Source organism: Cyprinodon tularosa, unplaced genomic scaffold (assembly GCF_016077235.1).
Source record: "Cyprinodon tularosa strain WSP-4 unplaced genomic scaffold, ASM1607723v1 ctg611, whole genome shotgun sequence".
NCBI lineage: Eukaryota > Metazoa > Chordata > Actinopteri > Cyprinodontiformes > Cyprinodontidae > Cyprinodon > Cyprinodon tularosa.
In genome coordinates, this window is record NW_024039354.1 from 245609 (window position 1) to 389787 (window position 144179).

A 144179-nucleotide genomic window follows, 5' to 3' on the forward strand; every position below is an offset into this window, starting at 1 on the left:
TGAGTCAGTAAGAAAAGAGACAAAAACATTTAGGGCCATTCATTTTCAGTGGCAGAACGATGGATGGATCTGCCACTTAGGAGGCATGTTCAATGGATACAAGCCAGAATTTCTATCAAAAAGGCAACATATAATGGAGAACGCTTTTTAAAACTACCTTCCTCCTCCTCTCTTTGGAGGGTTTCATCCCCTCCCCTCAATGCTCTAACATCCACTCGTACCTTCCCCTCCTCTGCTCCCTCACTTTTTATGTCTCTCCTCTTCCCCCATGTCCTCCATCTGTCTCTGCTCCTTTCCTCCCTCTAAATGCTGTATTCCTTCTCTCCTCCACTCGTCACAGAGGCGATGACAGAACTTCCCAGGCACATGTTTTGCAGATGAACCTTCCAGAGTTTGGAAAATGCAGACACACATAGATGCCAATTCACAGGACACATGCCGGAGGGATTAATACAACTGTCCCACACCAAGCCAGGTGATAAAACATGCACTGAGAGCAAACTGAAGGGGCTATCTTGCATTTCAACAATAAAGTGTCCAGGGATCCCCTTCATCCATGCTGTGGAATTGTGTCCTGCCATTTGACTGCAGAATTAACACCCAAATAAATAAAATTAAACACCCAAATCGGTACTAAGAACCAAAAGAAAAAAAACAACCCTCAACTTTATAACTGAGGTTCTAGCAAGAACGTTTCTAAGAATATTCATTCAGCTGTTTACACAAAGCAAAGCAAATTAGTTGGAACATAAGTTGGTGTTTGGCACCATTACTAAAATGTGAGAACTACTCTGTGAAGGATAACATTGAACCCAAATTACAGATTAATGTCTTCCGTCGTTCTTTCCTCCAATTCACTCTTTATAAACAGAATAGAATAGAATAGAAAATCCCTTTATTTAAGTTAATGTTATGGTTTTAAAAGATAAAACTTTTCAAAAAGAACTACATTAGTCCTTCTTCAGGTTAAAATAAAAGTAAAACACTTGAATATATTTATATGTTTGCTCATTGTTGCAATCAAAACAATTCAGACTATATTTAATATATAAAGTCAATTTTCTGGAGGAGTTTTGTATTAATCTAATTGGACAATTCTTTAAACATAAAATGTGAACATTTTCAGGCTAGAATAAATATTGTAATTATTGCAAAACTCTTGCCACACCTATGGAAATTGCAAAAGGGACTAAACAACAAAGAAATCAGGAAAATAGAAAGTATTTGACAACATATGTTAAAGGTGTTAGTGGAGGATTTTCACAAATTTTTGAAAAGACCTGCCCTCTCCACTTAAAAACAATGATAAAAATGCACAACCCTGTACCCGCTGCCGAGAGGGAACGCCTATTAAATGCGTGTGAGAGCATGCACAAGCCCATTTGCTTGGATGGATCACATCTCACCCATATTTATATGTAAAAACTTTCCCCGCAATAAGACTACTGGTACATTGAAAAAAACCATGACCTGCTTGTGTGTGTTGCAGTGGAAATTTAGACATGTTTGTGGGGTATATAAGGATCTGTGGCTACTGTATAAAATCTAACGATGCAAATTTCAAAATAAATAAACTTATATTTCCTGGAAAGTTACACTATAGTGGTAGATAACCTTTACTAGCAGTGATGTGAAATGGATTTCTTCAAATAGCATGCCAACCTTTATCATGAGTGGGAAGCTCGACCTCTGATTTCAGTGTACGCTATCGCGTGAAAGAATCTCCCATAAAAACTCTGGTCTTTTTTCTCTCCTCTGAGGCCTTTCTCTTCTTCTCATACACTTCGTTGACACATTTTCTCTTACGACCCTTGGCCATTTTCAAAGAACTGCAGTGAGAAAGATGAGCTTCAATGAATAATACCGCAGGTCTCACAGATATGCGCCTGAAAGTATGCACGTGCACAATAGGATAGCTAACTGGAGACGACCACGACGCCCTTCAAAAACATATCACCAGAATGATTGACAATTGGGAGGATCACTTATTTTGATGATCCACCCGGAAAAAGAAAATCCTCCACTATACCTTTAAAAAAACAGTCATGACAGCAATGTTATAAATTAAAGACACTCAAGAACAGATAAGATGAATAGCAAACCATGATCTAAAAACGGAAAAAAGATGGTGAACCTTACAGAAAGAGAACAGCCACCCAAAATTAATTGTGATGATGACCTAATTTCTGCAAATAGAGCTTAAATTTGAAGGTTAGGGCAAAAATTATTGCTAAATAAATCAAACAAAACAGATCTGTTTTATATTTTGCCATTGGAAGTTGTAGGAGGTTTAGAGCTGTGTTCCTGCATTTGAATTTGGTTTGTTTAAACTGATGAAACCAGGAGTTAAGTTCTAAAACAGAAAATCATAGAACCAGAATACCCAGTCATTGGATAAGATGCTAAACTCAAGAAAACCTTTGTTATGCAGTTGTAAAATTATCCAATGCACAGGAGCCAATCTATCTCTATTCAAAGGGTGCCCAAAATGAATGTTTTGGAATGAATTGAATCAAAATCTCTAACTCATACCTAATGAAGTGCTGAATTTTGACCTTATGCAAAATTTTGCTATGAAGAGTTGGTCAAATTGAATAATTTGTCATACAAAAGAGTTACTGTTAATTATCTTAAATGGATGATGGCAGAAGTCACTTCCAGGGGTGGCACAAACAGTCATTACAAGTCTATTTACATGAGGCCACATTAAACCACTTTATTCAAAGCTCTGTATGTGTTGATAAGCATGCTGGAGGCCTGTTGATCTAGGCTCTTATCTAAAACTTGCTACTTGCAATCACTGAGAGCATCATAAATTCCTTGATACACCACATGTGCAAAGGGAAACTTTAGGCCATTTTTTTCAAAATATGGTCATTCAATGGATCCATGCTGCCAAAGCAGGAACATCAACATTTAAAATCAAGTTGGCTTTATTAGTTGCGTGGGCAAATCCTGCTTATACCTTTTGAACTAGTCTTTTGGCAAAAACCACTGCAATATGTTATAAGGGGTTGGACTTTGCTCATTTTAAGACCATAAATGGACGAGCTAATCTTTCCCAACGCTTCCCTCTTTCAAACGATATAATATCATTTTGCTATGACTGCATGTCTGTCTTATTTCATAATGGATAGTCTCCCCAAAACGACTGAGTCATGAACACTTGGCCTCCTTATTGAACTGATATAACAAATTCTAATTATTTGGAGCATTAAAAAAAATCTGGATTATATGAAAATGATTCCGTGTGGGGCTCTGTTAATGTACCAGATACATTTACTTGTTGCCAGAATCTTTTTTTTCCCATACACAGAGAAAATAATGACTCTACTATCTGGCCAAAATCTACATTTGTTTACTTTCTTGAGCCAGTTTGGAGACTTGCTTTCCTGCTCTACAGGGCTGAAAGCATTAGCTCAGGCCTTGCACATTTTTCTGGGTGTTGTTCGACGAGAAGGTATTAAAACCCAGCATTGCATCACTTGTCTATATCATGGCAGATCATTTGAGAGGAATATATTACTGATTACATCCTGTGTATATACAATCCTCTGCATCTATCAACTGAAACACAACACTAGTGTGAATTACTGTGAGTGTGAGTGGTAGGAGTTCTCTGTGGTGGATGAGAACAACTGTCCATATGTGTTACATGTGTTTCTCATTCAGCTTTGTTGGCCTATCTGAGCCTGTTTCTCACCTCTAAAGCCTGCAGGACTTCTGCAAAGGGAGTTTGAGACAACTTTGAAGAATAGATTATTCTAGTGTTACAGTTACAAAGACAAAGATGGCAATACTTAGAGTTAGCTTTTATTTAGCAGAATAATTTTCACCTCACCTATTTGCAGCCATAAACTTCAAAATGTTTTTATGCGATTTGATGTGACACAGCAGCATAGGGTGGCGATTAACTGTGAAATACAAAGAAAATAGTCCGATGATACAAAAAGGAGTATTTTTAATGGTAAAAAAATGAAATGCTTGGTGGAAAACTAACACGCAGTATCCTACACACCTAATCACCACAGTGAAGCATGGCGATGGCAGTATGTCTGAAAGCTGTACTAAACAAAATTTTGTTTTATTTACACTCCGTGCATACAAAATAACAATAAAAGTTGTCTAAGTCTAGGTCAGTGGCATGCTGTTTCAATGTTTTCTTCAGCAAAAACAGTGAACCTGGTCAGAGTTGACAAAAAATGAATAGAGCATCCCATTCCATTTGGCCAAAAAACTAAAATACAGGTTGTAATAGCCTGGTTTAGACTAAATGCGTTTGTTAGAATGAGCCAGTCGAGGTCCAGACCTAAATGCAATTAAACATTTATGGTAGGGCTTGAAAATTAATGTTTAGAGACACACACTCTCCAATCAGGCAGCTTAAGCTATTTCTAATCTCTTAATTTAAAAAGCAGTTAAAGTCAAACTTTAAAGGACCTGCAGCTCTGACCTCAGCAAAAGTGTGAGCTACAATGTTTTAGCCCTGAAGAGCATTAATTTCTTGTAATATTCTTATTTATGAACAAATTGAAAGTCATGTTTTTTTTCTGCTTTGAAACTGCACACAGTTTTTAAATCTATCTAAAACTGCAATTAAATAACATTTTCTTGCAGGGAACTGCATATGACGCCAGTTTATGACAAATTATCTCATTGACAATGTTTGGTGGAGGTTGGTTGAGGACCCAAATGCAGAGATAACGAGGCTGTGCTGGTTTAATAAAGGTTCCACAGTCAACAAAGGCAAAAATTCAGGAACAAAATAAGAAACCAATAACCAGGAGACGCCAGGGAGAAAGAAACACATGGGGAGCAACAATGAAGCAATAAAGCAACAAGAAACCAGCAATGAGGAACTGCAGAGGTGTATATATGGGGAACAGAACAAAGAATGGGCTAATGAGCTGATATGGAGCAGGTGTGGATAGAAGTAACTAGAAGGAAGCCAAGGGGAAAGGAAACTGGCAAAAGGGGGCAACAGAGAGTAACACAAAAAACATGACACTGCCAGAAAACAACTACAGAGACACAAAATTAAAAAGAAACTAAAATCAAACTTAAACAAAGGGCAGAACCCTGACACATAATTAACAACTTTATTTTATCTCAATAGTGACCCCAAAAGGCTCCTCTACTCATTATTATTGTCGATTTAATAAGCAGGAACTTAGAGCTCACACTGACATGCTTAATTTTAATGCATGCTGCCAAGGAAAAATAAGATTGTCTCACAAAATAATTAAGAACTTTCTCAGCAATAAAAGAAAGAAGACATATTTCCCTGGACACTTTAGTTTGGAGTACCTTCAAACAATTTACAAATAGATTATTTGTCTTATATTTTATCTCTCGCTGACGGACTGCGGTCTTGGGACCCTCGGGAAGATTTGACATATTTGGCGGCTGTTGCAGCAGTGACAGGAAAATTCATTTCAGGACTGTCAAAGACATTTGTTCCTCTTGGCCTCCCAAGTCGAGAGCATACTCCAAGTCCCCCCCCCCCCCCCCCCCCCCCATCCCTGATCCTTCATCCTCCTCTCATTCCTTGCTCGCCTTCACCCTGTGTCTGATCTCCAGCCTTGCCCTTGGCTGACACATCCTTGAATTTCCAGTGTGTTGGTGCACACCCGTATGAGTGTATGTGAAAAATTCCTCAGAATGGACTCAGGAGCTATGTGCTGTCACACACTTCCTCCCTGAGGCCCACGGCCTCAGAAAGGAGGAGTCGGAGGAAAATGTAGCAATGAAATTCGTATAAAAGGGGAAAAGTGCGTGAAACTAGTTCTACAGTTCTGGCGAGAAATAGCACAAGATCAAATTCGACCTCCAGGGAGACTAAATGTAAAGCAATTGAATGTTACAGAAAAGTGGTTCTCCATCATGCACACTTGCTGAAATCCGGTATGAACTAAAGAAAAAACATAAGGCCTCTTATGCTGTCCCCCTATTTATTGCATACATGAACAGATTCCTTTACAATACTTTGTTATAGCCCATCCACAAATACTTTAAGCAGATAAACATGCTAGGTTTTTATTCAGATCATGATTTAGAACAAATAAAACCTCAAGCAAGTTGACAAATTATGCTTAATACTTTTGCATATCTATAAAACTTTTCTGTTTTATCAGGGTCAATTTCATCAGATTATTTGGATGACATTCAGCTCCATTCAGAGCTGAAAACATGTTGATGGTTTTATCTTCAAGTAAAGCATTTGTGAAATCATGAGTATTAAATGTATGAAATAGGCTCAATCTGATTGAGCTACACTACACCTATGATAATAAAAGCAACTATGCCTCAATAAGTATGATCAGGTAGGTTATTAATGTAGTAAAATTCAATAAAACTTTACATAAATAACATAGAAAAATATAAAATTGTGAAAGAAAAAAGCACAACATTTTTCATGATTGGAAACTTTTGGCCTGTAAGGGGTGATCATATCAGTAAATGCTTAAACATTGAGCAATGACGTAGCAGTGGTTTACCATTAACTCCAGCATTGAGGAACTGAAAAAGGATTTTCACATAAAGAAAAAATATCCCTGATTCTTGAGCTTATTTTTTAAGATTGTCCTGATAAAAAAAAAAAAAAGTTAGACACTGGGCAGAGGTTCTTTGATAAAATAAGATAAAAAGTTTTCTAAACCAACTGCTTGATTGCTGAATGTGTAGTTGAGGCACACCTTTTATCACAAATGTCATTTAAAGTTCAATCACTTCACATATTGCTGAGTCAAGTATGAAATCTATAGGGAGAAGGTCACTCAATGTCAAATAAAGTTAAAGACCTGAACACATCGATCAAGATTTTGCGTCTGATCCAACAGAGAATCTTGTCGTACAAGGTTGTGACGCTTAAGGGCTGGTTATAGGCAAGGCAAGGCAAGGCAAGGCAAGGCAAATGTATTTGTATGGCCCAATTCAGTACAAAGACAATGCAAAGTGCTTTACATGATTAAAATATAGGAAGATAAAACAGAATCAAAGCAAGTAGGAAAAAAAATAAAATAAAAAATGCAGAAACAAAAAAGAACATTAAAAACAGTTGGATTAAAAAAAAATAAAAAAGTTGAACTAATGATGTTTCAAGGTCAGGTTATACTCGCTATTCTAGCTGGTCCAACTTTACGAGTCGTTTTCCTCAATGGCGGCCATACAACAAAACAAGCCGGTAAGGTACAAAACAGGAAATACGCATAGTATAGAGGGGATGTAGATTTGACCAATCAGAGGCCTTCTGTCAGCGGCACTGTCTGCGCCCACCAACAATTTTGGAGAGGTGCACCAGAGTGTCTGTGGAAGGTGCTCATTGAGACTCAATGGGGGTAAAAACACTTGATACAATTTTCTGCAAGCCTAGGTACAGAAATTGCTTCTTACTTAAAATCCTAAAATCTCGTTTACTATTGTAGTCACATCTCTCTTCCTGTCAGAACCATGAAATTGCAGCTGAATTGCTGCATAATATGACAGAATAGACCTGGGTTCTATCTGAGTCGGTGCTAACCAAGCCCCATTAGCTTGTGTTTTTCCCCCCATTCACTTTCAATAGGCACTAAATGCCACGACTGCGTATGACATGATTTTCTGTCGGATGCATACAAAGTGGGTGTTCAGGGGTGACATAAAAAAAAACTTCTTAAAATAAATTCTGAAAACCTTTTAACTGCTGTTATGTGTCATAATTTATCCTTTATTTTAACCCCACTAATAAATATATATATATATATATATATATATATATATATATATATATATATATATATATATATATATATATATATATATATATATATATTAGTTGGGTTAAAATAAATTATATATATATATATATAAATCTTATCTTAACTTTTCTATATAATCTGTATATAGTTTTTCATATTTACTTATTTTATAGCCTCTTACAATCACTCTCTGTCTATATATACAATTTATAGTCAATAAATAAATATTTATATCCTGTAGCACTTCTGGATAGATGCAAACTACATTTTGTTGCTTTGTAGTTTTGACGGTGTAACGACAATAAAGTTGAATTCTATACTATTAATCTCACACACTAATTTTACCCAACATTGATCTGAACAAAATTTTGTATTTTCCTGAGTTTTCTTTCTTTAAATCATGTGGCTATAAATGATAACCTGAGGTATGCCAGAATTTTGTTTTATGATTTTATTTATTAAAGGGAAAACAAAGGTTTTTGTAACTAAATAGAGCATTTGTGAGAACGTATTTCCCCCATAAGCCTGATAACTGGCTGTATCTCACCTCTCATGACGCATTTTTGATAAATAGCAATACGTTTTTTACAGGTGCTGGTCATAAAATTAGAATATCATGAAAAAGTAGATTGATTTCAGTAATTCCATTTAAAAAGTGAAACTTGTATATTATATTCATACATTACATACAAACTCATATATTTCAGATGTTTATTTTGTTTAATTTTGATGATTACAAATGACAACAAATGAAAATCTCAAATTCATCATATCAGAAAATTAGAATATTGTGAAAAGGTTCAAAATTGATGGCCCCTGGTGCCACACTCTAATCAGCTAATTAACTCAAACCACCTGCAAAAGCCTTTAAATGGTCTTTCAGTCTAGTTCTATAGGCTACACAATCATGGGGAAGACTGCTGACTTGACAGTTGTCCAAAAGACGACCATCGACACCTTGCACAAGGAGGGCAAGACACAAAAGGTCATCGCTAAAGAGGCTGGCTGTTCACAGAGCTCAGTGTCCAAGCACATTAATAGAGAGGCGAAGGGAAGGAAAAGATGTGGTCGAAAAAAGTGTACAAGCAAGAGAGATAACCGCACCCTGGAGAGGATTGTGAAACAAAACCCATTCAAAAATGTGGGGGAGATTCACAAAGAGTGGACTGCAGCTGGAGTGAGTGCTTCAAGAACCACCACACACAGACGTATGAAAGACATGGGTTTCTGCTGTCGCATTCCTTGTGTCAAGCCACTCTTGAACCACAGACAGCGTCAGAAGCGTCTTGCCTGGGCTAAAGAGAAACAGGACTGGACTGCTGGTGAGTGGTCCAAAGTCATGTTCTCTGATGAAAGTAAATTTTGCATTTCCTTTGGAAATCAAGGTCCCAGAGTCTGGAGGAAAAGAAGAGAGGCACTTCATCCACGTTGCTTGAAGTCCAGTGTAAAGTTTCCACAGTCAGTGATGGTTTGGGGTGCCATGTCATCTGCTGGTGTTGGTCCATTGTGTTTTCTGAGGTCCAGGGTCAACGCAGCCACATACCAGGAAGTTTTAGAGCACTTCATGCTTCCTGCAGCTGACCAACTTTTTGGAGATGCAGATTTCATTTTCCAACAGGACTTGGCACCTGCACACAGTGCCAAAGCTACCAGTACCTGGTTGAAGGACCATGGTATCCCTGTTCTTAATTGGCCAGCAAACTCTCCTGACCTTAACCCCATAGAAAATCTATGGGGTATTGTGAAGAAGAAGATGCAATACACCAGACCCAACAATTCAGAAGAGCTAAAAGCCACTATTAGAGCAACCTGGGCTATCATAACACCTGAGCAGTGCCACAGACTGATCGACTCCATGCCACGCCGCATTGCTGCAGTAATACAGGCCAAAGGAGGCCCAACTAAATACTGAGTGCTGTACATGCTCATACTTTTCATGTTCATACTTTTCAGTTGGCCAACATTTCTATAAATCCTTTGTTTTTATTGGTCTTCAGTAATATTCTAATTTTCTGATATGATGAATTTGAGATTTTCATTTGTTGTCATTTGTAATCATCAAAATTAAACAAAATAAACATCTGAAATATATGAGTTTGTATGTAATGTATGAATATAATATACAAGTTTCACTTTTTAAATGGAATTACTGAAATCAATCTACTTTTTCATGATATTCTAATTTTATGACCAGCACCTGTATATTACTGTAGAGAAAATATTTGGTCCACTGCGAATCGCAGAGCAGTTTAAACTAAACCACACTGATCAATGTCCCAGCCTGTTTTTTTTCTTAAGAATTTAGTGGTGCACTAGCTGTCGTTTTTTGGCTCGTTGTCTTGCTACATAACCTAAGTCTGCTTTAATTCAGTTTTAAAGACTGCCAGACAGTCACCTTTAGGATTTTTTTTTTTTTTTTGGATAGAGAACAGAACTCATTGATTTATTTAAATATGGTGAGCAGAGGAGCAACCAAATGCCATCACACCACCAAAAATGTGTTTGCCTTTGGTTTTATTTTCATTTTATTCTAAAATAAAGTTTTAGTTCAGAGGTTTAATTGGAAAATGAAAGACAAATATTACATGGTGACAATTTTAATTGTAGATTGTGTACTTTTGTATGTCCTAAAATTTGTTTGATGATGAACTTGACAATAAAAGAACAAATCAGCAGGGTCGACTACTTTTTATATCAGTCTTATGTTGATCAGTTGGACTTCTTATTTCATAACATTCATTTTACTGCTAAAACTGTGATGTTAAAACCAGAATCTAAGCACATCTCATGGTTAATCGTTACACCTGACATGTCGTGTAAATATAAAATAAAGAAATAAACAATGAAATCATCATTAAACATGAAAGCTTCCAGAGAGTGATGATACAATTAATAAACCACGTGAGTGAAATGTGGTTGTTCCAAAAAAAAAAAAAGGAAAAATTGGTTGTCTGCAGTTGTTATTTTTTAGCAGTCACAGTACAGAAGTAATGAACTCACTAATGTTGAGCCAAAGTCCCATCAAACCTTATATGGTCAACTGCTGGAGACTAAAGCACTCATTGCAAAGGTATGCCAGCTATGGTAGCTCAGCTGCTGGAGGTCCTGCACAGGTTGGAGGTAGCATACCGGATGTGATTTGTGTTCCAAGCCTAATTAAAGGAGCTTGTGTAAAGTCTTGATATGCCTTGAGCTATGAGCAAGACATCCACATAATGGGATTAAAGTTTAACCGCTGCATTCACTTGTTGTTGCACACCTGTTTATAAAGGAAGTAAAGTGTCAGGAAACGGACTCTGCAGGGGGGCGCAGACTGTTGATCTACTGAAATCAACTATTGCCTCTTAGAGGTGGCAGGAATTCCAGAAATAGGAAGGTGGTTATGTTCTGTTCCATTCATCCGCAGCTTTTTCTCTCATAAAAATACCTGAATTAAATTACATCGCTTCTCTGGTGTCAATCTATATTCACCCTGAAAGGTCTGCTTATCCTCTTCAGGTGCAAGTTTCTTTTGATCGGTTTATTCTTGTGTCTAGCAGATGTAGACTAACCAGCAAAAATAGGAAGATTAGATGTACTTTATGTGACAGTTTGAAGAAAGTGGGACAAATTGGAAAAATATATATTTAGTTTACCTCTTCCTTTTTTATTTATTTAAAAAGTCAGAAAAGTGTGGCATGCCTTTGAGATCAACCCACTTACTTAATGCCTCTGCCAGCTGAGCATATCCATATAAATAGTTCTGGTATGGTCTCATGTGGGCAAAGAAGCTTTTTTTTCCACAAGTTTTGGGTCAAACTGCAAACAGGATTTGCTGTTGTCACTTTCAGTTATACTTACATGTGGAGTGCATGGCTAATAATTGTGCAGTCAGCAAATTCTCCCGCCTGAGGTGGGAATCTTTGCAGATCCTTCAACGTTTCTGTGAGCCTTTAGGCTGCTTTTCTGAGGAATGTTTTCTCTCTGTAAGTTTTGGTGGTTCAGTTAACCTATAATCATGATCAAATGATGGACTGAACAATGCTCTGTGGGGGTATGTTATTATTATCAAATAATACTGCTTTTCCACAACTTTCTCCCTGACCTGTCTGCTGTGTTCTTTGGTCTTTATTGGCTGTTTTCATATTGAGATCTGATGACTCACAGGGGTTTAAACATTAGCTTGGTGTGGTCGAGGTTTTGTCTTCGGGGGCTGATTAAGTTGGGTTATAAAGCAATAAAAAATAGTTTCTCTTGTTTTTTTTTTTTTTTTATCAAAATATATCATACAGTTACTAGGCAAGCTGGTAGGGCTTTTGTTCCCTTTGTAACTGCAAGTGGAGTGTTTATGGGTATAATATATTTATATCATATTTCTTAGAATGTGTTTTTATTAACTTTCACATTAAAGTTTAGAATCACCTCCAAAAAGCTGCAACCCTTACCAAATACAGAAAACAGTGGGAGGCATGTTTCATTTTAACAGCTCTCCTAAACCTAATCATAGTAAATCACATTTTTATGAAACAATTTTCCACCTTTTTCAGTGTAACCCGCTGTTCTTCACTAAAACAGCAAATGTATTCATGTAAATACACAGCATTATAATTTATAAATGGTTGACAGCCAACGTAGATCCTTCCAGTAGCCTAATCCGTCACGACTTGTGTGACCTCCGGCACTAAATGACAGACAGCAAAGTATTAACAGTGCATCCCTCCCCCGTCTCTAACTCAGCCTGTTGTAACGGCAGAGATGACACAAGCAGATAGACAAATAATGTGGGTGTAAGAAAACATTGATCAAAAGGGGATATATGAGGGTGACAGTAACCAACCAGGTATGTGCATTGTGAAATCTGAAGTCAGAGACAAAGACAGGTGGTGAATGAGTTCTGATCACCATCTCCTTTGGCTGTTTTTGGGCTGTCAGGGCGTTAGGAAAAACAGTCCAGATTCTCACTGTTTGAGTGACAGTTTTCCTTCAGGCTAAATCTGGAACTACTTACTTCACTCTCGCAAAAGATTTTGGCGCAGGGTTATTCAGGGTCATGGTAAGAAGAGTCCACTGGGTCATGACCAGGAAAGGAAACAATTTTGGGGGAGCATAGCAATTAATCCAGACTGTAGAGGGTAAATTTCAGATACAGTTTTAGACTCGAAGTCTACATATGATCATTTTGAGCACAAAGATATGTTTAGAAGAGCGGATGAGCATAGAGCATTGCACTACAACAGTATTAAAAAACAGCTGGATCCAGATAGTAAAGAGGTGTTTTCTCAAATCTGCAGTGGGTCACAATTGAACATAAATGCTAGAATATATACTGAGTTTAAATTTAGGCTAATTTTTTATTAAATCACTCTCAGTTCTTCTTTCTTGGCATTGCTGATTTAAACATCTTATTTTCTGATACAATTGTTCTGCATTCTCAACACATTTTGGCAGACAATGTCAACTTTTTAGAAAGGCTTTTTTTTTCTTCAGTTATTTTGGTGGTCGAAAAATGGCTAACCAATAAAAAAAAGAAAAGAAAAAAAAGGCCCATTTTAAGCTTGATGTCAGCATACTTTATTCAAAAGCAGTTTTGCAATATCTGTAACCATTTTCCTATTAAAATATCCAAAGATCTGATTCACCTGTGCAAAGAACATTTCAAATGTAAGCTGCGTGTAAGTAGCCACTATTTTGCCTAAACTGTCATCTTCTAATGGGAGGAAATTGTTTACTATGTTCAGGAACAGTCCGGGAAACTTGTTAAAATTTCTCTCTTACAAATGAATCACTAAGCATGAGGCGTGTTGCTAGAGTCCAACAGTTTTCCAATCCCATTAGCATGAAAAATCTGGGATAACCAAGCAGGCCCATGCAGGACAGATGGAGTGGATGCCTTTTATCCGTTATGAAAGCCAGATATGCTGATAGCAAGATAACCGCCTTACGCTGCAGTTCACCTTTCACTGCACATGACACCCAAGCCAGCATCACAAAGTGTGCAGACCCACATCAATCTGGATTGTTTTCAAAGCAGTGTTCCATAAAAAAGATGGAGAGAAGCGAGATCAGAGATTTACGAACCCGCTGTCCCCGAATCTGGGGCTATTATCAACAAGGCTGCGGTTCCGAGCTCCAGAGGGTGACTGGCAGTGATGGGCAGTAGCGCCGCTACATGTAGCGAAGCTATTAGTTTAACTACATCTTCCAGTAGCTTGACCGTAGCGTTGCTGCTTTATTTATCAAGTAACTTTCCTGTAGCGACGTTATTGTTTTGATCAAGTAGCAACGTAGCGTCCACAAACGCTACAAAATCCAGGGCAAAACTAAGAAATGAAACCAGGTTTTCTATTTCTAAACAACAATCAGCCACAAGCTACTGTAAATAGCAGTTTCAGCTGACGCTCTTGTAAGTGGCGTAGTAGCACAGGCACACTATGTAGGGTTAAACAAGCGCACCCTTTCCGAGGCTGTCGTTCTATTGGCTGGAAAGGTTGCTAGGCAACGATCCAACTGCAGTCTGAGAGAGCAAAACAAATCTGCAAGCAGAGCCTACGGGTTTGCGAGCGTAACAGAGCGCGGTTTGTGCGCGAAGAGAAGGAGGCAAGCGAGAGGAGAAAATATCTGTGCAAGAAGGATTAAGTCTGAGAGAAGAAACACCGAGAGAAGAGAATTTGAGAGAGAGCGCATGTTTTGAGTGTGAGCATTATAAGTTTTGAGAGCAAGAAGATGAAATTCTTTTCTCAAATTGAAATGATGTGCTCTTGCATTATGGCAGGATAATTCTCCCATATCTATGTGCCACTAAGATACTCTAATTAGAGAGCAGTAGTGAAACTTCCATATTGTGTTTTCATGGCCTAGTTTACCTGACAGGATGTTTACATAAATCTGTTTTTAGGCTGTGCACAGATAAGATTTTTTATGGAGGAACAGCTCTACCGTATATAAAATAAATACATAAATAAATAAATGCTCAATAAATAAATAAATAAGCCTTCAATTAATTGCCTCCAACAATACAATGAATAAATATGTAGGTAGAAATTAAATTAAATGGTGAGACATATATATATGTATCTCTTAAATAGCTTCTTTATTTTTTCACCTTCTTTTGTAAACAGTTTTGTTTGTTACTTGAATCAACTGTTTAATTGAGGTCTTTTGTAGGGTTTTGTTTTCCCTAGAGATGTCCATTGATTGCAAACTCATAGCCATGTCTCGATGTGTAGAACACTACACAGTACCTTTAATTTGGTTCTAATAACAGCAAATTGTTTACTAGTTTGTCTACTAGTAATTACTTTAGTTTTTATTTTAATATGCTGATCATAAAGCAATGTTTACAATGTGATATGTCATTGGCTGATCTTTAATAAATATTTTAACTAGTGTGTCAGACTCATTTTGAATTGACATTAGGTTGGTACAACGTTAAGTAGCTTCTGATGTAGTTAAGCTACTTTTAACACATTAGTGTAACTTAGCTTGCTATAATTCTTTAGGTGGTAGCTTTTGTGTAGTGAAGCTTAATTTATTGTTGAGTAGCTGATAGCTTAGCTCACTACACTGGACAAGTAGCTTGCCCAACACTGGTGACTGGGTCAGGATTTACTGACCTGGAGGCCCCTTTTTGTGCTTTCTACACACCGCTGATCCTTGTTTCTTCCCTAGCTGCATGTGTATGCCTATAAGCTTACCTTTTATACCCTACTCCCCTTTTCTGTGTCTGCTGTAAATAGGCTTAATGTTACAGATGTCTGTGGGAGGGAGCACAAAGCGCTGAGGAGAAGCTCAGAGAGTGCCTCTATGCTGTGGTTAGGCTAGGAGAACAGGTGGAAACAGAGTCATCTTGGTGTCGAAGATGGAAATTTAGGTGTTCCATCCAGGATTACTTGAAATTTGTGCAACACTCCAGGTAAGATAAATTTAGAAGCAAACAAGCAAAAGTATGGCTAAAGGATAAACTGTAACTGTGAGCTGTTAATCAAGCTGTCAGGACGTTGGAGCAGCAGCCAGCAGGGTGAATGAGGGCATCCGTGTGGCTCATGCTGTGTGGGCTCACTGGCTTCTAGGGACAATGAGCCATACTGTTTGACCTGCCCCTGTCTGTCTCACTGCCAGCTTTACGGACATTCAGAAAAGCTACGCTCACAATCCTGAATTCAAAGCCTGGAATGAGGACTCAATCCAAATGCTGAGCTTTGCAGATCTGCATCAGATTGTTGGTTCAGAGACAGTTTGTACGTTCACTCAGGTCCAAAACGACACGCTTTTTGATGTGGCTGAACTAATCAGAGCATTTTTTCCCCCCAGCATTTTATTGTCATAACACTGTCACAAGTACAGAGCAGACCTTACCCTAACTATTACCAACATATAATAATAATTGAACTTGATTGATCTTACATTGGAGAAATTTATATCTACATTTAACCCATCTCTTTGGGTAGCAATGGGCGGCCATTGACTGGTGCTCGGGGAGCAGTGTGAGGTTAAGGGTCTTTGCTCAGGAACCCAGAGTGGCAGTCCGTGAGGGTGGGGCTCAAACTCAGAACCACAGCATTCCAAGCGTAATGCCCTAAACACCAGGCAGCATCTCCCCAAAGAAAATGGAGGTAATGGTGTGTTGTTTTGCTGGGACAAGACATCCTACAATGAGTTTTCGGTGAAACATGAGATACAATGAAATACATTCTGAAAATGTTTGTTTTAACCAGCGGCGTAGGAAGCGGGGGGGACGGGGGGGACATGTCCCCCCCAATATAAAAGCCAGGTGGATATGTCCCCCCCAAAAAATTGTACCGCAAAATATTAGATTTTGACAATTTTTTAACTATCGTGCTTTTATTTTGAAGGCGCAGCATGGCGTTACGTCACTGTACTCCCCCTCCCCTCTGTGAACTGTTGAGTGTTTGAGCACTCAGAGGGAAACAGCGATACAGAAAGTCAGAAACTTGTGAATGAGGTAAAATGGTCTGTCGGGAATGCTGCTATGAATAGTGCTTACTTATAACGTCTTGTTGTCAGTTCACTTTCATATATAGAAACTGAATCTTTTTGGTTTAGGCATCTTAGTCTTGTAGGAAGAGGATTAGGGCCACTGAAAAAAAAAGGTTAACTGATTTTTTATTTTTTTTAGTTTAACATGGGGGGAAAAAGTCAGAATTCTGACTTTTCTCAGAATTCTGACTTTAATCTCAGAATTCTGACTTTTTTCTCAGATTTCTGACTTTAATCTCAGAATTCTGACTTTTTTCTCAGAAATCTGACAGATGATTAATGTTTCTAATCAATTTACAGTTTTTTTTGGTGGTGGTGGTGGGGGGGGGGGGGGGGGGGGGGGGGCGTTGGTACTATACAGATATATAAAAACAAGAACGTCTAACTAAAAAATAACCAGAATATATGTTTAGAGTAAAGATTGACTACTTGTGTTTACACAAGCACACAATTTCAAATCTGCTGAGCTTGCTGTGCAAGAAAATGTAAAATATACGTATAAAGAAATATAACAGGAAGTACTGCTAAAACAAACTAAATGTTAAATAATGTAGATATTGGTTTAAAAAATTCTTCAGATTTGGAAATTTGGAAGGAATACATAATTCTGAAATTAATCAACAAATCTGGTAAAAAAAATAAAAATAAATAAAAAATAAAAGTTGCACTTTTTTACTTGAGGAATTTGTTGAATAACTTCATAATTATGAGTTTAACTAGTTGGAGGTAATGCTACACTTCTCTGCTTCCTGTCCTGCTCATAAAAGGTAAACATTATAAACCCACCATTAATTTTCTACACTATTTGGAAAACACAACACAAATGTAATATAACAAAAGTATGTTTAACAACAAACATGTTAGCATCAAGCCATAGCCATGTCTGTTTTAGAGACTAGCTCTCTTGTTTTAATGACCTTCTGCTCCTCCATTAATGAGGGGACCCCTCGGGCACGTAAAAAGTTGCCTAATTCTGTCATTTTCCACCAATGTGTCACTGGCTCTCTCAAATAACTCACATCTTTGTCAGTGAAGCTGAGTGCTCCACATCTCTACCTTCATGGTGCCCATCTACATTAAGATCCAAAATTCTGAGAAAAAAAGTCAGAATTCTGAGGAAAAAAAAGTCTTAATTCTGAAAATAAAAGTCAGAATTCTGACTTTTTCCCGTATTAAACTGAAATAAAATGTAAAAATCACTTAACTTTTTTTTTTTCCAGTGGCCCTAATCCTCTTCCGTAGTCTTGGGCTGATCACTCATCCAATATTTAACTGCTAACTTTCTCTAGACGTTTGCCACGCTAGCCAAAATGTTTTTTTTATATATTTTTTTTATATCTCATTTCAGTACAATGCCACCACCAACTAAAAGGCTGAAACAGCAGTAGGACTTACTCAGATTTTTTTAAAAGAGAAACGTCAGTGTGAGTAACAGTAACCTAACACAACTTGTGTTGAAATTAGCCCGGTCTGGGCGTGCGTTTAACGAGGATTTTTTATTTTTTGCATGGTTTTGATTCGCCGAAATGGACAGATGTTATACCTGCCGCGCTCCTGATCGTTAGTTAACCACAGGGAGAATTAATTCTAATTCTTAGCAGCAGCGGCCGCATTGGTCGTGCAGTGGACTGCTGCACAACCACTAATTAACCAACTAATTAACTTCTGCATCTTTATTTCCTCAAATAAACTGCTGGCTCCTCTTTTTACACTATAAACAGATTAACACAACATTGACAACTGTGTAGTTTTCTCTGTTCTGTACTGCAAATTGGAATTAAAGGCTTCTACCAAAGGTCTGGACAGACTGGCCACCTGTCTAGAGTGTACCCTGCACCAGCACCTCCCGACCCCACTGAGGGACAGGGTGTACAGAAAATGGAAGGATGGATGGATTTCTACCAAAGGTTGATAATGCGTTTTTGAACCAGATGCTTCAAAGCGCCCTGTCCGTAATTCTTCAACACACTGTCAGCTCCCTCTGTCAGTCAACCTATATAAATTCATTTTTGACCATTATTGCAAGTTTGACAAAATAAAACATATCAAACTTTGCACTTGTGTGGCCTACTGAATTGTTTTGATTTTCTAGTGCGTATGCGGACACTAAATATGCCAAGGGCTGAAGCCCTTGAAAGACATCTCCCTTTGCTTAATAAAAGACTCCAGTCATTTTGTTTGGTGACATGCTCACATCTTATGAACAAATGCATTATGTTAATTTTAAATGCATTATTTTTGCAAACACATTTATAAAGGAATAAAGTAAAAGATTAAATAGCCTTTTTTTAAGTAGCGTACTTAAGATATGTTTCTGTTGGATATTTACGAATCTCAGATTTCCGACATGTGTCCCCCCCCCAATTGTAAACATATTCCTACGCCCTTGGTTTTAACCCATCAGGGAATCAATTGGTCCTTATTAGTTGAGTTTAAGAGTGAGCAGACAAAGCTGGATAGCTCATACTGATTTCAATGCATCATTCCATTACTTATCAGTACTGTTACATCACAGGAAAAGGTCTTGGATTTAAATTCTTCATCCTGCCTTTCTCTCCGGCGTTCGCATGTTCGTACTAGACATCAGTTGGGGCTCTGGCTTCTGTGTCGGTGTCAAGGGTGCACCATACACTTGAAAGTATGCACTGGTTCAAAATGCAAAATTACTCACTGCCAGGAGATATTAACTCAGCTCCAAGTTAATCCCATCATACTTTAATATTATTTTTGTAACTGTGTGAGCCTGCTAGATTCCCCAACTTTCACTCCATATTTTTCAATTGCATGATCATGATATTACTGAAAAATAAGCAGCTATGTTAGATAAGCTTTTCTTTCTTAAACTAGTGCTTTTAGATAACTTACACTCACCGGCCACTTTATTAGGTACACCTGTCCAACTGCTCGTTAACACTTAATTTCTAAGCAGCCAATCACATGGCGGCAACTCAGTGCATTTAGGCATGTAGACATGGTCAAGACAATCTCCTGCAGTTCAAACCGAGCATCAGTATGGGGAAGAAAGGTGATTTGAGTGACTTTGAACGTGGCATGATTGTTGGTGCCAGAAGGGCTGGTCTGAGTATTTCAGAAACTGCTGATCTACTGGGATTTTCACGCACAACCATCTCTAGGGTTTACAGAGAATGGTCCGAAAAAGAAAAAACATCCAGTGAGCGGCAGTTCTGTGGGCGGAAATGCCTTGTTGATGCCAGAGGTCAGAGGAGAATGGCCAGACTGGTTTGAGCTGATAGAAGGACAACAGTGACTCAAATAACCACCCGTTACAACCAAGGTGGGCAGAAGAGCATCTCTGAACGCACAGTATGTCGAACTTTGAGGCAGATGGGCTACAGCAGCAGAAGACCACTCCGGGTGCCACTCCTTTCAGCTAAGAACAGGAAACTGAGACTACAATTTGCACAAGCTCATCGAAATTGGAAAATAGAAGATTGGAAAAACGTTGCCTGGTCTGATGAGTCTCGATTCCTGCTGCGACATTCGGATGGTAGGGTCAGAATTTGGCGTCTACAACATGAAAGCATGGATCCATCCTGCCTTGTATCAACGGTTCAGGCTGGTGGTGGTGGTGTCATGGTGTGGGGAATATTTTCTTGGCACTCTTTGGGCCCCTTGGTACCAATTGAGCATCGTTGCAACGCCACAGCCTACCTGAGTATTGTTGCTGACCATGTCCATCCCTTTATGACCACAATGTACCCAACTTCTGATGGCTACTTTCAGCAGGATAATGCGCCATGTCATAAAGCTGGAATCATCTCAGACTGGTTTCTTGAACATGACAATGAGTTCACTGTACTCAAATGGCCTCCACAGTCACCAGATCTCAATCCAATAGAGCATCTTTGGGATGTGGTGGAACGGGAGATTCGCATCATGGATGTGCAGCCGACAAATCTGCGGCAACTGTGTGATGCCATCATGTCAATATGGACCAAACTCCCTGAGGAATGCTTCCAGCACCTTGTTGAATCTATGCCACGAGGAATTGAGGCAGTTCTGAAGGCAAAAGGGGGTCCAACCCGTTACTAGCATGGGGTACCTAATAAAGTGGCCGGTGAGTGTATACTACGTCTTTTGTGAAGTTTTGAGCCTTTTTCTAATCCCATTCCTGGAACACTTTACAAATTGTTCTAAATAGTCCTACCAGAATAAAACCTCATTAAATTAACCTTGAAGAATCAAAGTGAAAGACTGAAGGGCTACAGAAAGTGATGCAGATTACAAAGCTTGACATTGTCTTTCCAAGAAAAGGGGAGGAAATAATGTGAAAACAATTAAGTCATCGATTAATTAGTGACAAATTTTCCCCTATTTGGTATGATCTTTTTGCAAAAACAGGTATAGATCATAACCTATAGGGTTTTTTTTTGGAGGGCAACTGTGCTACAGGATGCAACAATTGATCAATCAAAACAAAATACATAAAAAAAAATATTATATTGTTATTTTTTTCCTTTTCACTTAACTGATTGGAACTTGCTGATTTGAGGATGCATTTTGTCTAATAAGGCAGGAAGGTGAGAACACATGGAAAAGAAAAGCTTTTTTGTTGCTTTAAGTTACTGAAATGATCTACCAAGTGAGACCTTGTTTATACCACATATACAAAGGCATAATAACAAGTCAGGATTGGTTTCCAATGACATTTCTGCCTCACAATACTTTTTAATCAACTTTAGAGCAACTTATCTATTCATGTTGGTGTTTTAATAGGCGACTACACTTTCCTAAGACAGCATTCCATGCATGCATGTTTTCCTGCACCACTGAAACATATGGAATCATGAATAAGGACCATACAGTATGACCAAGTGGGATGCGTGCATGTAGCAGTAGGAGGGATATAAAGAGCTCCGCGTTTCAGCCAATTGGCGCACAGCAGCGCAAATGTGTTTTCTGGTCGCTTTAACTCCTACCCAAAGCTGCGCATCATTCAGCCCTGGTTGCATTACTCAACCTGCCTCTCTGTGGCTCTGCCCATGGTCATACACAGAGATCCTCCATCCCTGAGCTCCTTCATGACTTGTGTTGTGATTTTTTATTTCTTTTTTCGCTTCTTTCTTTGTTCTGGATGCGTCAGCAGTCGTTATTTTTATACTTTGATTTAAGGATTACTGCGCCTTTTGAGTTTGGGTCTTGGAGGTAAGTTTGGGATGTTTTAACCATTTTTTTTTTTTTTTTTTTTTTACTAAAGCAGTCATTATCTAATTCCCCAAAAATTCTTTACTGTTTAGAGTTTGGTTTCAAAACGTATCTTAAAAAATCCTGCAAATTTTTTTAGCAGGAGGCTGCAGCCTCTAGGTTAACAGACGCACTGGGATATTTCAAGGTGCGTGTGTGCGTAAAGGTGCACTAATGTAGGGTTGCATTTAGGTTTCCAGATGTGTGGGCTCAGCTGTTGCTTGTCATTCAGGTGAGCTCGTCCCCCCAACCCCCCCCCCCCCCTCTTTCAAATTCTTGTAGGTGAGTTTTGAACTCTTGAGAAACCCCGCTAGTGTTGAAAGACTGCATTCCAAATCCACAGAAACTCTGCGTGTCACATCCCTGAAACCACAGTTTGCCTTTTCCTTCACTCCACACTGTGATTTAAAATCTCTAACGATACATTCAAGAGGAAATGTTTTTTTTCCTCTTAAACAATGAATAACATTTAACACTTTTCCCTCATAGTGTATAATTGAAATAGAAAAGAAAAGAGTTTAGATTTTTTTTAAGTGGACATCCTTTCAAAAGAGTCCAGTGGTGGCACCTTGTGGTGACTAAAATGCTGCACCCAGCAGTTATTATGGCAGCTTTCTGGTACATATGGGGACTTTCAATTGTTCCTCATATGGCAAAGTGCTGTTCTTTGAGTTGGGTTAAGTTTTAGGACTAAGGTGTTAATTCAGTTAAGGTTAGGGTAGTAGTCTGGATTAGGCCATAGAAAATGAATGCAAGTCAGTGCATCTCATGCAAGCAAAGCTGTGTGTGTGTTTGCCAAATTTCTCTTCTTTCTAAAATGAAAAACATCTCAAAGCTCTAATAACATGCCTAGAATATGCATGTATGTCCTGTAGTCAGCAGATCCAGGATGGCTGAGGTGTGTCACCCCCCCCAAACACCAAAAAACTGGCGGAGGCAGGCTTTGCAGGGGGTATACACTATGCAATTCTAAGCCTTTGTTAATGAGTAGGAATCTATGTCCCTTCTCTGTGTGTGGCATTGGCCCCGGGTGCACGAGGATCCAGGTGTCCATTACGTTCTATGCTTGTGTGCATGCATGCATGTGTCCTTTTTTCCTCTGAATATCTGCACTTCTGTCACTACTTGTGTGCTGATGCATGTGTGATTGAAATTGGTGTTTCGACTCGGGAGTTAAGCTGCAGTTAATTGGTTAGCCATTTCGACCACAGGGGAGACTGGAGTCAGGCACAGTGCTGAAATCATTGGGATTTTTGACTCCATCTGTGGCCAGTTTGTTTTGTGACTCAGATTTGATATCTTTAGCCTTTAACACTAAAAGTTCCTGTCATAAAACTAAGCAAACAAGCCCTTCTTTTTGAATACTTCTAGGATTACCAGTCAGGCCATGACATTGTTCAAGACATCCATCCCTACATAACAGAAATAAGTCAGATAAATGTATGCAGTGTCTGTAAAGAGCAATTTGTAAAAAAATAATTGGTCGCCTCGAACTGTAAAGGTTGAACTTTTCATACTTTCGAACTTAAAGTTTAAAGTTTAAACAGGTCCAGTGTTTTTTTGCTTTTTTATAAAAACTTTTTAAAGTTTCAAGACGTTTTGCTTCCCATCCAGGAAACTTTCTCAATTCAAAATGTCTGGATTAGCATTGAGTTACAAGCTTTATAGAGTAGCCCAACAAAGTCTTGTTACTGCTTAGAGAACATGCAAATTGAACCGAAAAAACAGGCCCACTCCTTAGTAATGGGGAGTCGCTGTCGGTCTGCAATACCCGATACTGGCCTATAACTCTGAAAAGGAAGTCATTAGGGTTATAACTTTTTAGGAATGACTATGACCTGGATGACTGAGAATCTTCACCAACTTTTTAGTTTTGTTCTATTTCTATTTCATCATCACTTCTGAAAAAAACTACCCGTGGCTGAAAGTCCAGCGATCTAATCTTTTTTTATAGCACTCCATCACAACACATGCAATGTGCATTGAAACCCAGAAGATGTGTTTTAGATCTTCATTAGTCTTTCAGTTTGTAACATTTTTGGTTACTCTTTACATGAGTTGTTATGGGGCTGCAGTTACCTCAACAATAATCATTGTTTAACTTCAACTCCCCTTGCCACTTTGGTTGTTTGGTTGCCAGCTTGAAGTGTTTTTCTCTAGTTTATTGTTAAAAAATAAGAATATGATCCTCCATCTACTCCCATCAATACATGTTTGTAAACCTGATCAACTACATGTATTCCAATCTCTTGGATATGCACAGCATATGCTGTTTGTACCCTACAAACTTTGCCAATATTGGTCATGCCCCCAAATAATTATTTGACATCCTACAAATTTTCTTCGTCGCCACATCTGCTTTTTATCAGCATCCGCTCAACCCATTTTTTGTTAGCTGAAGCGAATTTCTGTACCCTACAGGATGGCTAATCTTGGCGAACTGGAAACATGCTTTCTGCCTTTGTTAATAATTCAAAAGGGTTTATATATACAGTCGCACACAAAAGTTAGCGCATCCTCTTACATTTCGGGAAATATTTAATGATCACTTTTCATGAAACAACACTTAGGATGTGATACTTAGAATATAAAGTAGTCAGCTTGTATCCCTGTTAAAAGGGAGTTTTTCCTCCCCACTGTTGCTACAAGCATGCTTGCTGTTAGGGAGTGTCTTTGAGTCAATGAGTCGATGCAATTAGCTGGTTTTCCTTAGATAATTTTGAATCAGTTTGACTGTATGATGTGGTTAAATTGTAAAAGGCAATGAGATCACATGTGTTGTGAATTGGCGCTACAGAGATAAACTGAATTAAATAAGTCAACTCAACACAGCCATTAATGTCTAAGCTAAATGTGTTCATGACTGAAAAAAATCAGTTGTTAATAGTAAATAAAATAAAATGTATTGCTTAAAATACATGACAACTGTCTTAATGGCATATGTAGGCATTCCAATTATATACAAATAAAAATACTGACAATGTGAAGTTAATATGACTCAATAACAAGAGGGGCAGTGAGAAAAAACTTCCAAGTAGAAATGTGGAATTTATTTACTACCTTTCCTGCGTGCCTTTTAGCCCTTGCATTAAAATTGGTTTCAGGGAATGATATTCAACCCAGCAGAACCATGCTTCAGTTTTCAGTTTGTAAATCTTTTCTCACTGACGAGTTTGAGCCCTATGCCAATAACTGTTTAAACAAACAACTGAACTTATCATTTAAAGCTGAATTAACAAGGAAAGATTTTCATCTATAGAAAGTAAGCCCCTTTTATGTTTTTTTTAACCTTTTTCAATGTCAGAAACCAGACTAACTACTTTTAGAAACTTAAGATAAGATCTTCGCCCTCTCCTTGCCATGTTTGTCCTCCAGTGTCAGATTTATTGCTTTGCTTAGCTTAATTTATCACATGACATACATTTACCATTGCCCCCTAATTGACATTACCATGACTGATTTCACTGATTTCAAATACCAGACCGTTGCTAATCTTTATTTTCTTTAAAACAAAAAACGTATAAGTCATACTCTTGAGTCCTTTCCCATTTTCTTATCATAGCCCATGAGCTTGGCTTGACAGCAATATTGAAACAGTGTTTAAGGACCACTGACTTAATGCCATTTGAAATGGTTGCAAAAACTCAACTAATTTTCTGTAAAGACTTTTAAACACTACATATGTCCTTTAAAAAGGAAATATAACTTAATATATTGGAGAGTTTGAGACCAAAGACAACACATGTATATCTTAAATACTGATAAATGTATTTTTTTTCCATTCATTAAGCCCAAGGAAAGGAGGATTAGCTTAAGCTCTTTTATTGGCTTAGAAATACTAATATGAGTCAAAGGATTGATTTTATTTAAATATCATATGGAAGGAATAGGAGGATGTGAACAGATCTTATTTAGATGTAGAAGTAGCTGGAGAAATGCTTAGACTTTGGACGGCCTCATTGACATTTTACTGCAGAGCCTTTATAAGAAGACTGCCTGTGCTGTATTTGTGGACAGTCTTCAACCGACAGACTCGTTTTTCAGAACAGCATCTTTGGACTTTCATCCAACAGCTTTTTTTTTTTTTTTTTTTTTATTCCTGTGAAACCCAAAGAGTCGCAGAGGAAATCCAGCTTGGAGATTGTTTTGATATTGTTGGACACTCTCCTGGAAAACCTTTTTTTCCTTTTTTGTTCAGCAGCCATCACGCCTGATTTAGCACAATGAGCTCTTGTAGAAAAAACACATCTCGGTTATGAATTCAAAGACTTTATTCTGCTATGTCCAACAGTATTAAGAAATTAAATAAGGAAAAGTGTAAAACATGGATTTTTATCTGTCTGTACTTTGACTTTTGCAGCATTTTGTTTGAAGCCAGAATTTGGCACTTTGAGCTAAACTGAAGCAAAGAAAAAAACTTAGCACAAAAAAACAGCTAATACTAAACATATGCTCAGTTTGAAAGCTTGATAAATTTCAGAATCAGAATCAGAAATACTTTAATAATCCCAGAGGGAAATTACTTTTGTTACACGCTCTAGTTACAGTTTTACATGATATATACACACATCCAACTATACAATATAATAAAGATAAAAAAATAAGAATAAAAAGAGATAAAATATATATACACATATAGCTCTTCTTTATATATATCTGTACGTATATCTATGTATATGTAAAAACCTAAATCCAAATTTGTGTATTTATAAAGCGACAGTTTCTTCCCTAATATTAAAATTAATCAATTGCATAAATAATTCAGAACCTTAGAAAATGCTCCATCTAACACAAACTTAAGAAAACACAGCACATTGCAAACAGCTTATCCCAGTCAGTGCAGAGGGCCAAAGATAGGGAGGCTAATGAAGAGAAAGACTACTAATAGTGGAAGGTGGTCCTCAAGAGCCTGTATAATAAAAAAGAATTGCCATATATGTTGTAGATACTTTTAAGATAAAACTAATTGTATCAAATTTTATTTTACCTAGCTTAAATAAATAATCTACATATATATGCAGATCATCTTCTATGTTCAGACTTCACTAACTTTTTGTTTTGTTTTTTCTTTTCAGAATAGATAGAAAATATTATGCACAATCCCAAAATAATTTAGCACTCATGAAAAAACTCATAATGACACAGATATGACATGTTACCATTGACTTCACCTAAAGGCTTTATACCTAAACAGAACAGATTTATTGCTAGTGCATCACTCAATGTCAAAGTGGCTTTAAAGTTCACATAGGTACACATACCTGTATAGTACATTTACTAGTTTTACTAAATATTAGTGATACTAATATACTAATTATTACCGTAGTGATTTATGGTTTCCAGTGCTTTTTTTTCATAGAGTATGAAATCTATACAGCTCTGCTCTTTATACAGCAACGCAGGCATTCCAAGTTTGAATAAAGTTAATTGTTGTTTGTGACTAATTTTTTTTTTTTTATTACATTTTCCTACCAATAAGTGTAATAACTATCTTTAAGGCTACTGACAAGCAAATTATCATCTAGATGATTTTTTTTCCTGACATTTCATTGAATGACTTTAGTGCCTTGCTGTGTCACCTTAAAATGACCACATTTTTTTCTTTATCTTTGTCTCACAGCAAGACATTTTAAACCTTGAAACGTTCACACTTCTTAGATTTTCACCCCCTCCCCATTCATGCCTGTCAGGCATCAGCCCTGGTCTGCTCTTTTCACATGTGTGGGAAGGCTTGGTCAGTAGTTCCTTTTGTACAAACACTTATCCTGATCTTAGTGCTTATTGAGTGGTTTCAGACCAAACCCTTCAGGCCACATTGGCTCCACAAACCTGGTATTATGGTCGGCTTGTGGGTTGGAAAAGTAATCCGAGGTTTAGCAGACTAGGAGATACTAAGTAATGGACTCAAGGGATGACTTGCTTTAAACTCTGTGTCAAAACTTGCAGCAGACCTGAAACAAAGTCGCCCACAGCGCTTTTCTGAGCAGCACTAAAACTGTGATGCTATGGAGAACTTCCGACTCGGTGCCTGCGAGTGAGAGTCGATATGGCACCACCTTAATTACCTATACACACAGCTCTATTTGATCATGATTAAAGCCACTCTCAGACGATGTCGGTCGCCAGCCACAGCAAACATGGAGACATTAAAGGCAATGATTATTATATGGTAATAATTAAAAAGGCTTTAAAGCTCAGGTACAAGTAAAAAGTATAGATGTAGGCAGAGCATCATATAGGAAGGCAAGACTGCTCTGCAGAAAACACGTAATTATTTCTCATCAAATGACCACCCTGGGGGGAAAAACAAATGATAGCTTTCTGTTTTGTTTTTGATTGTGGAAAGAGATAAAAAGGTCCGCAGAACAGATCCTGGGTTGATGAGTTTCACTTCTCATCATCTACTGTCGCTCTTGTAGAGGGAAAACAGTAATCTTTAGTTGTCTTGATGATGCTTTCGGTTTGACGTTTAGCAGCATGGACTTGCCATTCAGTCTGCTTTGGCATAAAGGTAAATGTTTGAGTACCTTGCCAAGTAGTACATTTTCTCACATACTATTTATCATAACTATACTTAGTGTCACCCTAAATACACCATTCCAATCGAGAAACATAGTTGAAGTGAAATCATGCTCTGCAGATTCTTTTTTTCCAGTACAGTAAGAAAAGCTGGTCTCAAACCTCTTTGTCCTATAAGTAAAATGCTATGTGTGATGGAAAATGCACATTATGCATCATCCTCAGCATATTATCTTTGGGATAAAGGCCACCGGCAGCATCAAGCTGTGAGTATGCTACTCAGAGTTGGTGGGATGATGGCTAAACCTAAACACTACACAATCATGAAAGAAAACCTGTCATTTACTTTAAAAGTCTTGACATTTGGATTTATCCTTCCAGCAGAGCGACAATTCTAGACGGATGATCAGAGCTACATGAATGCTTTAAATAATTGTCTTCAGCTGGTACGACCCATTAAAAGTACTCTAAATCTAAGGCAATCTACTTTTAGAAAGCACTCTCTCACTCCTCAGGTAGCAGGTTTTAATGGAGCTAGGGTGCAGGAGGTTAAATAACATTATAGAAAACCTTTTGTTTTGTAAAAAAAAAAAGCCTGCAAAAGAGCCTAAATGCAAGAGTTGCGCTTGTTATTATAGGACTGATACATGACTTAGCCTCTCCAATCTTTCCCTAAATTAGTTTCATGTGTTGGACATTTTCCTCTTTAGGCGAATACAACCCCTTAAGGTGAAATTCTCAAGTCAGCTCCAATAAAGGACAGTGGGTCTTTTCCCCTCCCTAAACTACATCTCTGCACCTTTCTGTCTCATTTCTCAATTTTGTTTAAGAGCTTCAAACATCTGATGGAACAAAATCACCACGAAAATGAATTCTTGAGCTAGAAGAGTAAGAAATTGTTAATGTTATTAAATTTGGCAGTTGTTTTTTTGCCAATGTCTCTTGAGTTATTCCCTGTTGGTCACAGTGTCTGCATATCTCCTTTACATCGTCCCAAAGGAATACTAGGTCTTTAATTCATTCCAAGAGGAAATGGCTCCCTCGAATCTGATGCCACCCGGAGTCAGGAAATGGACCAGGGTGATAAATGCAGTCTAATGGGGCTGAATTAAATTACAGGATTTTCACAAAATTAGCCAAAAGTTACACATTTTCTTTCTGGACACGTAAAAGAAGCAGTATTTTATTTCTCATTAAAACACTGGATTACACTGGTCTTTCTGTTGCCCAAACATGGTTATACAAAAGTATTTTTACTCTTTTTACTACAGGTGATGCAATACCAATCTAAATTAACTTAAATGTTATACATTTAATTTATTAATATAATATATCATCCATTGCCAGCATTACTTATATATAAGGGGAGATGAGGATGATAAATAACTTTTCATGGCACATGGTTTCTTTTTACACCTGGAAAAACTGACTATCCATCCATTCATCCCTTTTCCATCACGCTTATCCCTGCTGGGGTCATGAAGGGTGATGGTGCCTATCTGCAGCTGTCAATGGGTGAGAGGCGGGGTACACCTTGGACAGGTCGCCAATCTATCGCAGTGCAACCCAGAGACAAACAGGACAAACAACCATTCATGTAAACACTCACACCTAAGGAGAAGCCAATTAACCTAATAGTCATGTTTTTGGACTTTGGGAGGAAGCCGGAGTACCCAGAGAAAACCCATGCATGCAAAGGAAGAACATGCAAACTACATGCAGAAAGACCAGGGGCTGGGAATCAAACCCAGAACCTTCTTGCTTCAAGGCAGCAGTGCTACACACTGCCACACTGTGCAGCCCCGGGGAAAAAATACAGTACAAAATACTAAATATCTTAGATGGAAAATCACCAGCAACCCTTTAAAAAACTGCATCAGATGGGGTGATTGGAACTACGTATGGCCAATGTGGAATTAGCTACAGTTAATCCCCGATTATAAGTAACCAAAGTTAGCCTTAATTATCAATGATATAGCCTGCCAACTCTTTAAAACGTCTTTAGATAAGAGACTAAGAATTAAAAGTTGGGTTTTCTTATGACATATTGTTAAATATCAGAATTAGTTATTTGACAGTTATTTCTGCCTCACTGCTGTTGGAGTTTAAAATTAATTTGTTTTAATTTTGTTTGCTGTGATAAGGTGATTAAATAGCGTGCATTGATTAGGTTGTAAATAAATGTCTCTCTAGTGTTTACACGAATCATCTCTAAACTCCAAAAGTAAAGTTTGCGCTGAGGATTCATTATCCCCAACCAGCCACACATGAAATAACAACATGTGGGGCCCTGTTCAAGTGTCTAGTGCTGATATTCATCTGTGGGCTGGGATATGTCTTTTGTTTATTCTTTAATTTGCATGTATGCATTTTCTGTGTTTTTGGGTGTCCTCTTTAGAGAATCCCCCGCATACCCCACTTCAGGGCCTTTTGGTCAACAAAAATGCAGATTGATAGCTTATAGATTTAACTAAAGTTGACTTTTAGGCCCCCTGGGAGCCCCTGATGTGCACATCGTTACAACAAAGCCCAGGCTTTCCTCGCAACTTGGTTGAAACTCTATCGGCTGGTTCAGAGGGGCACAAATATGTTGTATATCCCTTTTATACTACTTCCTTCCCCAGGTCGTTTCCCATCTGTTGTAGATTAGTTTCAGTGTGTATTTAGAGAAAAGATTGTCGCTGAGCAGGACTGATAGTAAACCCACAAGTCAGAGCTGTCAGGTAGGTCCGAATTAACAGAGGCCAGCTGAGGATATGGCTATTGGGGGGTGAAGGGGTGTGCTCTTTTTGCAGTAAAGAGTCGAACAGGGAGAAGGAAAGAGGGTCTGAAATTACACAGAGAGACCACCAAACGGTTCATCTGTTTACCCATGAAACTAGCCCTACTAGAGGGTCAGTGTGGAATGCCAGGACCGAATGTTCGGCCAGATTCTATGAAAGAGAGGCTGACTCTCTACAAGTCATGCTCCTTTAGCTCTTTTTATGTATTTTTTTTTTTCTAGAGCTCAAAGCAGTTGACCTGTAACTAATAGATTTGATATCCTTCACCGTTTCGGTATCCAACCAAGCTGGGAGAAGAAAAGAAAAAAAAACTCCAACACCAAGCAGCTGTTTTGCTTTCCCTTCTAAAATGTTTTTTCTATTTAGGGTGTGGGGAAAAAAATAGTTAAACAAGAGAGTCTTTGCGGTTTTCCACTCACCTTTCTCTAACACTATGCTGTCTTGAGAATTGTGCAAGTACATGTTGTCCCAACTGCAGTCAAGAGTGTGACGAAGTGCCTGGAGCTGCAAACTTGGTCCGACCTGTTGTCTTTCCCAGCCATTATTAAGCTTCTAATACTAAATCATGGGAAAAACCAGGATTCTGGTGGGGTAATACACAAATGCATGCTTGCATATGTTTGTGTCTTTGCATGCTAGTGATGTGTTTCTCTGTTCTGCTTGACTTATGTACCAGCCCTCTGGGGTCCTATCATTGAGACTGTGTATACACAACCCCCTGATCCACGGCCAATATCTGTCTCTATAGAAATGTCAGAGGGGAATTCACAGACTTCATGCAAACTTACATCAATATCCTAACGGCTTTTCCTGCAAAATGTGAGGTAATGCCACTGGCATATCATACTAAACCCTGTTGTTTTTAAGTCAGTTTCTCATCATAGCGAACTAAATGGATCCACAGTGATTGGCACAACTAATTAAAGGTCCTGTTTGTGTTGGCCAAATAATGACACACCATTAATCTCTCACAATGATGCTCACAGCGGTAGTGGGACTATATGTAACCACCATAACAACGATTTATCATTCTTCAATAAATCAGAGTGATAATGTCAGCCAGTAAAAACCAAAATATGTTGAATATTGGCAGGTGCACGTAAAGTTGCTCATTTCTCTTTTCTGTCAAGATGAACAAGATATGCTGGTTACTTAGCTTGTGTTGTCATCTCATAGTGTCGATTACATGGGTCAATGGCAGGATTCTTTTGTGGCTTTTACCAAGAATTTACATTAAATATTATCCAATAATCTGATTAATAAAAGAAATGCAAGTGGAAATACCAACTTAGGCAACCTGTGACTAACTAAATTAACATCTCTGTTATATAATGTCTCCCACCCCATGCATGAAGCATTTGCAGAATTGGAGAGTTCCTTCAGTGACAGACTGTTGAACCCTAAATGGGAGCGTTATCACACATCCTTCCCTTCAGCAGCTGTAAGACTTGCTGATGCTGGATTTTGCACAGTTTCTATCTTAGTCAGTTAGATAACATGCTTCTGTCATTTTGCACATCTCGGATGTTTCTGCTATTTTCAAATATCCATTAGTGTAAAAGTGCCCATAGCTGTATATTGGTTATTTATTTTCCAGATGCACAGTTTTTATATTGTTAAAACATTTTACAGTACAGTAGTGTATTGGTTATCTTTGAACTCACTCACTCTTGAACTTTTTAACACTATTATGTTATTCTTGTACATTTTTCTAAGGTCCATATTTGTGTGACCATTTTTTTGTATAATCTTTTTGCAGCTTTAACACCAGAATTTTAGCCTGACGTAGTCCGACTCAATTCTAGTCAGAATATGAGTCTGATACTGCTCCATAGAGCTGTGATTATGGGGCGTGTTTCGAACGAACCAGGAAAAAAAATGCCTCTGCACTCAATTGGATAGACCTACAACCAATAAGAGCAACGGAGTGCGTGACGTATGTTAAGCGAGGCATAGTTGTTGTCCACTTAAATCAAAGCGTGCAATTGCACGCCTATAATAAGAAGATGAGACTTGATCGCGTTTCTCTGTTCCTCTTTTAAAATTAATTTGCTGTCGATATCTTCTAGAACAGACCTAATAGCAGAATCTACTCACCTAAACTCTCCAGCGGCAGCCATTATTGTTGTCACCCAAGCGCACATTGGTCACGTGGTTGATTACGTGACTGTTGGTCATCTGTCCATCATCGTATAAAGCCCGCCCTGACAATTTGATTGGATCGCCTGACAGTGGGCGATAATACTCGCGCTACTATGGAGCAGAGCCAGACCGAACTTCCCCGACCTCAAACTTTGTGGGCGGGACTAAGTTCGGAATGGCACCCAGGCTACCAGAATTTCCCCACTGTTGGACAATATGGGTTTTCTATTCTATTCTATTCTGATATTCTTAAGAGATAACCTATAGCACATAGCTTTTATAGTATAGATAAAAGTTTAGATAAAAGTAAAAAATATTTTTTGTTTGCCAAAGTATTGACATATGAGTATTTTGAAAATGTGAAAGATGTACCCGAAGATTTACCCAACTACCAGGAAATGTACGCTTGCTATATCTGTTAATCTAAAAAGCAAAACAGCATAAAAGAATTTCTGTACAGTTAACACTTGAACCACAAAACATTTAGCCTATATTTTTTCATTCTGTCATTCTTCATAAAGCAATAAATCAATGTTATCTAAAATATAATGGTTAATACATGAAATTTACGGATCAGTAGACACTATTTGAAGCTATTTGTCACTCAAAGGTATCATGCCAAGTCTCACAAAGGCCCATGCCAGTGTCTAATAATAGACATTGATCTATTAGATATTGAAAATCTTTCCAAACAGCTAAATTGAGATGTTTTTTTTAAAGTGGGATATTAGCATATTTTATTTAAAGCACTTTAAACTAAAAGAAATATTGATTTATCAGAAGTTTGGAAACCCTCACATGTTAAAATATGAAATACATGTCTGATAACAACAGCTGGACTATGCCAACAGCCATGATATCCAGTAACATTGTAGATTTTCCTCACATCTGCCTGATCCATTGTACATTTCCTTTTTTAAGTTGGAATTTGGATGTGAAGCAATGCTAGGATTGCAGCATACTTAAAAGCCCACACACTCAATCACAGACACACATACACCCCTTTTAAAGTGAAGGGTAAATGTCCATCTGGCTTTTATTAAAGAAGGAATGCATCACTTAACATGATCAAATCAGAGTTAGACAGAGTGCACAAGACTCTCTCCTTCCCTGTATGATAGGCAATAAAGGATATATTTCTATAGTTCTCTATAGTTATTATGTTGTCTATAGTTATAATGTTTTCTCCATTAGTTAAAGTGTTCTTCTATTTATTTGAAATATTATTAAACTCATAAGTTTACATATGTTTAGTGTGCATGAATGCCACACCAATGTCCATTCTCAACATTTTTTCTAGTAGTTGATGCATTAACCCCACACACAAATACCCCGACTTACAGTAGCTACACCAACCTTTTGGATTATGTCAGCCATGCTTTACTCAGAATCTTTCCAGGCCTATTACAAGAGACTATGCCAAGATTTATTTACTGAATCGGATGCAATAAGGCAAAGGTTTTTGAGTCTCTAAGAGGTTGAATGCAAATGTTTAAAACCCAATTCCTGCCCATGCTTCCTTCACAGTTGACGATTTCCTGCATTTTATAGTTCTTTTATTGCCACTTCTGTCATCCTAGAGGTGTGTAGCCAACACCTTGCAGTGGTTAACAAATCACAGCAGAAAGTTTTACAGCTAGAAAGTTAAACTACACTTGGAGCATGAGTGTCAAAGAATATTAACACTGACCTGGCAGGACTAACTACAAAGGAGCTCGGCGGACCTGATACGCTGCAGAAAAAGGCAAGTTGAGCCGGTGGGCCTTGTTAGGAAGAACTGAAGGTCTACTTTCTTGGCGTGAAAGGCTGCTGAGAGGCGTCTGTCAGCGTAAAAAAGGCATGAATGGGTTTGAAACGGTGAATTCAAAGTGGATGTGAATTGAGATGTTTCTCTGGGAGTGGGGGAGTTATGTGAATTCTACATTTTTTTAAGCTGCTTGTCAAGGCATTGAGGTCATTTTTGGGTAGAGTCTGGATGAATATACTTTAGGTGATCAGGTAGACCTCTTCCTTATAGATTTGACTGTTTACATTGTTTGTGACATAGCTGTGTTATTTTCACACTGCCACTGTCAGAATTGTGGGCCTACATCACACATATTTGTGACTTTGACAAATGCAACCACTTAAGTCATGTTTAATTATGCAGAGCTATTTGCACACTCTCGCATGCTGAATTGTTTCTTTGTACTTTATGTCTCTTTAGCTCCTGGAATGGTCTCTGGTCTGTTTGAGTTTGACTTTTATGACAAACTGCCCTTCAACACGTTCAGACACGTAACTGTCCTGGTTGAGCTTTCAAACAACCGACAAATGTCTACCACCCTACTTTAAATGATCGAGCAAATCTCTTTTCACCTCCTGGAGGTGAGACTCTCCTGACAGGCTTCAGGTGTAAATATCTGTTAAATGTGAAAGTAGAACACAATGCCAAAGGAGCATGTTTACCTTGTAAGCCATCCCTCCACAATACGGTGCAAGAAAGGGCCAAATTATCAGCTAAGCTCTCTTCCTCAAGACAGATAAAAGGTGGAGCCATGAAAGTGTGCTGGGTGTCTTTATGCACTTGGTGTCTAGTTTCAACCTGGATTCAAATGCAGAAAAAGGTAACTAAATCTTGTCTGACATGCCAGTCTTTACCCCTTTGTCAAGGAGAGAAAACCTTGCATTAAAGGTCCCTGGGGGGAGTTGATCAAAAGATTTATCTCCAACAGTTTTCAGATTTTACTTGCTTTAACATTGAAATAATACTTCAATGCAATAAAAACTTGGTTCCTTTTCTTTATCAGCAAAGCCAAGATATACAAGATCTATGGAAATAGAGTAGATCATTATTTAATCTGAAAATAATAAAAAAAAACTTTAAGTCAATGTAGATAAAAATACTTTTTAGTTTTGTTATTCTAATTCTTCTTATGATTATTTCAAGATAGCATATTACAACCTTGGCATAAAATATTAAAGCCCCAAAACTCTTGATCTTAGTAAGAGACATCCTAAACAGCTTCACTCTTTTGAATATAATCACATGAGAGACACGTATTATTCTGTTTTAGATAGCACTGTACGGTATTTATTGCAAAACAAAATATGCAATATAGCTATCTTACCTGCTATTATAAGAAAATATCTAGTCACAAACGAGACAGTTAAGCTCTAAAAAGTGGAGGAACACCTGTAACTTTTCTCGACATCTCTTGTCAGTGCACAATTTCACTTACAGTTTTAGATTGTAACAGCTTAAAATGAAAATGTTCACGGCTTCCATATGCCAATACACATATATTAATGTAAATACTGCTCTTTTGTAGCTTTTTATAGCTACTTTTTAAACAGAAATAAACAATAAAATCATTACCAAAAAATCCCAACATGAAAAAGGATGATTTACATTGCATGCCTCTTCCTTACTTTGATATTTAAGCTAGAAGCTTAGAACTGTGACCAAGCGGTGTTGCTTCCATAAAATGTACACAAAATATCTATGTCTGACTACGGATTACATAATAGATTTAACGTTGCGTTATATCTATTATCTATGTGTAGCCTCAACCTTAAATCCACTCTATATGTCGACAGTCTCATCATATCATCACCATCTTACAGCCTTTTTTAAATATACCAATCACTTGCTCTGAATATTAAGAGGCACCAGAAACTATAAAAACAATTTTTATTATTTATAATACATTTGTGTTTCTTTCTTTGCACTGTTGAACCCTTTATATTCATTTAGGAGGAAGCCAAAGAGACAGCTAGGTCAGTTTTGTTTTCTAAAGAACCATAGGTCTCTGGCCAAGAGCCCAGGCCTAGTCTGAAAGACAGATTTCTGTCCATTGTCTCCCTTTAAGCCACTCGTCCTCGGTCCTGTCCTCTATTCATGCAGCAGCATTCTTCACCCGCTCTTTCCCTGTTTTCATTATTAGGATTAAGTGCTTTGCTTTTAGATAGAAAAGAAAAAAACAGAGGTCGTCTTCTAGACCCATCTGCCGAAATAAGATATGATGTGCATCTGAAATGCATATCCAGATGAGTATCACTGGAAACCCACGCAAACCATTCTATTGACGGAATAATGAGAAACTTTTGCAATGCTCTGCCAAGGATGGTGGAAAACCTAGAAGCTTTTCTGAAAGGTTTACCTTATGACACGACAGCTATGCTCTTCGTCTGAATATGAATTGGTAGGCCCGAAAAAAAAGAAGCATAGAAAGTCTCCTCTTCAAGCACACAGAGAAACTCTCTCTCCCAAGCTAATTAGCCAAGTGAGTCATTTCTCATTTGTAACAGGTTATGGCATGTGACAAACAGCACCGCTGCCCTATTTGGAAGCCGACTTTGTTGGGTTGTCAGACGAGAGGGCATTTTTGTCTATGGGACAATTGAGTAAACTCATTTCTCATCTTTGACTCTTTAAACGAAGCTGTTGCTTCTTTTCAGCCTTTCACATTGACGGATGGCGCACAACTTGACCAAATAAGCCCAGCAAATAGCTCCAGTCTCATCCAGCGAGTTTGTTTTTACTTATGCAACATTTTTCTGGGACAATTTTAGTGGCTTTCATTCTTATTTTCAGAAAGAATTTCTTCATTGCTACATCTGTCGGATCGACGAGGGTTTTGTGAACCGAAGTGTTTAACAATTACTTCATTGTTGTGGCCTGAAGTGAGAGATGAGAACAGGGGACCCCTCTCCTCTACATCATTCAGACCTGCAAAAGAAGAAGGGCGGCGGAGATGTCTACAAGGGGAGGGTGGGACTGGACAGATCTCGACCATGAGAATTTCCTGAGATGGATGAGTCCAACTCAAGAGGAAGCAGGGTTAATATTTAACTTCAGACTCACAAACAAGACATGAGATATTTTAGTAAGGAAAAACTGCCTTTGAAATGATTTATAATCTTCAAAACAGAATAGACCCAAATAACCAGGTGTGGAGATATTGCGGGTAAAGGTCTTAAACGTATGTCCGTACCGAGAAAAATAAGTGGTTGTTAATGGGATATAGGAATAACAAATGGTATCAAACATATTAGCCTGAACGGTCATAAATGCCATGTTATAACAGAGAAAACTGGAACATGTGCTAATCTGCCTCAGTACTTGGAATTTCATATGAGATTTAGCCATAAAGGAGAGAAAATGACAAACTGTTGTCTATGCCACTGGAAATCTGAACAGTTAAACTGGTATGATATAATGTCCGCTAATAGGTTTGGAAATTAAAAGATAGAGTGGGAAGTAAGCAGACATATCATCTGGCTTTTAGGAATCCATCGTCTCGCTGAGGTGCTGGCTGCAGGGCTCTGTGTCATGCCGGTGGAGGAAGGGAATGTGGAGATAGAGACGATGGGTGAGGGGGGTGTTGATTCTGAAGTGTATTTGTGTGTGTGTCTGTAAGAGAGAGAGATTGAAGTGCAGAGACAGCCAGGCGATTTGCTCTTTAGGGGAAAAATAAGGGAGGGGCTGACAAGGCTTCACTGCCCCAAGAGCTCACAGTCACAGTGGGATCAGAGATAGTGCAGATAGAGACGTCACCTCTCTGCCCTCACTGCTTGCCTTCTGGACTTGGGAGTGTTTGGACTGCTAAACAGGTTGCTTCTCCAACAAGCCTCCTTATAAAAGAAGTTGACTTTTCAAGCTGCATGAAGAGGATTGTCAGTGAGGGGTACTTCCTGAGTGATCTGGATCTGATTAGAGCATGGAACTGTTCAACTTGGTGCTGCAGAGAGGTAACCAGTGGTGGAAAACTGAGTGACCACAGTTGGCAGAGGATTTGTTGCAGTTTTTCTGGAACAATGGAGAGAGGCAGATGTTTTTAGTAGAGGTAAGACAAAAAAGATTCTCAAGTTGTTCTGAAAAAGGCCTTTTTTTTATTTCTTTTTAGAGAGAATAGAAAATCCCTTTATTGTCGCACAATGGGGAATTTCTGGTGTTCACAGCAGCGAATGACGCAAGTGTTCTAGTTCAAGCCGGGCCGTGAACCTCCTGACACCCCATTTGGTCATTAATATAACCCTCTTAAGCTGTCTAAATGAATTAACTTCATATTTAAACTTCACTGAGCAATAGTTTTCCTCAAGACAATCCCATCACATTTAGACAATGTAGATTTGTTCTTTGAATAATATACTGAATAATCAGACCCAATGGTCATCATGTATACACTGGAGCATGTATACTGATACTATGAGTACTCACTCAGACATGCACATATTTTGCACTTCAGCACAGCTACCCTCTTGTGGAAATGAGTAAAGTCGCACTTGCAGACATCCTCAAAGAGCTTTCTTTTTTCCCTTTTTTAACCTGGTTTTTATTTAGTCTCGTCACATGAGAGCTGACTGTTTCTCTTCAGTTTAGAGCTAGTTTTGATACGGAATTAGTGCTGACTGCTATTACGAGGTTAAAAGCAGTATGTCTAACATTAATTTTAAATGTTTATAATATCTTCAAATTGTTTTCAGGAACAGAATTAAACTTGTGGATATGTGGCATAATTATAGGAAACATAGAAAAATAGCCATTTGCAACTAAGACAAATCTTCACTTGAAGACAGGGTTGTTTAATAGGTGTTTATGTTGTTTTTTTTATTTTTTTTTATCTCCTTTTATTTTTTATCTCCTTTTATTTCGCAGCTACTTTTTGTCTTTGGTAAACGGTTTTACATTTTCCGGCTATATCCTACAGAATGTAAGAAAAGCTAATAGTTGCTGTTGTTTTATAAGAAAAATTAGATTTTTTTTCATAATAGTTTTTTTGTGTGGAATTTGCCAAAACAGCTGTTGCTATGGTGTTATCTTAATATTGATCTCCTTTTTACCAAACGTTTCTTATAAGGCGGGGAAAGTTTGTTCAAGCTTAGATTTATGTTTTCCAGTTAACGGCATATAAATACATATAATTAGGTAGTATTTATTTGCATTCAATTAGTTTTGAGGCATCCTACATGAAAAAGAGAATATGATATACTTTGCTAGTAGTTACAGTTAAGATGGAGATTACATCTGGTCTGTGTTCACTCAGAACTAATGTTGTAACTCTAAATGAAAAGAAAAAGGAACAAGAACTTTAACTTCTAACATTCTTTTTTGCTACATCTTCACTGATACCCATGTCTTGAAAAGGAATACCTTTTTGTTTGTGTATTTCAACAAAGACAGCCATTGTGTAATTGCCAAGTGGTGACATGGTGAAATGTGAGTTGCTGTGTATATTGGCTCAGGAACCTGCAGTCATCTTTTTTCCGTTGCTTGCGGGATGAGAGGCGGGAGAGCTGAAGGGCAGAAGCAGGTAGTGAGCCTGATGAATGAAGGCGCATCAGCTTAAGTTTGGTCATAGTAAAATAATGAGGGACTTTATGGGGCATTGATTTAAAGATCCTTGTAATTATCCAGAATGGAAAGCACAAGAGAGTCAGTCGTAATGACTCAAATAACAATCTAAAAAAAATATTTAGCATCAGATTTTTTTTCTTCTACCTTTCACAATTATTGTCACTTTTGGCAAAGATTTGAGATGAATTGTAACGATTGGAACTCTAACTCTACGGAGCCAATCTTTGTATTCGATCTCCAACGGTGAGCTTTGAAAAAGTTTTTTTTTAGATAAATGAAGCCATATTTTTTTGGAACATTATTTTGATGAAATGCATGTAACCTCAAAGACTGCATATTTTCATTTTTTCATAGTTTGAAAACATCATGATGTTCCTCTGGCCTTTTAATGAGAAAAAAAAAGTCCCTTTGATGAGATTTTAAAGATGACTTCCCTGCATTAATGATTTTTCTCCTTAGAAGTGAACCATATCTTAGTATAGACCTTTTCCTTTTATTAACCGTTTACTTATCCAGCTTTTATTTCCTATTGTGTGATTAAATTCAATATTGATATTAAAGCTTAGACTTTAGTTTCAAGAGTCAGATTATATAATGTAAACTGTTTTTACCTTAACCAAAGGTGGGAGTGATTTTCAAGAAGGATGTGTTATAACAGTAAGTAATTACATATATTTTATCCAAACTCTTTTCTTCATCTAATCTATTCATTTATTGATCTTAACTGGGTAAAATGAGAAGATACAGGACAACCATGGCGAAAATCCTCTGCTTGATAAGATTATCTATCTCACTAGAACAGATTAGCCGCCAAGGAACAAAGCAATGGTCAGATTCCTTTTTTTTCCCTGTGATAAGAGGTGCAGGTTTGCTTTTAACTGCAGCTCTAATCTCTAAATTCTACGTTCTGTAGCCTTGTATGCTAATTGAAGGAATGCCTTTATGCCTCAAGTCTTGTTCCTGGGGTTTTACTACATGGTGTGATGTTGGAAGCCTGGAGGGTAACATAAGTATGGAGAACAGTAGTTCATTAAAAAGAATGCCGTAATTATTTGTGGTTAAGGTGTGTTTGTCCCCTTTTATTTACACTTGGTCATTTATCCCAAGTGACTCAAAGGTGAGGAATTTCAGAAGAGATTTGACACCAATAATTATAGTTCAATAAAAGACCCTAATGTGCTTCAAAGTGCTGTTCTTATGTAAAACATCTAATCTGCATACAGTTTTAAGTTGGGTGTGTGAAGTTTCTGTCTGCTTTATAGCTAAACAACAACTCATTCTAGTCTTTATTTGCATGTGAAAGACACAGAGCGTGGGTAGGGGCTACGGAGAAGTGGCCTTTTCGACACCTTTAGCACTTGTTATCAGGTTGAGAGGGATCTGGAGAACATAGCTGCTGTGAGATAAGGAGGCTACTGCTGATGGCGGAGGAGGGGGAGGCAGATGGGGTACGGCTAGAAGGGTCTCCAATCACTTGCCGGTCCAACCGTTATCAGCTCATAAAAGCTGATAACAAAGGCTGTTTGCAATGCTCCTGAAAGTAGATTCCTGCAGCAGTATGAGTGCATGTTGTAGCTGAGTGGCTTTCTATTCAGACTATAGGGTTCTTGGTTAAGACAAAGTGTTGTATGCTGATGAAGATTCTCAGTCATCCAGGTCATAGTCATTCTGTAAAAGTTCATCATAGACAGGTTTCAGGTATTACAGGCCAACAATGGAACCAAACGACCCGCTCATCGGTTCAATTTGCATGGTTCCAAGCAATACAAGGCCTTGTCCATATAAAGCCTCAACTCACTGCTGACCTAGACATTTGAATTGAGAAAGCTTCCTGGAGAGGGAGCGAAACGTCTTCAAACCTTGAAATCCAAGTCCAGTGGATTGTTTTTTCTAAACTTTTACAGAACAAAGTGTTGTATTTCCTGTCAGACTCTACGCACTAAACATCTGTATATTATTAGCATATTTCAATGCAACGGCTTGTCTGATGAGCTCTTTAGTTGACAGAATCCCTGGTTTTGTCTTACTTTGCTTGAGCTCATTTAAATCTGTATACTTTTTCTCAGAGTTTCTAATCTGTGGTAGGTAGTCCTAATAAAATTAGATAAATGTTCTTTTTTTATTACAAAAGAAATAAAATTTTCGTAACTTTTATTCAAACTATAAGGCTCTGTTTTTAAACAGCTAAATAGTGCATTATCTGTCCGTTCCTATTTTCATTCTATAAGGTCAAAATAAAAGATGCCTTCAAATATTGTTTATTACTGTTGATCATAGGAGATGTAAAACTCTCATTGATCTAAAACTCTTCATTGTTTTGCATATGGATTATCTGTAGGCAGCTATTAGATTATTTAAATTTAGCAATATGTGTATAAAATATCTATTTATTTTTGAAGGCACTATTCCTAAATACCCATTTATATTTTTTAGGGCTAATTAATTGAAATAATTGTCAACTAATTTAGTAACTGGTTAATTGTTAAATGGAGTATAGAGGCTGTAAAACCTATAGAGGCCTTTAGTTGACAGAGCAAGTAATTATACCAAAATTATAAAATTGTTTCTATTTAAGTAAAAAAAATAGATATATTTTCATCTGTCAATATGGGCTATCTAGAACTCCTCAAGTGGAAAAGTTTAAGTTTCATCTAGTTTAATTTTGTAAAAAATCTTCTTTAAGGAACCTTTTTTATCCAATTATTAATTGAATAAACAAAAACAAAAAACAAAATCAGTAGATTAATCGATTTGCAAAATAATCCTTAGTTGCAGCCCTAATATCTATTGCTTTTCATTGTTAAAACGTGTCATCTGCAAATGTATCACACACCCTTAAGGAATGGTGGCCACAGTGCAGCACCCAGAGATTATTAGTGGGGCTCCTGGGGGACCCTGAGTGGCAATGAACAGGATAAAAATCTGAGAATATGAGAGAGAAAATAAGAAGGCTGTTATGCTCTCACTTTTTAAACTAAATGAAAAAATCAATATGATTCCATCTAGTCTTAAGTGACTGATCCAGTTATAATCCAAGTGGCCATCTCTGCTGTGTGCCCCCACAAATGTTATTCTTTTATTTGACCTGTGAACTGAATCGGTGTTAAATTGGTGAGAAATGTTTTTACTTCACTGTTTTCTCTCTGCTCTTCCAATATTGTTTTATTTTGAAGCGAGTATGTGAAACTCCCACCACACCACTGGGGTAGATGTAATTATATTGTTGAGAGACTTAAAGAAACAATGGGAAAATTGACTGATTGTTAGCAATTGCAAACAATAATTGTGAGAAATTTAGTAACAGCGATATTCCAGACAGAAAAATGATGAAATTGTAAACGCAGGCCTTTTTGTATAATTAGATAAAAACATGGAAAGGAAGAAAATATTTTATCTTTACTCATATCTTTTGACAAGCCTCTGGAGCAGTGGGAGATTTGCCCAAGAAACACACCATCACAGGTTTAAATGACATCACAGGTTGCTCTGATGTCAACCCAGATGTTTAAATTTCTATTACAAATGTTGAAATTTGTAAAAAATGAATGCTCAATCCGTTCATTTTGTCTCCACAGAACCTGAGTGTGATGAACCTTGATCGAAGCGACAGGAGGGAACGTCCATCACCCCGTGGGTCAGACATGGAGGCTCGTTCGGGGGGAAAGATGGGGAAGATGACGTCTGTGGTATTCCAGAGGAGCTCTACCTCAGACGACGACTCTGGCTGTGTGCTGGAGGAGTATGCCTGGGTGCCACCCGGACTCAGGCCTGAACAGGTAAAGCCTTCCTTCCAAAGTGATTCACTTTGACCGTTTAGAGAGCTTTACGTATAATCTACGTCTTTCATTGTGTCTTTAAGATTACCCATCTAATTTCAGCAAAAGATAACTTGCTGACAAAAGCCTAAGAAACCAACACACGTAATGGGAGTTTAATTGTGTGAAATCGTTTGCGATAAGCAGGAGGTTTAGTTCAAGTAAGAGATTTTTTTTGTGCAGGCATGCCCTGACTGAGCATCTGCTCATCCTCATTTAACTGTGTGTATCCAGCATAAAGACTTTCAGTTCAACCTTTAGTCAGAAAATAATTTGCCATGTGTTTTTTTCCCCTCCATGGACATGAAAGCACCTTTTTGCTCTGGCTTCCGTTCCTCCTGTCAAGGGAAATTAACCGAGGCAAACATTAACATTTACAATCCCTCGCTGTCTGCTTGTGTGTGAAGAGATTTCACAGTCAGGCGCCTGTGACTAGATATAGATTGACATGTTTGGCCCATAGAGTCACAAAAGAAAGACACACACTGATACGCCCGGATGACAGCAAAAGACCTTCCTATCTTTATTGCCTTTAAGCAGCCCGACAAATGAGTTATTGAATGGCCTGACAAAGGTTCAGATCTGCTCATGCACGCGTCTCTCCTTCTTCAGGTCCAGATGTATTTCGCCTGTCTACCCGAAGACAAGGTGCCGTACGTCAACAGCCCGGGAGAGAAGCACAGGATCAGACAGCTCCTCTACCAGCTGCCACCGCATGACAATGAGGTAGAAAAACTCTGTGATCAGAGTATGAACAGAAAAACAAGATCTACAAAATAAGATGGAGATTATCAGTGTAGAAAACTAGATTTTGCTTTTAAATAGATACATAGATATCTAACTAAATAAGCAATCTGTAAAACCATGGTTTATAGTGCTTTATTTGTTTTTACACATCTTTCAGGAAAGGGCTCTAGTTTTGTTGGCAGATAGCTTAAAACTGCATGTATGAATTATTCTTAATACTTTAGAATATGATAACATCTAGTTTTTGTCAGGTTTGTGTGGAGGTTGTTTAGGACCCAATGCAGAGATAAGGAGGCAGAAATGATTTGGCAGATTTAATGGAAAACCCAAAGGCAGCTGAGGCTAAACTAAAAAAAAAAAAAAAATCAAATATACAGAAAATCAAAGAACCAGAAGATGCCAGGGAGCACTTCACACAGGGAGCCAAGTAACAACAAAGCAGCAAACCAACAAGCAACCAGCAACTGCAGAGTAGATGTATATAAGAGGAACAGAACAAAGAATGGGCTAATGAGCTAATATGGAGCAGGTGTGAATAGAACTAACTAGAAGGGAGCCAAGGGGGAAGGAAACAGGAACAAGGGGGCAACAGAGTGTAACTTAAGAAATACAAAACTGCATAAATATAACACAAAAAAGAAACCAATGAACAAGAAAACATAGAATAACAAATCAAAGTGGAACTGAAAACTTTAAAAAGAAGCTCAATCAGAAATAAACAAGGGGAGAACCCTAATTTTTTTTTGATATTTCAATCAAACCAAGATCAGATGTTATATAAATTAATTACAAAAAGGGATACATTTAAGCATTTTTCTGCTCATTTTGACTGATATGCCTTAAAACAAAATTGGATTCACAGAAAAGGTAAAAATGTATGACCTAAATGTTATGAGCTAATAAATCATGCGAATAGCAAGAGATTTGTTGACCCTGTTACCAGTGTAAGGCATAAAAAGTTTTGCTAAAGAAGCTGGAATTTATGAATATTTGTGGGAATGAAGTGGGAGGAAAAAGTGCAGAAGAAAAGTGCTGGGAATATTCAGAATATTTAGTGTATCCAAATTTTAAGATTACCTCACTAGAATAACCAATGATTACATCTTTAACTTAAACAAACAATTCAAGTTCAGTTCAAATAAAGTAACCTTAACTAAACCTTAATTTATCTTAACTTAATTCAACTCAAATCCAGCCTATTTTATTCAAGCCTTATTTTGTTTGGTGCTGCAACAAATCTGTAGCTATATTTTTTTAATGAAACCAGAAGCTGCATTCCTGTCAAAAATGCACACAAAACTATGCAATATTCTTCTAAATTCAAAGATGTTAAGTTTCAAGGTTGAGGGTCTCCAAATACTTCCCTACCCAGTCTATTAATAAACACTAAACTTATATCCAAACATCTTGGCTACAGCTGGATGTTTGCAAGGTCCTGGGAACTTAGGTTGGCAGATAAATTACAACTTAACAGAATTGGGAAATGTGGAGTCAACAAGTCCTCTCCATGTCTTGTATTTAATCTACCCAGCCAATTAACCAGGTGAGTCCAATCTGCACAGGTTAATTCACGATGAAGATTGGACTCACCTGCTTCAGTGGCTGTGTAGAACAAATACATGACATGTAGATAACTTGTTGACTCCACATTTCCCATGTCTGCAACCTACATGTGGTTGAGCAGACAATACCAGTTCTTTCTAAAAAGAAACCTAAAACAATAGCTGCATTCCTTCAAACCCAACAAAACATAAATGTGTGATAGTATAGCAAACAACTATCTCTTCTGTTGTCTCTATTTATGATGTGTAAACCAGCTCCTCTTTCACATGTACAACACTGTAATTTACATTATGTGATATGGTGGAGGGCTATCACCAGATAGACAGTGGTGGTCTGTGTGTACACATATGGGAAATATACAATAGGTACACTTATCGCACAGGCAGTGTTTGACTGAGCATTTTTTATTATGTCTGATGGCAGGGGGAAACAAAATGAGGCTGAGTCGCTGTGGTTAGGAGGGATAAGAAGTCTTTCTGTGTGTGCGTGGAGTTGAAAAGAGAAAGAGACAGAAAACATCGCTGACTGATGTTTAGAGATCATCTGAGCTGGTTGTTAGGACAGCCCTAGTCTTTTATCTGAGCCCTCAACCTTTTCTCTAAATACCGAGGAAGTGTTTGTATATTGCTTATGCCATCCTTTCAAAGTAGCCTTGGGCAGATAATTGGCTTTAATCAAACTCTTTCTTTAACCATATTTGGACTTTTTAGAATTGCGTTATCCAAGCATGCAAAGAGAGATGAAAGCAGTGCTATAATTTAAGCTAGTTTATCTTTTGCTTTCCACTTAAAAGCAGACAGTGTTTAAGGTAACGGTATGAATATCCTTTAACTTTTAAACAGTGTCGCCTTGCAACATCAACCCTCACCATAATCTATTGTTTTTTTTTTGTTTTTTTTTCTAAATTAGACCATTAGTAAGTCGTGCATAGTAATAGGATGGACATATGTTTTTCATTTCTTTTTTATTATTTGTTACAAACAAAATAAACTCTACTGGATGTTTATTTTTCATTTCTTTCACTCTGATTCCCCTGTGAAAAATCCCAACTGGCTAATTTGTAAATAGTAATTTAATCTTGAATAAAGCCAGATTCCTCGTGGCTGAGATAAAGCTTGGTCAAGATGAAGAAAGGAAGAGAAAAAAAACATGATCCCAAGCTTTGAACATCTCCCAGAGTACTGTTTATTTTATCATCTACAGAGACAGAGCTTATATGCAACTGTAAACTGACTGGGCAAGGAGAACATTAGCAAGATAACAACCAAGAGGCTTATGGTAAATCTTGAGGCTTTCTAAACCTGGACTTCATGAAAGAGTGGCCAGAAACGAAGAGAAAAAAAAACATAAAAGGTCCCATTTAAAGTTTGTAAGAAGCTATGTAGGGAACACAAGTTAAAACTTTTTGATCATGTTGCGATTTTTGTCCTAACTAGGGACTGGAAAGCTGATCACCATGATTGATTTTTTGTGATATGGAAATGTTAACACATATGACAGAAAACATTAATTGAACATCACTCTAAATACACTATTCTCACTTTGAAGTATGATACACATTGCAAAAAATAGAAATCTAAATAAATATTTTTTCTCAAAATAAGTGCCTTATTTCTTTAATTTAAATTTAAAATAAGTGCAGTGTCTTATTTAAAGTGCATGTAATCTAAATATTGTATTTTAAGAGTAAAAATACTAATTCCATTGGCAAATCATCTTGTTTACCTACTCAAAAAAGGGTAAATACACTTATTTAAAGGTATAGTGGAGGGTTTACGCGAATATTTGAAAAGACCTGCCCTCTGCAGTTTGAAAAAACAAATGCACATGCACAACGCTGTGCTCACTCCCAAGAGGGAACGCCTATTAAACACGTGCAAGAGCACGCTCTGTTTAAAAGTTTCTGTTTGCGTTGCGCACAAGCTTACTTTCTAATAGAAGATTTGCAATTTTTCCACTATGTCAGACTCACCACCGGTAGTAAAAAGGAGTATGAGCACGTAGGACAGCATTACGTAAACATATCACCAGAATGATTGACAATTAGGAGGACCACTTATTTTGATGAACCACCTGGAAAAGGATCATCCTCCACTATACCTTTAAGAATTTTTTACTTATTTCCAGATGGTTTTTGCAGTGCAAGGCAGAAACCAATTAGAGGTTATAAAAGGTACAAGACGAGGGGGGAAGTTTACTTACTAGCGGGACAATGAGTCTAAAGGGCTGGTTATACTCCCTCAGCAGTGTGTCGCAGTGAGCTTGTCTTAGGTATGACGCTGACATTGATTTATACTCATTATTGAAGCGTGGTCTGCGCTATGTTTATTCCACGCCACAACGCAAAAGGGGAAAATCACCAACTAGCTCTAGGTATAGAGACGGCAGAGGCGGTGAGAAAGTGGGGGCAAGTTTGTACGACAACGGAGGGACATGAGGGTGAAAAAGAGCAGGGATCCACGTACCAGGGTTCTTTCGCACCTCGCTCTTCTAGCTGGTCCATCTGCACAAGTCGTTTTCCACAATGGGGGTCATACAAACAAAACAAGCCGGTAAGGTACCAAACAGGAAATATGCATAGTGTAGAGCGGATGTAGAATTGACCAATCAGATGCCTCCTGTCTGCGGTCACCTACAGTTTGGGAGAGGTGCAGCAGAGTGTCTGCGGAGGGGGCGGGGACGTCTCTGCATTTACTGCGACACCTACGCAGATGACTTAGTTTCGAAGTATAAATCAGCCTTAAGCCAACAAACAGCATGTTTCAGATTCAGGTACATTCCTGTATGGCCAAGTCCAGACCTAAAATTATGAATCTGTGGCAAGATTTAAGAAATAGTTGATCATGCAAAATGGATCCAGACGGAATGAGCTTCAGTTCTTTGTTTAAGAAGAAAAGTTATTGTCTCTTTAATTAGATATCCAAAGCTGGTACACCTACAAAGTAAGATCTCATAGGGGCTCAATACAAACACGTAATTATATCACCAATTATATTATATACCCCATCACTTCAATCAGCAGATAAATACAAACTTAAAGTTGTTGAACTGTCAGTAACCAACCCTTTTTTTTTGCTTGTATTTCCATTATTTTTTCTTCCAACAGTTGCGCTACTGTCAGTCTTTAACAGAGGAGGAAAAGAGGGAGCTCCAAATGTTCAGCAACCAAAGGAAGAGGGAGGCACTAGGCAGAGGAACGCCAAAGATCCTCCCGAGAGCCCTGCAACACACCCGTTGTGAAAATGTATGCACCTCTCACACATACACACTTATATTACTGTGTACACATACACTGAGGTAAGATAACGGTCACAAATAAACCAACCGGAGGGTCTACAGCTATTTATATCATGTGCGCCAAATCCAGTATCCTATTCATTGCAGCCTGAAGGGCCGGTCCTGCCCAGCTAAAATAGCCGTTTTAATCACTGACATAAACTTCCTCATTAGGGCAGGAGAGGAAACAGGGAAATTGGAGGGCTCATGTTTAAGCTGAGCAGAGAGGCCAGTTCCTCATGAGAAGCTCAGCCAATTTCCTGCCAGCTATCTATAACCCAGCGTGAGAGAAAAAAGTGGCCAGATTAATTAGTCATTCTTGCACAGGTTTCTAAAATCCTGTTTTTATCCAAACAAGTCACAGTACGTAGCAAGTAATTCCATATTAAGTGCTGTAACTAGATCTTTTCAGTATTTGGAGCTAATTGCAAGACATCTTGGCATTTTGGAAATAGAGAAAAGTCAGGTTGAGCTCCGGACGCAATGCAACAACATTTGCAGACGTTTTAAACAGAAACGTTAAGTGCTGCTGATCATATTTCTGAAAAAAAAAAGCCTTCCTCTCATTTCACCCAACATAAATATTGGTGTTATGTGGCTTCCGATGCATTTGTCTCTGAAGAGTGAGTCAACCACATCCTCTTCCAGACGTCCTGGAGGGAGCAGATGAATCTAATCCCCCTCTCTGAACATTCAGATGCAGTCTGTCACCACTCAGGCACAGACGCTGAAATGGAGGGGATGCAAGGTCACACACATGCTCACAGGATTCCAGCGGACACATACACACACGTTGGACCGGACATGCACATATTTACGGCAGCTCTGCAAACATATGCTATTGTCAACCAAAGGGCATTTAATGGCAGCTCAAACCTCATTGCTTTGCTGGTCTTAGCCTTTAGGGATATGCAACACCACAGTTTTCAAGGACCCAGTCTGTCCAAACTGGTCATAATGGCTAACAGCTGGGCATGCAGTCCCATAGCAGCCTATGAATGCCTTATAAATATGCCTAGTTATATAAAGACTGTGTGTTCAGACAGGCTTTAATGATCTCTGTGGAGTCATGAGATCTTTTGTCAGAAGGCCAAGGCCGCTTTACAGATCAGAGGTGCTTTCCAATGAATTAGTGATGATTTCATGGTGAGCGCTCACTCCTAAAGATTTAGTACGCCTCAACATTATCTTTAGTTTCAGTACACTCCAGGTGTAATCACTTTTTATTGTGTTGTATGTAAAAATGAGAACTTATAAAGTGAGAAAAATAAGTATTTGAACGCTATTTTCCAAGTTCTCCCACTTCGTGGAGGAGTCTGAAATTATCATCGTAGGTGCATGTCAACTGCGAGTGACAAAAATCTAAATTTTTTAATTTTGTAATCATACATCGAAAAATCATACATTAAAAAATCATACCCACCCAATTCCTTCACAGTAGGGATGGTGTTCTTGGGATGGTACTCATTTTTTTTTTCTCCAAATAGTGGAATTATGACCAAAAATTTCTATTTTGGTCTCTCTTTCTATCATCCAAATCGTAATTGAGAAACTTAAGACAGGCCTTGACATGTGTTGGTTTAGGCAGCATCCAGATGCATTGACTCTAGCCACAGTTCATACTTTGTACAATGTGTTAATTAGTTTGTGAATTCACTATTTGATGAACATCTTCCTTCGAATTGGGCATGCTTGGATACTGTTCTCGATAAACGACCAGCTTCACTAGCAATAGTTTGTCACTAATCATACTTATTAGAGATTGTCTGGCTTAACATGGTCATAATTGCATTTTTTCCAATGAAAGTGAATTAACACTGTCAAAGTTGGTGGCTTTATCTCACAGATTACTTCCTGTTTGTTTCTGATAGTGTCGTGGAGGGATTAATGGAGGGGAGATGGCCATTTTTGCCTCCAGAGCTGGGCCAGGTCCCTGCTGGCACCCGGCCTGCTTTGCATGCTCCACATGCCAAGAGCTCCTGGTGGATCTCATCTACTTCTATCAAAATGGCAAAATCTTCTGCGGAAGACACCATGCTGAGCTCATGAAACCCCGCTGCTCCTCTTGTGATGAGGTAACCAACACAGCTGTTTTAATAGTAACCGACAACTGTAGTATGTAAAACTGATGCAAACTAACAACGGTTTCCAAATTTGCCGTCATAGATCATCTTTGCAGATGAATGCACTGAGGCGGAGGGACGTCACTGGCACATGAAGCACTTTGCCTGTTTTGAGTGCGGGACGATGCTGGGCGGACAGCGATACATCATGAAAAATGGACGTCCCTACTGCTGTGGGTGCTTTGAGTCCCTGTATGCAGAGTACTGTGAGGCCTGTGGGGAAAACATTGGTAAGTCATCACTAAAATCATGAGAAAAAACAAAGAATCTCTCTGTTTGCATACCAAACATCTAGTATGCATTTTTATTCAGCCCCCTGACACCGGGAAAAGAGAGAGTGGTGAGAGCAGTTAGGAGGGAAACTGCTCATTATTAAAGAAAATACAGATGTAACAAAAAAATATTATTTTTATTTATAAAAAGGAGAATAAAGGGCTATAATGTTAGAAAATTAGAAACAACTTTATGAAATATAAATATTGCTTTGAGATGTTATTTGCCATATCTACATTCTCAGTCAGGCGCTTGAAAACATGCTTACTGTATTGGGATTCTTGTTTTTCCTTTCTATAGGCGTTGACCATGCCCAGATGACCTATGAGGGTGTTCACTGGCACGCCACCGACCAATGCTTTTGTTGTGCCCAATGTAAGACGTCCTTGCTGGGTTGTCCCTTCTTACCCAAGCAAGGTCGCATCTATTGCTCAAAGGCCTGCAGCCAAGGTGAAGATGTACATGCCTCGGACTCATCAGATTCTGCTTTCCAGTCGGCCCGTTCTCGGGAGTCCCGCCGGAGCATTCGCATGGGGAAGAGCAGTAGGCCTGCTGAAGAGTGGAGACAGTCACAGCTATTTAACCCTCCTGCTACAGTTGCGCCTTATGAGCAAGGTTTTGCGGAGGGACAGGGCAATAGAGATGCTGATGGCGACATTGATATAGTGGGGAGTAAGCTAACCCATCTTGGTCTTGAGGAGGAGAGGTTCTGGAGGGAGCGGGAGGAGCAGGAAGCTGCCGGAGAGGAGGATCCGGAGGAGTGGGCTCAGCATGACGACTATATGACTCAGCTTCTGCTTAAGTTTGGTGACCGTGGTATGCTGCACCAACTCCAACCTCAATCCCTAAAATCACCAAGCCCCAACAGTGACTCAACAAGGCTAATAGGTGTGTCGGATCCATGGCTGAAGTCTGATTCTACATCTGTGGGCCTTAACCCCTCCTCTCCCACCCCTACCAGTCCCACTCAGAGCCAGACTTCTGATCAATCTCGAGCTAACAGCCTCAGTCCAGGCTTGATGGACAAGAAACATCTACCGGAGATGTACTGGGCCCAGTCGCAAGATGGCCTCGGTGACTCTGCTTATGGGAGTCATCCAGGTCCTGCAAGTGCAAGAAAGATCCAAGAGCTGGAACTTGACCAAGATCAGGAGCAGTCTGGAATAGGTAAACAGGCTTTTTGGCCAGACACAAGACAGTGGTATGAAGACTCCCTAGAATGTATCGCTGATGAGTTGAGGAAGGTTGAGAATGGTGTTGGAGACTCCATGGACTCCCTTGCTTTGTCAAACATCACTGGTATGTATGGTCCTTATTTCCTACATTAGGTTTTTCCACTATTTTAATGTATAAAAACACATTCCAACAGATATTCCTTGTTTACTCTACTAGGTGCTTCAGTGGATGGAGATGCACCCACAGTCTACAATCTTCATGCAGTTCAGGATTCCTCTCTGACAGAGTGCGAGAACATGAGCAACATGGGAACCTTTAATTCATCCCATATTCACCACAGTGCCAACTCCCTTAGTCTCAACATTGAAAAGAGAGTTGAAGAAGCAGAAAATTCAGTGGCCCTTGGAATGAGGGTGGTCCCTCCTGTAGGCCTTCACTCAATTTCTCCACATTCAGAGGGCCTTCCCGCATCCTTTGTTCAGGCTCCAGCTCTAAGGAGGAGCAAGTCGCATTCCAGGCCACCCCAGATGGTCAAGTTCTCAGAGGACACAGTGGACAATGGATACAATGATGGATATGAGGTCACAGTCATGAAACATCCCATGAGTGAGAAGCCACAGAGGAGAGCATGCTGCCCAGATGAGCTTGGCAGAGCAAGAAGCCACTCGACAAGCCAGCATGGCAGAAGCCGGCCCCAACACCACCGACAGGGCCGGCGCCACAGGAGTCGCAAGACCCGTTCGGACAACGCCCTTCACATGGTACCTGTGGAGAGAGCTCAAAGGCCATTTGAACATCAGCAGCAGGATATCGTAAACCCACAATATGGTGCGATGCATCTACAGCACCCTACACACATGCTGCCGCTATCCTACACTCAAACCCGATCTGACTATATGATCCGTAGTTCAAACCAGAAGGACTCACGGTTTGAACATTTCATGGGTCTCCACAGAGACGAGGACGAGTGGTGTTCCACTTGTTCCTCTTCATCATCGGACTCTGAGGAAGAGGGATATTTCCTCGGTCAACCAATACCCCAGCCTCGAGCGGTTGGGCGCTACTACACAGAAGACTACCCGACGAGGGTGACTGCCCTCACGGCCCTCAGCCATGGCTCACAGACTGGTCGGAGAAAAGGCCACAGCTCCAAAAACTGTATAATTTCTTAGCAAACCACCTTAAGGATGTCGGAAAGTGCACTAAACATGCAACATTGTAAAGATGTTAAGCTAGGTTTGTCATATTTTGTAAAGAGGCTATTGTTAAGTTGTTAAGACACATCTTACATGTATGCAAAACTGGCCAAATGCTCAACAGTTAGCCTATAGAATGTGTGTAACGAGTGGAAGTCTTGAAATGTTCACTTTGGCAACAGTATATAAGTGCATTTTCTGGAGGTTGACAATGGAAGTTGAACCTAGAAACTAACCGAAAAATTATTTAATGTTTAGCAAGACAAGAAAATTGTATATAATAAGTTAAAATTTCAGGACTGGTATTTTTATACTCATTTGGAAGTGTAAAAACTGTTTTGTTTGAGGTAGATGAGTATAAAAAAAGAAGAGAAACATGGTACAGCTTTATTCACAGAGAATGGTCTTGTTATTCCTGATTATTTGCACCACCTCCCACATTATTTACTCATATTCCGTATACAGAACTGGCAGAAACACACCCGTGTTTGGATCTGATCACCACCGTTGCCCTAAGATAACCAAACATATGCTTTATGATGTAAAAGCCTGTAATAAATTTTTTTTTTCTCCAATGCTTTGAGAATTTTCTATTTGAATCAAGTTTTATTGATGTCTTTTTCATGACTGACTTGAGCTTGGAGTAGAGACAGTTTCTAAAACCTTTACATGGACTTTTGTCTGGTTTCAGTGCAGCACCTTCACAATATTCCAGCAATGTTTTTCATCATTACATAGGTTTTTTTGACCATTTATCTTTCATCCATGGATTGTTTATGGTTTGAATGAAAAAAATATTCAGAGCTGGATAAAGACCCTTACATTAAGAAGTCACTAGTACCATATTTATTGGTGCTTTAGAAGACTATAAACATGTAATCAAAACATTTGACTAACTTTTAATCACCGAGGATACATATTGGATGGCTGCATGCCTTCTACATTTAGCCATTGTGCAGCCTTATTCCAACGTGTACTAAATTAATCTCTCTTCTCAAGCTACGTGCACATAACTTCTTCTCTATTTGCCTTCTTCAAAATGGGAACCAAAAGTAAACAAACTAATGTAATCTAGATGGGTACTGATGTTTAGAAGTCAGTAAATGGTTACAGGAAAACAGCTACCCAATTGCGCTTGTATCTGCAGTCAGAGAAAGGAAGGTTTGTATTTTTTTTCTTTTCAGGTGACCAGGCCAGCAATATTTAAAAGTGGAGGCCCTTGTGGTTTTGCCAGAGGGCCTATGAACATTTTAGGGAAAAAATAAACAAGAACTGCAAAAATTCAATAAAATGTTTTTTCCTAATTAAATATATTTTGGTTGTTTTTATTTATTATAGTAATTGATATCTTACAATATATCATATAGAAACAAAAAGCAACACATTAATTGAGGATTTTCCTCTTTCTAATTACATGTAAAACAGGATTATCCAACCTTGGCTAAAATGGCTCCCTATATGTTACTTCTTTAAAAGGTAGCCAAAGAAAAAAACTTAAAAAAAATACAACCTTGATTCAGTGCTGTGTATGTAACTGAGAAAGGTTTGATTTAATTTATGCTTCAACATTTTGTTGAACCATTTGTTATTCCATGAGAATTAAGATGCAATTGGAAACATATATTTGTAATCATTTTATGTCAAACAAATGCAACACAGGGTGACAGGAATGCACATGGCTGCAGGTCTTACACATTTAGCTATAGTGCAGCCTTATTCCAAAGGGTTCTAAATTAATCTCTTTTCTCAAAATTCTGCAAACAATAACTTATAACAATAAAAAAAAAAAGGTTTTTGGAGATATTTGCTGAGTTACTGAAAAAAGAAAACTGAGAAACTGCATTTACTGAAGCATTGAAGATTGAGCTGATGTGAATATTGTTTTATATAATATTGTCACTAATCATTCTGAAAAGGTTTTAACAGTTTAAATGGAGTCCTCCCATTGTAATTCAGCTGAATGGACTTAACTAAAAGAGGCGCAAACTTGTCTTTAAGGTGGCATAGTTGGTGGTGCCTGTCAGAGTGCAAACATGGAACATGAATTGAATTGAAATGGGTGTGGATCTCCTAGACAGGATTGTCTGGAGACACAAATCTGGGGAAAAACACTGGAAAATAAAAATACTGCTTTGAAGTTTCTAGTGAGCACTTTGTTTATTAATGGAATAAGTTTGGAACCACCTGGGCTCTTTCTAGAGCTGGTTAGGGGCCCTTAGAAGAGGTGACCAAGAACCTTCCGGAAGGACAACAATCCCTGCTGCCACCATTCAGGCCTGTACAGTAGTGTCCAGATGAAAGCCACTTTTAAATGTGTTTTTAGCTTGGTCTGGAAGTCCTTTAGACACCTTTTGACAAATTCCATGATCATTCTCTTATCTAAAACAATGATTTAACTCTGATGTGAATGCCAGGTGTCATTTTGGAGGAAACCAACCACCACTCATCACCAGGCTAATACCATGGGCAAAGTTGGTGCAAAGAGTTATGGGGATTATTATTTTTTTTTTGCAGATGTCAGCGTAGTCAAGACAGAAGGAAAGATGAATGCAGAAATGCAAAGAGACACCCTGAATGGAAAATCTGCTTCAGAGCTCCCTGGACTTCAGACTGGGGAAACGACCTAAAGCATTGCCAAGATCCCAAAATGGCTTTAGAAATACTTCCTTAATGTCCTGGAGTGTCCAAGCCAGAGTCCAGACTCAAATCGGATTGAACAGCTCTGGCAGACCTGAAAATGGCCATGCAGACGTTTCCTATCCAACCTGATGGATTTTTAGATGTACTGCAAAGAAGAATGGGCCAAACTGCCTAAATCTTGATGTACAAAGCATGTGGCATTGTTTTCAAAAAGTGCAAGGCTTGTGATTTAAATTTTCCATTTCTAATTAAAACCAAGGTGATGAGCAGTAAGTGATGTAATAAAATATGGTAACTTTAAAGCCAAAAAGCTTTTACATGTATTCATTTACCATAGCTGCCAACAATTAAGCAATATAAGATTTATATAAAGATGGATAGGATTTGCATGTTTACTGCACACTTTTAAAAAGCAAAAAGTCAAATTCAAATATTTCAAGACAGTACAAATTTATATGATCTTTTAACAGTTTTTTCATTTGCAGCACCAACTTATACATATACATACATCTGACGATTTATAATTCAATTCACATACCAGAAAACAAGACTTACAAAATGTGAGAAAATGCTTGAAAAATGAACGTCAAACCGAACCCATGGGAGCCATGGTGACTTAATTTTAAATAACAATTTAACATTAAACAGAATATCGTTTAGAATATTTTGACATATTTCATAGAAAACCTAATAAAGGGTCCATTCAAATATAACACTGGTCAGTCCTGTGAAGAGTTTCATGGCTTGCTGTGACCTACAGTACGTTCAGCCAAACAATCCTAAATTTGAGCCGATCATTCCAAAAATTCCTCACATTATTGGAGCGGAGTCAGGAAAAAAAAAAACAAAAAACCAAATCAGAAAGATGAGCTGTGGTTCACTCCGGTCTTTGAGAGTTTCTGGGAAATGGCGGGAGTGGCAGAGTCACAGACTGTCGGTTCTTGCAGCCGGACCTCCTCATCCAGCTCTCTGATGAAGTGCTTAAGGTCGCTCAGACAGCGCTCTCGTATCTCTCCAAGGTTCTCTCTGAGAGGAACTTGCAGCTGTTTCTCCAAGTTGGGATCCTTAGCCACGAGCATTTTCACAACCATTCCGAACGTCTCGCAGTCCTGCCTGTAGACCTGCAGAATGACAAGGAATGTTGATTTAACACTTATCTTTTTACAAAATGCTTTTTATAAATGTGATGGCCCAGATCTGCGCCTATCCATTTGAATGCAGATTTCAGAGGAGGCTTGTGTGTGTGTTTGAGAGGTGGGGTTTAAGGAAAAGCCTTTAATTTGATGGTAATGAACCATTTCCTTCCTGCTCTACCAGTCACCTGGATGCAACTACTTCACAGCACTATGCCTCAGCTAACTACTACATTGTGAACAAAGTAGTGTCAGAACAGATTACTTCTTTTGTAGTCCATGTGCTAAAGCTAAGAAACAATCCCAAACACATTGAATCAGTATTTTAGATGTTTATATCAGATGTTAAAGCTGTAATAATGAAATAGGTGCTTCAATAGAGTGAACACTGATATTTAAGTGATAAAGCATAACACTGCAGTTAAATTGAGCTTAATAGGGAAAAACAAAGCAGGAGGTACAGTGGAGGAGTTTTAAAAAAAACTGACCAGGAATAAAAAGGTGCAGAGCTAAGATCATCACCTTCATCATTTCATTTCAAAGACATTTGGGAAAAACGTTTCCATGTTAAACAGTTTTGAGTATTCGTCGGGTTTTATTCTTGGGATCCAAAAACCAAACAATGCAAAAAAGAATCTAAAATTAGTTTAGAATTTTTGAATTGTAGGAAGAACAATTGCAATGTTTTTCTGGTATCTATACTTAGAAGGCTTTATTATTCCTCTGAACCTTTCAATCACCATGGACTAAAACCTAAAGTGAACGCTAATGAACAAAAACGGTTTGTGAAATTCCTTAAAATAGCATTTTGTGGTAGTTAGAGCTCATATTCGAATTTAAAGTCTTTAGGTGTCTTAATTCCTTTCCTGTCAGCTGTGAATTTTTTCTGTCACTGATGATAAAATGTCGATAGTTTAAATAAGCATGGCATTGATCAGGTGACTCTGACCTAAAAGGTTATATTGCCAGACTGGTGAAGGTATCTTTGACTGTTTTTTGTAATTGGTGCTCATTAGCACCAACTTGTAGGGAAAAGCCTGAATAGTTTGCAGCATGTATGACCGAGTGTGACCTAGATTACAGTGGCAACACTGGCTAAAATGGACAAAGAGGAAAAAAAAATACAAATGGAATAAAAACATTTGCAAGTTACCAATTTTTTTAAAAGAGTTTATGCAGATTAGTTTAACTTCTTTTCCAGTTTAGCAAGACAAAATTATAAACCTAAATCAAATGGTTAAGCATGAACTATCTTGAACTATCGACTGAACCCAAGTAATTTGTTTTCAAGTTATAGTGTAGAAATGAACACCATTTCACAACACAACCATTACATTACCTTCCAATGTTCTCTAATCCCAAGGTCTGTTTTTCCTGAGTCAGAACTAAGTTCACTACCTCTGATGAAGTTGATGCGCTGGGAGCCGACTCACAAACACATCCCCTTTAACAGTGCATACAGACAAACATCTATGTACCCATCAGCCTCCGTGTTTTAAATTAGGCCAACTCTCAGTTGTTCAGCCATAGTGGCTTCTCCGCTGCAGGGCCCACTGACTCACCAACTTTATTTATAGATTTTCACTTTGTTCGTTGAAGAACAAAGATCTGCTGTACAGGTGCTGGTCATAAAATTAGAATATCATGAAAAAGTAGATTGATTTCAGTAATTCCATTTAAAAAGTGAAACTTGTATATTATATTCATACATTACATACAAACTCATATATTTCAGATGTTTATTTTGTTTAATTTTGATGATTACAAATGACAACAAATGAAAATCTCAAATTCATCATATCAGAAAATTAGAATATTGTGAAAAGGTTCAAAATTGATGGCCCCTGGTGCCACACTCTAATCAGCTAATTAACTCAAACCACCTGCAAAAGCCTTTAAATGGTCTTTCAGTCTAGTTCTATAGGCTACACAATCATGGGGAAGACTGCTGACTTGACAGTTGTCCAAAAGACGACCATCGACACCTTGCACAAGGAGGGCAAGACACAAAAGGTCATCGCTAAAGAGGCTGGCTGTTCACAGAGCTCAGTGTCCAAGCACATTAATAGAGAGGCGAAGGGAAGGAAAAGATGTGGTCGAAAAAAGTGTACAAGCAAGAGAGATAACCGCACCCTGGAGAGGATTGTGAAACAAAACCCCTTCAAAAATGTGGGGGAGATTCACAAAGAGTGGACTGCAGCTGGAGTGAGTGCTTCAAGAACCACCACACACAGACGTATGAAAGACATGGGTTTCTGCTGTCGCATTCCTTGTGTCAAGCCACTCTTGAACCACAGACAGCGTCAGAAGCGTCTTGCCTGGGCTAAAGAGAAACAGGACTGGACTGCTGGTGAGTGGTCCAAAGTCATGTTCTCTGATGAAAGTAAATTTTGCATTTCCTTTGGAAATCAAGGTCCCAGAGTCTGGAGGAAAAGAAGAGAGGCACTTCATCCACGTTGCTTGAAGTCCAGTGTAAAGTTTCCACAGTCAGTGATGGTTTGGGGTGCCATGTCATCTGCTGGTGTTGGTCCATTGTGTTTTCTGAGGTCCAGGGTCAACGCAGCCACATACCAGGAAGTTTTAGAGCACTTCATGCTTCCTGCAGCTGACCAACTTTTTGGAGATGCAGATTTCATTTTCCAACAGGACTTGGCACCTGCACACAGTGCCAAAGCTACCAGTACCTGGTTGAAGGACCATGGTATCCCTGTTCTTAATTGGCCAGCAAACTCTCCTGACCTTAACCCCATAGAAAATCTATGGGGTATTGTGAAGAAGAAGATGCAATACACCAGACCCAACAATTCAGAAGAGCTAAAAGCCACTATTAGAGCAACCTGGGCTATCATAACACCTGAGCAGTGCCACAGACTGATCGACTCCATGCCACGCCGCATTGCTGCAGTAATACAGGCCAAAGGAGGCCCAACTAAATACTGAGTGCTGTACATGCTCATACTTTTCATGTTCATACTTTTCAGTTGGCCAACATTTCTATAAATCCTTTGTTTTTATTGGTCTTCAGTAATATTCTAATTTTCTGATATGATGAATTTGAGATTTTCATTTGTTGTCATTTGTAATCATCAAAATTAAACAAGATAAACATCTGAAATATATGAGTTTGTATGTAATGTATGAATATAATATACGAGTTTCACTTTTTAAATGGAATTACTGAAATCAATCTATTTTTTCATGATATTCTAATTTTATGACCAGCACCTGTATAACAGTTTATTTGTAATGAGTTAAACAAAATAAACATCCCCCTCAGACTAAAAGATCAGAGTAGAACCACTTCTTTAACGAACTATGAATATTTAGCCAGGGTTTGATGAAACCTAAAAGCTAAAGTTAAGCTCTTAACATCACTGCATAAACGGATATTTTAGGTTAACAAAAAAAGGCTATAGGCACTAAAGTTATTAATTTTAGAAATTAAAGGTTCATTGGGTTTGGATTAATCATAACAGAATTATGACAATGTAGTTATAGTGAGGATTCTCAAATGAAAGGAAACTGTATTAATTGTCAAGCACGGTGATGGCAGCATTATGCTAGGTGACTGTTCCACAAAAAAGACTTTCTGTGAAATGTCCATTATTGTGAAAGTAAAAAAAAAAATCTTAGAAATTAACTCACTGAAACTTAAAGGTGTAAAAATCACTTGCAAACCTTTACAAGACAAAAGGTGAAAATTAGCTGTTCCATATAAACCATCAAGTCCCTGCCTTACACAAACACATCCAGAGGGAGGGGGAAATAAGTGGCGTGGCCTTTTAAATGATTTACTTAATAGGAAGAAAACAGTGGCATTAATCACTGCAGAGGAAACGTGCCTTGATCATCAGGATGTCTCTAAACCAGGTGCTGACGCAAATCAAACACACCCGACCTTTAAACATGGTGTGTGTCCATACATGTAGAATATAATTAGGAGGGATGTGTGTAAATCACTCTCTATACTGTTCTAGATAAACTAACATACTTCCTTTTAGGTATTCTAACAATGTCTGATAGTCACATTCAGCGGCTAACTATTTACGCTATTCTCTCAGGATGTAGCCAATCAGTATGGAAAACGGCTGCTATAAATACAGGAAGAAGCTGTTCCTACAAAACAATGTGCAGAAAACAAGGTTCCTGTATTCAGCCATGCTCTTAAAAATCAATCCAGTTATCCATCAGGAAGGAAAGAAGTACCGGTAGCTTGCAACAGAAACAGACAAACTCCCGTCTTGTGATAATTCTTTGAAAGTATTCAAAAATGAGGAAATAAAATAAAATCACTTTTTTCATCTCTAGTGTGAGGTTTTCAACACAATTCTACTCCAAAACAACAAAACAAACTAATGGGAAACAAAAAGTGTTTTATGAAAGATTGAAAATTGTGACTAATGACTATAAATAGTTAGATACTAAAACTTCAAAGTGTAGTATTAACAATAGTAAATGGAACCACCTAATATCCCACTTCAGTTACATGATTTATCTTTTTTTTATCTTTAAAACAAAATCATACTCATGCATCTCATCACAGTGAAAAAAATAGAAATCTAGAGAATTAATTTTTCTTAAAATAAGTGCATTTTGTCTTGAATTGAGGTGATAAGTGAGACCCTTTACCAATGGAACAAGATAATTTAAAAGTTTTAAAATAAGGTAAAAAAACTATTGCATCATCTTATTTCAAGTGCATTTTAACTAATCTTGTTTTAAAAGTAGAAATAGTAATTAAATTGGCAAAACATCTTATTTACCTACTCAAATTAAGAGTAAATATTCTAAAATAACTCATGTCTGCTTTTCTTTGCCATAGACTTCATATAAAGCAGATATTTCTTTTGGCATCCTTCTCCTTAATGGTACCTTTAAGATCCCGCTGATCCTTTGTAACCCCTCTATAAACCACGGCTTTTGCCAAAGCATACAAATGATCTGACATCAGTGAAATCCTGACATTGAAAATTATTTCACATAATTGAGACTCAGTATGATTTATGTCAGGGCTCTATTCAAGATTTGCATATGAAAGCAATCTAGGCAGCGTATAAGACCAAGTGTTAGTTTAAGGCTGTGAAGACTTATGAAGCCGAGGGGAAGATTTTATATGGTTTATGTTTTTATATCTTCACCACAAAGACTGGGAATTTGACAGGGTGTGTGATCGTTTTAGATTTATTCCAGGCTGAATCTGGATGTTTGCATCTACCCTTATGCTGATGGTTGTAGATTAGGACTGTGAAATTGCCTGGTTTAAAAAAAATAAAATGATAGAAAAAGCTAAATTTAATAGAAACTCAAAAAGCTTAACAGTTGTTCTTTGTCCAATCCCATTAATACTCCTCACCCAACAACATACAACTGCTTTTGTTTGAAAATCTGGGTAGTGAAGAGTAAAACTACCATCTTTAAAGCATGCATGCCTCGTCAGTCACTCCAGCCAGCTTCAATGATGCTGGCCGTTTAGGTTTCAAAGTGGGACGCTCTGTGAGTGTTTTAGAAGAAGGCCCATTAAGTGCGTTTGTGTTTGTGTGAGGGCAGTAAATTGAAAGCATTTAACGGAGGACAGAAAGCCAAACATCTGAACCACACTTGTCATCTTGTCACTCGAGAAAAATACTGTTTTGACTTTAGATTGCAAAAGTGAAAGTTACTTTATCATGGAGTAAAAATAAACCGCTAACCTAAGTGAGTTTATCTAAACGTGGAAAGGATGGTGGGAAATTATGACCGCTAAAAAGGAAAAGTGGTTTGATACATTTTAAGGATACTGGGGAAAATAATGCAAACTGTAACTCCTATTCCTTCACCTTATGCAGGGACAAAAGTAAAAACAATACCTTAGGATGGAAAGAACAAATTAATGTATTTTTGTTGCATTCCGTAAGGTTCCTACCTCCTTTTACTGCAAGCATTATTAAGAGAGCACTTAAGAAGACTGCCAACACACCTCAGCTTTGGCTTAAGTGTACTTACAGAAAAGCACTATTAGGACAAACTAGTTAGAAAGCAGCCTTTAGGTTTTGGCTAGTGTATTGAAGCCTCAGTAGTTCAAATATTCACCACACAAAAGAAAGGAAGCAGTAGAGCAGGGTTCCTACATAAAGCTTCACAGCTGAATTACCTCCTTAATAAGCATTTAAGTTCTCCCGTCCTGCTAATGACCTGATTATTAGACTCAGATGTGTTGAAGTAGTGACACATCTAAAGGCTGCAGGACAGCAAACCTCCAGGACTGAAATAGAGAAAAGCTGTTTTAGTTTTATGATTTAGGGAAAAAACAAAACACCGATTGAATTACTTTTTCTGGCGAGATATGTCCAAATAACACATGAAAAAGATCAGAGCTGCAAAACAACTGATGAAATCTGGAAATGATAAAGGCCAGAGAACGTGAGAGAACAAAAGTTGGAAATGCAAAAGAACATTAAAAAAAAAACACTTCATATATAAATATTCCTTTGTTTTCCTTACCAAATAGTCTTTCTATAAATGAAATCGGACACCCCCTAAACAAAATTTTTGGTGAAAAAGAAAACCTTGATTTACAGAATCAGCCACAATTACCGGTTCACCAAGCCATTTATATGCATTAATCAGACAAATTTTAATTTTGATTAAGACAGTTTACTAAAAGCCATCCTATAGGTATGTTTATTCAGGCCTGTTCATCATTAAATTCAGACATAAAGGTTTTCTAAACTAGATTCCCAGGACTTTAAGTAAAGAAACATGTTGACAGCACCACTGATCCGCCACCATATTTATCATAAACGTAAACGTATAAAGCACATGCTAAATTGGAAAGGTGAAGAAGACATTTTTACTTTAATGCAACCCAAACAACCACGGTGAGTTGTTTCTACTATATAAAGAAATATGTTTAAACTGAAAGCTGGATGGATACAAATCTTTCAATGCGAGATTAGGCTACCTCCCAGGGGTGCTATTGTGGCCTGCACTGCGAGTAACAATAAGAATTTACTCAAGAAAATGAGCAAAAACACAAGCAAGGACAAAATGCTTTGACTGTAAAACAGGAGGGAAGGTGCAGCGTCAGCAGGAACATTATGGCAGAGCTGCAGGCTCACTGGTGCAGCTCGCTGGGAGAGGGAACCGAATGCTCCAGGGCAAAGTTAGCTCAAGTTTTAATGGTTTCGAGTAAACCAGTGGTAGCAATAACTGGTCCTGGCATGGCATTCATTAGACAAGGGAGCAGATCTGGAACTTTTAGCCTGGGGTCCTCCAAGCTCTGTTAAACATGCAATTTCAACATTTACTGTGTGTGTGTGTAAAAAGCAAGAGTCAAGCTTTACCTCATTAATAACGATGGCATGAATAAACCAGAGCTGCAGGTAACAAGAAGTTAAAGGAGCCAGAAGGAAAACTATTCCAAGAGTGAAAACCTTAACCTAGGGGAACCAGATAAAGTTTATATATGTGCATTTCTTTACTCTGCACCTAAATTAAAAGAGTGATCATTTAAAATGTGCTCAATATGACCCCTTCCCCCGATCAATAAATCCCCCTTTTTTAGTAGATAAAGGACATGTACCTTTTCAATCTCCTTGGCTTTGGCTGCGATAGCCATAGTTCGCCTCTCTTCTGAATTCTCAGTTGACTTTTTGCTTTCCTCAATCACAGGGGCTGCAACTGGTTCCTCCTTTTCTACTTCCGGAGGATGGCTCTCCTCCTGCAGAGAGGAGAAGAAAATGTGAGGAGCTTTAAAGAAAACTAGGAAACAGGAAAACATGCACAGAAATTGCTTTTAACATTAAGACTTGATGAGAGAAACAAATCCAAGATAAATTACTCAAACATCATACATGACCAAATGAACAGACAAAACAATGTTATGGAATATGGGTCAATAACCTGAGGCCCAACATCAGTGGATCACTGTGAGTGGCTCTTTTTTAATAGAAAGAACTAAGTGAATAAAACATAAAAGGTCAAGCTTAGATCTACAGTCACTTTAAGTAGTTTCTACTTGACAATATAGGATTTTTATTAGTAAATTCTGTCCAGAAACAGTTATTAACCATTCAAATGAACAGACTGGAAACTGTGGCAGCCATGTTCCTGCAAAACCTGAAACCGAGTGTAAATAGGGTCATACTATTAATGCTCATTTCCTGATTCTGTGAGAGTCTGACGGCCGAACCGCAGAGCTACCCAAGCAGGAATAAAGTTCACTCATACATTAAGAAGAAACGGGCCACGGACCGAGTCATCTTTCATTCCTAGATGGCTGAGTAAAGAGAGGGGATGGAACATCAAGGCCAACTGCTGTCTAAAAAAGAAAAGCGCAACTCATAAGGAATCATCCAATTATTCCTTCCTATTCAGTCCCAACCATAGCTCCGGGGAGAAGTCCTGCATACATACTTGTGCATGCAAGATAGATCACATTTGTCAGTGTTCAACCTCCTTTGCTTGAGTAAAAAAGAAAAAAAATTGCAAACTTACTGGAGCTTAATAATAACTGGCAGGAAAAAGTCTTGAATGCGTTCCACCCCTTTCCCAAGACGAAGCAGGACAGAATTACCTCCCACATACAGAGAATCATAAATGTAATTTTAGGGGGATATTTAATCACTTCTGCAACAAACCATTCAATAAACACAAGATTTATTCTTGTCGTTGCAAAGCATGCGTTTCCAGAAACTAATACGCTGTGTTTTCACGGATTCCGTAGTGCCGGAAATCAGGGAAGTAATTGTTGGAGAGCAACATGGACGGGAGCCAGAGCCTCTTACCAGCGCTGCGCCATGTTTATCGAATGTAAACAGTTGTTTTGGCTTGTTAGATCAGAAGCGATCGGCGCAGTTTGTTGATGTTCGTACGTTGCGTTCAATGGTGTCATGTATTTAACGGGTCAACCCGGGTCTGGTGTTCCCACAGCATGCAATCAGAACCGATGCATTTGACCCAGGTAGACACTCGTCAGTGATCTGTTCCCACTGCCACTAAAAGCCGGTTGTCCCCGGGTTAAACATGTTTTTCAGTCAGTGTGAAAGGGACTGCGAAGGCCCCAGAGATTTGTTAGAAAACAATAATAAAGTAAAAAGATGGATTAGGAATAATGTGGTGGAATAGTTCAACCCAGGTTCTGGATAAATACTAGGGATGCGAATCGAAAACCAGTTCTGTGTGTTCCAACTCCATGGCACCGTTTGGCAGCTCGCTTAACGATTCTCTTAACGGTTCCATGCAGCACCGGAGCCTAGCGCTGGGCAGCACGACTTACAACACATTTTTTATTGCAAGTTACGCGCACAACATTCAGTAAGCAAGTACAACATTCCCAGGCATAAGTAGAAAAGCAAAAAAAAATAAATGGCACCCAATCGGGTAAAGCGATCAAAAGTTTGACTTCGTTTTATGGAAGAGAAAGATGGCAACAAGGTGCTTTGCAATCGTTGATGCTTCGGGACAAACGCTCCAGTTACGATCAGCATGGAAGGCAACTCTGGTGGTAAGTACCTAGTTTTATATCACTGGCTGTGCTTAATGTGATTCCTAGTAAATCATATGCCATTACCGGAAATAAACCAATTTCCTACCTCTCTTTGGGGTTATTAAACATGTTACGAAGTTGCTCCGCAGTTCAGTGAGCGAGAGAGAGGTGATGCTCATTTATTTAAATCAGGGAGAGATGAGTTTATTTCCAGAAATTGTACAGTAATGCTTTTTCATTAAACAGATGCCTTATCCATTAGATTTAGATAATTGTGATGAGACGGGTAGCCTGGCTGGCTCAAAGGCTGGCAGCTCCCGTTCACTGCCTCCTGTTTTTGCCGAGGCAGACAGAAATAGAATGTCCCAGGCGAAGGTAGAAGAATGTCACCGCGCACTAAACAAGTTCATTGTTCACAGAATCGATAAGGCAATTCCCAACCCTAATAAATACCCAGAGCAAACGTGTCACAGAACAAATCCATCTCCCAAAATGGACAGGATATGGCACAACTCCAAATTCTTTAGATTTAAAAGCCAGTTTAAAAAGTATCTCATTTTCATTCAGCCTCAGGGTTATGCACTAATCTGCCACAATACATCAAGTTTGAGGTGTAATGTTACAAAATTCCATAATTAATACTTTCATAAGCCGTGTATCTGCATGTTAGAACACACAAAGGTATCTTACTTGGTAAAATATGAAATTATAAACAGGAATTTTCAGCAGAGATGAGCCTCCTGATGACCTTTCCTTTGTTCCAAATCCAGCCCTCCACCCATTGATCACCTGGCTGTGAGCCAAAGGTGGAGCCCTCTATAGTCCCTCTCCTCTTTGGTCTCTTCCGTCAGTGATGACCCCAGAAAGCCTTTGTGTGCATGCTGAACTGCCACAGCAGGCAATGACCCAGACCATCGGAACAAGCTTTACTAAGAGCACAGCAACAATCTTTCATCTCGGCCAAGGTTATGGGCATGTGCCCTGGGAACGAGGAACAATGCGCCGCAGCACAGATCAAAACCAGCAGCAGCACATGTTTCTATGTGTACTTGTGGACAAGCGGGACAGTAACAAACTTTGATCACAGCATTGATCCAATTGGACGTGCGTCAGAAAGAGACACGCTTCTATTTGGTTATTACTGATGTTACCCAGCTTTCATTTAAACGGCGAAGTACAGCCAAAAAGTCAGTCCAGTTTTTGAAATAAAGCATTCCCTAAAATTATACTTTGTCTTTCAACTTCAGCAGTCACCTCTGGCAAAAATAAAAAAAGGGTTTGATTTAGTCTGTGGTTGGCCACACTGTTTCTTAACTGGTTCAGTGAAACCCCAAAGCCACTCTGGTCATAACAGAGATGCTTCAATTACTTTTTGATTAAAGGGAACTCAACCCTGACTTGTAAAATATTACAAGTCAGTCGCCTCTAGTTTCACTCTTGAGATAGGAAGCAGCCTTTACAAAAGCAGCTTTTTGAAAGACAAAAGAAATAGACCAAAAACTAATGGTTGGGCAATAGGGTTTCTGATGAAGAAAGCAATCTAAGTTTTGCCATTTTTTGATACAGAAGTAGGCTGAAAGGAGCCAAAAGATTGGCTGTCAGAAAAAGGGACTGAGAAATGATTACTTTAAGCATATTTACATATAAAGCTTTCCTCTGGATAATATCCTAAGAGTGTTTCCAGGTTTTTAACATTTGCCACAAGTCTCCGTGCTTGAAGGGGATGGAGAAAGGAGTGTATAAAGTTTGTACACATCAGCGTATGTAAAACAACGCTCACTATATGTCAAAACAAAGCAGCGATGTGCACTTCCTCAAATAAATCCACATCCAAGGCTTAGAAAGAGCTCCCATGCTGCCCTGGTGATTGCTAATAAATGCCAGTAACTACAAGCATGAAACAGTGATTGTTAAAGACATAAAGACATAGTTCATTGGTAGCTTCTCTATCTGTTGCATCAACTCTCCACCCGTCATAGAGAAGCGACATCATTTATGCATCAAGCACATCTGCATAAATTTTAAACTTAAAGTTTGTCATTGGTGCTGATGACTTTAAAAAAAAAATGCAAAGATGACAACAGAAAACAGATGCTATGGCTGCAACAAAAAATTTATTTTGCAAATCAGTTAATCTGTTGACCATTTTTTTCAATTAATCGATTTAAATTTGTAGAAAGTCTTCTTTAAAAAATCTTTGGCTATACAATTTTTAAACAGGTGAAACTCAAACATTTCCTTTTCTATATATTAAATGCTAAATGTTCATATGTTTTTTTACAATCCTGATATAATTACTGCTCTAAGTAGGCAGATCTGTCAGCTAAAGGCGTGTTTCAGAGTCTATACTTCAGTTAACGATTAATCCATTACTAAATTAATTGAGGATTATTTAAATAATCAATTAATTAACTTTTAATATTTCCACATTACTGTGGAGCTATCAAAAAAAATCCTTATAATCATCATTACAAACTTTTAGAAATTGCAAAGTTCTGCCAGTTCAAAGAGCTTTTTCTAAAGCTTAGATGTGTTCAGCACAAAGAAGTTCCACAAATCTAGAAGACACAGAACATTTTAGAAAGATGTCAAATCATCAAATAAATAAAACGCTGCACAACCTTTAAAAAATGATAGACGCAAATCAGCGCTAAAGACATTAACAGGCAGCACTTTCAGACCATTTAGATTTTTTTTCCAAAGCTATGAATGAGGCATAAAACACAGAAGCCTCTCAAATTCTAGTCAAAATGTTCCCTGTGAGTCTCAGGTTGCACTTCAACCAAAAAAAAAAATCATACGACGGATACCTTGCCCCGTCCAGCAGACACTCGCACATGCACAGACACACTCTCCCCCTGCATAAGGAAACGATTGTTCATTGTAAACAGCATAAACACATCTAAATGAGCTCTGCTGGGACTCTGCTGTCTTTGCGGTCAAGATCATGTGATAAAGTTATGACTTGGGCTACTGAGTTAACCCCTAGCTTCTGGGTGGCCTTTGCTGCACACCCTGCTCCTAATCGCAATCACCATCTGATTTTATTTACCCTCCCTGTGCGTATCTGGAGATGGATGCATGACCGAAACAAACTACTGTTTACAATTCAGTCCAGAGATGTACACATTCAACACTAAAAGTAGTTTTTAAAAACTTTGTCAACCGTCGAGCCACTTTCTTTTACCACTATCAGTCTATGTAACAGAAGTCTGCTTACACCAATGGTAAACACAACGCAGGCCTGATGGCTTTTATGCTGCGCGTGAACATTGCTTAAAAAGCCATTAGCATGCTCCAGTAGGACTGAACGCTTATAGCTAGGATGGGATTTAAGAAGTTCCAGATGCACCATCGGGACAGATGCACCAACGGGACAAATGCAGAGAGCAGGGCCGCCAATTAATGTGAACATGTTTAGCGACTTTAAACAAAAGTTGTTTATTTGTTAAAAACACAAATTAAACGTCCTTTTTATGGAAACATATTGGTCTCCATTACTCACCTTATTTGATGTTGCACTTTGTGGGGAGCCTTCTCGTGACAGGCCAGGGATTTTGTCTAGAATTTTAAGAAGACAAAGGAGAAAGAGAACAAAGAAGTGATACATTCAACTTTAACATTGGAGCTAACAAGTAAGATGATCCCACAAAGAGACTCAGGAATAGAGAAAAAGTGGAGAAGCTGACATCTATAAAAAGAACGAACAAGAGATGTATAAATATAGTTTAAGGAACAAGGATTACTGTTGTAGCCAAAACACTGCATTACGTTAATTACAGACACCCTTAAATTCAGTCTCCTGAATTTTAATTTCTTGTGTGACCCACTTCTAGGTCAACTAAAAACACCAATAGAAACCCCCGGCGTTCCGAAAGAAACATAAAAAAATGGCTTCAGGAATATCCATTAGACACTCTATACCCACACCCCTCTACTTCTGGTGCCGTCTTTACGATCACCGACGGCGGGAAGGACAGAACAGATGAGAAGGGCTTCCTGCAGGACACATTAGAAACGCTTTCTGTCAACTCAGGTTAACCTAATTTAACGGTTTGAATTTCTATTCATTTGTTCTGGAAATTGCATCTGTTACTGTGCAAAAGTAATGGATCAAAAGATATGTTAGGCAGTTATTTACCGTAACTAGCAATATGTATTAAGTTTGTAGCATTAGTTAAATAAAGAAGAAATAGAAGGTAGAAAATAAGTATCAAGGTGTTAAACTCATTAAGATACCGAAAGGGGAGGATTCCAGCAAAATTAGGACAGGAAACTTTAACAGAACCTTGTTGCTGAGATGGAAATATTTATAGATTTTTCCTCATTAGGTAAACTAGGGTTACTTGGGTCAAAAGCAGAAGGTCATTAACACTTAATTATTTATTAAACAAATGAAATCATAGCTAAATGAAACTAAATTTTTCTACATTAAGTTTTTTTTCCTACCGTCATACAGAACTAGTCCCTTTATAACTTTTTTATTATGTGAAATGTTCCTTCATATTGAGGTTGGTTTCCAAGCTAACAGCAAAATAAAGGGTTGGTGGTTTTTCTTTGGGCATGTTGAAAATCTCATTCATAATCCATATTTTATTTGTTAAAAACTGGAATGAATCCTCTAGCACTTTGGAAATCATATACCTTTATACAGTTTATAGTAAAGGTAAATAAAAGTTTTGTAGACTGTTAAACATTTTACTCTAAAACTAAACAAGATTAAAAAAAAGCTGTTAGGTTTTTAATAAAACTAGGCCCTTATTAAAGTTTACAGTCATTTTATTTAACCATTCTTTTCTTAAATGTGGTTACATGCTTAACCACATTCAAATAAACACTTTTGAGGTTGTTTCAAATAACCAATTAAGTGGATTCCGTCAAAGTGGAACCAAATCAATCGAGAACCATTTACTAAACATTAGATGTAATTTTAATACCAACCACTTTAACACAATATAATTATTTTGTCACCTTCTATAAAAGAAAAATATTCTGCCATCAAGATTTTTAATACAATTCTTTCCCTCATGGGGACCTGAAATAATTATTTTCATCTTTTCAATACTTGGAAATCCAATTCCCACAAGGTTTTATAATTATAAAAAAGAAGCTAATCCCTTTCCAAGCACAACACGAAACTTCAATCAGTTAATTAAAATAAGTAAAGCAGATATACACATACTTTTGCAAAAGTCTGAATAAAGACTTTCATTTTTCACTGCCTTATTCTTGCATTATAAATCAGTTATCCCACTTAACAGCAGAGACCACATTTTGGCCGTCAATAACTAGACTGAGCTTTACTTACCAATTACCTTGGACTGAGAATAAGTTTCTTCATACCCTGCAGGAAGACCAAACCGTAAGGTCACTAAACTAAGTACTATAACTAAGACATCTAGTAAGAGCATGCATCCACTACATTGTCCCTATGAAGAAAGGTTTGTACTGTTCTTTATATGCACCTCTAAATCATTACAAAACCACCACTCTTGTTTCACAAAATACACAAAAAGACAATGTTGTTTGGGTATAAATTGAATCCTTATTTCACAGGGGAAAGTGAAATGGAAAGCAGAGGAAAGAGGTGAAATAATGTTAAATGGAGGATTAAAGGTTTCATCATGCAGAATGTCAAGAGATACCTTTAGCACTTTTAAAGTTTATACCACAGCTATTAAAATGCGCACATTTGGGGAAAAAATGAATAAAAAAACTACTTTCAATCAAATTAAAGTATTTGTGCAAGTCTTGTGAGTGGATCAGAGTAGAAACAATGAAAAGAGCCAAGGTATCCCTCAACAAGAGGCTAAAATGTATTCCTGATGCTCCAAAGTCCCCACTAGATTCTACATTAGATTTAAAACTCATGAGAGCACTTACTTAAGACCTGGGTAAAAACTCTACATGTTTTGAAAATAACAGCTTAAGTTGCTGAGCTGTTTTATCTTTTGGTATTAGCAGAAAAATGTGGCTCTGATCTCATTTTGTGTAATCCTCTAATTCATTTAAGTGGTCTTCATCATGTTTTGGGCACGACAAAGATGCAAGTAAAGACATCACCCAAGTCCAAGCTTGTTCACGTGAGTTTGTGTACAGACCCAAAGTCTCGTGTCCAGTCTGAGGAAAGAGCGCCCCCCAGAGGTGCTCAGTAACACCTGTGTGACTCTCTGGAACGTCCAAGTCTGGAAAAGCCAATCAGCCAGATTTTAGGTGGAGGAAACGGAAAGAGATTATGAAAAAAAACAAAAGAAATGGGGGAAAAAATGAATACATATGAATTTAATTGCAAAATGTTTAAATCGTTTCTTTCGTTAATCCTTTTGAAGCTGCAATCTACTCTGATTTTGGTCAGTTACATTCCTTTGGTCTGTTTAATGGCGTCTAATAAAAAAACTTAACATGCTTACGTATGCTGGGTGGATTTTTTATGAAGGTCTTGCTCCATGAACTAAATATTTAGTAGCTTGGATCACAGAATTAATCCGAATGTCTTTTTAAAGTACAAACTTGTATCAACATATGTTGAACTTTGCCCATGTAGCTTTGCAAAACTTTTATATAGTCTCTTGGTATTTTTTGTAAAACAACACAAAGAAGTGCATGATTGTGAAGCAGAATAACTTTTTGTAAAGAAAAAAAAAAGTTCATTTTCACTCAGACCCTCTTGGCTAACACTTGGTAGAACTGCTGTTTTCTGCAGTTAAAGCTGCAGAATCTGGGATCATATCTATACTAGGTTTGCAAATCTCAAACCTTAGACTTGAGGCCAAAGTGTTTCATATTTATCTTTTGTCACAGTGCTTAACACAAAGAAAGCAGCACATTCTCTACAGGGATACTGGGAAGCTTCAAACAGGACTTCTAACAAACTGTTTATCCAGCAACAATGACCTGGGCCGTTTCTCAATTCACAAGAACGCGAGTACGAACTTGTGTCCTCCCAAAGTATGTTCTTGATAAAAACATAGGAGAGTATGGACTTGGGGAGAACGGGAGCATGCAATGTAAATATGGGTCAATTGGAAAAGAAGCATACTCGTGACGTCACCACATGCGCAGCTCGTCTGGAACCGCATTTCACGTCCTGTTATTAATAGTCTCTGGATAATAAAATATTACTTTTTTCATTTAGTGGGGGAATAATAATCAACACAGTAAAACAAACACAAATTGAATGAACGTTTTATTAAATTAAAATCGCCAGAGCCAGCTGCAGTTCACACAAGGCTATGCTGAGAAAAGGCTGCTGCATACAGGCTAATGTTAGCCATGGCTGCGGTTAGCATCGCAGGTCCACTGGTTGCCACGGCCCTCTAAACATCAGAATATTTTAATTAGGCACTAAAAAAGTAAATGAGCCATTTAGTAACACTTAAAACTATAACGTTCTCACCTCAAATTATCTTAAAACGTACTTTTATAGAACGGCAACAAAAAAAGAGAACTTTTAATTTCATACTCTGAGTTCTGTGAGCGCTCCCCTGGAAGCTGATGCTACCATGGTGCATGCTGGGACAGCTGTCAATCTCGAGAACAGACAAGTCTGCTCTGATGCATGCTCTGTAAAAAGGGAGGGGCGAGAACAACATCTGGAGACTTTGTTATCGGTCTTGTGTTGTTATGAATTGGAACAATTCATCTAGGGCTTAGGCTCAGAACGTTTCATGAGCACATGACAACGTGCAAGTACATATATTGAGAAACGGCCCAGATCTGTGTGGTGCACAGTTAAAAGTTGTCCAATAAACTGCTTTCCCCACTGAATTGTTAGTCTATCTCACTTAAGGTAAATAGCTAGTCTTTTGAGATATTCCCAGCTTGGGATATTGTTTTAGAGCTTAACCCAACTTGAAACTTCACATCATTTTTCTTCCATTTCACAGGAAGACACTACTTTGGGTTGATCCATGCAAACAAACAACAACAAAAAAAAAAAACGACAACATGGTAATGAAGTTTGTGGTTTTAAAATGGTAAAAATTTAAGCTGCATTTATACTCCATGTATTGTAAGAAGCTCCTAAGGCCATTTATAACACTCCCATTCTCCAAAGCTTCAAAAGGCTTAGACATTTTGTACATACTCTTGCCTTGCTGTGCTGGAAAAGGCAGGCTCTTGGCTCTCTCTGGCGAGTAGCCTCTGCTGCTCACACTGGAGCCTGAGCGACTGTGGGGGGAACGAGCCACCTCGCGGCGGACAGGGGAACGTTCTCTTAGGGGAGGAAACAGTGCTGTCTTTCTCCTGTAAGGATCTCTGTCCTCCCTGGAAAAATTAAAACAGACATAAAGCTAGTTTATGGTATACTTAAACAGTTCAAGTGTTTAAAAATATATAATAAATTAATAATAATAAAAGAAAAAAGAAAAAAAAGAAAAATTCTTCTCATTTTATATATCCCTAACCAGTGATATTCTACATATTCTGTCCACTATCCATAAATATTGTACAATGCTGCCATCTAGAATACACCAAGATGTACTGAACTTCATCCTTGGAGGAAAACACTACTTGACTTTATTTCAGCAAAGGAATCTGATGATTGTAATATAATTGTGTCAGTAGTTGCATTTCCCATGTTTAATAAAGAAACAATACTAACAAACAAATCCCTTGGTCAGTGATCAGGAAGTCGGTTTCCATACCCTCTGTCCAGGTTGCGGATGGCTTGCACTAATGTATCTTCTCCGCTTTCTGGAAGTGATCTGGGTGCTGGATAGACGCCCTGACTTCGCACACTGTGAGGTGGAGGAACACGAGCCCTGAGGGGGTGACAGTTACATAAACCAATAAAAAAAAAAAAAAGATTTAAGATTAACACAAAAAACAAAAAGCTTAAGATCTAAAAAATCCCCCTATATCCACAAAAAACAGAAATGTGTAACCAAAATTTCTCTAACACCAAAGATTTGACACAAAAAGTGAACTGAAGAACTTCAAGCTTTCCCGAAAAACAATTTCAGTTGCTGAATTACTCTATTACTAAACAATAATAGACAATACAGAGCATTAAAATTGTACGGCGCTCGGGAAATGTGAGTTTAGAGAAAATAATGCAAAGTAGAAAGGACCAGTCAAATTGCTACATAAAAATTTACAATGCAAATACATTTTCTACAGTGTCACTTTGTTCACTCTCATTTTATTATCTTTTATCCCAGTTACAAAAACGTGAACTTTTTTTTTTTCCTAACTGCAGAAGCTGTCATACTATTAAAAAAGGATAAGCAGCAGCATTTATCTTTAAAATGACGTGCTGGATGCTGAGAGGGATACCTGAGGTTCTTACAAACCTGAACTCTGATAAGTGCAAGGGAACTGAGTAATGAAAAGGTGGGGGGATGGATACTTCAACTACAATCTGAATTTCCCAATTTATTTAATCATTACAGGAGTTATTAGCCAAAATGCAAAATTAGGACAGGTCAAGCTTGGAAAAGTTCATTCAAGAACTTTCAGCTGTTGTGCAATAAGGACTCATTCTATCATTGCAGAAAGAAAGGCAGCTGCTCTGAGAATCAACTGAGGTTGGTTTCAATTACTTTATAGTACTTCTAGAACCTAGAGCGCCCCTCTGTGCTGGGACTTTGTAAATACAGCACAAATAATCTGGGTAAGTATGAATAAATAAATCTGGATTAGGACCACCTCTAATCATCAAAATCAGATGGATTTTGGCAATAAATGACAAAAAATATTTAAATTACCCAAACTCCAAAGGTCGCGCTGCATGAGGGTCTTCTCTTGGTACCCTGTATGGGAACTCTTCCTAACCATCAAAAGCAAAAAGTATTGATTTTAATTCTGTGTAGGGAATTTCACATTTAATCAATGATGAATAAATAAGGTTGATTTTCACCCTCCGTGCTGGTGGGATTGCTCTGCGTTCAGGGAAGTGATGGCCTTCAACTTGGTAGCCCCTCTGGTCTTCATGGTAGCCTCTAGGGCCGCCTCCATTGGGGTAAAAACGGGGACCTCCTTCATAGCCACGCCCGTACTCATCCTCCGGCCTTCCAAATGGGCCTCTCCTCTCAACGCCTCCAGCTACTCGTGGATATGGACCCTACACAGAAGCATATTTTTTTCAATTGGAGGGAAAAATATAATTACCCTGTGGCATGCTTTTGGTTGCTGTGCAAAAGGGTATATGATTTGTGCTTTAAGATGATCTGAACAAAGTACACACTTACTGGTCTTTCTGGCAAGAAGCGCTCTTCATACGCCTCTCGCACACCTCGATCTCTTCTGTATGTCACTGTGATAATAAATATAAAAATATCTTTATAGATATACAGGTTGAGCTCACTACCTATTCTGTCACACACAGTAACTGGGAAATATTTTAACACACCTAAAACTTTACTTTCTGTGAAGTTACAACCATAAACGTAAGGCATTTTTTTATATGTGGTTTTCGCGTCCCATTTTTCAATTAGCATCTTTAAATAAAGGGGTTAATTTCTATGGAACATTAGTCACAACTAGGGCTGTAAGTAATAATCGTTTGGTATCGATGCATCGATCCAACAGCCGACGATCCGATGCATCGACACGTCCGCAAGAGTATCGATTTGTGTTTTTTTGGTCTATTTTTATCCATTTGCTCCTGGACGTAATTCTGATTCCTGTGCTGTGGTGGCGCTAAATGTATTTTGCCCTCCTACCTCGCTTCCTTTAGCCACTACTCTCGTTCCGCTTTTAGTATTTTTTGATGCATGGCCTTTCAGAATCTATAACACAGAGGCATTATTAATTTTCAGTGAACAAGGTTTTCACAGGCCTAGGTGGATTACAACTTTGCTACTTCTGTTATTTGTTATTCTGTTGTTTCTCAAATAAAATGCATAACTATATTACAGCTTTCATCGATTTATATCAAATTTGAAACATTTTCTAGCCTGTAAGGTAAAAAAAAAGAAGAAATTTACCAATTAATCCAATCGTATCGTGGTGTATTCTTGAGTATCGAAAATGATCGAATCATTGGGTAAGGAAATTGATACTGAAGTGAATCGTCATGATGGGTGTGATTTACATCCCTAGTCAGATTTGCAGAATCCTATTTGGTTATATTTCAGCTGCAAGTCTTTAATGGTACGGACCTTTATTAGTAAGCATCTATCCAACTTTGCAGGTCTTGACCTTGAAAATATAAGTTCAACATATGCAAATGTTTTGATTTCGCTGTGGTCTCAAAGCAGACTGTGTGTTTAGGGTTGGTATCCTGATAGAAAACATATCTTCACCTCAGTCCTCTGTTTAGCTTCATTCATGTTCCTTCTCAACTCTGACCAGCTTCCGTGTCTGCTGATGAAAGGCATTCCTACATTATGCTGCAATCAGCGTGTCTCATCGTGGGGAAGACATGGTCAGTAATAGTTTTCTGCCACAAATGGTCAGATAAGACTAAATTTGGTCTAACCAGACAGGAAATTTTGTGAATATGTTGGATACATATTTCCTTTCATTTTAGAAAGGTACAACTAGAGCAATATATAGATTCATTACAGACTAAAATATGCAATGCTTTCACTCCCAAATCCGAAATTGTCTTGGGAAGGTAGAATATTACATAAGATTTTAAAAAGTTGCTGTTTTGAACACAACTGTTAAGCTTCCGAAAAGGATGTTAATTTCTATGCACTCCATATTTGATTGAGGCTCCTTCTGCATGAATTACAGCATTGATCAAATGCAGTAATTCACAATAAGGATTTCAAAAATCATGTATGAGGTGAGGTCAGGCCAGTTTGATGGCCAGTGTTTGCAAATGTCAAATTTTGCAAGAAAATTAAATCAGGGACCATTTAGCAGAAGAAGTAATAACATGCTCTGAAGCACCCAGACAGATGTCTGTGTTGACTGTGGACTCCAGAAAAAGCAATGGAAAGAAAACTTCAGATGATTTGGCATCCTAAATCATCACTATGGACTAGTCTTTTAGTGATGTGATTTTTCTCCACTCTTCTTTCATACTCTCTCTTTTCAAAATGAAAATGTAACTATTTCTATGTGAAAAGGGGACAGAATCACTGCGGAAGTCTAGTTTATTTCTCCTTAGCCAAAGTCAGATGATTCTGATGTCGGCTCTGGTTCATGAGGCTCAAGATTGTGAATTTTTCCCACCAGAGGTTGCTTGACAAACCTCTCAAGGCCGCAGTTCTGTTGCACCTTTTCCTACCATGCTTTCATTCTGTAAATATGCTCTTAAACAGAACTGTGAATAACACTTCTTTAGCAAAGATCTTCTGTGGCTTATCTGCAGTGTGGAGACTACTGCCCTGGAAGTTTGTAATGTTAAGCTTTTAGACAATATTTAAAAAATGTGTGTTATCTATAAGCCATAATGATCTATAACGTCAAAAGATAAAAATGTACTAATAGTTGTAAAGTCATGTGTAATAAGAGCAAATAAAATTGCAAAGCAGCATTCTTTACTGTGTTAATATTGCTCTCAATAACGCAGAGACTTAAATACAACCCAACTGTATTTGTCTGTACTATAAAGGCTTGGTTACTTACTTTTAAACTTTGTTGTTTTGTTTTTTTTCGGGAAACAGCCTTCTTATTGATCTGTGAAGAGATTTTCAGTAGATTTAACAGCTTGTAATCATATCATTCAGGAACATTTCAATGAAGAACTAATCTCTGACATCTTAGCTCTTATAGCAATGAACTATAAGCACGTTAAATGTAAATGTATTCATGACAGCAGCTAGCTCCAGAATATAAAGCTAGTTTGGCTAACCCGTCAGTGCAGCAAACATTCACACGTTTGGACTGACGAAAGTCCAGGTTACCGCAAAAAAAAAATTAAAAACAAATATAAACAGTGACGTCTGTTCCTGTCAAAAACAAATTTTATAAAAGGCAAATAATACATTTCTTTCAGTTAAAAATAACAACACAGTCTCACCTATTCTTGCCGTGGGACTAGCCTAGCTTTTCTCATTAGCAACACAGCAAAACCAATTTATCAACGCGGATACGTCATCAAGCTGCGACGCGCGTGCGCTGTTTTTGTTTCTGTTAGCATCGATATTTAGAAACATTGGCATTTTCCCTTTTTGACAATAAACTGCATTTTACCAGTGGTTGCAGTTTTGGTAAGTATGAAATTTAATTTATATTCCTACATGAAGTCATATGCTAACGTTTAACTGAAACGGAAATATGCTAATTGTTGTTTGTATGCTACTTTTACATTTTGTGTTAACAGTCTGTCCACTATGAGTGGGGGTTTGGCACCAAGCAAAAGCACAGTTTATGTATCTAATTTGCCATTCTCTTTGACAAACAACGATCTACATAAGGTAATCTGAGTTTAAAAGAATGGATATTTGTTAGTTAATATGTTAGGATGTTTGTTTTGTATACTAACCTACATGTATGTCATTACAGTTGTTCACAAAGTATGGAAAAGTTGTCAAGTAAGTGATGCTTCTTTTCTTCTTTTTTATTTTTTTTTATCTGCTCATCACGTGTAATAAAATGCTGCTTAATGGAAAATGTATTTTTACAACCAAATGTGGACTGAAAAATAAAAACAAAACAACCTGGATGATTAGGCATGCATTTGCACTGTATTTTACAAAATGCAACACCTAGAAAAAGCATAGTAAGGAAAGAAAAACTGTTCATTTCTTTGATTAATGACAAAAAGGGAGCCAAGCAGCTGAGGTTTGCAAAATCTTATCATTATAAACAGTTTTGCATAGATTTGATCAACAATACCAAGCATTCTGCATTCTTGCACGCCTAAGCAAGTTGTTGATGTTGCCTTCTCTCTTGTGCCACAGCTTTAACACTTATAATTCTATCATAAATAAATTGAACTAAAATCAGAATAATTGTCAATGTCCTTATACGACAAAAAATAAAAAATAAAATAAAAAAAATCCCACCACTAGCTTTTTTTGCATGTACATGTATCTCCTTTGTCTCCCTTTACTGTAGATTATAAAAGTTATTATGAATAATTGTTTTTGCAGGTTTGAAAACAATCAACATCAACAAAAAAATAAAAATGTCCTTTATTGTCCCAAACTGGGGCAAATTTGGCTATACCGTCAGAGAAATAAAATTAAAATTCTCAGTAAATTTTTTTTATAAAAATTTGATTTAAAAAGGAAATAACAGATGCTCACCTAATAGGAGGAAGCCTAGGTGGAATAAAATAATACAGAAAAAGATCTATTTTCCACTCTCTCTCTCCTGCAGATGTTTGTTTCAAAGTAACACAATATTTCCTTTGGAATGTACTAAAGTTAAGCCACATAAAAAAGCATCAAAAGACTACTTACTATAAAGTGTAAAAGAGTACTAATTGAGTTTGTTGGGATGGTTGTAAAGTCTAGAAGCTATTAGGTGAAAAGAGCTGTGATGACTTTCCATTGAGCATTTAAAATGCAGCAGCCTGTCCGTGAAGGAGCTCTCCAGTTCTGTATTAAAAGCAAACATTAAAATATACTATTACGCATCACAATTTTACAGAAAATAATATGAAGGTATTTACATGCTTTGACATTTAAGCAGGGATAACACTGTAACTTCCTCTTTTTCAATAGCTACTATTGTCCCCAAGGAATCTCAAGTATGTTTCTTTTTTTTATATATAAATCTAAGTCAGTTAAAATCAGAATTGTCAAAATCTGATCAAATAAACAAAAAAAAAAAACTCATATCAACCTTGAAAAGCCTGATATTTTCAGTTTTGTACATCACTGCCAAGTAGTGGTATTCTTAAACTCCTCTAGACTTTTATTTGAGCCTTAATGATTAGATCATCATTTGATGATCAGACTGACACCTCAATAGTTCAGAGGTGACTGATCTATATGCCTTTAGCCTATTTTTTCAAATTACTAAATAAACGTCCCTAGATACTGTGACCAACTTTAGCAAGTACAGAAAAATATATTTAAAGAAATCAATAAAAATTTTCAGGTAAATTGTTAGCGGTGCACGTCATTTCAGGTATTTGTTGTTTTTTCTAAATGTGTGATTTTATTTTTACCACGAAAGTAATGTACTTAAATAAAAGGTTGAATTTTTCTCGTCTTTGCATATGTGCCAATAATGGTGGAGGGCACTGTACAAGAAGAACAGAAGAGTGCTACAGTTCTGTATTTTGGCCACAGGTTATGTCTATCTTTTTTTTTTGCCAGGAAAAACAAGGGATGCAGCAATTCTGAAGTGCTGAAAGCGTATCCCAGTGGAACTTGTCGACTAGACTCTGTGCTTTTTTTTAGCAAGTTGGCTTAAAATGGATGTTGAATATTTAGGGAAAATTATTCCATTCTGTCTCTTCATAATTTACGGCCCTTTTTGCCAGATTTTAGGAATTCAATGCAGGCTTCTAGCATATGGCTCCAATGCTTTCTTTCCGGCATATGTTATGCACGTAAACATATTTGAGGATATCAGATTTAAATAAAACACTAAAAAAGTAGTTTCCTTTTGTGATTCCAAAAAAGTAAAAAAAAACTGGACTTGTTTGGAGTTTGAAGACGTTTCGCTTCCCCTACAGGATGATTTTCTTTATTTAAAATGTCTGGATTAGCCTTGAATTCCAAGCATTATAGAGTAGCCTAACAAAGCCTTGTTATGGCTTAGAAAACATGCAAATTGAACCATCCCTTAGTAATGGGGAGTTGTTGTTGGCCTGCAAAACCCAATACTGGCCTATGCCTCTGAAAAGGGGAGTCATAAGGATCGTTGTTGGCCTGGCTGACCAGGAGAGATGTCTTGGTCTCCTGCATGGCGATGAGGATTATGATAGCGGAAAGGAATCAACCCTATCGCTGCGTTGTAGGTTGTTGAGTGCACCCCTTCTGTTTAAGGTTGTTTTTTCTCTCTTAACATAAATGGCTTCTTTCACTACCCTTTCAAACCAGCTTTCTTCTTTGTCCAGAATGTGACCATTCTGGTCCTCAAAAAAATGTCCCTTGACCTTAAGGTGTAGGTGGACAGCAGAATCTTGTCCAGAGGAGGGCACTCTTCTGTGTTGAGCCATGCATCTGTGGAGAGGTTGTTTGGTTTCTCCAATATAAAGATCAGAACATTTCTCACTGCACTGAACTGCAACTCTGCTCATCTTAACTCTGGGGGGTTTGTCTTTAGGATGCACTAGTCTCTGTTTAAGGGTCTTGTTTAGTTTGAAATGTAATGGAATTTTGTGTCTCGACCAAATCCTCTTCAGTTTTTCAGAGACTCCAGCAACATATGGAATGGCAATGTTTTTGCACTTAATCTTCTCAACATTACGCTCTGCTGAATTTCATTTGGATTCCCTTGTTGATTTGACAAACGAAAGTTTGTGTTCCAGTGGGTGTGTTATGTTATCTGTTCCTTTTAGGTGCAAAATAAGAGTTTTTTTTAAAAAGGGTTTTAGCCAAAGAAAATCTATAATTCACATTAATATAGCAAAACAAAAAGCTGAAAAACTACATTTGAAATGAGCTAGATTGATTTAAAACTTTGGCTCGCAGCCTTTAAAATTAACCATATAATTTTCTCCTTATATCCGTCCTTTTTATTCCAGGGTTACAATAGTCAAGGATAAATTCACCCGACAGAGTAAAGGAGTGGCGTTTGTTCTCTTCTTAGACAGAGAATCTGCTCATAACTGTGCAAGAGCGGTAAACAACAAACAGGTGAGTAATACTGAATAACTCTAACTGCAGGCATATTTTAAAGTTTCTTTAAATCTTCACAGTCCAGTCCAAATGTCTTTATCCATCCAGTTATTTGGCAGAACAGTTAAAGCAAGCATTGCTATAGACAACGGACGAGCAACTGAATTCATTCGGAGGCGGAACTATACAGACAAGTCCAAATGTTATGAATGTGGGGTGAGTGCATGCTTAACGCTTAGAATGGGTCGTTTTTAAGGATGCCCTTTGTAAATGCAGTCCTTTATGATACAGGAAACGGGACATCTGAGCTATGCCTGCCCCAAAAACCTGCTTGGAGAGAGAGAACCACCACCGAAGAAAGAAAAAAAGAAGAAGAAAAGGCCTCAACAACCTGAACATGTGTAAATAATTTTTGCAGGGATTTGAAACGCCTCTATCTCTTTTTGCATCATTCGGTATATCCCACTATATGTATTTTCTTTTAGTGAAGAAGATGAAGAAAGTGAAGGGGAGGGAGAAGACCCAGCCTTGGATAGCTTAAGCCAAGCCATAGCATTTCAGGTAATTCACAGCATCATGTACAGTTTCAATTACATGGCTAATTGGTGGATTCAACAAAATGACTCAAAAGTGAAATGTCACAAAGATATTCAAATAAATCTTCTTTTGGGTCTCTTCAGCAAGCCCGTATTGAGGAAGAGGAGAAAAAGAAGAAAAGGCAAGCGGAAGAGGAGAACGCCCATGCCTCAACATCCTCAGACTCTAAGAAACCGAGGATCAAAAAGAGTGCTTACTTCAGTGACGAGGAGGAGCTCAGTGACTAACACACAGACAAAAAAAAAACATATTTATGTTTCTTCTATATCATTGTTTTTATTCCTAATAAACTTGCTTTGTTTACGTGTTTGCATTGCACATCTGTGATGGGTGATGAATAGAGGTTTAGTTCATAATCATGTGAAGGTGGATGGATAATCCTGCCTTAAAAAAAAAAAACTACCCAAGTTGAAATAAATCCTCTCTTTGTTGGCTTTTTTCCAATTGGCATTTGTAAAGAAAGAACTTAATTTGGTTGGGTCACAGTGTTACGAGTTAATTGAGCTCATTTATGTACATCTCAGTCAATTTGAATGCAAAAAACTAGAATGTAATTACAATCATTCCAGTAATTTTTGCAAAAATGTACCCAATAATTTAGAATATTGAAGTGTTCATTTATTCAAAAAACTTTGACTAATTGAAACACTTTATAGCTCAATTACACATGGAGTGATGTATAATACCACTTTACGTACAGCTAATATAAACACTGTATTTAAAATGAAAACATTACACCAGAACAATAAATACAGAAATCTGTTTAAAAGTATTAATAATAATAAAAAGATAACTTTAAACTGATCAGCAAGCTGCACTAAAACCCTTATCCGGAATTATTGAATTTGACTGTATATGCAAAATAATACATTTTAGATCATTATTCTGTTAACTGATGGATATGGCTTATAACCAATAGGAAACTAAACAGAATGAGATTCTTATGAAAAGGATCATTTGAGTATGACATGAAAACAGTTAAATTATTATATTTAGGTCATGGCCTACCTAATCATCTGTAACAATGCTAATTTAACAAATGATCTACTAAAGGAAAATTCCGCAAAGCGCTCACTTTAAAGAGTGCTCTACCCATGCAAATTAATGTGATGTTTAGTGGAAAGACAAAACTGTGCATCGGAAACTGATAACCGAATATCTGAGATGATGGTGAAGCAAAGCTCATTCAAGAGTGTGGTGCTGCTGGAATCACAGCTTCAACAGCCCTGATTCAAGAGGTATCAAGGACAAGCTGCAGTGGTTTTATTTCTTGTTTTGAAGCCAATCCTGAACCAGAGGCATCTTATCTGGGCTAAGGAGAAAGGGGACTGAAATGTTGCTTTGTTTCCATTTTTGTTTTGTTTTTGTCATTTTTTTTTTTACTAATTAAAGCAAATTTTGCATCTTAGATTGGAAATCAAGGTCCCGGACACTGTACCTCAGCCTTATCCAACCTTTTATTGCATTAATGCAATAAATGGTGGTAAGGGTTATTAATGCTGTGATCAATTATGAGGCACAATTAAGGGGTAATATGTCAAATTTTCTTAATCTAGTTCCTGTTAACTATAATCATCAAACACTGTATTTGAGATCAGAATATTTCACCAGAATATTGATAACACAGAAATACTGAAGGAAAAAAAATATATTAATATATATTATATACAATATGATTATACAGTAAAGTGATTATAACTTTTCGATTGTATGTAAATGAATGAATACTTAATACCTAATATATATGTATTTATATATATGTATTTCGTTAAATATAACATCTACGATATTCTGAGGAGTCCGTGAACGCAGCATGAGATCGAGAGGAATGTCAGCCTAAGGAAATATCCGGGCTCTGATTGGCCACCATGAGTCACGTGCCGATTTCCCAAGCGGAGTTTCCACGACAGCTGGAAGCCGAGCGGGTAAAAAGGCGCATCGCTTCTTTCCCTGAAATAATCTGGAAAATAAAACGACTTGTGCTCGTCCCAGCTCCTCCAGATAAACCCTGGTCTGGCATGGGCGACAAGCGGAGCCCCACAAGGTAAGCAGCGCGTCCTAAAATAGGGAGGGGAGCGGACATAAGAGGCGAGAGCACACGGAGGAGGGGGAGGAAAAAAAAATGGGCTTTTCTCTTTCGGTCTCTCCCTCTCCTTCTCGTGTATGAGCGCGTGCCATGTAGCCGCGCGCGGGTGTTAAAAAAAAAAAAACCCTCATCGGCAATTACAGTGTCAGAACACGGCGCGCGTGCGGATGGACGATGGTTTCCTCTATCCTTTAGGCTTTGAAAATAGGTTTGCTTCCTTCTCCCCCTTCCTTTTGCTGATAACTGCTGTCTTTTCTCTCCTTCATCTCCACATTTATTGTCTTTAAAGACCGAAGCGTCAACCGAAGCCCTCCTCCGACGAGGGGTTTTGGGACTGCAGCGTATGCACCTACAAGAACACGGCAGAGGCTTTTAAGTGCATGATGTGTGATGTGAGGAAGGGGACGTCAACCAGGTAAGGTTGGATATAGCATTAGGTTTTATGTGTTTGGGATTAGTGGGTCCCTAGGGATGGATGGATGGATGGATAGATGCCTCCCCCTTCCATATAACAAAACGACACTTTGTCACGATCATCCTCTCTGTGTCTTAACATGAATAAAAGTATAATTTATTGAAGGTTAGTGACGCATTTTTAAGCTTTTCTTACTTTGCTTTATACAAGCATGGGTTAAGTAGTTGTCAAGAGTTTGCAGCCACGTGTTTAATTTTTGTTTTGTTTGCAAAACAAAAATTCCAGCAGTGGCGGTTCTAGACCAAATGCACCAGGGGGCCAGGAGGGGGCCAGCGTGTTTTCTTGGTGCACAGAAAAGCATGAAATAAAAAAAAAACATTGTAAGGGATGCAAATATATTAAGAAAGCTGCATGAAGTGAAATTTCTATTCATTAGGTTTAGGGTTAATAAAAATTTAATTTCTAATGAGGTCAGTATACATTCATAATTTAGGAATTTTACATATTTTTCACTTAATTTAAGTTAAAATGACCATTTTATATGAAATCTGAATTAGAAGTCAAGAAAAATTGATAAATTCAGCTGTAAACATTTTATTTGTTTTGAAAAAAAAAAACATTTAGCAGATGAAAACTGGGATCCTATCTCAATACCATTGAAACTATCACCTTATTGTTTTTAAATAATTATAAAACATAATTTGTAAAGAAAAAATATGAAATAGATCCAAAGGACCTATCAGTGCCAGGACATGACTGGTCCCCTTTGGCCCCTGTCTAGAACCACCCATGGATTTCAGCTGTAGTTTTCTTATAGATTTAATTGTGCCTGTTTTATTACACATACATAACGCCTTATGAAAGCTTTTGTTCTTATTGCAGTTGAGGAGGGGTATGTATTTGTGTTCATTTTGCCAAATTTAGGGGGCAGTGGTGCCCTAGTGCTTGGGGCATAAGGCTTGGAAGCAGAGACTTCCGTTGCTTAGGGGCCCCATTACTGACACCTGGTTGGTCCCCTACGCATTTGTAGACTAGGACATCTCTTTGCAGATTAAATGGTGGAAATAATTCCTCTTAAACCCACCTGATACTAGGATGACTGACCGGACTGTATTTATACCGCAACACATAACAGATTTCAACATGATGGTGAGCCGTTTAAACACGCCACCAAAAGCAAAGCAGTGGTACTTTTAATTACTATGTTAATAGCTGTGTATAGTTCATAAGACGTTTGGTAAAAAAATACACTCATATAATGTGTTTCGAAATGCAATAAAGATCTTAAAAGAACAATGTATTTGAGTATTTAATTTTTTACAATACGACTTGGAATTATGGGATAGGTTAAATGCAGGAGAGTTAATTTCATTGCTCACTACTTGTGAGAGTTTAATGACAGTAAAAAAAGTTATAGTTTTGTTAATAACCTCATATGTATGAAAACTACATTTAAAGCTTGCAGTTTAATTCAAAAGTATCCCTTTTTAGTGGGTTTTATTCCATAAAATCAGTTTTATTCAAAAATACTTTATTAATCCCAAAGGGAAATCAAATCAATAACATGCCCTGGCAGTTGGTATTGTTCTGATTGTACGGTTTAAAACTTAAAGAGAAGAGTGTTCAAAAAGTACAACATTGCTTCCATTTTCTCAGAAAGATTGTGGACTTATTGCTTGCATAAATATAGTTAAAGCTGGCTAAATAAGGATATTTCTGTTTGAAGGAGATGATCAAAATTAAGTATCCTAATCAAGGTAGCTTTTACCTAATGGCTACTTGGTATATTTTGTAATAAAGAACGAAAAAAATTAAATATTGTTTGCAGGGATTTGAAAGTAACTAAATTCTGCACTTTGTCTTATTAATTTCTGATTATGTAAGGAAACACAATGTTGAATAACATTCTTATAGTGTTTAAATATGTTCAAATCAAGAGAAAAACAGGCTTTTGTTGTAGTTATCAGTGAAAAGTATGTATTTTTTGTAGTTTAAAAGTGTTAAGCTGGTGTTTTTACCTAAGGTTTTCATACAGGGAGAGTTTTATGCTGCACATCCTTAAAAAAGTAAAACAACTTGCGAGACAGACAGCTGTTTGCAGTCTTTTCATCAATGCTAGATGATAAACAGTGTTCCCATTACTCATTTTCACGAAGGACTTTAAACTTTTTAAAGGTAGTAAATATTTGCTCCTTTGAGACAATTTTACTAAAACCTTAATCTACTTTGAAACTCACTCATTTCTACCTAGATCTAAATTATTACCATGTAATATAGACACCATAGATTGATAGATACCTGCACATTAACATAATTTAGGTGCACGGTTTATTAAGAAATTTTTTATATCATTGGAAATGTGAAGCAGGAAATCGGAGTTGTTCCAAAAGCGGTAGCCTTTGAAAATAACAATAGAAAGGCATAAAGGGGAGGAAGTGCGGCACTGCTCTCCTGCTATGGGACACTGTTGTTCCATAAACACCCTCTTAAGTGAATTACTAATTCTCATCTGTATTAGCACCAATTTCTCAATGATTACACATTCTAAAACAATGGATCAGTGATGGACTTTGTGGTATTTTTTATTTTTTTGTGTTTGTTTTAATGATTCTGTTTATTTCTTTGTGTGTGTGAGTGGGAGGCTTTGTTGTAAAAAGAGCAGCTGCAAGACAGACAGCCATAGCTCATTACTATGCAACAGCTTAATCAGCCTGCTGTCGGAGGGACACACACATGCACACACTTGAGCCCAGATGCGCCCATCATGCAAATTTTCAACATGACTGCATGCATATTTTGTAGGATAATATGTGTGTGTGTGTGTGGAGAGAGAGAGGACTAATGTTGAAATTGGTAGAAGCAGCAGACATGCTGCTGTCGCTGTGTAGAGGACACTTCATCGACTCATCCAAGTCGCTTTCAGTGCTGCCAAGAACTTGTCTCGATTCTCATGACAACAGAGGTTGTGACTTATTTTTTCTTTCCATCTTCATTTTTTTTTTCCTTGAGGAAGTTGGGAATGACACATCTAAAAATTCCCCAGAAACTGATGAAAGTATAAAGCATGTTTTTAGGAAGGATTTGACATTGCTGCAAAGCAAAAACGTTGCTTTCCCCAACCGCAAAAGCAATTAAAGATCCCTTTATAATCCTTTAAAAATTTATGTTTAACTAAACATCTGGGAAAATTGTAACCTTATAGTTAAGGTTATTTTGTTTAGCAGAGGAAATATTAACTTTTTTATCATTTTTAGCAAAGTTAATGGTTGCACAATTAAGATTCTGGCTTTTAATGCTGACATTCCTCCGTCGATCATCCAGTCTCACTCTTAAGGTTTACTAGAATTAGGATTTAAGTCTGGAAACTGAGATTGCTGTGACTTAACTTGCAAGCAAGATATGTTTGCCTCTACAGAAATGTTTCTGTCCAATGAAATGTACATCAACGTGTCAACCAGGGGTGGAAGGCTAAAGTGAAACAAACATGTCTGCAGCAGTTTTAGCTGGGAACACCTCTATTTCTGCGTCCTTTCTGCAAAAGGAATCAGTTTTTGCCCTGTTTGAATGGTAAGATTGTGGAGCTTTCCTTGGAGTTTGACCTATCAGTTAACTCTGCTAGTTGTGAAACAAATCAAGCGGCTACTGCTGCTGTGATTGGCCAAAAACGCGACATGAGAGGCAGATACCATTGGATTTACCCAGAATTCCACTGAATGCTCTTCCCTTTTTTGTGAATAGTCTCTACAGCAGCCTTCTGTATCACTCTTCTTGTATCAATCTGGCTTTTGCATGGTTAGACCATAACAGCAGGTTGCATTTCTAAGTAGGGATCTGTTTCTGTGTCAGTGTGTGTTTTGGCTCACTATATATAAATCTGGACACTTTAATGAGTCAATGTCATGCACTGTAGCAAGGTCTAAATGCCTTTAGAAGTGATGCAGGCCCACAGCACCACAAATCCACCACCCTAACATTGGACACCTTTCGTTTCCCCTAAACTCTTCTGGACTGTTTTTTGCCGTAACGTATAATTATGTCCCATTTGGGAAGGAATGATAGAAAAAGTTGTTTTCTAACATTCTCACAAAAGAGTAGACTGCATCTAATAGTCATTGGAGGGACTCCTTAACCCCAAGATATCGGTCTAAGTCAAATGGAGTACCAATATTTCTGTTATAAGTGATTTCCTTTAAAGAAAAAATTATTCTTTTGATACTATTTTCCAACTGAATTAATTAAGAGCCAGATGTAACTTAAATGTGCAGTGCAATGTGTCTGCTTCTCCAATGAAATATACTTATTTTGCATTGGTCTTTAGTATTTGTGGGATTGAATACAAATTTTAGCTCAGCTCAAAAACTGAAGAAAGCTTAAAAGCAGATCCAAGGTAATTTTGTACAGATAATGCTGGTTTGTATGTAATTCTTTTAGCTGCATAGAAATTAACCATAGCTGATCTAAAAGCTGGCTCAGTTTCATTTATGTAAATGGATCTAAAGATTAGACCTCAAGACTGACTCTACAGAATTATATCTTTGAAGATCTTTTTAAAAATGAAAACCGCTTTTTTTTCTCCAAGTATCGTAGAAATACTGACAATAATGTGGCTGTCTTCCTAAAGGGGGGACTTCAGAACAAGCTGCACAGCTGGAAGAGACCAAAAGCATCAAAATAATGGATTTCTTTATAAGTTTACTGGAGGCTGTACATGAATGTTAGGCAAGCAGATTTTTGTGCTGGGTGCAAAATAACTATCAATGCACCGTAGCTGAGGGCAATGGATTCCTGTCGGCACGGCCAGATGTCAGGAGAAGCATTCCACAGCAGCGGATGGGACTTTAAATCAGCTTATCATACACTAACAGCAAATGGTTGACATTCAAAATATCATGAAAAAGATTTGAAAGCGTTTGCTTGTAGATTTTAGCCCAGACGTTGGGATCTAAATGTTTAATGAAGGCGCAGTTCAGCATCCCTTGCAGCCTGGATTCCAGCGGCGTTGGAAGATGATCCGCTGCAGGAGGGTTCAAAGCTGTCGGCTGACTGAAAGCCGTGTGTTGAGTCTGTGGTTCTGATTGCATACAAGCAAGCCCACATCAGCAGAACTGGACTCTTATCGGAGGTAATGGTGTCTGTGATGACAGTTTGACTAAGTGGGAACCAGCTGATGGTTCACTAATGCTGTCAACAGCTCTGAAGGTGGATTTCATGAGGCACAAACTACACACTTGCAGGGATTTTTAGGGTTTACAGTTTCTTGGGTAGTTATTCATACCCACAGGAAGTTGTTAATCTTTGTGCTTCTGTCACAAAGTTTAATCAGATAGTAGCTGATAATTGTGAAGCCAGTATATAGTTATCAATACTCTGTGGTTCAAAAACAGCTGCAAGGTTTGATTCCTACTAACTTTACAAATTGACAGACTGAGAAGTGCAGTTCTCTTATTCTTTGCAAAATCACTCAAAACAATTACAGAGCAAGCAGAGAGCGTCTGTGAACATCTGTTAATCTATTGCATGAATATGCTTTAATCTGAACCACTCCGACTCTGCTCAGATTAGATATTTATGGTGCTTCTGTTTAAAGGTAAATGACTTGGTATCCATCCTGGTCCTTTACAGACTTTAACCTCATGTTTTTGAGATTTGTTCTGCATTTAACTCCCATCAGTCTTTCCATAAACTCCTACAAGCTTCCTACTCCCTGCAGAAGTGATGCTCCCCCACAGCATGCTACTGCCGCTGCCGTGTTGCAATCTAGGGGTGGCACAATTTTGTTAAAGCTCCATCTTTTTAAAGTTTTCCCCTCCAAATATCTTTGGTAAACTGTTGCAATGAATTTTGCTTTAGGGATCAGAGTAAAGGGGTCTAAAAAACAAATTCCTGCAGCATCTATTTTTGCTCTGCATTTTGGAAACCATAAATCATTTCGTGCGCTACTTTGGGTTTAAAAATATGCAGCTGAGGGGTATAAATACTTGTAATCCTGGCTTTAACCCTTTCATGCATGAATTATGATAGTATATGTTATGATTTTTTTACCAAGTGTTTTTATTACTCTTTATGAATGATAAAAACATTTTCATAAATTTTTAAAAAAAAATATACTTTCTTTAGGGAGTTGGTAACATGTCCACTTGGGTGGACAATGCGCATTTGTGCAACTGATATAACCTTGTTTTGTTTTGTTTTAAAGAAAACTATTGTTACTTGATGTCCCCATATTTTTTTTACCTGCAAGGATCGCCTAGAATAGAAGGAATGAGCAGATATTCCTCTCCCTCACAACCCATGTGCTCCTCTGTCGGCCATTTTTTTTTTTTTTTTGAGGAAAAAAAAGTCACTTGCAAAGGCTGACGAGTAGGTGGCAGTTTGACAAGTGGCAGGATGACACATTAGCGTCCACTGTAGTAACATATGTGCAAATGTGACATTAAAACATGTTCATTTAAGAGAAAACAACCATTTAATAACTGTCCACTGTAGTGACCACTATGCATGAAAGGGTTAAATTTGCAGTAAAAAAAAACTCTTACTTTAAGCGACATTCTGTCATTTTTGCAAATTAATATACATAAAATATGTTGCTCCTCTACTGCAAGCTGCTCATTTGCAATATTTAATTAAAGCAGCCTTGGAGGAGACGACACATTAGAGCCTTTCATTTTATTACCAGTTTACTGAGGGAAAGGCAGCAGATATTTTGTCTTCCTGGAAATGTTTTGGGCTCAGTCCAAGCTTTTGAAAACAAGCTGAATATGGGGGTCATGGCGCAGTAGTGTTGTTGTCTCTTAGAGGGGTTGTTAAGTGAGGTAGGAGGTAACAAGTTTGTTTTCCCAGCAGCAGCAAAGAAGCAGAAACCTTGAGCAAAGCACAAAAGGTCGACCCGGGCAACCAGTTGAACTCGTTCCAATGCTTTAAGGATTCAGTGAAAGCTACCAGACATTTAGGGTCAATTCTGTGGTCTGATGTTTGGATTTAAACTAAAAATTGAACAAGTGCTACTGACAATCTGTGATAGTTAAAGTTAAAGGTTCTTCGTTGTGGACTTCTCCTTAAATATTTCACTGAGCTGATGGGTTGGAGCCACCAGGGGACATGCTACATGTTTCACATCCTGTTCGCAGTGTTACTCATTCTGCAGGTCAGGACAGTGAGCCTGATCATGTTCCCGTTAGTCGTCCCCTGTTTGTGCTCATCCCTCTCTCTCTCTGCAGTTTCTTTTTTTTTCTGCCTCTCCCCCAGAGCGGAACTGAACCTTGGGCTCCTTTCTGACAGAATGACGGATGTGAAGCCTTTTCGTGAGCTTCACCTAAACGAGCACCAGTTATTCTGGCTTACTGGGAACCTGTCAGCGTTTGGCTGTTTTTGAGTAGTCGTTTCCAAAAGTTCTCCCACACAGTCGGTGTGCAAAGTTACGCAACCTCTTCGTTAGGCTTTGTTTTTTTTTTGCACGGGGTCGAAAAGATGCCGATTCGAAGTAATAGTGAGCAAAATAAAAGTTTTGCTTTTAATTTATTCATAGCTTATCTCAAAATGTGACCAGAAAGCTAAGCGTCTATTACCAGAGTGGGGAAGTCTGAACCACTGAGATTATTGCAGATTATGTTGATTTGGAATCTGAGACTCTTTTCAGCTAAACTGAGATTTAGACTTTAAATATATAGAGCTGTGTTTAAACACCCCTCCTCCTTTCGAGCTAAGCAAACAGGCGTCTTCACTAGACGTTCTTAAGGCAATGAGAAGGACACCCTTCCTGTTTTTAGTGAGGTGCATTCTATTGTTTTATTGAAAATCCATTATTTTCAGTAGACAAACTGCACTGATGCATAAAAACAGTCTTAATTCAGAATATGCTGGAATCTTTATTAACATTTGCAAACTTTATATTAAAAGAACTGCTTTAAAATGCTTTCTGCATGGCCGTAATTTTAGAGAAATGTATATAAAATGTGTAAAGCCTTTTTAAACTATACCGTTTTGTCTATACCTTACATTATTTTTATTTATATTTAGTGCTATTTACCTTTGGAAGAATTAAGCAGAATTTGCTGCAGGGTTGATGACCTCTAGATTTAGCCACACTAGCATCAATCTTAAAGCTTTTAATGCTTTAATGAGGTGACTTAGAGGTCATTTGGTTTGACATAACTGATGCTCTTGTGGTATTTTATGACTCTATCCTTTTTTTTTCTGTTCATCTTTTAAAAAATCTGTATGTGAACTTAAGGATAACATTAAGTTTTTACACATTTTAAAGCCTTTCTTCCCAAACATGTAGAGAATAATCCATTCTTTTATAAATTCACTCTCTGGCATTTATCAGTCACAGATGTACTCTCTGCAACTAGTGCAAAAATAAGTGCTTGAAAGCTATTTTATGATTTGCATAAGAAACATAAATAAAAACAGTTTCCAGACTCTGATCACACGCTGCTTATCTCCAAGGTGGAACTGTTGCGGTTTCGTTTTACTTCAGCAGCCTATTTGTATAACATGGAGGAGGAATTGGGGGTGGAAGTTGACACATTTGTTGAGCGGAGAAGTAGTGGCAGAGCTGAACTCGGGTCTATTTCTGTGCAAAGAAAAACCTATTCAGTAGATGTGCTTTCATTACTTCTGCAATTCTACCTTCCTGAAAGTATTTGAATGCATAAAACGTTACTGTCCTGAGGCTCACCGTTCTGGGTTAGTCTGAACATGTAAGGTGGAGTAAAATGTGGGATTTATTTTGACATGTTTGTGCAATCTCTCTGTGAAAAGGACTACAGCTCCTTGTCAACTTGAATTACAGATTAAAAATTACAGATTAGGATGTTTGTCTATTGATTCACCTCTCAAACTGATATATTTAATCGCCATTAACATTAATGTCCATATTTTTTGCAAAAATTCCGAGAAAATTTTTTACACATGATCTATAACCTTTTTATCCTATTTTATTGAGATGCATTCCTACGTGTTTTTTTCATATAACAAATTTCATTTATAAGGCACTTTTCATAAAAAAACTTTTTAAGGGGATACAAGAATTAATCAGATTAATCAATTATTGAAATAATCAACTAACTCCTTAATCATTTAATCGTTAACTGGACTATACAGAGTCTAAAACTAGCTTACAGAGCGACCCACTTAGAGCAGTAATTATAACACAGTTATGAAAAATTATATAAATATTTTGCATTTAAGATTTAAAAAGGCATTTTCTCCTGTCAATCTGCTCTATTCAGAACTCCACAAGTCAAAAAATTTTATGTTAATTCTGTATAAAATCATTTTTGAGTAACCTTTCGCTACCAGATTATTAATAAAAAAAAAATAATCGACTGATTAAACTTTTGTGAAAATAAATCATTTGTTGCAGCCCTAAAATAAATAATACACTATATTGCCAAAAGTATTTGCTCACCCATCCAAATTATTGGAATCAGGTGTTCCAATCACTTCCATGGCCACAGGTGTATAAATTCAAGCACCTAGGCATGCAGACTGTTTTTACAAACATTTGTGAAAGAATGGGTCGCTCTCAGGAGCTCAGTGAATTCCAGCGTGGAACTGTGATAGGATGCCACCTGTGCAACAAATCCAGTCGTGAAATTTCCTCGCTCCTAAATATTCCACAGTCAACTGTCAGCTGTATTATAAGAAAATGGAAGTGTTTGGGAACGACAGCAACTCAGCCACGAAGTGGTAGGCCACGTAAACTGACGGAGCGGGGTCAGCGGATGCTGACGCGCATAGTGCGAAGAGGTCGCCAACTTTCTGCAGAGTCAATCACTACAGACCTCCAAACTTCATGTGGCCTTCAGATTAGCTCAAGAACAGTGCGCAGAGAGCTTCATGGAATGGGTTTCCATGGTCGAGCAGCTGCATCCAAGCCATACATCACCAAGTGCAATGCAAAGCGTCGGATGCGGTGGTGTAAAGCACGCCGCCACTGGACTCTAGAGCAGTGGAGACGCGTTCTCTGGAGTGACGAATCGCGCTTCTCCATCTGGCAATCTGATGGACGGGTCTGGGTTTGGCGGTTGCCAGGAGAACGGTACTTGTCTGACTGCATTGTGCCAAGTGTAAAGTTTGTTGGAGGGGGGATTATGGTGTGGGGTTGTTTTTCAGGAGCTGGGCTTGGCCCCTTAGTTCCAGTGAAAGGAACTCTGAATGCTTCAGCATACCAAGACATTTTGGACAATTCCATGCTCCCAACTTTGTGGGAACAGTTTGGAGCTGGCCCCTTCCTCTTCCAACATGACTGTGCACCAGTGCACAAAGCAAGGTCCATAAAGACATGGATGACAGAGTCTGGTGTGGATGAACTTGACTGGCCTGCACAGAGTCCTGACCTCAACCCGATAGAACACCTTTGGGATGAATTAGAGCGGAGACTGAGAGCCAGGCCTTCTCGTCCAACATCAGTGTGCGACCTCACAAATGCGCTTCTGGAAGAATGGTCAAAAATTCCCATAAACACACTCCTAAACCTTGTGGACAGCCTTCCCAGAAGAGTTGAAGCTGTTCTAGCTGCAAAGGGTGGACCGACGTCATATTGAACCCCATGGATTAGGAACGGGATGTCACTTAAGCTCATATGTGAGTCAAGGCAGGTGAGCAAATACTTTTGGCAATATAGTGTAAATAGCAGTAAAGCCTGCTTAAGTGTTTTTTTTTTGTCTTGTTTTTCTTTTGAAGCCACAAGTTTTCTCATCAGGAAAGCTGCATGCATGCCGCAACCCACAGTTTTCCCCCCATTTGGTTTCTTTAATAGCACCGCTGTGTTTGTTTTTTCTTCATTTTTTCCCCACTAATTACTCAGAACTGACACTAGCAGAGAATAACACCTCTGAGTCACGTGTTTTCATCCCCTTAGGTGCTGATAAATTCTTATGTTTGTTTCCATTTTTCTGCAGAGCCTTTTAGGCTGGAGTCATTGAGGAATGAGAGTGTCGTTAAACACATCTACTTCTCTTTTGTTCTGGCTTTCTCCAGAATATAAATGGTCGCCATGATCCCATTTTCTGCTAAGTGCCGCAGATGGGTCGTTAGTGTGGTTTCCCGGTATTAGCGCTCACACACTGTACGGACGGGACAATGAGGCTAGCTGTTATCACATCAACACAGATCAAAAATTACAGCAGCCTGGTAAGCCTGTAATCAGCGATCGTGACACTGAAGTGTGCCGCTTTATGTGTTTGTGCAGGCAGGTGATTGTGTGCAGCACAGTGTGGTCAGTGGGCTGCGGAAGGTGTCGTAAACCATAGGGCACAGAGAGCCATCTGTCTGCGTATTAAAACGCTCTCTCACACCCACACACACAAAATGGTAGCATGTACAGACAGGAAAAGACAATCATTGGGTTGGAGACATCCCAGGAGCAGCAAAGCAGCCTGCTTTAAAAAAAAAAGCACACACACACCCATCTAGCGTAGTTGCAGGTGATCAACAGGGCGTAAAACCTCCTATTTCATAATCATCGCTGCATAACAACATGAGATTTTCTTATGGCTGCAGACCAGCAGCTGCTTGTTCATCACACTGAGTACTTCACAAAATAAAAGCTTGTAGTTGAAACATCTGCAGGCTTCTGTAGAGCTGTGCTTTAGATCGAGCTCATTAGTAGATCAACAGTTAAGTGGAGAAGATTCCTATCAATCTGCTTTAGCTGATCACCATAGAGAATATTATGCAAACTGACCAGGAGGATAGAGACTTTAAAAGGCTGCTGCTGCTGAATACATCTGAATGGTTTTGTTCAGCGTTAGAAAAAAAGTTTAAAATGCACCAACTCTTTTTGTTTTTCCATTTATTATAACATCTTAAGAACTGAATTGAAAAAGGTAAAGCTTTCAGATGAGATTAAATAAAGAGGTTATTATTTATTTTTTTATTTTTGGCATAACCTGAAAAGAACGGCTATATTTGGACGATATGAAACACTGAGGTTGACCCAAAAAAAAAACGACATCCTTCCTTTCAAGCCTGGCGGTTCATGCATTGAGATATGAGGCTGCTTTTTTCCTTTGACCATCAAATGACCTCACTGCACATAGAGTCCAATAGGCTTTGATCTTCCTTCCTTATATTTAATCCCATAACCTTAGCTTGGCTTTTCATAAAGGACTGTTTGGCAGCAATCTTATTATTTATTATTTTAGATGGTCATGAATACACACTTGGCATGCCTGCTAGTTTGTCACAGTGAGTTCAGGATTTTTTACCCATCACTTAAAATACGGAACCGTTCTTTATTTAGCAGGAACTTGATTTGTCCTCTATTTTCATAAACATCCAATAGACAAATCTGCACACACGACACCAAATCTAACAACAGGATAAATTACAGGAACTATTAAAACCTTCTAAATTGTCCTGGCAGACCTAAGCAGGATCTCCTTAGCTTCGCATCAGCTGCTGTCATGGTCGCCTAGAGTCCCTGTTACCAGTGTTACGTCTCTTCCTTAGAAAGGAAAAGCTTTCAAACATAAAGACATGAGGGGGGAGAATTAAATTCCTAGCTGAACGGTGACAGTGAGGATGAGGAAAATTATAAAATCTGTCAGGGTGTCAGTGAGTGTTTATAGCGTCAGCAGGGCAGAAACACTACAGAATCTCAAGCATCAGTCCTTCACACCCTGATCATCTCCTGAGACTAATTTGGTAGGGAATATGCTAATTATTGGGGTTCTATTCAGGGTTGATGTGGAGTTTATGATCATGTATTCAATCTGTAATTAAGCCAATATAAACAGCCATTTTAAGAGTCAATTAAGCAAACAAGTATTGCCAAAATATGGCTTTTTCTTTAAAAAAAAAAAATTTTTTGGCTTCTTCTGGGTATTTTTTATTTTTTATTTTAAGGAATCTTTATTCAGAGATCACAGAAATAGGAGTTAACGAGGAACTTTGATGCCATGGAGATTTCACTTCAGCTTGAGAACATTTTACTGCAGACAATATTTCATATTTTGTACAATGTTTAAATAGATATCTATCAAGCTAGTGCCATATGATAGATCATATAGTACACTATATCATTAAGTAATGAACTGTGTAGTGACTAAATCATGCTAGTCATCAAAATTTCCTCATTGTTTGCTGTATTTTATGCAAATTATTTACTATGTATCGTTCTTTGCTAATGAAGGATTTAACCTTTATTTGGACAACTTGCCTCTTTACTAGTAGCAGCTGCATAAACTATAACTTTCTACTAGGAACCCTCCATGTATTCAGGGTATGAAAGGTTTCAAATCTACGTGAGACTAGCAGAAAATGATCCCACCAGACATAAATAACGGCGCACAAAAGCCAAGAAGAGTGCAGAAAGCAATAATCTAACAATCCAATTTCTTAATATAAGGCAATAACTACCAGGGGGGAAAAAAATCATTAAATGTCTTTTGTGAGTACATTTTCAAAATGAGCTGAGAATAAAGCTTTTACAATGCTCATTATATGTTAGAAAGTTAAACCCTTTATTTTTTTACCCTAATCATCATAAAAGTTCAAATATCACAATATACACTTAGAATTATATTAGATCTGTTAAAGGCTGTTTATAAGCCAGTCAGCACCAATAAAGTTACCATCTGTTTCCAGCCAAAGCCATTAGTGGAGGAAGCGTGTGAGGTCAGCGAGTGCATGAGGAGGAGGAGGGAGAGGAGTGTGAAAGACCATGCTAGTGAGATACTGATAGGTGTGTGTGTGTGTGTTGGGGGTGGGGGGTGCAACATTAAGGGACAGGTCAGCCAAAGTTCCCCGTTACTGAAATGTGAGGTTTTCTGTAGTGTGCACTCTGCAGAGTAAAGCAGGTTTGTCTCAAACTATCTGCTTATTCAGAGACTGGGCCTCATTTCCATCAGGTTATGCACGCTTATGCACTTATTCTCAAATAAACAGATGCATTTTCTGGAAAATTGCATCATTTTTTTTAACAGTATCCTGTCTGGCAATGTGGCAATAAGAATTATTGTCTTAATGCCAAATAAGAGATCCAGATTTTGCTTTCACAAGTGGAGCAGTGCGGCTATCGTCATAGTGTTCCGCTTGATTTATGCATATATATAGCTTTATTATAATTCATGAAGGGAGTATTACAGATTTTATGGACAAGTAATGTAAGTAGAACAGGAAAGGAAAAACAGGAAAAAAAGGAAAAAAGAGATAACTATAAAACATCTTCAGTCTGCTTCATCACCTGCAAAGAGATGTAAAAAGAACAGCCCAACTAACGGATATAGTATAGGAGATAGAATAAAGTAACACCTTGATACTATCGCTGAAGTATAATTAGTATTATTTAATCTGACATAAATACTGTGGAAGCTGAAGATAAGAATATGGGCTATGTATATTTGTGGTAAAAGGGTACTTATCCATTCTTTTCTCTTTGTCAGACATTAAATCAAACTAGTTTTTCCTGCTTCAGGTCATTTTTGGATTACAAAAAAAAAATATCTCTAAAGTGCAGAATAAAGATTAAGATTATTTTATTACGGTATTAATTAGATCTGCTGCATTCCTTCATTCTAATAATTTTGTCAGCTGATTGATTTAGTTTAGAGATTGCAGCAATAAATTCTGCTAAACTTTAACATAATAAAGGTGGAGCAGGGGGGTTTGGAAGGATGGTGAGCACTTTTCCCAGACTGACTTCAGCTAAGCAATAAGGCACCTTCTGTGCACCACTTCCTTGTTTTCTTTCCAAGGACTCTGAAAGGGAAGTTAAAGCCAACCCACTGCTTTACATCTTCAAGCTTCCATGAAAGCTAGCAGCAGCGTGAAAAGCTTGAGGGTTTAAACTAAATAAGACGGATGGATCTAGCAATAAAGTTTGGTATTTTTTTAAGAGTACCGGTAACCCATATCTGACATACCTATATTCAGTTATATGTGCTACACAGCAAAGGCTTGATTGCTGGTGGTTTAGCAAAGCCATCTTTATGTAAGAAAACAACTTTCATTTAGATTTATGATTGATTAGACGTTGCATAAAGAACGCGGCTTTTATATTGGAACTGGCATGTCAAATCTTCCCCACAAAGAAGGAAGTAGTTGTTTATAGCAAGCAGTAGCTAGAGTTTATGACTATAAGAGTGTCTTAGGTGAGTCTATATAAAAAGGAGACACGGTTAAACATTAGCAGGTTAGGACTTAGTTATACTTTCTATGAAAAGTTTAAAAAAGTATATATTTACTGAAATGGAACCAATGGGGCTATGAGCAACATCAAAATTAATAACACATTACAGCTAAACAGAGAACATCTCAGCAAGGTGTATTTTTTATGGCAAAACATTATTATACGGAGTAAATGGCAGCAGTAGCTCCTTTAAATTGTCCAAAAGTGATACAGCTTAACTCAGAAATGGCTACATACAAATAAACATAAATAGGGAGTAAAAAAGAAAACAACTTAAGCGACAGCATGTCTTCTTTAACCAGGGTTAAATATGTGAAACAGGGTTTAGTGTCCTGATTTACTTCATCAATGAGCAGTAGCGATTAAATGAGAGATCATGAAGATGGAGTACATCAATCAGAAATGTTTTTATAAAATACACTTTATAGCTTGCTTTTTAATAAATAAAGGGATGTTTTTTATGTGAAGGATGCTAAAGAGGGCAGAAATCTGTTCATAGTCCTGAAGAGACGACTTAAAGGCATCTTGTTTTATTTCAACAAGAACGTCAGCGGTTTCCCTGCATCTTGCTGACAAGACGGATATGTTAGAGCATCTCACTATCTCCTTTCCATCAGATGGTTATATAGGCCAAGAGACCAATTTGCATTTTACTCTACCCTTGCTAACACCAAATTTGGTTCTATGAAGACACTGATAAGTCTGGGGGGGGGGGGGGGGGGGGGGGGGGAAGGGGGGAGAGACTCCTACTGGGTCTAAATTTAGGTCACCGCAGAATCATTAAACAACCATTTCACCCCTGCTGAACAAGACTGCTGACCACATATTGCCTCATTTTTCGGAAAATCTGCCGAAAGCATAAAGTAAAATGGGCCACTTAGGCTTATTTTGGTCAAATTCTGGCGCTGGCCTCTGCAATGCTTGTCCAAATGATCAGACTCTGCAGATGGTTTGGGCTTATCAGTGTTACCAGCCTTATAATGAAATTTGGCAATCTATTTGTCAAGCAAAAGTCTAAAGATTGCTTTTGATGGAGATTTTTTAATTTGTTTTGATTGTGAAGAACAATTTGTTCAACAAACCTCATAAATATGATAAAAGGCTTGCAAACGGGAATAAAACACTGCTCTCAGGATTCTTATTGCTCTACAGCTTTCCTGTCTCCATGTTTGCTTCTACCGCCATGCATTTTTGTAGCCATCTGCATAAATACACCTCAGTGGACAAATTTGCATCTATTTTTAATTGACCCAGCTCTTCATTTTCAGACGGGATGCAGCCCATCTTTACATCTCCCTCATGAATACATAAGATGGCTAAAAAGGAACTTGTGATGTTTGCTGGCCTCTTTCCATCACAAAATACTCCTTTTTTTTAATTAAAGTGATAACTGTTCTTCTTAGGAACAATTAAATATACTAAATCTAAAAAAAAAATCTTTTAAAATAATAGAAAGGATGCTTGCTCTGTTTATAGAATTAATTCTTATCTTAGATTTTCTGAGCTGAGTATAGAAAACTCTTGATTAGAAGTGATCAGGACTTAGGCTTTCGTTAATTTCATTTAGTACAGCTTTTCAGACAGAAAATTAACAACTTTAATTGAATAATTTCCTAAATCTACCTCTTAAAGTGTTAAAATAATAACAGAAATGTGAAATCTCTCTTGAATGTTTTGTAGCTGACATTAAAACACTTGAGCATCACCCTCCTTTCCAGCACCAGCAGGCTTCTCTAGTGCTTTGTAGCAGTGACAGGTCTTGTTCTCTCTGATTTTTCTTTCCTCCTTGTTAATCTGCTGTTCTTTTTCTCTCATGTCTTTTTAACCAACCTTCCTGCTGGATCAGGAAACCTCGTCCCGTCTCTCAGCTCGTCTCTCAGCAGCAAGTAACGCAGCAGTTTGTTTTGCCGTCGCAGCCCAAAAAGGAAAAGAAGGAGAGGGTCGAGAAGGACAAGGGCGAAAGAGAGCCAGCGCCCAAGAAGAACAGTCACAAGAAGATGAGGTAAAGTGAACATGAATCTTAAACAGGAAGTTAGCATCGATTGACACAGCATATTAAACGCTCTTTTGTTTTGTTTTCTCTGCCCTTTATCAGACCAAGATTAAAAAACATCGACCGGAGCAGCGCCCAGCACCTGGAGGTGACGGTTGGAGACCTCACGGTCATTATAACAGACTTTAAGGAGAAGGCCAAGCCCTCGTCCGCCTCCGCTCCTTCGTCCAGCTCCGCCTCGTCGGCCGACCATCACAGCCAGAACGGCTCTGGCTCAGAAAACACGGAAAAGGCTCTTTCGCTCTCCTCCCTGTCCCGAGGAGAGGGAAGCTCGGTCAACGGAGAGTCCCACTGATCATCCTGACTGGCAGCCTGCCTCTGGAGGGCTCTGTCCGCTGTCACTGGTGGATAAACTGTTGGTTATTCTTTGGAGGAGGGGGTGATATTTTGAAGATTTTTTTTTTTCTTTGTTGTTCCCAACCAGCTGAAAGATTCACCTCAATATTCTGAAGACATGTTTTGCTGAACTGACTAAAGTCTGCTGCTAGAATATGGACTTCCTGAAAGTTTGGTCCTAATGAGGAACTTCTTATAGAAACTTAGGACAAACTTTGGACAGACTACTGGATCACCTCGAGCTGAAATTCCTCTAAAACGTACTATATGACCATCATCATCATCAGGAACTTCTTCTACCCCCTACCTGGAGATTTTCAGTTTAAGCAAATGCTTTTCCAGTCTGACCAGCGACTCAATCCCCACTGCAAACCTTCTCTCAACCACATCAGTCAACTTACATAATATCTGCAGCAGGATCAGCAACAAAATGAATGTGTAAAAGTCATCTGACTGAAAATGGCACTGATTGGTGCCGTGGAATGGTGTCGCAAATAATCTGCTTTTCTGTCTTTATCATCATTTTTTTTTTCCACAGAGAAACTCTACTAAGTGTTGAATAAAAACAGACGTTTACATCCTCTCAATAAATCAAGGTTTGTCTGCGGTTATAAAATATCAGTTCATGTTTAAAGGAGATCCTGTGTTCAATCATCTAAATTAACAGAAATTTAGCCGCACATGATAAATATACATATTTACACACAGGTCTATCCACTTTAATTCAATTCAGTTTATTTATACAGCGCCAGTTCATAACACATGTCATTTCAAGGCACTTTACAGTTCAAACAGTCAAATTAATTCAAAGTTTTCTATCTAAGGAAAAGCAGTTGATTGCATCGACTCACACTAAGCATGCTTGTAGCGACAGTGGAGAGGAAAAGCTCCTTTTTAACAGGAAGAATCAGTAATGTCTACATAATAAGGCTGGTGTTTCATCTGAAAGTACTGGCCTGGAAAGGCTTACCTTTTATAATTGATCACCTAAAATAACTTCAGCTTACGCCAGTAGTTTCTATCGTAGAATATGGATTACTATCCCCATGAAGAATAGTTAAAATAAATAATTAAACCTTTTAATGTTACATTCACACCTATGAACACTGGAAAAATTATCTAGAAGTAAGTAAAAATATCTTAGATTAAGTGTATTTACCCTTAATTTAAGTAGGTAAATGAGATAGTTTGCCAATGGAACGAGTATTTTTACTTTTAAAATAAGATAATTCAATAATATGTACTTTAAATAAGACAATAATATTGTGTTTTCTTATTTTAAATGTAAATTGTCTTGTTCCATTTTCAAAATGTATCGTTTACCTCCTCAATCCAAGAACAGATTACTTATCTAGATTTCGATTTTTTCCCAATGAATGATGAGTGGATGGAAACTTCTTGCATCATGCTTCAAAGCGAAGGCCTTCCTTAATCTTCATCACCCCAGCACTCATGAATGTCTTATTTGCAGGCTGGCTCCACATTCAGTGCACTAAAACCATTCTGGATATTGGTGCTTTTTCCTCTCCCTATAGTGAAAACAATCACCATCCATAGTGAGGACACACCAGGGATTCTATTTCTTTAAATTCCCTCTCAGAGATTTATATTTCTAGACGCATTCTAAAGGCTGGATCTGTGCACATATGCAACAATTTTCAGATTTTTTTTTTTGACCGGAGCTTATTTCAGCTAAGATTGCTATTTATAGTCGCTGATCGCACACTAAGGAATATAAATCTACCCCGCTTAAAAAGGTGGTAAAGAACGTAGCTATGAATGACTTTGGTACGCTTCTTGGAATCGTGGTGATCTAAAGAGAAAGCTCTACCTGCTTCAAGTACTGGAGAGGGGAGAAAAAAAGCACAAGAAGCCAACTTCTACTTGATGCGAATGTGAGAGGAAGAAAACAAGTGGACTCCTCCATGTGAACTTTTGAAAAGAGGACTTAAAAGCAGCTTCAGACAAAGATAATCTTCCAGCAATGAACCTAACTCCACCATAACCTCTAAAACCTGTAGAATAGAGCTTTCTATAATATTCTACTACAATGTTTTGATGTGGTTATAATCATCATGTCAGTGTTGTTCAGAGTTTTTTTCCCCCTTTGTAGCTCACAGCTGGAGAATTGTCGCAGCATGAAGTGAAAGTCTTGATATAACGTGGAAAAGGCGGCGTCTGTTTAGTTGCTAGGACTGTTTTATGTGTCGGTTGTCTCACCACTCTAGCTGGGACTAGGTGTGTGTACTCCCAAGAATACTTTGTGGCAAAAATTTGAAAAGAAAAAGAAACTTTATTCTTTTTTTTCACATCTGAATTGCATTTTTCATGCTCATTTGTTTGGAATTGTGTTTAAATGTGTCTAAATGAGAAATGTACCAAATTAAAAACAAAAAAAAAAAACAAGAAAAACTGGTCCTGCTTCTTATTGACGCACGGCCGGCGATTATTTCTGACTTGAAGGTGCCTGTAGGCTCAAGCTTTCCTGGAACACCACTCTCACTGCTTGTTTTCTGCACAATATGAGTAAGATCAGTTTTCATTTAGGAAACAAGGACATTTTTAATAGAAAAACTGCACATTTTCAGGGTTAATACGAAGAATCCACTGCAGAATTATGTGATAGAAGCCTTAATATTCAAAATTTAAACCTTTATTATGGGTAAAATGCTTGCTTTTTATTTATTTATAGATATGTTTTTGACCTTGTATCAATTACACATTTTTTCCCACAGTTAATGATAATAAAATTGACCTTCAGGTCTGTTAGTCAAACGCTCCTCACTCAATAAGAGCGACTCTCTTAAAGCCAGGATGAATGAGCCCTTTCAGGGAACCCTTTTCATTTTTTGCTCCCACCCTTCCCCCAACAGAGGGTCTCTGCCTGCTGCAGGAGCTGCATTAGATTGAACAGATAGCATGAGGAGAGAAGATCCTCATTCTCATCCCTCCTTCAAAATAAAAGAAATGTAAAGGGGCGAGACGAGGAGTTTTACTTGGATCATAAAGCAGTAGTGATATGACTGACGCATTCAGCACATTTTTACCTTCTATCAACATCTAATAGAAATTAAACTGCATGCATCACAGGACACATTACTTCATTCTGTTCAAATCTATATTTTTTTGAAGAAGTATGACACCCATGCTTGTTATTTACTATATACAGCATTGAATCAGTTTTTTTCATACACGTTTTTATTACATTTTTTCTTGCAAAGCAGAAATAACAGGGACAACAAAGCACTAATAGTGCACAAAAACATTCAAGCATGACATAATAAAGAAAAGCAAAACAAGGGGGAAAAAAATCAAATACACATCGACAAAAGAGCAAAATAAAAAAAACAAGTACAGATCTGATACAGAATAATCAAGAGAATGAGTGACAATAGAGAAGTCTAGGTCAGTAGGGAAACCAACTAAAAAAGTGAACAGAGTAAATAAACTAACTCAGCATAAACTCAAAAGACCTGGCAATTGAGATTATGCAAGGATCTGCTAAAAAACTAAACAAAAACAACTGACTGCAAACCACTAATATACCCTGGGAGAAGTGATTAGTGGGATTGAAACCCACCGAGGATAATTGACTTAGTGGTAGGAGCCATGATAAGAACAGGAAACTTTCTTTCCCATTAGCTGATACAACACCACTAATGAAAGCACTTTTTAGTTCTTGTTTTCTTGAGATTACATCATTTTAAACCCATTACGGTGCATTAAAAAAGGGGTTCCACTGTGGCTTCTGAAGGTCACATTTTTTCAATATTTAACTACATTGAACACTTTAGATGTTACCAAATTTGGACATTATTATAATCCCATTTTTAAAAGGTTTATGGCTTTCCTAAAAGCATTTATAGTCTGCTCTCTATAGCCTCAGCTTCACCCAGTTACACAGTAAATGCACACTTTATTAGTTCAATAATGCAAATGTAGACGTTTCATTTCATTTACAGATAGAGAAACACGGAATTTGATAGATCAAAAAACAGATTAGGATCTATTTACAAAAATAAAAAGTACAAAGATAGAAAAAATACAGTCGGTACACCAGCGGGGTGATGATAAATCCAGTGCCTAGGCGTGGTACACCCTGGACAGGTCGCAAGTCTGTCGCAGGGAAACACAGAGATACAACCATACACACACTCACACCTAGGGACAATTGAGGGATGTCATTTAACCTTACAGTCATGTTTTTGGACTGTGGGATGAAGCCAGACATGCACGGGCAGGAAATCAAACCCACAACCTTCTCGCAGCAGGAAGCATCCATGCAACCACTGTAAAGCCCAACAATCCAACTGGATAGTGTAATGTTTTCTAAAAGGCGGGGGCGGAGCTAGATGGGGGGCCAGGGGTTGCCATGGCCACCCTTAGCCAATCATTGGCCACCCCTGTCATTTTCCCCCCTCTAATACAGACAATGGCAGCAGTAATACTCTCAAATGGAATATTCAAAACATTATTTTTTTGTGGTTAATTAAACACATCAATATACCAACATCAAAGATGATAGGTACAGAATTCAAGCTCTCTTCAGAACTAGATTTTAGTTTATGTGGGGTAAAATCAATCTATGTAGCTATTAGTGCTTGTAAATATCAATTTTATGCAGAAATTTTATAGATACAAGTAGGTAAGTAATGACAATGATTGATTTACGCCCCAGAACTCAAAACTGTTTAAATATATGAGTCTATTTGTTAGCAAAGGCTGTAGGAAAGTATAGTTAGTCTTTGTTTAGAAAATATGGATGTTTTGCTTGTTATTTTTCCTGTTGGAACAGTGTAGATTGACGGTGAGGTTTTGTTGCCTATCCGCTTTTGGCCCCCCTCACAGTACATTGGTTATTGCCTGGCCACCCTAAAAAAATTTCTGGATACGGCTCTGCTAAAAAGAATATAAATACAAATCAGATAAATAATATAGATGATGAGATCCTTACTAAATCGGTAAGAAATAAAATATACAAATGAAAAAAGTATTAAATTGCTCATCAATGTATCACTTCAAGAGGTAAACTCAAAAATATAAAACAATTTCCCATAATAGTGTTTGGGAGGTAGTTGTGCTTCGTTACCACCACCAGATGGCGACATTTTCCTCGCTGGATTCAGTCAGATGAGTTTTACTTTCTAAACCTCAACAGGAAGCGCTTCTTGCACAATGCGTCTAACTTCACGGCTAACTAAAAACAAAAAGAGAACGTTAGTTTCTATGTCATGACTTTAGCTCAGAGATGTGTTTTCCGACACCATGATGCGGCGTTACATGCGTGCGCTGCTCCTGTGCACGGTGTTCGCGGTGTTTTCGGGACTCTACGCTTATAGTAAGGTGTTTCACACGGACGGAAGAAGCGGAGCGAGGAGGGCTTTCATCCCACAGAGAGACACCGGCGCCAGGCGAGGAGTGCGGCCACAAAAACCCCACTGGTACAATAGGTAATTTACAGGGATTGCGTGGGCTGAGCTCAGAAATGTATTCAAAAGAAATAATTGAAAGTTATTGAACCCTGGTTTGCAACAGAAAAATCAAATGTAAGTCTTTTTTTTCCCCACATTTAAAGGGCCTCTAGAGGTCGCTATTATCCCTGTTGCCAAAACTATTTATAAAAGTAAATCCATTTTTTATTGCAGTTTATGTATTTAAATTGAAAGATCAACATATAAGAAAGAAAGGGGTGATTGGATGAACTTTACCCCACAGCATGATGCTGCCACCACCATGTGTCACTATGGAAGAGGAGGCCTATATGCGAAACCTTCTGCGGTTTTGCATGTAGGCCTAAAAGTTTCCTTTTGATCTCAACTGATCAAACCTTTTTTCCCCTGTTTGGAGTTTCCCCTGCAAAGAAAACTTATCTCATGACTTTAGTAATGGTATAACTTAATATCTATTATTGCCATGTCAGTGTTTTGTTTTTGTTTTTTTAAGGTTTGAGATTAAAATTGTTGAAGTATGCTTTCAAATTATTTGGTTCTCTCAGCAACAAGTACAAATAAAACTAGATTAATATCTTTAAAATAAGAGTTCACTGATGTGAATATCTGGGCCAGTGATATTAATATGATGCCACAGGCAATAATAAATATTTACCAGCAGGGGGCAGTGCTCCTGCAGAACTGCTCCTGGCCCCTTTACTTAAAGCATACACTACAAAAATGCTTTTTTCTTAAAAAAAATGTGTATTTTCCCTTGATTTGAGTATGTAGATAAGAAGATGTACATTTAAAAGAATACAAAAATAACTCAGTTATCCTATTTCAACTGGTTAATATGTAATTATCTTATTATAAGGGCAAGAATACTAATTCCTTTGAACAGATCGTTTTATTTACCTGCTCAGTTTAAGGGCAAATAGAAATATTTTAAGCTGTTTTTAGTTTTTTAGATTCATTATTGCAGTATAAGACCTAAATAATTTAATATGCGCTGATGTAAGGGACAAAAAAGTGTCCATTTGACAAAGTCTCAAATGTTAAATCTAGCTAAAAAGTCTTTTTGATCTTGTTTTCCAATTGATATATTACTTCTTTTTTTGAGAATCTATCTTGATTTTAAGAAGTCTTACAAAGATTCACCTCATTTGCAGATTATTGCACTTATTATGGGTACAGTCTTGCAAAAAAGATTAATAACCTGACAGAATCTGCTATTGCTTAGTGTCAGCTTTCATTTTTTAGATCAGGAGTCCACAATTATGGCTTTGTGGCTCACCTTTTTTTGTCGAGTTTGGTTTAATTTTTTTAATCTGAAAAACACTGCATCAGTGTCTAGAACCTCCACTGTTATCCAGTATTTTATATATTTCTCTGCGCTTTTAGCCTCGCCATACACATAAATAGCAACAAGATCTAAATAATAAATTTTATTTGGCGTCTGTGTCGTACAGATCTACTTTAAATGACCTTTTCTGCAACATCGTGTGTCTGAACTGCCTATGTCGTTTTCCTCAGATATATCATGCGTCAGAGGGGTCAGGTGGAAGGTGCTGGTAACAGTGTTGGGGTCAGATCTGAGCCCACCATGCACCTGGCTGTGGTGGCCTGCGGGGAGCGACTGGACGAGACCCTCACTATGATCAAATCTGCGGTGCTTTTCAGCATCAAGCGCCTTCATCTGCACATCTTTGCTGAAGATCAGCTTCATGCCAACTTTATGGAAGCTGTGAGTTCCCTTCCTTGTCAGTGTTGTTTATTGTCTTCCTGCTTCCAATCAGCGCTTCACGCTTCTGTGTTGCAGTTGGAGTCATGGCCAGATGCTTTCCGCTCCCGGTTCAACTACACCGTTTACTCCATCAGTTTCCCCAGTGAGAACGCGGGCGAGTGGAAGAAGCTCTTCAAACCCTGTGCTTCTCAGAGACTCTTCCTCCCCGTGAGTTACTTAGAGATAAATAAACTTGAAGAACCCTTGAGATCATCGTCATCCATAAGAATACTCTGTCGATTTACAGCTGATCTTAAAGGACGTCGACTCTGTTGTGTACGTCGACTCCGACATCCTCTTCCTTCAGCCTGTAGACGACATCTGGGCCTTCCTGTCCCGATTTAATCCCTCCCAGCTGGCAGCCATGTCCCCAGAGCACGAGGAGCCCCGCATCGCCTGGTACAGCCGCTTTGCCCGCCACCCCTTCTATGGCAGGACGGGTATCAACTCTGGGGTCATGCTCATGAACATGACGAGAATGAGGAGCACCTTTTTCAAGGTGAAATGCCTCCCGTTGACCACAAGAGGGCCCCATTCCTCTGTATTTGGTGCGTACCAATGTTTAGAAATGCTTGTCTGTGTTGACAGAATGATATGACCCCGGTGGGACTGCGCTGGGAAGAGCTGCTGATGCCGCTGCTTCAAAAGTACAAACTGAATATCACCTGGGGAGACCAGGACCTTCTCAATATTATTTTTCACCATAATCCAGGTAAGCTTGCATCCTTTTTAAGCTGCACATTCTGTGCCTTTAGCTTGATGGATTTAGATTTAAAGTTGCAAAATTAAATTTGTTTTTCATTGATACCAGAGAGCATATCAGTGACTTTTATCTGTGTTTTTCCTCTTTCAGAGTTTCTGCTGGAGTTTCCATGCAAGTGGAACTATCGCCCAGATCATTGCATCTATGGCAGTAACTGTGCCTCAGCTGAGGAGGATGGCATCTACGTCTTGCATGGAAACAGAGGGGTTTACCATGACTACAAGCAACCTGCTTTCAGAGCCGTTTACGATGCAATAAAAAAGGTTTGTATATCTGGGGGATAGCTCTACTGCCTCGTCCAACAGAGTTTATGTAGAATCTTTTTTCTTTATGATTTTGTATTTTACACTAATAAGATTCCTTTAGGCGTTTGGAAGAGAAACAGGCCCACAGCATGATAGATCTGCTATCGTATTTGACAGACACTTTTGCACTTGTTTATCTTTTGTTTGATTTGGACCCAACCTTCTTGTTTTGATGTTAGGGTCATTTTTCCCTGCAGGGATTAGCCAATTTATTTTTACGATTGTGACAGTAGAGCAGAAAAGGCCTTTTAAGAATGACTCTCACTACTCTGTCAATTGAACGTACTGTTCAATTGACAGAGTAGTGATTTCTATAGGATTTAGCTCTAGGGGCTAAGATGGAAATGGCAGTAGGATATTTTTTATCAACTAAAAGAGTTAATTAGAAAAAAAATTCTGATTTGTTGCAGCAATCACAACATTTTTTGTTTAATTTTTAAGACTGGGAATATATAGTGTATGATGCAATGCAGCTTAACACGAGTCTGAGGAGAAACAGTCCCATACCATGACTGTTCTCCCACCATGCTTAATAGTGGGTATTAATTTATCTGCCATTTTATGATTTGTTTCACTTCAAGCTCATATCTATAAAGGTCCATCTGGAACTAAATTTGTCGCAGTGGTCTTGATCCAATTCCGGCATTCAAACACCACCATTCGCATCTGTGATAGCAGGACAATAGAAACCTTGTTTTTTAATTACATATGTGCTTTTAGCGTGTTGTTAATATATATATATATATGATATAATGTATATATATGATGGTGGCTAATAGGCTGTGTATATTCCTGCAGCAGTGGAAAAAGGGTCCCAGCATTCTTGCGCGCCTCGCTCTTCTAGCTGGTCCATCTTAACGAGTTGTTTTCCACAATGGGGGTCATACAAACAAAACAAGCCAGTAAGGTACCAAACAGGAGAAACACATAGTGTAGAGCGGATGTAGAATCGACCAATCAAAGGCCTCCTTTCTCTCCTCCCTGCAACGCTATCTGCGGCACTGTGTGCAGACACTGACAATTTCTGGCTGGTGCACCGGAGTGTATATTTGCGTTAACTGCGACACACAAGCAGGCGACCTGGTTTCTGAGTATAACTCAGGCTTTATTCTTACTGCTCAGCACGTTTTTTTGTGTGTGATTATAGTTAAAGGTATATTGGAGGATGTTTCTTTTTCCGGGTGGATCATCAAAATAAGGGGTCCTCGTTGTTGTCAATCATTCTGGTGATATGTTTACGGAAGGACGTCCTACGTGCTCGTCCCCATTTTCACTTACTAGTGGTGAGTCTGACATAGTGGAAAAATGCAAATGCAAATGTTCTTTTGGAACGTAAGATTGTATGAGAGATGCAAACAGCATATTTTAATTAAACAGAGCGTGCACAAGGAGAAATTGGCTCGTGCATGCTCTCGCACGTGTTTAATAGGCCTTCGGGAGCGTGTACAAGGTTGTGGATGTGCATTTTTTTTAAAGTGGAGAGGAAAAAATCCTCCACTATGCCGTCAAGTTTCCAAATATTGTAGATCACAAACCCTGAATAATGTTACCACTCCTTCTTTTTTCTATGCGTTTTGAAACATATAGAGATGAGAAAATTAAACATTAGCCACATTTAAAGGGAATGAAAGAAATCTCTTTAAACCTTTAGAAGATAATCAGCTCTGTATGGATTGATGTCGAACAGATTTCCCCATCCTTTAAAATTGAAACAGTTTTAGCACTTTTATTACATTGCTAGTCTGCCTCTCTTCAGAGAATGAAAAACAGCGCGTGCCCCTCTTGTAAAAAAAAAAAAAAAAAAACCCTCCTGGATACATCAAAGTTTAAAGAGCAGATTTGACAAGGCTCCTCCAAGTCCTGTTGGTTTAATCTAGCTCGTCATCAGATGAAAGAGCTGTTTTCCAGCCTCGGTCATCCGCCTGCTCTTTCTACCCTCTGGGATTAGTTTTGTTGGATTGCTGCTGACCCTAAAGACCAAATAAGCTTTAGAGACAGCAATTGCCTTATACAGGAGAAACACAAATCTCCATCTTTAGAGGATGCTTGGATTGAAAGCTAATTTCCCCCACGAGGATGTTTATAGGTTGCTTACCTGCTGTTTAATGATATTGACGACACAAGTGGCATTTACTTAATGAAGCCATCAACACTGGGAGTCTCATTGCTTTCCCATTGAAGATAGATCAGACTGATGGTTTATCCATACCTTATCCATAGCCTAGAGTTAAGACTGTATCTCTATAGGACAGGATCAATGACACTACTAGACACATGTACTATGGGCGCTTCACATGCTCATATTTTTACCACCCCAGGCCAAGCTTTTTATAGATTTGTGATCAATTCGGATTTGCCAGGAGGATATGAGCAAATTGGTTAATCTTCTGTGTGGTTAAAATGTCTGGACAGACCATTTAATCCATTTCAGTTTGTTCAGCTGCAGATCGGCATGTTTTTTACAGTCATAATCACTATAAAAATGATAAAGGAACATATTATCGACCTCCAAACTGTTCCACCTTCCCATACTTTCACATAAAGCTTTATAAATCTAAATAATTATCTAGCTGACCATTCATGAATAATCCCTTTGGTCCATTCATATATCCATCCATCAGCTCAGAGTTATTAAATGCAATGAGAATTCTTTCCACCATTGTGAATTGATGCTTTAAAAGAGTGCATTGTCTTTACTGTGATCTAGGAGCTACTAGCCGGGAATCCTTTGACAACCAGGTCATGATATTAAAGCCAGACTTTCAGAAAAATGCACTTTTAGACCTGGGTGATGCCCTCCTTCCCTCCCTCTGCAGCAAAAAGCTGAGTCTGAGAAGCAGCTGTTAATTTTTACAGCCGGCGCTGCATTTGGAGCCTGATTCCAGACACGGAGAGCCACACAAAATCAATAACATCAACTGTAAATGCAACTTTATGAGCGACGGGCGCGTCTGGTTTTGGACTCGTTAAAAATGCCGATCTCTTTGCGACCCAATATCAAGGACCCAACTGCAAGCAAATGAGCTGGCATAAAAAATGTTAATTCCCCTTTGATTTCCTCAGAGCATAGTAAAGGCCCCTTCATTATTGGGAAATTGTGAAACCTCTGCTGCCTTCTCTGGTTATTACTGGACACTAAGCTTATAGAATTACACTGAGGCGGACAATGTGGAGCAGTTTATATTTAGCTAGGCTTTCCAGGCCCATTTATGGCCCCAAAGGACTTAGCTTTGTTAAACCTGAACCTAAAAACATGTTGTTTCTTTTTGTCATTCCAGTATTCTTTTGGCTCAGACCCGGTCGCTTCTTTACTGAAACCTTTGAAGGAGGATCTGCTGAATACGACCAACACCTACTGCGGCAAATCCCATTCACTCTTCACCAAGAGACTAGCACTTAGTCTGGCAAACATACACAGGAAACCTCCACGTGGAAAGTGATGTCTACTGTTAAACCGAACTTGTAAGAAAGTATTTTAATGAGCCAACAGAACTGTGGAACCACACTACTTTGAGATTATAGGCAATGATGGTGTAAAGATTTGAGGTTCTGTCGGAGAACAGCTGCTTGGAGCTCAAAACGCCAGCTGGGATCGTTCACACTTGTAAATCTCTTAGGTTGAGAGCATGATGTAAAAACCCTGAAACCAGAGTGCTCAGCTAAAAAGGCATATGCTACAGGTGCATAAATCCCCCCCCCGCCTTTTTAAATCAAGGATGTTTTTTAGTGAAAAACGAACATCTCCAAATGTGTTCTTTGTGGAAGGACGCCTCTTCCATGGAGAAAATAAGAGATCTTGATGAGCTTTTAGTTCTGATTCTGAATAAAAGAAGCCGGGAGGAAGAAAAGCACTGGAATTTCCATATTGGAGAATTTATTTAACTTTTATTAAAAGGAGGTTGTAACCACATAAGGAGTGGATAAAAGGTTTTTCAAATATTTGTGCAATGGACTGCTTTTTTACAGCTTTCAAACGTGGTAGAACTATGGATGTCCTTACTCCAGTTATTGTCTCTGAGTCCAGATCAAGAGTTTTTTTAGATGATAAAGATCAGTGATAACATTATATGTATTATTGCTTTTGTTTTTCTGTTTCTATATGCACGGCTAAAGTGCATTTCCCAGTGTTAATCATTTAAGGTTTAGTTGTTTGGCCTCACCATCTGGCTCAAAACAATTGATTAAGTCAAGCAGAAAGTGGTGGAAACATCTCTGTTACAATTTATGACGCTTAAAACAAAGTATTAAGTTTACACAGTATTTAACCTCTTTATGCTCTGTCTGCGTACAAATAACTGGATTATGGCACAGTATACCATTAAGTCATATCAAAACTCACTTTAGCAAATTGATGTACATTAAAAAAAGTATTCAGCAGGATAAAAAAAGAATGAATTTCTTAAGGAGTGTAGCTTTGTTGAATCTATGGAAGAGGATAAGGGCCACTGGAAAAAAAAAAGTTAACTGATTTTTTAATTTTATTGCAGTGGGACATGGGAAAAAAGTCAGAATTCTGACTTTTTTCTCAGAATTCTGACTTTTTTCTCAGAAATCTGACTTTAATATCAGAATTCTGACTTTTTTTCTCAAAAATCTGACTTTAATCTCAGAATTATGACTTTAATCTCAGAAATCTGAGATTAAAGTCAGAATCCTGGCTTTTTTTTTCCCATACTAAGCTGAAATAAAATTTAAAAATCAGTTAACTTTTTTTTTCCCACTGGCCCTAATCCTCTTCCGTATGAATCGGTTACACAGGTCAAGGATAAATAATAAAGAGTTCCTCATTTAACGCCATGCTTTGTGAGAACTTTACTGGAGCCGTCTTGACCTAGCTAGTGCTTGAGGGAGTTGAATAGTAGAACTGTTTCCTACAGAAACTGTCTTGAAGAAAAAAAAGAAAAGAGAGACTGCAGAGCACGGAACAAAACACAGGTTTGTCTTAATCCACAATGTAGTGGATTAATTTTAAAAACCCTGATCTATTTTTTTATTTTTTTTTCCCCAAGACTGCCTTAGTAAAAGTGACTGCAAACAAGGAATAAAATTATATATATTTTACAGCTCTTTTTTTTTTTTTTTTTATCTATGCTGAAAATGTGAGCAAAGTACCAAAATAGAAAAAAACATTTTGCAATGTCAGTTTTTCATAGTTTTTTGTTGTTTTTCTGATAATGTGTTTTCAGTAATGTATTGATTAGCATTCAGGTGACTGACTGTTGAATGTGTGCTTCGGATACCAAAGACTTGTTTTTGTACTTAAAGTTTGTGAACCACTGAATGTATCTCATATAATTGGGGTTAAAATGGGTAAAACTGAGTGTTTATGATTCTGTTCATCTAATGTGAGTTTTTTGTTTATTTTTTTTTTTATAAAAATCATTTCAAATATTAATAATATTCTTCTATTAAAAGTTATGAAGACACCAGAGGGCAGCATTTTTCAAATGTATTGTTGCTTATCACCTGTGCTTTAAGAGATGTTGAAGATTTTTTGTTTTTAATAAAGTTTTTTTCATTATAAAGAATGAATTATACTTTTTTTAATGTTTGACATTTTATCAACTGCAACCTTCAATGCACATTTTCATTATTTAAAGAAATAGACTAACAGATTCATAATAAATATTGAATTGAAAGGAAACACTGTTTATTTTTTCCCATACATCTTAAAAAAGTGAGATGTGCTTAAGTCATGTAATTAGAAAATAACGTGAACCTATGTGTCATTTGATCTCAATAAACATCAGAGGTCATCATTGGGCGAATGGCAGAAGAAAGAAAAAGAAAAACAGCAGTCGTATTTGGGAAACACTTCAGGTGAAGTTTAAGTAGCTTTTGTAACCAATCTCATGGAGACAATCTAATCGAAGTCTAATCTAAACACAAGTGACATAGAAATTAAAAGAACAACAATAAAACGCTGGAGAGATATCGAAAAAATATATATTATAATAATTCTCCTTTAAGAAGGACAGTAATCCTTAATATACAGAGTTGTATGATTTAACGTAGCGATACTCCGTATAGAGAGCTGCTATATCAGCAAGGATAATTTTGCAGTACGAACAAAATTTCTTGGAAAACTTGGTAGAAGAAGGTATTTCAAGATTCACACATTCAATTTCTCGTTATTTATCATATATTTCATCATTTTGGTTAAATATAAAAATCCTTTTAACCCACAGTTGATATAAAGTGTATTTAAGTGGCTGAGGTATTACAGCCAATAAGGCTCGGGCACAGCGCGTTGCATTCTGGGTACGCCGCCATATTGGTAGCTAGTTGCTACGGTAAACAAAGACCTAAAACAGCATAGAGACAGAGCAGAAAGACGAGTAAACAGCGATGTTAAAAGCGAAGAAAGGATGCGGAATATACCGAGACACACTGCAGAGGGAAGCCAGGGACCGTTATCTGCAAAAGATGGGCTTCATAAACGGACTTGATCTCTACGAAGTAGAAAGCAAGGAGTGGTGCGTTGGGGAAGAATTTCTACCGCCGTTTGCAAGGGAGGACGTATTTTCGTATCTAGTGTGTGGCGTCAGTGCCTACACACATGAAGAGTTTCGCTGCTACAAGTCGCTAGAGGCTTACAAACAGCTGACAGATGGAAAAGTTCATGACATGGAAGTTATCAAGCCGAATGAGAACACAGTCATCAGAGCCAAGGTAAGCTACCGTCTCAACATGGTGTGGTGTTTGTTGTGGTGATAAGACTAGGTGCTGGCACTAACGTAAAACATCAAAAATGTATCTACTGGCTTTCCTGGTGAAACAACCAAAACTATGAACCCTATTATAAACTATTAATGACAAAATAAACAGAGTAGGACAACTGTTTTGTGTTTCAGTGGACCTGGCTAACCCTCTGGAACACAACCCTACTTCAGCTCATGCTACATGCTACAGATCAGCCAACAACGGTTAACTTGAAATGATACATGAATAAAAACAGTATGTTCTGTAACTTACCAGAATGAAAATGCCGGGAACACACTCTCATGGACGCAGGGATTGAGTTGAAAGTTATATTTGGCCGTCTTACAGCAGCGACCCATGCTAGCCGGCGACTCTTTGTTATGGAGGACATTTGTTTTCCATTGAGACGCCTCCAGGTTGGAAAACGGTAAAAAGACAATCCATTTGGAATTTTTTTCCCCGTCCAGTCACAGCTTGCGCTACTACACCCTACGACACAGCAACGGGCGACCATAACGACAGCAGAGGTAAAATGAAACGGCAAAAAACTAAGCAAACTACTAGCAGAAGAAAGCTCGTCCTTACAGGCGCAAAGTCAAAGTGTAAACAGTGGGCTGACCAGCTATCAATATGGCTGCCGCGCAACGTGTGACGTCATGTGCCCGAGCCTTATAAGGTGTGGTGGAGAAACTGTAATAATTAGTCGATGATGATTGTTGATGCTCAGTTATCGTCATTACAGAACACTGCATGAAAAGTGAGATTTTCGTCCCCGTAAACCCCCGTAAACTCCCGCAGATCTGCCTGATTTTCGTCAGTTTCCGACAATTTACAACCCGTGCTTGTCCGCGTTTGTCGTGCCACAAATTGTCGGAAACGTACCGTGACGTATGTGGAGAGCGATCAGCTGTACTAATGGCCCTAATTAGCATATGAATACAGCAAACCCGCGCGGCTGGCCAGGTCTGGCTTGAATAACCTACTCAGTATTGGCTGAAACCACTATTCTCAAACAAGTAAAATCGCTCGTGATTGGCAGCAAAACCACACGTGGCCACGCCAGGCTTTAATTTTCTTACTGAGTATTGGACGGAACCACTTCTTTTTAAACAAGTAAAGTCGCTCGTGATTGGTTGGCATATATATATATTTACATATAAATTTACATATATATATATTTATTCATATATATATATATATTTATTCATTCACATATTTATTCATTCATATGCTGTGTATTTATGTTATCCTACACTACTACACAATTATTATGCTACCATCAAGGACATGAATGAATTTATACAGGAAATGAAGATTTGCCAGGAAGCTGTTTATGCAAAGAAAGAGCTTTATTGAAACACAACTATATACAACGCGTATCCAAACACATGCGTTTCTAAAAATTAAAACTCCGTGAACGGTCTGTTTGCTTCCTCGGGGTTGGAGGTAACTGGCAGCATTCCCTCCGAGGCAGGTCCGATGTGCAGACGCCTAGTGTGCGTGGCCCTGTACTTCGGCATCGCTTCTAACCGGGACTGCAGCTTAACACAGAGTTCAGTGAGATTCGGCCTACGAAATGGCGGCGACCGTACAATCCATCCAGAGACACCGCCGAGGAAGGCGGACTTCCAGAGTTCCACTTCCTCATCTGCTAGCACACTCTGCCTCGCTTTCAGCAGCTGAAAAAAAAAACAATGAATCAGCGCACTGCGTATGGACACAACACATCTATTAATGCACCTGAAAAATAGTCACCAAATAAAGTCTTACCCTCTTTCTTCTGGCCCGACTCCGAGCAGATAGCCTCCGCACGCAGCGTGTGGCTGGCTGCGTATATCTGAAGCTCCTGCGTACCGTCTGAAAATACGTCTTACAGGCAGCTGGAAAACAATTAAATGAGATGGATATAAATAAAAAATCAAACGCAAGTCACAGTAACAAGGAAGGAGAAAACATTAAAACAAGTCACTTACACACAATGTCGTCTTTATCAACATCGTGCAAATCTGGACTTGCCGAGATGGGAGGTCTGTGAAAACAAAATGTAAAAGCTATGATCGGTATCCATCCGTATCCATTGCCTTTTACCGCAGAATGAAAGCATATTCTTTAAATCTTACCCTTGCTCCGGTTCATAGCGCCTGCAATTAGTCTCCAAGTTGTGAAGACGGCGTACTGCTTCCTGTAAATCACAAAAAATACACTTTAATAAAGCTTGTTCTAGCAAGGCTACTATTAGCCGCTATTAGCCGGTAGCTTAGGCTAGGCTGCTTTTAGCTTAGCAGGCAGTAATCGAACATATATTTACCGCTAGCATCTCTTCTTTGAGTTCGTCTTGTTCGATGCAGAGTCGCCATCGCGTCCAAGAGGAGTTTTACCCCGAAATCCAGAAGGTCCAGACCGCTGCACAAAGCAAAGCATACATCCTCCACTGTGGCTGCACACCGCCGTTCTGAGTTTCTTGGAGATCGTAGGGAGCATGCGCGAGATGAACCAGGGTGTCCGCGGATCAATAAAAATAATTAAAAAATCATTCTTTTTTTTTTTTTTTAATCAAGGCCTTAATTGGCACTAAAATTATTTAAATATGTTTATCGAAGTATTTATAATTCTTTAATAAAAAATGCTTATAAAAACAATTTCGTCAGATATATTATATCGCTCCAGGCGGAGAAAAAGCTAGAGGATATATATATACGTATATGTGTGTGTGTGTGTTTACATACATACAGGAGTCATGGAACTCTGCTTGCAGCTCCTTCATATTTCATGTACACTAATAACTTGTGTACATGGTTCTTGATGATGGCATTAAAATCATTTCAAATAGCATTAAAATAGCATTAAATTAGAGTCACTCATTCCTGTATGAACCCTGTGAGTGCTTAATTTAATATGACATATTAAAAAAATCCCACCATCATCCAGCATATGTTCAGTTTCTGCCCAAATATATATGTAGATTTTAGTAACGGGGATAAGGATAATTCAAAACTGCTTTTTTTTTAATGAACTTGTTCACTACTTCCAAACTCAGCATCTCTTTTCATTCCTGTAATAAGAAGTTTCTTTTGAATGGATTTGATTAAAGTTTAAGTCCCTCGGTATAAAATAAATATTTTGATGGAGATGAGAAATCTGCTTCCTCGTTGGTGAATAACCAATAGTTTGGATCCAATCATTTACATAAACGGTGTTAGTTTTTATATATATATATATATATATATATATATATATATATATATATATATATATAAGAATTGTGCTATAATTTCTAGTCACCGATCTGTTGCTGCTATATTTTAATTTGACGAACCGGAATTTGTCGATGTTCTTTTTCCTGTTTGGTGCGATTGCAATTGCGGATCTTGACCTGGCCGGACCTTATGACCACAGTGTACCAATCTTGTCATGGCTACTTCCAACAGGATAATGCGCCATGTTATAAAGTAAATCATCTCAGACTCATTTCTTGAAACTTTTCCACTTAAGTAATTGTGAATTGAGCATATTGACAGACAACATTTTATTTTTTATCTTAAATGCAATTTTTTTTTTATAATTACTGCTCTAAATGTATTGCTCTGTCAGCTAAAGATCTGTTTTGGTCTCTATACTTTAATTAAATAAATCAATTCAAGCTAAAATGGAAGAGGCTATACTAAGCCTGATCTCTTTGTATCAGAGAATTTCTTACCCAGAAAGATGTCACTTGGGGTAAAACCCCCCCTGCAACCCTGGTTTGCATTTGTATAGCTCACAGCATGTTCATTTACATGTTAAAGCCTCCCCTAGAATTCCATGGGGGGGAGGCATGGGGGGAACACTGCCTAAGAGAGTCCACGTCAATTTCTGACAATTTACGGGAGTTTTCGGCGAAGCCTGCAAATTGTCGTAAACTGCCGCTAACCTGAAGTTCCACGACAATCTACAGTGCCGCATATTGACGAAAATCCCACTTTTCATGCAGTGGAATTTCCAGATAATATATCTCCGTACTTTGTTTCATTATTCATGTCTTAGAATGGCCTAAACCTAAAAGTAAAAAAGGCATTTATAGGAAAAAGGCATGATATTGAACATTCATGAACTTGTTTTTTTCTACTTTCATGCTGTAAAGATGTGGTTGTTGTGAATGGTTGCTGCAAACAAAGAGACTGAAGAAAAACATGTATGGAACATTATGAAGGAAATATTTTATTTTACTTACAGAGGATATTTGTAACTGTTAATTCAACTCCTATAGAGTTAAATCATCTCTTTCAAAGTGTCTGTATTGTCCCCCACTAGATTGCTAAAATAAAAGCGTCAACACTGAAAGAGTTGGAACACTTGCCATTGTTGAATTTATCTTGCAAGAGCACACTAGTTTTAAAACTACAGGATTTATGAACAAATATAGCTTAGTATCATCAGCATAACAATGTAATTAACCCCATGCTGTTTGATACATTTTAGCCAAAGATGGCCTGGGGCATGCTGATTGGAGCAAAACTGCTGTAAACAAGCACTACCGGTCCGTCTGAATACCATCAACACTTCACCAATGCAAGTCACATGTTTTGCCAAAGGACACAACAACTGAGCTGGGATTTGAACCAGCAAACAGACTAACTTCTGCATCCTACACCTCAACTCTCAAGTGGTCTCCTGTGTAAACTGCATTCATACAGCTTAAGTGTCCCGCATGCGCAGTAGAGGACGCAATGACAAGCCAGCGTGCTTCAACATAAATACTGCTCTCCGCATAATCGTCCGCAATGGTGTTTGTTTTTCTTGCCGCTTCTGTGTAGCAAGAAGCAGAATAGTGACCTATGTCGGTTACTAATGGCGTTCAGGTCGGATGAATGCGACTTGGCCGTTCAGACACAGGTCGCATTTGAAAAGATCAGATTCGTATCGGATCCAGGACCACATAGCCAAGTGGCCTGGGTCGCATTGGAATAAATCGGATCTGTGTTGTTCAGACTGCCATGAAAATATCAGATTCAGGTTGCATGTGGGCAAAAAAAAAAATCTGATTTGGGTCACTTTAGGCTGCGGTGTGAACGTAGCCTATGTGTCAGGGTTTGATCGAGGTTTTGAGGACCCAAATACAGAGGCGAGGAGGCAGAGGTGAGTTCTTGAAGGTTTAATTGAATAAATGAGGCCAAAAATCTAAAAACGAAAGTGCAAATATATGGAACCAAAAACCAGACAACTTCATGGGAAACCTCACATGGGGAGCCAGGAAAAGACAAGGAACTAGCACTGAGGAACTGCACAGGAAGAGTATATATAGCTGACTGAACAAATACAGGACTAATGAGCTGATTGGGAGCAGGTGTGAACAGAGGCTTCTAGAAAGGAGCTAGGGAAAAGGAGGTCAACACAAGAGGGCAACAGAGGGCAAGCAAGAAAAATCAAAGAACTCAAATATAACCAGAAAACACCACAAAATAGGAATTAAACCAATAAAACTAGAAAACAAAGAAAACCATGGATCAAAGTGAAACTGAAAACTAACAGAAAACTTAACAGAACCAAGACCATGACCATAAGAAATATAATTAATTAAAATTTAAAGCAAGAATTTTGGTCAACTGATACATTTTGTTGACCCCATAAAAAAATTGAAAATTGAGGCTATGTTTCAAACACCATCTCTGAGAGATCAATAGCTTTGCCAATAATCTATGACTAGACCACCCAGTGCAACACTATTCCCGCCTCAGCTCCAAGCTGCTCATAAAATGTAAGTGATGGACCAATAACACAGCCCTGTATAGGTTCCCTGTCTTTGATATCCCATTGACTACAGCAGATGAGTTTATGCTTATTCCCATTACGGGGGGGGGGGGGGGGGGGGGGGGTTGGGGGGGGGGCATACGGTTATCCATTTATGGTTCCAGAGGTAGTTTGATTCATTACTCCATAAACTTCCTCCATTCATCACTATATATCTATATGAAGGCTTATCAATTACCTTTATTGACCTGTGTGCTTTAAAGCGACGTGTAACATTCAGGGTCCGCAGGGAGGTTTGAATGAAGCCCACATTTCAACGGTTCATCTTCCAGAGGTTTAATTTCCCTGAAACCTCATGTTTTATATTGTGATAAATTACTCAGATTGGATTTCTTTTGTGGCATCTTTTCAGCTGCGAGAGAAACTAAAATAAAAACGTGACCTCCAGCTTTCAGAGTGGGTCGAGTGGAAGATGCTTGAAAAATGGGGACATTGTAGAAGTATTGAATGCGTGTGTGTGAGTGTGTGTGTTCGTGATGGACAAAAGAAAAGAAATATTGGGAGAAGAAAAATCCAGGTAAGGCTGGCCTTTATTTTTTGCTATTGTCAGTGGAGAGCAGGGATGAACAAGCAGCAGGAGGACGGAGAAAAGGCTGATGGGGCGTGTTAGTGATGAAAGAAAAAAGGCTGTCATAGCCGATACAGCAATTAAGGTGCTTTGTGGGGTTGGAGCTTCAATTTTTTTTATTTTTTATTTTTTTTGGAGGCTGACTGAAAAACAAAGTTGAGCCCTCGAAATTGTATCATCAAAAGAAAAAAAAAAGACAAACATGTCTTTTTTGGGGGGTAGAGAATACAAACATGTAATGTGTTCTTTGATGATGGGTAGTAAAACCACCACTAATGTGAAGACGCTTCCATCCATGCCACAAAAAACAACCACAGAGAAAAAGAAAGACTCTTTTAGAGGAGCAGCTTCTCCCTCTTTGGTAAATTAGAGGTGGATAAATGCATCATTATTAAGCTGCTTTTATATTCAGGGTGACCTGTACCCATTACTCCGGCACTAAGTCGGAACATGAACATAGACAATGAATGATATTAAACAAGCTGTTTCTCAAACATCATGAAACAGTTTGCAAACTATGGATAATAGCTATATATCACAATTCCTTCAACTCCCCTTCCAGTTTTGTTTAAGCCTAAATATCACAATAGTTATATCAGTTTTCATTTTAAAACAAGCGTGGAAATTTAAAAGGAAACACACTCTAAACAAATATTAAAACAAAAGCCATTATTATGCAGAGAGATGAAAGTTGCAGAATAGTAATGAAAATCAAAACAGGGCATTAACGCCAAAATGTTCTATACAGGACAACAAAGAGCTGCATACTATCTACACTCATAAACTTATTATTCCTTGTCTTAAATTCAGGATTCCTGTTTCACAATCATCAGTTTCTGTTTTGTTTTTATAAGGAACATTTTTACTTTTTAATCTATGATCAGTTAGTTGGGGCTCGCAACCAACAGATTGGGATCTGACACATTTGATCATTTTTTGATAATAAACTACATGCAGTAAGTAAGTAAAATGTATGAATTTATTCAAAAATATACAAACTTTCCTGTCTGCAATTAGTTTATGATATGATATTTTAGTGCTGGTCAGATATCTAACTTTAGAAGAGGTGCCAATAGAAATTTTAATTCTGGAGATTAATAAAAAGAATAATAGCAAAAACTAATTAAATTCATTTCTTGCTAATAATAGAGGTAGGTTGCAAGGTTAAGTTAACAAACAATGATTATCAAAGTACCAAAAATAGCGTCTCTAGTTTAGGTCATGTTGATTTCTCTATTGATTTCTCTAATACGCTAAATTAATTAGGTAATAGCACTTGTTTTTAAATTGCTGAAATTTGCTAAAATTGCTCTTTTTGTTAATATATAAACTTTGTTGTAGACGATACTTTAGAAATAGAGCTTCAACGATGGAAAAAAACTTCTGAAACATTAAACTCAAGAAATACAAGATAAATTCAGCTGGGACCTCTGGTTTAATCACTGCTTGGATTTCATAAAACAATATTAATTCATTTGTTTCCAATTTTGAAGACATTTAGCTTCTCATCGCTTCCCATCGCAACCCCAACCCCCATGCAGGGGAACAAACATCTCATATTTTCAGCCAGGCCGACAATGCCCCTAAAGACCCCCTTTAAGAGGCATAGACCAGTATAGGGTATTGCAGGCTAACAAAGAACCCAAACGACTCCCCATTCCTAAGGGGCGGGCCCATTCTTCCGGTTCAATTTGCATGTTTCCTAAGCCAAAACAAGGCTCTGTTTTGGGCTATTCTATAAAGCATGGAACTCAATCCTAATTCAGACATTTTGAATTAAAAAGGCTTCCTGAAAGGGAAGCGGAACGTCTTCAAACTTTGAAAACAAAGTCCAGTGGATTGTTTTTTTTTTTTACTTTTTTGGAATGACTATGACCTGGATGACTGAGAATCTTCACCAGCCAATATTAACCAGAACAATACTGCAGCCCTGCAGGAGATCACATTGTTCCTCAATATCAAACACTATTTTTTAAAACAATAAATCATAGATGAAATCTTATGAAACAATTTTACCCCGTGATTTCTTTGCCATGCGGTACTATATTTGAATTTTTTCTTCCGGCATATGCTTTTTATATTTCCCACTTAGAGTGACATGACACCTGCCCAATTCCTGACATCACAAGTCTTCAACCGGCACAGGTAAATGACACACGATTCACACACAACCTCCCCTCTGCAAATGTGAGCATGTTTGTCACACCGTGCCTCTGGATCCCTCAGTGGGGGGTCATTTACATGCTGTAATAGGGTCTGTATGTCAAAAGCTGCAGGAGATGAGAGGCTCAAATGCTCCTAACCAGCAGAATGTCATGTACTGCACTCCTTATTTTATACATGTTCGCAATCCGAAGTATGTTTGATACTCAGTGAGATGGAAAGTATGTCTTTACCTGAACTGAAACTACATTTTTGCAGCAATTCTGATGATAAAGGGACTGAGAGAGATACTGAGTTGTTTCTAAAGCAGATTGCTGTGTTTACCTTGCCGCCTATTTACTGTGCTTGTTTGACAGGCTCTCTGCCGCAAACACCACAAAAGCCAAGCCAAATGAGGCCTGTCCAGCTCTGGGAGAGATCCTTTTTGCCATCAGGGGAGCCAGCACCAAGATTTTCACCTCCAATAAAAGGCTTTCTGCCAAATGCTGCTCTTGTTTTGTTTTTTCAGTTTCAGATTCTCATTCCAACTCTTTGTCCTAATTCTGTCTCTTTACCTTAGTCTCTAACCCTGTTTCTCATCCTGGTCTGCAGGAAAATCTTTCATCATGAATACAAAACACAGAATATACTCATAAATTGTATTTAGGAACTTTATTTCAAGAAATGGAAAGCAAAAAAAATTCATATGCACTCCATATGTTTATTAGCTCGTGTTGAGGATTTAAGCCGCTCCACTCTATCCCACTCCAGAAGGCATGCATGCTTCAAAGTCAGGTTGTCATCATGTGGTAAACAAATCCAAGGACATGGAGTATGTTTAAATATGTTCAAGCACATGAGGTTGGTGAGATGCGTGCAACAAAATTAAGGTTCAAAAAGGTTTGAAGTATTTTGAGAGGGTGCATTTTCTAAACAGGGAAAGATGCAAGTGGGGTGACAAAAAAACCCCCAAAAAAGACAGAACATCATGTTCCCCTCAGGGAATCAATATCCCTCTGATAGATGTGTTTTTCCTAGAATATAGCTCAAAGAGCCTGAAGCAACATAAATGTAAAATCAATCAATCTCATTTTTAGCGTGTTTTGTCATTTACAGAACAGCATGTCATGCTCATTTTATCTACTTGTTGTGGTATCGTGATGCAAGTCACGATTAAACCAGGATGAAAAAAAAAAACTCCTAGAAACACACCTCTTAGTGCATGTGCATTTGGTGACATCACACAATACCTAAAGCTACTGATCAGTGTTGTTTTGACTATCTCTGCACAGTACAACCACATTTTTGTCAATGTGATGGTGGAAGTTGGACCCAAAAGCAGAGATGAGGGAGGCAGGGATGAGTTCTTATAGGTTTAATTAGAATCTCAGAGGCAACAGAAGCAAAGTCCAAAAACAAAATACTGAAAACTAAAAATCTAGGAGACGTTATGGAAAACACACATTGGAGCAAAGAACCAACAAGGAACCAGCATTGAAGAACTGCACAGGGAGAGTAAATATGGGAGACAGAACAAAGACTGGGGTCATCAGCTGATATGGAGCAGGTGTGGATGGAAGGGACTAGAAGGGAGCTAGGGGAAAGGAGACAGACACAAGGGGGCAACAGAGAGTAACTGAAGACTGCTTAAATATGACACAAAATGGAAAATAAACCAGAACAAAACAGAATTACTTAGATAATGAAAACTCAAAACTTTTCTTGAATTAAATTTCTTCTTTTTAATTATTATTTTTTTATTATTTCTTGCTGATATCTGCAGTTTGTGCATGGCACCATCGCATTTGGGAATAGTAGGCTGTCAAACGTTTATCAGGATGTTACTGGGTGATGCTGAGTTTTTTTTATTTATTTATTTTTTTTTTAATACCTAACCTGCCAATCCATGTTTTTAAGGACCATAACACCAACAAAAAAAGCTGCAGGTTATTTGATGGAGATTTTTATGTCTCAGTGAAATGGAAGTAATCAGAGGATTATCAATTATAAAATAAAAAGTGTATCCAAGAGAAAAGCACATCCTGTTAGTTGATTATTTTTGATGCATTCAACATGTAGGTAAAGAATAAGCTTCCAAGAACTCAAAGTTGATCATTTTATATTTTTACTAATGGATTGCTGTATCTGTGGTTAAAAAATGTAAATAAAGAAGTTCACAGCCTTTCCTCAATTTTTACTTATGCTAAGGTTAGCGATTAGCTCCATCCCTTAGCCTAAAGGGATGTAATTTACCAAAATACATACAAATCAGAAACAACTTTGTTTACTTCAGGGAAAGATATTGAATTCTGTGAAATAATTCTCTGAAATTCAATAAAAAATTATTTGTCAGTATACATTTATTATAGAAACAAAATAAGCCATATTATTATATCACCATAAAACATCAAAATCATATTAAAGGTTTACTTTTTGTGAGTCTTTACAAGCATTAAGTAGAAATAATCCAGTCACAAAATGTCCTTAAAAAAATCCTTTATCATCTAAAACTCTTTTTTTAATACTAAATAAAAAATAATAAATGATTTAATAGGAATCAAACCTCTTTTCAATCAGGGCATTTCTTCAGTAAAAGCAGAATCCAGTTTAGCTTTAAAGCCAAAATTCCACTTTATTCACAAAATCTTTCCTTTTTCATACAACCTAAACTTACTCACTTGGGGGGCCATTATGTGTTCCTGGCCCAGGGTGATGTTGTTGCATTGGCACAATCCCGACATTCGTCTCGTTTTCACTCTGTGCACTGTATGTCGTTATCTTTTTGTGCCTTTCATCCAGAGTTTGTAATTTTTTTCTCTCCATGTACCTTTCTGAAGATATTTCTGTTCCTGAGTTGAATTTTTAGGACTCTGTGCCAGTTTGAAGGCATGCCAAGATTTTTTTTTTATTGTTTGTCGCTGTGTTTCCCTCGCTGCTTTTTTTCTCTCTCGTATTCTGTCGCTCTACCCTAACATATTAAGGCAGATGGCCCCCCTCCAGGAGTTTCCTTTTTTTTGGCAATTTCCAAAAGAGTTTTTGTTTCCCCTGTTCAGTGAAAAGGAATTCCATTCTTTTTCTAAACAGGATTTGATGACATTTTCAGTAATAAATGACCCTAAAGTGATTTGGTTTTAAGTTTGACAAATGTGCAAAGATGCAACCAAACAAAACAGGTTGGTCACATCGTAAAGTGAGCAAATATTTCAAATACTTACTACTTTCGGGTTTACAATGTTTTTTTACTTTTAATCATGAGAGAAAAAATAAATTCTTTTGTGTTCCCAGAAGCATTTCCAAAGTCTTGTTTCATTCTTGTGAACCTGATATGGGTAAGAGGTGTCAGGAGGAAGGGATTCAATAATGTAACCTTTGAACTGCCAGATTGATCCGTCTGTCCAATCGATCTGTCTCAATTGTCACGTGCACGATTATACGGCAGCCTCACTTCTGTCAGTGAGCCCCACAGCAGCTGTGACTACAATGTAGCTTACCCCCCATCAGCGTATGAATTACTTTGTGAATGGGTGAAAGACTGAATGCAGTGAATGTAATGTACATTTGACAAGTACAGGTCATTTAACAAAACTGCTATTTGTTAATAAGGCAGGGTCTTGCTGATGTTGAAAGTTAATTTTCCATAAACAGTTCTGAGTGTGGAAAAATTAAGATCACCATATTTTAAAATTCAGTTGCATACGGCATATTGCTACAGCAAACTTAGATTGTTGCCTTTAAACAAGATTCGTGCCTGTAATATGATCCTTCTGATGTAGTGAGTTGCTCCAAACAAGGGGATACTAACGTTTCGCTGTCTACCATTGGAAAAATTATGCAATAAATGAAGGATTTTCTTCTGAAGACTTGTAATAATATACTTTCTTTTGAATGCCAACCTAGCAGGCTGTCCATGTTGTGCATAAAATAAAATAAAAACTGCTGGTGACCCCTACTTACACCTTTCAACCAAACAGTGATGAGTTTTTTTGTGTTTATACAGAGCTAGTCGGAGACTATAATAATTCTCAAGGAGACTGGGTTTGGGTTCAAACTTGAAACAGACATGACGCAACCTTACAAAGGATGGAAGCAAGCAGTAGAAGTTTACAGTCATCTGTATTCGTTGTGTGTTTCTGTAGAGACGTTCTCAACCAAGGTGCAAAATTTGTATGCTTGTCATTCAATATGCATAAAGGTATATCATACAACCTTTTGCATTACTCCCAGACTCTACTGGCTCTATACATGTAAAAGAAACTCACATTTGGTTCTAATACAGCAGATTCTGTCATCATAAATGAGTGAACCTGCTGCTTTGATATTTCTGAGTTTCCTGACCCTCCCCCACCTTTTTCTCTCAGCTTTATCCTCATGGTACAACAATAGATTCCCCATTACTGCCCCCTCATTCGTTCTATCCCTGAAATATTGGCCCCCAGAGTGAGACGACTCAGAATAGATGTCAGGGTTTCTATGTGGATGTGTGTGTGTTCATATGCGTATTTATCCATTTGTGCAAACAAATGTAGAAGCAGAAGTGCATTCACGGTCGTGTAAAAGCATGTGTGTGGTGGGGATGGCCAGGAGGCTTTGTTGTAGGCTTGTCTTCTATTTTTCCACTTTATTCTCAGTTCTCAACACCCCTCTTTCTCACACACACCCTCTCTTCTTCCCTTGTGGGCTTTTCAATTAGGTAATTACAGTAGCAGTGAATAGAGCCTGCCTGGACACTGGCGGTCTATTGTAGAGGCACCTGTCCCCCCATAGACAGCAATTACCTGCCAGGCTGGAAGGGAGTTGGAGGCTATTGTCTGTGCACGCATATTAGTGTGTTTGCAAGTGTATCATTTTGTGACATGTCTGTATAGGTCTCTGCGCCGTCTGTGTGTGAATCTGCGTCGACGCAAGTCTGTTTATGCTTACACACGTTCTGGCTCTAAAGACTCCATTGTGTGTTTGTCCAAGAGGCTTTCCATATTTATATCCTGTAATAAAGGAAGTTTGGGATGTAATTTTATTTTAGCGTATGCTTACTGAGGCAACATCAGCCTATCTTTAATTATAAATATTGTACAATGCCAGCAAGACTTCAGGGGGTATGTGATCAGAGTGCAGCAGGAGGTCAGCTGCAAGATTTTGCCTGCAGGGTACACTGCTCAGTTAAACCTACCACCCACTAGCAGCGCATTTAAAGCCCTATTAAACATTTTGTTAATATTTTTTATTGCAATGTTATGTGTTACATTATGAGGGACTCCTGAGTTATTAAGAGAAGGCCTTAAGCGGGAGAAACAGTTTAAATTCAGATTTACATCCACAGTAGTTCATCGATTTCCATGGGTAAAAGGAAATTGATTACAACAAATAAAAATTTTTCCGAATAATTTTTTGTTGTAATCACACAGCAGACATGTTTTCTGGGTTCATATTTTGCGTTTAGCCAGACCTTAAAGAGATAATCTAATAAAATCATATATGTCTTAAGCAGAAGTCAAAAAACTTTTAAACACTTTGGCTCATAGAACACCAACAACAAAAAAACACAAAAAAACAAAACAAAAAAAACAACAGAAATACAAATAAAAAATACTGATTTCCTTTGTTTTCTTTTTTTTTTACACTTTAAAAATAAAATACATTTTCACATTTAAATCAGCCTGACCAAATAGACAATTATGCTTGAAATGATGATCTCATTTATAAAATTTTCATACATTTTTTTTATCTAAAGTAGGTTTTTGTTGTGGTTGTGCATCACAAACTGATGTCCACAGATTTTCTCTCTGGATTTTCCTCGATATGGCAGAATTCATGATTCCACTAGTTGTAGAATCATGAATTCTTGTCAGCTCCCAAAGAGGTAAACTAGCAGCACACCAGAAAGACTCCAATGACAAGAACAACAAAACAAAAAGTGCGCTAACCTCCAGACCACCATACAGGTAGATAATAATATTTGTGTCAGAAGTGGGATTTCAAACCACTGTCATGATTTCCACACTAAATCTCTGTAATAAAGTTTTCTTTTAAGGTGGATTGAAAGGGGGGGGGGGGGGGGGGTGAAGGAAGCCATCTTTGTTAAAAGAGAAAACTGAACAGAGGAAGAGGATTGCGGTTTTAGTTTCCAAGCATTTACAATTCAGTCATGGATTTAATTCCAAATAAATTACATAAGCAGTTCCATTATTAATAAAAAGACCAATCACATAGCCCATGCACAACAAAAGGCTCCAGAACAGAAGAACAAGGGGTGACTTATTTATTTTCATCTGACTTGGAATATACGTAGGGTGATTGCTTAAATACATCAGTGCTCCAGTTAGATTTTGCTCTGGTGCAAGGAAAAGAATTGACAAAGACTCTTGGATAGATGTCGAAACGTCTTAAAAAAACTGTACCAAAGTCTGGTTGTCCCTCAGTTTTCACCCGATTGTGGTTGCTATGACCTGGATGACTAAGAATTTACTCAGGCATGCTTTCTTCTACTCTTTTCCAGGCCCTTTTTGTTGTTGTGTACAATATCCTTACTTGTAATGCTGAATATAAACATCCGCTACTTTGAAATACCTCTCAAAAAAGCTTTCTAAAACAACAGAAAAATCATATATTGTAGAAAATTACACCACTAGATAGTTGTCAACTCCTGTAGCAGCACTCATGCAGTAGAGATGTGTTTGTCCAAATTACACCCCGGTAAACACTGTGCTGCCATGCTGCTCCCTACTGAGTTAATTCACACTTGGGTTCATTTTATCCTGAGAGCCTATTGATCTGAATGGCCACACATGTAAGCCTGACAAGCTTAAGGCACAACAAAATAAATACTTACAGAAAGTGATGGCAAGGTAGGAGATACGTCTTTGCAGTGTTGTCCTCCAACCTTTCAAAACACATGCAACAGCAAGCCCAAACTGCAAAGGATATTTCCTGCCAATTAAAGCCTTTTTCCTTCCTCATTACACGAAGAAAGAAGCATTTCCATTTGTGCATGCTAATAACACACATGAATGCATCACTTTAATGATATACCTTTGTAGAAGCTAGAGCCAAATTTTAAGCATAAAGCACAAAAATGTACCACATACGTTTTTTATTGCGGAGTACTCAGTGGTTCCTAAATGAAGCTCATAAGAACCCTACAAAATAGCCCTGGGCTGGCTTCCAAGCTATAGTAAGTGAATGGATTTTTATCAGGGTTATTTATCTAGCTTTGCTCTTCTGTTGTTCTGAGTGGAGGATGTGAGACAGGATATGAGGCTGATGGCTCGGATCAGACAGAGATAAGCATCATGCTGGACTAATGAAGGAACACTGACAAGGGTTATAATTACGAAAATCATAATTACCTCTGTTATAGATGGATTCATGCTGTGTGAAGGTGGAGGGAAGGGAACAGGAGAGGTAAAAAAAAAAAGGTCAACCATCATGTAACTTGTCAGTAATGCTGCCTGTAGTCAAATATGAACCATGGAAGATCAAAAATGTTTCTTTTACACTAAAGCTAGAAAAAAGGTACATTAGATGAACCATCTATAGGAAACTTGGCCTGCAGTTCTTGTTTATTTGGTGCAAAACATGAACATAACAGGGAAATACAAATGTACATTTTAAGATTCACAGTTTCACATATAAAAAATTTACGTTCTATAACAACCTCAGTCACTAATTCTTTTTCTATGCATTTTCATTTTCCTTGGAGGATAGTTAATTGCTTTAACTTGATGGTTTATCTTTTGTCTAGAAAACATGTTTCTGCTTTCCACTGAAACATAAAATATCAATAATAATTTGTGTACTTAATAAAAAAATGACTACATATTAAAGAATGGGAAACTACAGCATACAAAAATTACTGCTATACCTAATGAGGAAGATTCTGTACTCCTCTTTGTATTTAAATCCTGCGGCTTTGCTAAAAATACTTAAGATCTCAGCATGATATCAATATTTGAAGGATGAATATTATTGACATGCAATTCTTGTGTTAATTAGAGCTTCTAACAGTATAACATGATCCTGGTATAAACTATCCATAGCGAGCCTTTCGACTTTTATGGCATGCTTTGCTCACCTTTGCTCTTTGCAGAGATACTTAAAAAGACACAACTCTTTTGTTTGAAAGCTGGGGCACAAGGTCACAATAAACTGCATTCAGTTTTCAGTTTTATGCAGCATCACAGCACAGGTTTGTATTCTTAGCTTCGATGAATTGAGGGCAGTGGTATCCAGGACTCAGCTTGATTTCTGTGGTTTTCAACTCTTCTTTGATTTACTTGCAATGGGTGACTCAAGCTTTTCCTCTGGCGCTGATCATAAAAGGTACCATTTTGGGTGATAGAAATATGTAGGGGTGTCATGATCTTGGCACTTGACATATTTCTTCCACCTGCCTAGCTCCACCCAGTTTCCATTCTCACTCAACAGATTCACCTGTTCCAGTTCCTATTTAAACTACTTGGTCCCAGCCATCAGTGCCAGATTATTCGAGCCATGTGTGAGTGTTCTCTAGCCTAGCTAGTGTGTTTCTGATTACCAGATCCTGACTAGTTTCTGCCTCTGGACTTCTAAGTTTTGCTTGCCCCTGTTCTAATCCGTTTTGCCTGGCCTGTCTTTGGACTGCTCTTTGGATTCTGCATGCCAACAACCTTGGATCTGTCTCTTGGATTTCCCCTCAGTAGCTTTTCAGATCTCTGATCTTTTGGCCTGGAAATCTGCTCCTGCATTGACACCAACTTTAGATTTTCCCTCCAGATACTTCTGCTCTTCAATGTCTGGTGGCTTCTGCTTGTCAGTCTTCTTCTGAAACTCTCTGGCCGGCTCCCACCACATGCTGTGGAGAAATCATCCAGCTGGATTCCACTCCTTCCTCTGGACTCTAATTTAAAAAACCAGGTCAGTGACTCACATGCTCGCTACCGTTCCCTGTCAGAGTTTCATACTCACTAACCTCAGTTTCACCCTCTACAGAGATTCCAGTTATCCTGTCCCAGCTGATGAGCCGCAGATTTTCGAGCAGTTAATAAATAAATGCCTTCTTTTAAATCACTCTGATCTGCCTGCCTGAATTATGGGTCCTACATTCCTAGCCCTGACATAGGGGGGCACATTCAAGAGATGGAAGATCACTGGCTCCTGTATCTGTAGGGATAAAACGCCACACATTGATTCATGGCATCTTTGTACTGATTATAAAACATTACCCAGGCTGCTTCACCATCCTCTTCACCAGTTCCATTACTGCTAGCATTTTTTTCGTTCCTCTGTCATCTATTGGCCTCACTAATAGCATCATCTTTACACCATTCAGACTGCCTTTGCTGCAGTATCCTACAGGCTTCCCAGTCCTGGACTCTTTCAGTCACCAAAAATAATATATATTTAAAGAAATATATACATATATATATATATATATATATATATATATATATATATATATATATATATATATATATATATATATATATATATATATATATCCAAGAACTGTTTTTTTAAGAGGTTTTATTGTTTCTTTCCTCTGTCCACAAAGTTTATTTTGATCTAAATTTAACTTAATCAGACAGATAAACAAAAGCTGCTATGGATTTGGTCTCTATGCTTTTTATTGCACTGCACAGCACATTCTTCCACTCCTTGACCATTAAAAAAGCATATGCACATCATTTGGCCTGAAGATACACAGCCATGCATTCTAAACATTTGGTAATAAATTAGGTACCGCTTGTTTGATCTGCCAGTGTTACTCCATTAGACGCTAGAAAAATGTTAACAAATTTTAAGGCAGCTGATATTACTTACAGAGGCAACCCTTCTCTACAGTGACAGCTTAATCTCAGTACAGAGACTGCACATTGGCCATTATCAAAATTTAAGGTTTTAATCAGCATTAGCTATCATAACTGCATGACGGCTAAAATAGTGTGCCAATTCCAGAGATAGTCTGTTTTTACGAGGACACTCAATCAGAACAGAATGGACCACTTTGAAAACACAACTTTACTGCCAGCAGTTTATGATTGGAAGTTGTCAACGCCATGTATACACAGTCTACTTTAGATGCCTTTTATTTTTACTGTTCCCGAACGGGATAAAAGCACATGAACATTTATAAATGTTATTTTTATTATTAGGTATAGACTTCCTGCTACCTGCTGCTGGGTGTGTCATTTACGATCAAGACAAAGTTTATCCTATTTTGCTGACGATGTAGAGTCTGAAAAATCTTTTTCAACCAAAATCTTAATTAAACTATAAATCGAATCTGACCAAGGAAGAAAATGTAGACCACAGAAAATGCAGAAGGAAGAGCTCCATTCATCTTGAAGAACATTAGGCTAATGACTGAACCCTCTCCAACCCTGTAGAACTTGTTTTATAGGAGGTATTTCAGTGGGTGTTGAATTAATTTAGCATCTCGAGTTATTAACCGCTTAATTAATGAGTCCTTTTGAACATGGAATAATTTCATTGGACAACTGGAGAGTGGTGGGCGTCATCCCAGCTATAGTAGCAGAGAGATTAAGAAGTAATTGAGGATGACCTTGAGGACATTAATGTAGAGCAGTTGTTGCAGAGATTCCTCACAGTCTACGATGTTCGTGTGACTTCTATTTATCCTTCCTAACCCATTTTTGAGTTCAATATTATTATTAATCTCTTTGTTGCTAAATGTCTGAGGAGCTTCTCTTTCCCATGCAGCGGTGAACTGATTCCTAGCTTCCAATATTTCATATGCAGTCTGAAGAATAATTGAATTCAGTTCTTTTAGGTCGGGGTAAGTATAGGGAAAAACAGTCAATTACTTTTCCACAAATATCTTGTCTCTGTTTTCCTCCTTTGATCCCTTTTCTTCTTAACTGTCATATATTTTATTTCCTCTCCTTGCCTTCCTTCCCATCCCACACATCCTCCATTTTGTCCATCCTTCCTTTTTCCCTTCATGCAATCATTTCTTTCTTTCTTTCTTCCCCCTGCTGTACCTTATCATCATCCCCCCTTTCTTCCTACATTCTGTTGTTCTTTCCTACTTCCATCCATTGTTTCATACAATGCCTTATTCCACCCTACCTTCTATTTGTCTTTGTCTCCTTACTTTTTTTTGTACCTCCTACAGCCAAACTCTACCTTTCCAATGTCCTTCCTCCCTCGCTTCCTCTTGTTCTTCCTCCCTGCCTTATTCACTTGCTTTCTAGTGTGTCCTCCTACCTCCTTCATATTTAAAGCTTGCCTGCAGGCGAACTGTCTGCCATACATTCACTGAGTGTTTTAACATGAACATAAAAACCCGTTTGGGAACCCTAATATCAAAGTTAGGCCTATTGAAGTATAGAAAATGCATCTCAATATTTCAGCCCCCAGTCTTTCTTGTTCTTATGGGACAAATCTTTCAGAACGATGGTGAATTTGTGATCTGGACCTAAAGTACCCTCCGCATTTATGGGCCTTCTTGAGATATGCAAAAGCCTTACACAGTTAATTTTGGTTGAGGGTGCTGTGCCTCACTGCTATTTGAAGTTATTAAAAATTTTATTGTGATTTGTCTCTTCACTTAGTTTAAAACCAAGAATATAATCCATCAGACTGCAATGCAATTTTTTTTTTAAGTAAATCAAATCAAGGCTGTGATTTCAAAGAAACTAATTTGTAATGAAAAATATTGCATCTGATTCTAACATGTGCTTTCAATAGATATTTCAAATATAAATAAAAGGGCCTGATCATCCAGATAGATCCGTCTTATCATTTGATTGGCTGTTGGAGCAGTAATCGGACACCAGTGGATGTTAAAGGATTCCTGATATATCTAAGATGGTTTATATTAAATTTTTAACCCCTGACAGAGCTTGGTAAAGCATAATTTTTTTTTGTCTTTCTATTTTTTTATTTGTATAAATGATTTACTCTCAATATAAGGCACATAACCCAAGCATATATTTGCTGATGTCTTATCAAAATGAGCATAAAAGTTAATAAATCTCTTAAGACTATGTAATGGAATTAAAAAGCATGTGTTATAACTTAGAGCTGAAAAGCAGGTCATTAACTTTTACAACTGCAAACTCTCTATAAACAGTAACTTCCTTCAGTACCTTTTAAGACAACAATCAACACCCAAATGCTAACAGCATCATCAATCACTCTCTTGCGTGCTTCAAGCAGACATACAGATATAGACTGTTTAGATCTACTGCTCTGCGGAGAAGTAATTACAGCTTCTAATTGCATCAACTTGGAGTTCTCCTGGGAGCTACAGAGCTCCAAAACAAAGAAGAGATTAATAATGAAATGATGAGACATGAACTATCAGAGGATGATGCTCTGGGAGGGAAAGCTGCAAATTTCAAGATGTGGACAAGCGAAGCCTTAATCACTTTATCTGATTGGTATTTGAAGTCATGAATCTCAATTAGCAGGCCTTTAGGATCTTTTCTTGGCAGCGATGCATTTCCATGATTGGACGTTGGCTGCTCGTCAGGCAGAGTTATTATGATGCATTAATGGATAACGCAGAAGAAAGTAAATGATGGGACTCAGAAAACTTTAAAGGTTTATCTGTAAAGCTTTTCCTTTTTCATCGTCTTATTTCATTTTTTTTGTGATTAACTCTTACTGGTGTTGCTTTTCTATGTTTAAACTGATAAAGTCCTTTGTCTTCAAATTCTTTCCAATGTAGATAAATCTGTGTCTTGTCTTTGTTTTCTATAATTGCTGCTTAGTTAAAAAAAGAAATGTTTCTTTTTTTTTTTTTTTTACCAACATTCCCATCTCTAAGCTGCCATAGCTTGTTTCATTGTTCACATATCTTTTCAAAACGATAACATTTGTACCTGCTCAGAACAAAATCTAAACTGTTGTCTGGGTAATCTTAAAATAAGATGTTTATTTTTATTGTTTTGTGGAAGATTATATGTAGAAAGCCCAGAGATTGTATTATTAAGCAATTTGAAGGCAAAAAATCCATTAAATTATTCTCGAAATAATTTACATTTATGAAAAGGAACCAAATTATTCAAAAACTTAAACATCTCGAGGATATGGGGCGACAGTGGTGTTGGATGTAGGAGTTTGCCCTGAAATCGAAGGGTTGACGGTTCAAGCCCCGTCTCCGACTTTCAGTGTCGTTGTGTCCTTGGGCAAGACACTGCACCTGCATTGTCTACTGATGGTGGTCAGAGGGCCCGGTGGCGCCAGTGTACGGCAGCCCCGCTTCTGTCAATGAGCCCCAGGGCAGCTGTGGCTGCAATGTAACTTGCCACTATCAGTGTGTGAGTGTGTGTGAATGGGTGAATGAATGTAGAGTAAAGCGCTTTGGTCAAGTCTCCTAACTTGAATAAAGTCGCTTTAAAAGTACATGCCATTTACCATTTACCATATGCTGTGTGATAGATGACAGCTGAAATACTTATCAAACAAATTCCACCAATTTAATTAAAAATACAAACAAAAAGGGTTCGATTTCCTGCCTGGGGTCTTTCTACATGGATTTTGCATGTTCTTACTGAGCATGTGTGGGTTCTCTGCCGGTACTCCGGCTTCCTCCCACAGTCTAAAAACCTGACTGTTATGTTAATTGGCTTCTCTAAATTCACCTTAGGTTTGAGTGAATGGTTGTTTTTCCTGTTTGTCTCTGTGTTGCCCTCCAATGGACTGGCGACTTGTCCAGGGTGTACCCCGCCTCTTGCCTTTAGACAGCTGGAGATAGGCACCAGCACCCCTCACCACCCCACTTGGGATAAGCGTGAAGGAAAATGGATGGATGGATGGATGGATGGATGGAGTTAACAACAATCAGAGTCTGAGACATGGCACAACTGTGTAGATTTTTTTTCCTAATTGCACAATTCTGTTGGAAAAAACATTAAAATTTTGTACAACGTTGTGGTAATGCAGCGTGATGCTTTTCTCTAACAGGAGATGAAAGCAATTAGAGGAGCCAAAAAACATTTTATGTGGGATGATGGGTTCAATTTTGAGCAGGACAGCAACATTAAAGGCTTAGAAGCTGAATGGAATATTCATACGCAAAACTTACACTGAACAACAGACTTTACCCAGGAAATTATGGGATGGGTCATTGATTTGCTTCTGACTAGAAATGCAACTTGGAGGATGGGCCGTCATATACTCAAATACAGCAGCTTCTAACTACAGGTAGCTCTAGTCGAAGCTGGCAGAATTGACAAAGACTCCTACTATCAAAACATTATTTTTTACAAAAAAATGAGTAAAAGTGCAGATTCTTGTGATTAAATCTTGTTTTGTAGTTAAGATCAAAGTATTTTAATGCGTCTAAATGGTCTCCTCAGTAAATCGAGCAAAGAATCAGGGCTAGGAATTAATGTTCCCAAGTCTTATCCACCAATCAGAATGAGTTTCAGCATTTTGCCCAAAAAATGGGCAATGATTTATGTCTTTAGATGTACAAGGCTGGCGGCGACACACATTGCTACTTCAATGAAAGAGAGATGTCTCTTTACAGTAGAAAAACAGATGTGAGGCACATAATTAACATTTTTATGTGTAAATAAATCTTTACACCCCATTTAAGCTTACCTTAACCTAAAAATTAAAGAGCTGCTTGTATTGGTTGATCCATTAAAATATACTAGTGCTGTCAATCGATTAAATTTTTTAATCGCGATTAATCGCATCAATGCCCGAGTTAACTCGCGATTAATCGCATTTTAATCGCACATTTTTTTCCTGATTGAAAATTTTTTTAAAACGAAAACAGGTCACAGATACTGATTTATGCCAAAAATAACAAATATGTAGCCAAAAAAAAGGCCCTGAAAACAGGCTGATGTAAAAGACAGTCTTTACAGTTAATACAGTCTTTTGAACAAAGACAAGCATTTTACCCTACTGCTATAAAATTTAGTAGAGTTAACATTAGATGTTAATTAACCAAGGTAATAATGAACAATTTTCAATCAATACATCAAAATCAATAGACCGACATCACTAGATGGAGGTAGTCTATGCTCTAGAAAGTTACTTTTCAGCCTCTTAACAAAAATGAGAACACACACACACCCACTCACCCACACACAGACACACCCACCCACACACACACACGATACCGACCTGTGGCGTACACAGACAGCAAGAGTGCCGTAGCAGATTCCATTTCACCTCAGTAATCTGTTTTCTCAGCGTATTTCAGGTTGCTACTAGTTACCAGACACTCAACTTGTTTGTTGGTGGTGGGGCTTAAAGAAAAGGCACTAGCGCTACCCAGTGTATCAGCGTCTTTTTCCCTTGAGGAGCTCCGCTCTTGAAGCCTATGGAAAATGCATACACTGGGGGAAAATAGCCCCGCCTTCCCG

At 38.0% G+C, this 144179-nt stretch overlaps 5 protein-coding genes across 13 annotated transcripts; 4 read left to right on the top strand and 1 right to left on the bottom strand.

Moving 5' to 3' along the window:
- The first annotated feature begins 21654 nt into the window (after nucleotides 1-21654).
- Nucleotides 21655-55444, top strand: prickle1b (prickle homolog 1b). 2 transcript variants are annotated; one of them, XM_038307506.1, is made up of 8 exons: nucleotides 21655-21878; nucleotides 44276-44476; nucleotides 45128-45241; nucleotides 49932-50069; nucleotides 51973-52176; nucleotides 52268-52454; nucleotides 52798-53796; nucleotides 53890-55444. In XM_038307506.1, exons 2-8 carry the CDS (start codon nucleotides 44288-44290, stop codon nucleotides 54843-54845), a joined length of 2787 nt encoding a protein of 928 aa, XP_038163434.1. In that variant the 5' UTR covers nucleotides 21655-21878; nucleotides 44276-44287; the 3' UTR covers nucleotides 54846-55444. The 2 variants fall into 2 exon arrangements, with proteins under 2 accessions (XP_038163434.1, XP_038163433.1); XM_038307505.1 differs by lacking the exon at nucleotides 21655-21878 and adding an exon at nucleotides 38848-39189.
- A 1925-nt stretch (nucleotides 55445-57369) lies between these two features.
- On the bottom strand, nucleotides 57370-81098 carry pphln1 (periphilin 1). 7 transcript variants are annotated; one of them, XM_038307508.1, is made up of 12 exons: nucleotides 81025-81098; nucleotides 80631-80681; nucleotides 78299-78363; nucleotides 77968-78171; nucleotides 77816-77877; nucleotides 76754-76870; nucleotides 76201-76373; nucleotides 74210-74293; nucleotides 73417-73452; nucleotides 71614-71669; nucleotides 66204-66341; nucleotides 57370-58630 (listed from the first exon to the last, which is right to left on the bottom strand). In XM_038307508.1, coding segments are annotated over exons 2-12 (1200 nt in total). In that variant the 5' UTR covers nucleotides 80632-80681; nucleotides 81025-81098; the 3' UTR covers nucleotides 57370-58366. The 7 variants fall into 7 exon arrangements, with proteins under 7 accessions (XP_038163436.1, XP_038163435.1, XP_038163438.1 ...); XM_038307507.1 differs by having other exon boundaries at nucleotides 76195-76373; XM_038307510.1 differs by lacking the exon at nucleotides 73417-73452.
- Nucleotides 81096-85645, top strand: zcrb1 (zinc finger CCHC-type and RNA binding motif 1). Its single transcript, XM_038307514.1, has 8 exons — nucleotides 81096-81214; nucleotides 81328-81421; nucleotides 81510-81538; nucleotides 84652-84763; nucleotides 84854-84961; nucleotides 85037-85146; nucleotides 85231-85306; nucleotides 85426-85645. Exons 2-8 carry the CDS (start codon nucleotides 81338-81340, stop codon nucleotides 85567-85569), a joined length of 663 nt encoding a protein of 220 aa, XP_038163442.1. The 5' UTR covers nucleotides 81096-81214; nucleotides 81328-81337; the 3' UTR covers nucleotides 85570-85645.
- A 1562-nt stretch (nucleotides 85646-87207) lies between these two features.
- Nucleotides 87208-105992, top strand: yaf2 (YY1 associated factor 2). 2 transcript variants are annotated; one of them, XM_038307497.1, is made up of 4 exons: nucleotides 87208-87386; nucleotides 87718-87843; nucleotides 104829-104984; nucleotides 105078-105992. In XM_038307497.1, exons 1-4 carry the CDS (start codon nucleotides 87211-87213, stop codon nucleotides 105328-105330), a joined length of 711 nt encoding a protein of 236 aa, XP_038163425.1. In that variant the 5' UTR covers nucleotides 87208-87210; the 3' UTR covers nucleotides 105331-105992. The 2 variants fall into 2 exon arrangements, with proteins under 2 accessions (XP_038163425.1, XP_038163426.1); XM_038307498.1 differs by lacking the exon at nucleotides 87208-87386 and adding an exon at nucleotides 87524-87636.
- Nucleotides 105993-110536: 4544 nt separating this feature from the next.
- On the top strand, nucleotides 110537-118112 carry gxylt1b (glucoside xylosyltransferase 1b). Its single transcript, XM_038307496.1, has 7 exons — nucleotides 110537-110821; nucleotides 112337-112547; nucleotides 112623-112754; nucleotides 112834-113085; nucleotides 113175-113298; nucleotides 113440-113612; nucleotides 116933-118112. Exons 1-7 carry the CDS (start codon nucleotides 110637-110639, stop codon nucleotides 117092-117094), a joined length of 1239 nt encoding a protein of 412 aa, XP_038163424.1. The 5' UTR covers nucleotides 110537-110636; the 3' UTR covers nucleotides 117095-118112.
- The last annotated feature ends 26067 nt before the right edge of the window (nucleotides 118113-144179 follow it).

Excerpts from the sequence above, each read along its gene's own strand:
- yaf2 (XM_038307497.1), top strand. The coding sequence starts at position 87,211 with ATGAGTCACGTGCCGATTTCCCAAGCGGAGTTTCCACGACAGCTGGAA. Across the intron at positions 87,844-104,828 it reads AGGAAGGGGACGTCAACCAG|GAAACCTCGTCCCGTCTCTC; the intron begins GTAAGGTTGGAT and ends CTGCTGGATCAG. Across the intron at positions 104,985-105,077 it reads AACAGTCACAAGAAGATGAG|ACCAAGATTAAAAAACATCG; the intron begins GTAAAGTGAACA and ends GCCCTTTATCAG.
- gxylt1b (XM_038307496.1), top strand. The coding sequence starts at position 110,637 with ATGATGCGGCGTTACATGCGTGCGCTGCTCCTGTGCACGGTGTTCGCG. Across the intron at positions 112,548-112,622 it reads ATGCCAACTTTATGGAAGCT|TTGGAGTCATGGCCAGATGC; the intron begins GTGAGTTCCCTT and ends TCTGTGTTGCAG. Across the intron at positions 112,755-112,833 it reads CTCAGAGACTCTTCCTCCCC|CTGATCTTAAAGGACGTCGA; the intron begins GTGAGTTACTTA and ends GTCGATTTACAG.
- pphln1 (XM_038307507.1), bottom strand. Across the intron at positions 77,878-77,967 it reads CAATCCCACCAGCACGGAGG|GAAGAGTTCCCATACAGGGT; the intron begins GTGAAAATCAAC and ends TTTGATGGTTAG. Across the intron at positions 74,294-76,194 it reads TCCAGCACAGCAAGGCAAGA|ACTTGGACGTTCCAGAGAGT; the intron begins GTATGTACAAAA and ends TGGCTTTTCCAG.
- prickle1b (XM_038307505.1), top strand. Across the intron at positions 50,070-51,972 it reads AACACACCCGTTGTGAAAAT|TGTCGTGGAGGGATTAATGG; the intron begins GTATGCACCTCT and ends TGTTTCTGATAG. Across the intron at positions 52,455-52,797 it reads GGCCTGTGGGGAAAACATTG|GCGTTGACCATGCCCAGATG; the intron begins GTAAGTCATCAC and ends TCCTTTCTATAG.
- zcrb1 (XM_038307514.1), top strand. The coding sequence starts at position 81,338 with ATGAGTGGGGGTTTGGCACCAAGCAAAAGCACAGTTTATGTATCTAAT. Across the intron at positions 81,539-84,651 it reads AAGTATGGAAAAGTTGTCAA|GGTTACAATAGTCAAGGATA; the intron begins GTAAGTGATGCT and ends TTTTTATTCCAG. Across the intron at positions 85,307-85,425 it reads GCCAAGCCATAGCATTTCAG|CAAGCCCGTATTGAGGAAGA; the intron begins GTAATTCACAGC and ends GGGTCTCTTCAG.